Source organism: Rhopalosiphum maidis, chromosome 2 (assembly GCF_003676215.2).
Source record: "Rhopalosiphum maidis isolate BTI-1 chromosome 2, ASM367621v3, whole genome shotgun sequence".
Lineage (NCBI taxonomy): Eukaryota > Metazoa > Arthropoda > Insecta > Hemiptera > Aphididae > Rhopalosiphum > Rhopalosiphum maidis.
This window is the reverse complement of record NC_040878.1, coordinates 84,218,291-84,341,933: the sequence shown is the minus strand read 5'-3', so window position 1 is coordinate 84,341,933 and position 123,643 is coordinate 84,218,291. Positions and strand designations below refer to the sequence as shown.

General features: G+C 28.3%; 4 protein-coding genes across 11 annotated transcripts; all 4 read left to right on the top strand.

Moving 5' to 3' along the window:
• The first annotated feature begins 6,069 nt into the window (after positions 1 to 6,069).
• Positions 6,070 to 64,284, top strand: LOC113554254. 4 transcript variants are annotated; one of them, XR_003405248.1, is made up of 17 exons: positions 6,070 to 6,375; positions 27,078 to 27,139; positions 42,942 to 42,993; positions 54,618 to 54,995; positions 57,642 to 57,890; positions 58,272 to 58,493; positions 60,191 to 60,519; positions 60,590 to 60,755; positions 61,098 to 61,349; positions 61,415 to 61,603; positions 61,672 to 62,000; positions 62,064 to 62,278; positions 62,343 to 62,559; positions 62,629 to 62,913; positions 63,632 to 63,707; positions 63,778 to 63,880; positions 63,953 to 63,991. XR_003405248.1 is itself a non-coding variant. In XM_026958008.1 (16 exons), exons 4-16 carry the CDS (start codon positions 54,735 to 54,737, stop codon positions 64,103 to 64,105), a joined length of 2,970 nt encoding a protein of 989 aa, XP_026813809.1. In that variant the 5' UTR covers positions 6,070 to 6,375; positions 27,078 to 27,139; positions 42,942 to 42,993; positions 54,618 to 54,734; the 3' UTR covers positions 64,106 to 64,284. The 4 variants fall into 4 exon arrangements, 3 of the variants coding, with proteins under 3 accessions (XP_026813809.1, XP_026813810.1, XP_026813811.1); XM_026958008.1 differs by lacking the exon at positions 63,632 to 63,707 and having other exon boundaries at positions 63,953 to 64,284; XM_026958009.1 differs by lacking the exons at positions 27,078 to 27,139; positions 63,632 to 63,707 and having other exon boundaries at positions 63,953 to 64,284.
• Positions 64,285 to 73,177: 8,893 nt separating this feature from the next.
• On the top strand, positions 73,178 to 96,367 carry LOC113551412 (G1/S-specific cyclin-E). 3 transcript variants are annotated; one of them, XM_026953647.1, is made up of 10 exons: positions 73,178 to 73,391; positions 92,657 to 92,739; positions 93,220 to 93,551; positions 93,617 to 93,814; positions 93,885 to 94,098; positions 94,186 to 94,297; positions 94,378 to 94,508; positions 94,582 to 94,837; positions 94,929 to 95,092; positions 95,322 to 96,367. In XM_026953647.1, the coding sequence occupies exons 2-10, from the start codon at positions 92,686 to 92,688 to the stop codon at positions 95,466 to 95,468; spliced, it is 1,608 nt and encodes a 535-aa protein (XP_026809448.1). In that variant the 5' UTR covers positions 73,178 to 73,391; positions 92,657 to 92,685; the 3' UTR covers positions 95,469 to 96,367. The 3 variants fall into 3 exon arrangements, with proteins under 3 accessions (XP_026809448.1, XP_026809446.1, XP_026809447.1); XM_026953645.1 differs by lacking the exon at positions 73,178 to 73,391 and adding an exon at positions 90,880 to 91,198 and having other exon boundaries at positions 95,322 to 95,468; XM_026953646.1 differs by lacking the exon at positions 73,178 to 73,391 and adding an exon at positions 91,684 to 92,060 and having other exon boundaries at positions 95,322 to 95,468.
• Positions 96,368 to 101,083: 4,716 nt separating this feature from the next.
• LOC113554019 (DNA-directed RNA polymerase II subunit RPB11) lies at positions 101,084 to 102,623 on the top strand. The gene is made up of 4 exons (XM_026957661.1): positions 101,084 to 101,306; positions 101,407 to 101,496; positions 101,579 to 101,753; positions 102,338 to 102,623. The coding sequence occupies exons 1-4, from the start codon at positions 101,254 to 101,256 to the stop codon at positions 102,371 to 102,373; spliced, it is 354 nt and encodes a 117-aa protein (XP_026813462.1). The 5' UTR covers positions 101,084 to 101,253; the 3' UTR covers positions 102,374 to 102,623.
• A 2,748-nt stretch (positions 102,624 to 105,371) lies between these two features.
• Positions 105,372 to 123,081, top strand: LOC113551189 (putative uncharacterized protein DDB_G0282133). Of its 3 annotated transcripts, none has more exons than XR_003405112.1 (3): positions 105,372 to 105,966; positions 113,368 to 122,773; positions 122,860 to 123,081. XR_003405112.1 is itself a non-coding variant. In XM_026953280.1 (2 exons), exon 2 carries the CDS (start codon positions 113,392 to 113,394, stop codon positions 122,692 to 122,694), a length of 9,303 nt encoding a protein of 3,100 aa, XP_026809081.1. In that variant the 5' UTR covers positions 105,372 to 105,966; positions 113,365 to 113,391; the 3' UTR covers positions 122,695 to 122,853. The 3 variants fall into 3 exon arrangements, 1 of the variants encoding a protein (XP_026809081.1); XR_003405111.1 differs by having other exon boundaries at positions 113,365 to 122,773; XM_026953280.1 differs by lacking the exon at positions 122,860 to 123,081 and having other exon boundaries at positions 113,365 to 122,853.
• Positions 123,082 to 123,643: the final 562 nt, after the last annotated feature.

Below are 123,643 nucleotides of genomic sequence, written 5' to 3'. Positions count from 1 at the left end.
TTTGAAATGCTGTGACTAAGGAGAGATAATTAACGTTGTGTCGTGTGTTTGTATTGTACTAGGTCAGTATTAGCACTATTAGCAAATTTGTGGTAGCATCAGTGGCCTGATCAGGTGATGTTATGTTATTGTTCCTACTGTTTAATGGTGTATTTACGGGAGGAGATATAACCCTGCAGAAGAAAAAAAAGTTTTTAAATACCTGAAGAAATTATTGATATACTGGCAAAAAAAAACCGTTTACCTTTTTTACTATGAAGTAATAAAAAACTCTTAATTTGCATACATAATAATCATGAAATAATATAATTTTTATTTCATAACTCATATGTTGTATTTTTTATAATATTGTAATTATAAGCTTACTCATTTTTTAAATCTCCCCCCCAAAAAAAATAGAAATTTCAAAATACGCTACTGCTACTGCATTTTGGTCTTTGAACTTATGTCCTATTCGGTTTACTACACCTATCATAGTATCGTGTAGCTGTAGCTTTAAATAACATCACAACACGATGAATTGTTTTTTCATACTTTCAATTGTGTCATTTTTTTTTGCAAGTACTACACAAATTCCAAATGATATAAATTATTTAAGTATATCTGATGAAGAAGACTTATGAGTAATAATATAAAAGCTGAGAACATAATACAACCACATTTTTTGTTGGGATTATATTAAAAGTTCAAAGAAAACTGTAATGCAATATATACCCGGTAGAAGTAATGTAATGGCCGCAGCAAAAATACATACTCATGAGTCATGACAATTAAGGAGTTGATGAAACATTCAAAAAAGTCAATGGTGTCTCTGGTGCTGTTGTCGGATAAACGACAGAAATCTATAGAACTGGGTGACTCCTTCTATCATGCTACTTATGTAAAAAAATAAATTCTGTTATTACATATTCTTATTTGTTTCTTAAGGACAAGATTGTTTATACTTTTAAAGTTTTAAATAAATAAAAATTAATGACGTATACATCGACATTTGAGTTTTCACTGAAATATAAATATATCCGAGTATTAAGTATATAGGTAGTATATTTACTTATTTTACGATGCCAAAAATATAAACAAATTATTGAAGTAAAACAAATGATTATTCGTTTATTTACTTAGCATAATATAAGAAATTTAGTTTTGAAATCTGTATGTCCATAGTTAAAAATCATCAAATATTTGAATGTTTGTCTTTTATTTATTTTATTTGTGTAACATAATATTATATTTTAGGCATTGAAAACCTTAAAGAAGCTATACATTTATAATTACCTACCTAAAATCTATGCAAATTATTTCTATAGTAATTTTCACGATGAACTAGTCGTTATTATCATTATTATAACCAAACAAAAAATTTAATTTGAACAAATGTTGAACATTTGACACTCGCGGTAGTATTTATTAATTAGAATTAAACTTTTGAGTTTTGCACTAAATCATTTGTTTTATTTTTTGTTTTTAATAATTACCACTGCAGTACCCTTAGTGTCTACTCGATGACGAGTTACACTCAACTTCTATTTTACAGTTCATTGGTTAGCTATACTTTCCTCTTTTTTTTTTTAATTTTTTAGTAAATAACATATGAATAAACAAATAACCTATTATTATTCAATGAATATACATAATGTTTATATCTATTTTATGTAGTCATGTAAAAGTTTACCTACTTTATATTTTTTACTATAATATTTATTAAAATCGTTATTCCACTGTTTGAAGTACACGTATGTATAAATAAAATATGTAAATGTAATACGTAAAAATATGCTATAACATAATAATTTCGGGGTGTAAATATTCCATAAATATACTAATTATATTATAATATTGTTGTTAATAGGTAAATATCTATACCTCACTACTTGCGGTAAATATAATTAGGTGTCAAATATTCTACAGTTTCTTACCAAACAGTAAATACTAAATATCGATGACTCTTAACTACATTTTATAATTTGATTAGTTACTGCTACTTTTTTATTTTTAGTATTTCTTATTTTTCACTATCAAGATTAAGTTACCGAGTTTTCTTAGTTATCATAATTTTCTAACCATCACCATTTGCTGTGCAATGACACGGATGGTCCATTACATTATTTTGTAATTTATTAATCTATCTTTTCCCGCTTTATTACAGTAAATTTTTATCATATTTAACGAATCATAATGTATATTATTTAAAAGTTAACGTAATACTTGTAATTTGTACATTCTAAATTTATTTTTAGAATTGTTAGATTTCATAAAAATGTAAGTGATAACTATGTAAATTGTCGTTTATATCAATATCACCATTAAAATAACGACATAATTATTATATATACACTTATGTGTAAGCTGTCTCAATCTCAAAATATATAAAAAAAAAAAAATGGAAAAATAGGTAGCCTTTCTGATATACAGTAGATATGAGCTGAATGTAGTTTGTATGATTAGGTTACTCAAACAGTTGATGTGTTAAATTTGAGTTCATGATAAAATATTGCAAACGAAAAATGATTCTTAGTGAAGATGGTCTGTTAGTCTATATTATGCTAAGTCTATTATATAGTATTACATAATTTATTTATATTCCTGTTAAAAGTAATTCATTTTATTATTTGTTATACAGTAGGTTAAAATAATTTATGGTAAACTGCATTAGAAAATATAGTTGTACTTATATATATTTAGATTTTTTGGTTATAGTATAAACACTATATAAACTATATACTTAAGAGGGACCTAGCATTAAATAGCTATATTATCTTTTGTCAAAATTGTATTAACGTGAATAGTGAATAGAAAAAAAAATTGAAAAATAGAAAATGTCAAATGTTTATACATGTCTCAAACGGAGTCAAAATATTTAGAAAATGTTATAAACAATTATAAACAATTGGTGAAAATGTCAAGTCTTTAAGTGGTTATTCGTTTTTGAGTTACACCACTTACACCAATAATAAAAAAATACAAAATCCTTTTACGTCATTTCCATTTTTTTTAATTAAAAAAATTACGGTAGGCAAATGAGGGATGTATTAAAACATGTCATATTAGGAAAAATAAACAAGAAAAATCCGTTTATTGGTAAAATATAAGAACCAGTTGGAAAAATACTGTAGAAAATGATATGAGATTGATAAATGCAAATGCTAAACTAGAATTGACTTTGGATAAATAAAACTGAGAGTACTATTAGTGGTAGCGCAGATCCTCGATGAACCGTCAAGCTCTTAATGATGATTAATAAATGTACTGGACAGTTTTTAGCTTAGATTAGCCAAAAAGTTGAAAATTGAGGCATTTTGATTGTCCCAAAAGCTGATTATAAACAGAAAAAATAAACATCATTTTTTTAACATTCAAAGTCTTGTCTAAAATACTTAAATATATCTAAAACAATTTAAATGTAGTTCAAGTATTCAGTAAATAACTATTAGAGTAAATTTACCAACAATATTATGAAATTGAAAGGTATTATCTGTGTTTGAAATGTTTAAATGTTGTTTTTTTGTTATTTAAATTGTTTAATCAGCTATGATGTTATGAATACTTTAGAATAATTTTACTACTTTCTATACTCATACAAATTGAAATATTGTAAAAAACCAATATACATAACAGATGATGCTCTAACTCTATGGTTTAATAATGTATAATTTCAATATCAATAAGTACAATACTACAATATACATTATACGTATAATTTATATTTTTATAATAAGAAAATACTACTTGTATTAATTGGTTTATAATAATTGTACATTAATTTTAGAGCATACAAAATTAGTATATACTAATATATTATATATATATATTTAAGATTAGATCAAAGAAATTATAAAAGGATTTCAATACATAAGTGAAATCTATTTCTTCTATATTATAAGTTAATAAAAACATGTTTTTTATTCAATTAGAACTATTCTAAGAAATATATAAACTACTATTATTTTCAATTAAACGCGTTTTGTTCGAAGTGAAATTATATAAATATAGTAAATAATTTGACCTATAACTTTAAAAATACAAATTTTTACTGAAAACTTTGCCTATCAATAAGAATTAAACATAAGGGTTTATCCTATACCTAATGGCTATACATTAAACAATTATAGTATTATAAATTATAATATCAATAATAATATTATAATTTATAATATTATTATCGATATTGTGATGAAATTCGTTAGAATCATAAACAACTGCAAACTATTTTGTAGATAGAAATTCATAACAGTTTTTTTTTTATATGTCTAAGTTTTGAAAATCCAATACAAAATTCATAATAAGCAGTTAAACTGAAACCCTAAAAGAAAATAAATGTAAAAAGAAAAACATAAATTTGGACAAAATTAATTATTTAAATATAAATAAGGATATTATAAAATTATGTTCTAATTTAAAAACACTAAATAAAAATAATTGTTTAAACATACGTTTTATGATAATCGGCCTTTTAGTATGGAATACTTTACATGTTGATATTGTACATAGGGGTCGCCAACAAGTCGATCGTCATAAAAATTAATTTTACCATTATTAATTTGTAATAATATTATGACCACGAAATAGCAAAAGTCATAACGTATGATCCCTGGGCCCAAAACTTGGGATACATATTTGTTATTCAGGGGACTCATTTTGATTTTGAGGGGACACAAAGTGTGTCAGGGGACACGGTATTTTAGACCCTGGCCCGCGTGGCTGTGTAGTTAGTGAATTACAGAGCCGTGCTGTTAAAATTTGGTGCCCAGGGCAAAAGGGCAAAATTAAAAATATTCGCCCCCTATTTTATTTATCATTATGCATTTCAATTTTTTTGGCGCCCCCTTTAAATCATGGGCCCGGGGCGCATGCCCCCTAGACCCCCCCACGGCACGGCTCTGCTGAGTTATTATGATAACACTAATTACTATATCGTCTGGCGTCCTTATCATATAAATTATAATATAATAGGTTCTTATAATATTAATTTGTCTGTTCAATAAATACATTTTTAGGCAGCGATCATTGTAAGTTTATGGGATCAGAATCGAATCAATTGATAGTAAAACCATATTATAATGATGATATTTTAGTTTTTTTTTTTGTTTAGTTATAGGAGTTTATAGCTGAATAATTTACGTATATTATTTTTTTTATATAAGCATACTATTTAGCTTTGCTACCAATAGTAGGTATGGAAGTCAACAAGTTAAAGACTAAAATCAAAACAATTTAGTAATCACAAATGGAAGATTATAGTTACAGTAAGGTACGAAAGACGAAAGATTTAATATAGAAAAAAAAAGAATTGATGATGTAATACGTATGTTATCGTCAGTAGGTCAGTTTCATGTGCAATCTATTCTCCAACGGCGACGTCGTCGATCATATGAATGAACGAGTCAAAGTTTACCTATAACCGGACAACCGGTCCCCACGGAATCGTAATATTCGTAGATATAAACGAAATATTTTATAATTATAAAACCTATAATATTAGGACAGGTAACCAATATTAATGTTGTAATAGTTGTTGTCGATTTGTTTTATATTTATGTTGACATATATTATTTTTTGATTTTATGCACAAAACACATTATCAATTATCATAACTATTCGCTATCAATTATTATTGTCTAAAAATAGTATAATTTAAAATGTGCAATGTGTTTACTCGGAGCATATTCTTCATCAGTCATCGTAACCGTTGTGAGATAATTTTCGCGCCAATCCATGTTTGAAAACATAAAAAATCTTTGTAAGCGACTATATTTTATCGGAGTATTTCGGGTATTTTATTTTCTTACTGTAATATTTTAATATATAACAACAATAACAATATACTTATAAACTACACACGAAAACCGTCTTAATAATAAATAATAATATAATTTAATGCGCAAATTGAACACACGACGAGACGACTACGATTACGCTACGGAACGGCTTTCGGGTGGGGATGGCTGAGAGGAGGAGCAATCGCGTCCGCGTATACGGGCCGCTTGGTCGGTGAGGTGGTGGCGAGGGGGCAAGGAAGGTTTTTACGGTTATGAGAAGACACCTGTTCGCTCGGATTCCTACTCGCTCAGGTTCAGTCTCCGACGAAGACCTCGTGGCACGCATATTATATCGTCGTCAGTCATTTCGCGGCACCGGTTAGCGGTACTACGGTCGTGTTCGTGTGTGTACGCGCGTTGTTGTGTTTACTACTGGTAACCCGCGTCTTGGCGGTGATCCGAGTACGCGAATCGTTGTGATTTTTCTCCATTTTGGGCCTACGGCTTACGGTCTTGTTATCACCGACTCCGTCGGACGATATCGCGACGATTCTGCTGTGTACCTGTTCTCCGCACAGCGTCCATCGAGAACCGTCCACTGGCTGAATAGCCGCTAAACGTAAGTAAATATTATTATTTATCAATAACATGAATAATAATACCGTTGAATTTCGATAACTCCGCGAGTTCGATAGGCCAAACAAAATTTGAGGTATAAAAAACCAATATTTAAGCATAACAATGGCGTTTAGATGATGATTTTTTTTTCGTGAGGTATTCGAGGATTTCGATGTATTACCTATCAAGGTTTGAGTGGTTACCGAGAATTGGCTCTAAAATTATTGACTACGTGCAGACGCGTCACCCCTGCAGGCCGCAGTTGTCTTACGATCTCCAGGGAGAACTCCCGGTTATTTGTATTTAATGTTGTACTATTACGCCGCAAACATTCCCGAAAACAACTCTGTCGACCGGCGACGACGCCATCGCGATCAAATATTTTTCCCGCGCCTCACCTACCACCTACATGTAGACTGTTGAGTGTATTATGACGGTTATTGCAAGTTTATATTATGGTTTATTATGTTTTATAAACATTAAACACAACCAAATACCTACGTCGTTTTGGTATGTCATCCGCGTTTAACTGATATTAACGTTATAAATATCGAAATATTTATATTCCAAGTAATATTTAGGTTGGCCGGTAAATTGGAAAACCGCGCATGTGTACAATTATATCCATACGGCAAAAATATGTGATGACATTTATCATTTCAAGTAATATTATAAATTATTATGTCCAATTGCTTTCGTTCAAAACTATAAATATGGATTTATGATTTATCAGTAAACCCTACCCATTTCAGTATTAATTATCGAATAGGTATATTTTGTCGACAAACGTACGTTGTAATAAATAGGTAGTAGGTAGGTATTGACGTATTGTATTAGCATTCCTATAATCCTATATTTATTTATATAATTATTAGAGATACGCTTGATGTGTACACGTTGGGAGCAGTTTATATACATTTGTATATCATTATCGTCAATGTTTACTGTTTAGTTTTTACGTTTTGTCGATTAAACAAATGATTGAATAAAGGAAATAGATATGCATAACGTTGGGCCTAGGTAGGTGTATCCAATCCATTTAAAAATATTTTTTATACAGCTTAACAAAAAAACGTATTTGATTGATTTGATCATATCTGAATGTAAACATACGATGCAACGAGTCAGTTAAATAAACAAATCTTATTTTTTTATTGTATAATTATATGTAATTAGTAATCATTTTTATTCGATATTTTTTGTTATAATTACGTAGCAGTTCTCAGAAACCATTTTTTGTTTTCATTCAATAAACCGAAAATAACTATTATTTGTAGTACTTTGTTTTTGAATGTTGGTTGCATTTTATTTCAAAGTTTACTTAATATATAGTTTTATTATCTTTTAAAACTGTCTAAAATTGTCTCTTAAACCATTAATTACAAATAATACGTTAATACTAAAAGGTTTCAAATAATTTATAATCAATGCAATAACTGATAATAATGCTTATAATATAATATTTATTATCTAATTATCTATTAAATGTATTATTTAAACACAATAATTATAAATATTATAATACATAAATCAAGATTTGATAATATTGTAGTAAATGTTAAAAATGTGAACGTTTTAGTTTTCTATCTATCAGTTTTCCAATGCCTATATCTGTTTATTTAATACACGCACGCTGCACGCATGGTTGATATATTTATTTTTAAAACAAACATCATAAATTAACACAAACCAAATTCATTGAATACAATAATGCACATAGTACTACATATTTAAAGCAAAAATGAATTAAAAAAAGACAATGGAAAAATCGTCCGCAGAAAGTGAAATCTTGATCACTCTACTGAGTAATGAGTATTAATGACCTATCCATACATAGTTATTATTGTTGTAAATTTATGCTAACATATAAAATAATTTTAATCCTTTAAATCCTTTACATAATTTATATTTTATATTATATTTTGGGGTTCAATATCTATATTTTATTCTTTAAATAGTGTACCTATTTAATTCAATAATACCTATTTTTAACGTTTTTAAATCGAATGAAAATGAATAAAGACTTCTTATGTTTACTATAACGAATAAACTATATCCACAACTCACAAGGCCACAGATGATAACTACGATGCATTTTATCTATTTTTTTAATGTTTAGATGACATCCTATTATTATTTATTGTTTAAATAACACATTTGACATAGGAAAATATTCTTCAGTGTAGCTTATTCTATGTCCTGCGACTCATACTAGTAAGATTGTAAATTATAATGTACCTATCATACTAACGATTAAAGGCTTATTTTATGCTACAAATGTCTGGAAATGCATTGTTATTTCTTGTATTTTTGAATTACTATGATTATTATTTGACAAACATATAATTTTAAAATCAAAAATATGAAAATAAATTAATATTTTACTCCCATATTTTCGTTATGAAAAAAATATATGTATAATACGTAAGTACATCTTGAACGCGTGACTTGACTCGCCCATAGGACATGTTAGCAGCATCGCCGTGCTCTTCGAACCACCCATCATACTCTCCATTAAATCATAAGTGCGCTGTCGGTAATTTTATTTCGAAAAATGAGAAAATGTTGTTTTTGAAAAGAGTTTGTGTGACCGCCCGCGAATGCGTTACAATAATCGAAATGGATTTGAAATCAAATTGTACGGATTCTAATGCCATATTAAGATAATTAAATACTTAAGATAATTTTTTTGCCATTAATAAAACTGAAAAGTCTTAATTTATACAATTATTACCATAGCTAATTATATCGAAAACATTAACGGTGAAAATAAAAACATTCCAAATACAATTTGATGCATATAGTTAAATATTAGGTGTGTGTACTCACGGGTGGGTCACTTTTTGGTGGTTTTCAGCTGCTGTCTACTATTTGTTTTTTGTTTTTTTTTTAACGTTAGATTATTTTTTAACACATGAAACCAAAGATGTATTGTTAAAACTATTGAACGCATGAATGAAGCTGATTGAAAACGACCCACATATACAGGTCCCATGTATTGTTTGCAGTAGTTAGCCCATCATATATAATAATATATATTTTATTCCATTCACATTAAGCGCCTCGGGAAAACGGAATAATAGTAATACAACGGAGTCATTATTCCATAACGCGAGCCAATTCAACATTTCCTATTTTGGTCTATACCGAATTTGGACATTTCTTATTTATTTTCCATTGGGACTAAACACCTATACCTATTGGCTATATTATGTTATTTTTAATATTGTCATGTTTGAATAAAAAATTTAAAAAAATCTTTAAAACAACTAAAATAGTAAATACTAAATGATTCTGGGAAATAACGTTTTGTGATCCGTTCTGTTAACTTTAATTGTAATTTGTTTTTGTTCATGAGTAAAAATTAAAATGTGGGTCTATATGAATAAACTAAACAATAAAAATGGTTTACTTCGATCAATTATAAATCGTGATTTTTTTCCGATAGGTACTCCGGGATTTTCTTTTACAATATAATGAAAACGCTCGTAACTTCAGTACACAATAAATTAGTGTATTTTACATTTTTTTTTTTTTTATTGATCGAAAAGAAAGAATACACAATAAATTATTTTTAAAGATAAAATTTTCGATTATCTATCTCCTTTAAGCAGAGCTTGTGTTGTAGATAGAGAGTTATTGAACTATATAACATGATAAATAATAAAAAGAAAGAAATTAAATTAAATTTTAAATTTTAAAGATTCAATGTAAGGTTCTAAATACATATAACAGTAAATAAACAGATATTAATGCAATATTTTTATGAGATTGTACATGATAACAAGAAGAAAATTATAAAAATACATCATATTCAAACATATTATACGAATAAAATAAAGCATAGATTAAAATATAAAAATAATTAGATTTAAGGTAAATTGCGCAATAACCATTCATCCATTATTATTTTTTTTTTTTTTTTGGTTTTATAGCATAGTAATTTCTGTTTTATATCATAATTCAATGAATTGAATGTACTAGGCCCAAGATAGTTTATGAATTTTTGACCACACGTTGTTTTTGCATACTTTACTACTTATTTTAAATAAAAAATAACATTATTGTATACAGCCTGATTCGTAAGATTCGTATATCCATTTTTTTTTCAATAATATAGTTATTCAAAATTTGATTTTTGGAAATTTTAAGTATATTTAAATATCATATTTTAACGTTCTTTAGATTTTGTTATGTGGAAGAAATATGAAAATAATAGTTATTTGAAAAATTTAGTAATTGTTATTAACCTATCAATATTTATGATTTGTAACAATGATCCATGTATCATGAAGATTGAATCAAATAATTTAATTTATAATTTTGTACAACCATTTTTAAGGACTAATATTCTTAGTAAAAATATGTAATTGTGAAACTATACTCGTTGAAATGTTGAATTAAGATCTACATAACATATTTTAAAATAATTTTCACTAAATAGCTTACAGTTAAAGGAGGGGGGCTTTCATTTAAATAACAGACACTCTTTAAGTAGTAAAAGAGTCTCAAGAATTTAAATACATATATATTATACGTGATATTTATTAATTTATAGAAGATTTCATTAATAAGTAAAAACTACCATTACTAAATTTTCTTTGATTTTTATAAAACATGTTTTCAAAGATTAAAAATAACTGAATAATTCAAATTAACGATTTTAATAAGGTTTTTATTTAAATTTAATAATGCCATAATATACATATATTATTAAAATTTGTAATCTATACACGAACATATTTACCTATAGTATAATTTATAAATATGTATTGTCGTTATTTGATATTTACAAGAAATGAAAGTACAATATACTTTACCGATTATTAAATTAAATCCCCGGATTCAAATTGAATTGACATATCAAATAGAAAATTGTCCACGGCAAACAGAACTTATTGAATACATTAAGATGAAATAGATCAACAATTGTGTATAATAGCTATTAGCTAATGACCACTATCGTTAAAGCATTTGATGAAATACAATTATAAAAAAAAAAAACAAGTACATATACATGATATTATAAATTGATGACATATCTAATCGTAATTGCCTGACATTACAGTCTTATAAAACTTTTAAACTTGACAGGGAGAATAAGTTAATAACCCATCCATAAACCATTTAAATTATATGATAAATACAATGTGCACATCATATTATACCTACTATTTTTGCTCTTTAATATAATTTATTCGAAGTTGATTAATGTTAATTATTTTGATACCTGTTCACCTTGGACTATTATTTCTGTCTTATGACAACTAGTTCTAAGCATCACGATTTTTTACGTTTGATTTATTTTTTAATATCTCAAGTTCATTTTTCGTTACTATGGTTGTGTTATATAAATAATGTTGGACTCTTTAATATAATTTCAGGTTTCAATAAACATTCAATGAATTAACGAAATTGTACCCATAGTATAATAATTATTTATCATATGTATATTATACATAGTAACATATACTCATATACATCTTAAACATGTTATTATAAATTGACATACCATTATATTATGCAGGTTGGTGGTTACTTTGAACTTTGACGAGAGACGACAGCAGCTCTTTATATAGCTCTGTTGGCGTGTCTCAGGTGTGATGCGGAGGTTTAAGAAATATGTTATAGCTTAAATAGGTACGGATTAACTACAAGTTGGCCTTAGAAAGTAATTATTATACTGAATAGTAATAGTAAAATAAAATATTTGTATTCCGTAAAAAATCAAACCAGTACCGTATAGAGCGATAAATGATAATTTTAAAAGAATTTAGGACAATACTAATAGTAAATTATTACTTGTTATAAAATTTTTCGACTATTATTAGTAATAGTGAATTATGAATAAGAAAACAAAACAATTCCTATAAAATATCCAATAATTTAAAAAAAAACATTGGTAGATTAGGTTAGTTACATATTTTATATTATGGTAATAAGGTGTATATTTAAATGGTTTTAATATATTTTATGAAAACCGGATTTTAACGAAATGTTAATTGCAATCAATTACAATAATGCATATACTCGTTTGCCATTAAAAATGAAGATATATTTTAACTAATTATCTATGTGTATGATTTAATTTATTCAGCCATTCAGGATATGGTTTGCATTTTAACAAAACGCTCATTTTGCATCTAATGGCTAATGATATACCGTTTAAGCACGTCATTTTAAAGTTAATGCGATTTATTACTTACTGAATAACAATTATTGAAACACAAAGTGCTCTGAGCGATGTTCTATAGGTAAAACAGTACGTTTATAAAAACTAACATAATATTTAAGAAGCCATCGTCGTGAACTCGTGAGTGGTATATATACGACGTACACAATTGTATTTACAATCAATAACAGTTTAATTAGCTTTTGGATTGTTGTGCGCGTTTATATTATCCGTTTTATTTTATTCTTAAATAAGATATTTCGACTATAACAATGTATAATTAAGAGATATTTACTAAACATTCGCCACTATTGCGGACACTCAGAAGTCAGAGTATCGCAAAAGAAAAAACCCTTTGATATAGCACAATTTCAAGAACTTTATCTCTAATATATCGATCTCCCGGGAGTTGGGACCACAAACATTCTTGGTTAGAGTATGGATTTGAGCCCATAACGGAAAGATATAAACAAATATCCCACATTGCTTGGACCAATATTGGAATGGAATCGAATTAAAAGGATGTCGCGTTCACAAAAGAGCCCTTTTGGCTGATATCCACGAGGTGTGTAATACGTGTGAGCTTTCCGTTCACTAGGTATATTATATTATATAAGTTATTTTAATTTATAACCATATTATTATTATTATTATTATAAATCACAACAACGACGGTGTGACCTTCGGATAAAAAACAATTAAAAATCGCCTGACATCTAACGTGGTGGAGTCCGTCGTTGGTATAATTACAAATTGTTGTGTTCGGAACGACTTGGGTGTACTTGTCTACTACTTCGTAAAATACGAGGCGTATATGTCTCTATGTAATATTTATTATCTATCGCGAGGTCTACTATCTCTATGCCCGTATCTGCGTCTCGGATCTTCGCCACCACCGCCGCTGCCGCCGCCGTTGACCCCTCGTTTTATTCGATTTACTTCTGCCCATAGGGGAAAAGTCATCAATCAACACGATTGCCGGACGGGCGGATGTGTTGTGGGGGCTGACGCACATCAATCATCAGAAATAAAAACGAAAAAGTCCGCCATCGGAGCGCGTTTTCGTTGTTACACGGGCACGTCTTCTTACCCCGGAGCCCAGCCCAGACAACACCCGAGGTACACGTACGAGGTGTACCTACATACCGCGATTGGCGTTCAAGGTCACGTCGACTATGACGACGGGTGCAGCAGCGGCGTAGTTATTTTTTTTTTAGTGTTTCTTCTCCTGACCCGCCCGCTATATATAATATAATAATAACATTTATATATAAACGAACCTTACGAACCGATGCCATTTGCTCCTTGGCCATAAAATGATAATGCGTATACCTACCTATATATATATATATAGGTATATGTACTCTGTCGGACTGCCGGGCCGGCAGAAACGCTTCACATATAATATTAAATTTTATCGCGCCTCCGGCATCGGATCCCACGGGTCCGACGGCGGTAGAGACTGTTATTATTATTATTATTATTATTTATCATTAGGGCTAGGATTTATGTGTTGGAATGTTTTTTTTTGCACCGTCCTCTAGAAATTTGATTAGTAATGTTCACAAATCGCCACATATCGATACAAATAATTTATTTTTTATTTCGTACGTTTTTAGTATAATGTATTTTTAACAACAAAGATAGAGAAATGTACGTTTAACGATATTTTTAAATTAAATTGGTGAACAAGGCTAGATATACTACAATCCTAATTTTAATTTTAAAAGTTCAGTGATTTTGTTGTAAAAATACCATCATTTCAGGGGTGGCTTTATGGAAGGGGTAAATGTGGCGATTTTTATTTTAAAGTATGAAATTATTCTTTTGGCATTTAACAATGACTCAACTGCTTCGTATGAGATGGTATTATTGGTATTGCGATGTGTGTGACTAAAAACAAGAAGGTAGCTGCAGAATGTTATTAGTTTATTACCCCGATTTATTTAATTATCATCATTATGTCTTTCTGTTGATTGCGATTTCATCGGATATCGCTCTCAAATCCTGTTGTAGACGTGATCGCTTCGCCATTTCATAATAACAACATTATACCCAACTAACATAGATTTTTTTATAACGCAAGAGTAGCTAGTTGCCAACATGTATATATTATGTATGTAATATCATTGTATTAAGTATTTAGATGTACCCGTGCTACAGGTATTTCTCTACGGACAGGAAAAAATACCCGTCGGCACGAATTGTCCAAAATAAGAAATATCTCTGACAATAACTCGCGCTTGTACATACATGAAACAAATTAATATATATTGTATCATATTATTTGGAACGGGTTCTCGTATTTCTTTTTACTTCATAATATAAAACCATCACAGTACCTACTAATGCACCACGCTATATAATACCTATATATTTATTATAAATATTATGCGTGTGTATAATGTGTACGTACTACGTACACAGAAACGCGTGCGTTCTATTAGTACGGTTTGATCGACTGTATAATAAACATTTTTAATACACACGCATAAGTATATAATAATATATAATATATATATATATATTGTCGCAATACTGTAGCGTATTGGTCTGGTCAGATTACAGCGTCTATTGCACATTTGCACAGCATATATTATATAGTTTACCATGAGAACGGTTTCGTTGTTTTGTAACATATTATATATAATATATATATATTATGTGTTTAAGTATTGTATTATAATAGTAATAATAACGTCGCAAACGAAAGCATAATTATTACATTGTGAGTATCTCTTAACGGTTGGCCGTGTGCACCGTGTATACCTATGCCTAAAGTGTTGCAGTGGTCTTATTACACATTCAAACGATAACATCGACAGTAAAATTCGCTGCAGTATTATAATAATTTCAGTATACTTGCATGTGTTCGATTAAACATTGAGGTGTATTAAATAACTCTAAAAGATCTCGAGTCGAACGACGATAAGGATAATAATATATTATTAAGTACGTACAACGTCATCCACTGCAATACTATTATATAAAAACTGCAATATTTGAAATGGCAAGTACAATATATAGTTCAATAATGTATATAAATCTATGTAGTAGTACGTGGAATAATAATGTGTTTACCGGTATATTATATACATCGTTCGTACATTTTTTAACTATTTTTTTATTTTCAATATTTTTATACCTCCGTCCAATAATTTAATATGTTAAGACTCTCTAGGCACGTTTACCCGGCTGCGAGGCAGTATAGATATATTATGTGTATGGAATGGATTATAGGTATCTATACTAATAAAACTGAATATTTTATCGGTCATTAAAGTGCGAGATTTCCTCTGCACTGTTTTGAATGTATCTACAGGTAACGTCACCTAACTATTTATTATATAACGATGATATAATGTCGTAAAACTACGTATATTTAAAAATAGTGTTATTTTTTTTACATTTCCAGAATTCGAATGATACAGACGTGCGTGAATGTATAATACTGGCGTAGAAAAATGTAAGTCTTGTTGTGTTTGACTTCAACAAAACGGGAAGGTTAAATTAGTCCGTCCGTGCACACCTGAGCGTGTAATCGTGAGTAAAGGTATATGAGAAATATAGACGATTCCGTCATATTTCACGGATATCTTACACGAAAAGCCTTGGAATTTACATTTACTGCAATATAGCATATTATAATATTTGCGTGCATTATAATTTATAATGTCCTCTATGATAATTCATTTATTATTGTTTCGAACAATATTTTAACAATAACTCACAATAATACTTGCGTATCTAGTAGAACTCATGAACTCATTTACGCGTTTTAGTTTTTATGTTCATAAACATTTTTTCTCATAACAAATATAATATTTATATTGTACAATAAACGCACGGTATTAAGAAATTACGTAAATACTATAAATATACATATTATATTATTATGTATAGAAACTATACGTGGTGTCGTGGTGACCCCATAAGTACCCATACTTATTTTTATAGGACAAACCTAATAGATATATCCATGAACTAAGATATTATCTTAATTTACTGTATCCACACTTGTTTTTTTAATCCTAAACGATTACAATTTACAGTGATTAGTAGGTACACGTTATACGTTTTAAAGTCTAAACATACATACTTATACTATAATAGTTGTAAATATTTTATTGGATTTTCTAAAGATAATTACAAAATATACCTATACAAACCAATTTATTTTATCGTAGATCTAAATGTGCTGTACTTAAAATGTTGATATTATTCTGTATTCAGCGTTGACACATACATTATAAATAATAATAATAATAATAATGATATAATATGTATATGGGCGTAATCAAGAGGAGGGTCAAGGGCCGTTGCCGCTCCCGTAAGTATATAGGTGGTATAGATTTCGTTTTACTCTAAACAGTCTAAACATTATATTATGGGTAATAACATGATACAAACTTAATATATTTTCACTTTATAATTCTATAAAAATTTAAAGATTGCTATTTACTGCAGTGTTTACATATTATAAATAAATATATAATTATTATTGGTAAATTAGTTGAGGGATAGAAGGGTGTCATATCATCATTATCATCACTCATCTCTATGTTTTTGGACGTAATTATTGATAAAAACATTTATTATGTTTTGTTCCATCATAAATGTACTCCAAGTTTCCACCGCTGTGACGCTGTATAAATATATTTCACTTCATTTAGTGTATTCATCATATGCATATATCGGTGTCTGTTAAACATAGAATTTTGCTCTCAATTACAGTTTAATTTTTTGGTCTGTTTAATATTGTACTATATTAAATAAAATGCATATTATATAAAAAAATATTAAAAATTTAAAAATATTTTTTAATAAGAAAATATATATATAAATGTAAATTATCATTTTTTTTTTTAAATAATCGTATAAGTGGATAGTATTTTTTTTTTTTGTTAATGAATTAACTTATAAAAAGAATCCATCCAGCGGTGACAAATTTTTGCTTGACATAAAATGAATCATTTTATAGGTAATACAATCTCCACGTTGTACAAGGAGTGCATTAAAATAAATGGGATATTACGAGAACACGTAAATTATTATTTTCAAGTTGAATAAAATAAATTTATTGTTCTATTTGAATGTGCCAACGATACCTGTATTAGTTGTATAATATTATATTGTAATAAAAATACGTATACGGATAAAAATTATAACACAAAAAAGGATTATTGTGATGAGACAAAACACAGCAGTGGTAGTACAGGTAGTGCGTGTCGTAATCAGAGCGACGACATTACGTGACCTGGTGAAAGCATGATTTACATCAACTTGAAATTAATTATTACTATAAAATGTATTCTTCTTTTTTAATTGTTACGTAAAATTATTTAATAATCATTATATTAATAAGACGAACTTTGAAGAATACATAATTTAAGCACTGAATACAAATAAATGTATATATATATTACACATAATATAGAACTCTTAAAATTTATGCACTTTATATAAATGAGTGGACCTATGTGAACTAACTTGAGAAATAATTGCTTAAAATGAATTCACCTGAGGGCTTTCACTGGAAATGGGTTCATTTTTTTTTGTTAATCCTATTTCCGGTGTAAAAGAGTTGTAACGGTTACATTTTTTTTACACTACTGCAGTATTATGTATACGTGGGATTTTTGGTTTGTTCGCGTCGAGAGTCATAGTATAATGTGAAAAATCGCGAGGAACAAAATGGGAAAAAACTAGATGTCTTGTTGTATGTATATATATAAGAATCCAAAAAATTATCTGAACAACGATTCTATGAATGTAAAATTAATAGACTATAATAGAAAACATTGAAATTTCTATTATAATTCTTGAATATAATGTATAGCCTGTATCAAAATTATAAAATTGTGTACAGCGTACAGGTACTTATTTGAAACTTAATAATTTATCACTTTATAGTTTATTGGATTAACATTCGACGCTCATGCAGTTAAACATCATTTATGAATGTTTAACCTTAATCACTGTAATTTATTTATTATAACCCATAACAATAAGACGTTTTAGTCGATTTATTTTATTTTTAAATTTTTTCAATTTACCTTAGTAATGGCTGGTTTTATTTATTTTTTATTTTTAACCAATTACTATAATTTGGGTAATGTAATAATATTTCAATAATCTACCGCAAAACGCAATAATTTGATGTATCTATAAACAAGAATCGTGAACTATTTGTTTTTTGGGTCAAAATCCGTAGAAGAATGTCGATCGGAGGAAACTATATCAATCCCCTCTTTTCCAAGAACAGATGATGAGACTGCATGGAGTGATCTTTTGTGTGGTATATACTTATTTTTTAGATGTTTACTATGTTTCTCGAACACGGCCGTGACCGATTGGAATTCTTCTGCTGATAACAGCGTAATACCACATAAATGTTCACAAACTATTACATCAACACCAATGTATAAATACCTACATCTTTGAACTGTATAGTAGACATGGTTTAAAAATGTTTAATGTCGTTTAGAAAATTAAATAATATTTCTAAATAAAAATAAAATTGATTTTGGGAAGTGGTTTTGTGAGTCCATGTGCAATATATTTGTATGATACATACTTTATCAACTTGGCAAGTAACTTTAACGGTTAAATGTACAATCTATGTATTGAATATAATGTTTTTGATAGGAACAATTTGAATCTTTATATATTATTATAGTTATATTTGAGAGTCATTAATCATTATATATTTTATATATTTATTTGAATTTTGAACAACAGTTTCGTTAAATCTATTATAAGGTTAATAAAATATTAAAAATATATTATACTCTATAAAAAAAAATTTAATGTAAGTGCATGCGTAATGTGCAAGTTTATAGTTGAGAAAAAAAATTAAATTGTTGTGACTTTTTAGATATAAATTAAAATGTAATTTGTTGTACAGCTATATTAAAAACCATTTGAACCGATAATCTAATGTCATTGAAGATATAAAAAAAAAATTACCCCCGCTTTCGTGTATATTAATAGCATAATATTTTTTTTTTATGATACGTCGTTCTAGTGACATTTAAAAGAATTTGTAACGAGTTTCTGAAGTGTCGTAAAAACGTTTTCAGTCGAGACGATCAGGTTCGTTTTCGTATGACTGAACTGTCTGGTGTAAATTAAGATAAATATATATATATATATAAAACCTTGAGCAACGTTTTGATTTATCGCGCACAAAAACCGCGGGCAATATCTTTTACACGGCAGAACTTAACGGTTCTTGCGGCCTCTTGTTGTTTGTGTTGTTTAATTGGATTATCACTTTCATATCGCATTGCCACCGCATTAACGGCAATAATTTTGTGTCTATACGTTTTCGGAATGAGTAGCAACCTCCTCCTCACACGCACTTTCATCTAATGTGATAAATACACGCATATATTTGTTTATATTTCAAGGTGGCTGTAGTTACGATATATGTTATTATGTATACGCGTTGTTAAACTGCCCAATGTTTCTAAAACGATAAAAACCACAATGCCGAGCTTGTTTTAAAACACCACGCGTCATGTCGGCGTATATATTATACATTATCAGCATACTAATGTAGCACATTTAATAAGTATATTTCCTTTTTATGTAAGTGTAAAGAAAAAAAAAAACAGCGGACGTCGGTCGCGGCACATTTCACGTCCGAATTTCCAATCGCAATCATCGTCGAGATATAAAACGTGAAAGTCACTCGAAAATTCAAAAAATGTGATACGTACAATTACATATATATTATATTATACAGGTATTATAAAAAAAAAAAAAAATAAGAAAAAAAAATTAAATATTGAAATGCGCGAGCAGCTCGACGGAGACGTTTACCCGCGTATACTATAATTATAATAGGTGTGTATGATATTATATAGGTACCTGCTGTCAAGATGATCAATTTTATGAGAATCGACAGTAATACACATTCGAACGCTGCCCAATATTATATAGGCGTGTCCAGATTATTATATACTTTTTTGCGAATCACGCACAGTGAATACGGTCTGTATTATAGAGGTACCGAAATGAAGGCGGCTATTGTATAAAGGCCGCCCGCACCCCAGAAAATACCCCGTGCGTTGGATTTGCATTCTTCTATACGAATGGTAATAAAAAGGTCTGAATAAGACTCTCTTCAAGCTGCGCAGGTGATTGAAAACAGGCTATTGAAGAATCAGTTCGGATTAACTATACTGCTATAGTATAATAATTTTCAGACCAAGTGTTATATTAATGTACTTTTTAGCTGTGATTGATTTTTATCAATCAGTAATGTGGCGAGTAGAAAGGGAGAGGATGAATTAACAACCAACAAATAATGTTTTATACTCGAATACAATAAATGAATAATCAATATCTAAACGGCTGCCTCCTAAGTCGTTTCTTGCTTTCACGGAGTTAAAATTTTAAACATATATATTACATTTGAACTAGATGAAATTACACAGGTACCTATTGCGTTTTTAAATACTAAAATCTTATATACGAGTATATCCTAAGTATCAGAGTATAATTTGCAAGTAGGTATACGCAGGTACGCATCATCATAATGTAAATTATTATTTTCGAGACTTAAAACATAATATGTCTTAATTAGAAAACTAAGAAACCAGTATATTTATAAACGTGCATATTATTATGTATTGCGCATGGTGTCATTTCCTTACGATTAATGTTTGCTCCCCTACACCATATTATCAAGTCTAAAATCTGCGTTAATTTTCATGATGCGAGTATTTTGATGGTCTGCAAAACGCGTGTTCCTACTGTACCTATATAATATTATGGACGGCACGCCCATGCGACAAACTGGTTAGTCCAGTAACCTATAATCTCTTCGCCGAGTATTTTCGCACAAGTACTAAGTGTAGGTATTTACGTATTTGTATTAGTGTAATATCGATGTAAGTGTGTACGATTATAATGTATAGTCTACGTCGGTGACTGTGCTTGTTATTAAAGTGGCGATCAGTATAATCCTCCGTTTTCGAAACGCTCAAAAACAGCCGAACGAAAACGGTTACAGGCCAAACGCGTAATAACGCATAATATGATAATACCACGCCATTATTAGTGCAATAACAATGTATAATATGAATAACGATAATAATACACCGCAACGGACGTAACGGGTTTCGCGTCCTTCCGATCGGCGCAAATCGGAAACGACGATCGTCGGCATCGACCGGCGAGTAAAACGTATATTATATTACAAGACGTGTGTACTGCGTATGTAATAAATAATAATATATATATATATATGTATTTAGGTACAATATAATATAATAGACTTCTATATAAATCTGCACACATCTCGACCGCGCGATGTATCACGTGGTGCGCCGGAGCTCTGGGTAATTCGTGACCTATATTATACAGGTACGCCTGTAAATATATATAGATACCTATACATTATAAATTATAATAATAACGATGATACGAATATTACTTTGTAAGTACTTATAAACCTTCAGCGTGGATTGTATAAATTACAATATTTTATACTATAGTCGCTCGCAAAAACAACACGATAATACGACTTACCACCACAATCATATATAGGTACCGTTTTAAATTCATGTGCGTTACGGATTTTTAAAGCCACACAAATATAATATAACATACTATGCGTGTGCGAATCGTTTCGGCGAAATACATCCAATGGGTCAATAGAAGACGTATGTGCGTTATGTGTTGGTAAATTATGTACGTAACCGATTGAATATGATTTTATCAAAACGATTTTAAACTTTTCGTCGGGAGCGATTTCGTTCGATTTAATAACGTATACATTGGCACCTGCAAAGGCTAGGCCGGCTAGGGGATATTTTTTTTCTTGTAATTGTAGTTTATACGCATGTATATCACTTCTTGACGTTCTCCTTCAGGGTCGTGTTCTTCTACTATATAGTTATAACTTATAACTTATCAACTATTACAATATATTAGGAGAGCAAACACCTCCTTTCCCAATAATTCTGTCTATTTGCTCAGCTGTGCACTAGATAAAATGTTCGAAAATCGCGAGTACGTATTACGTTTAGGTACTCCGCGTGTGTGTATGCATAACCGTCGTGAATATATTATTTTATAGGTATTTCTCGAGCCTCGACACTAATCAGTGAAAAACAATATTTCCACCGACAGGGAGGTCTCAATGGAAGTCGATGAATGTCATCACATTACATGTAAGCACGGATATTGTCGTTTTCCATTGTGGTTAATTACCAAGGTCGATTTTTTTAAACATCTTATAAATCGATTCAGTCAACAATGTTGGCCGTTTCATAAGATTAATGCGATAATGATATTTATGCCAATAATTAAGACAAGGTCGCGATACGGCGACTGTATGATATACATTGTAAGAAAATAAAACATCGAACGAAACGATTTACTAAGATAATATAATAATATTCAGACCGAGTAAAATCAACAACTTTGAAGATTGTGTATTGTATATACATGGGTATTGATATCGGAAAACGCAATAGTGTAACTCATATATCATATCATATTTGTATATTACAAGTTCAATAGTTCTAGCGCCCTCGAAGGAGTAACGTTGAAAATTCGTCTGCGACAATGTAGTAGATGATCACTTGAACCGCACGAGATAATAATATAAATTATAAATTTATGAAGATACAAGTATTGTTCGTTTAGCGATCGCAGATACCATTGGAGGGGGTTTAAAGGGGGTACTGCGGGTAGAGAGAAATTATAACGTTTTTGCGCGTAAATTGATTTTCTCCGTGCTCCGCGGTACAATACAATACGAGTTCACATCGTTATCTTTTTCGTCCGATAACGCATTATTATTATTGTTGTTTACGTGAATATAATATATATTGTTATTATAATGTTTCATATATTGTACTTACGCAGTTACGCGTGTGTCTGCAACCGTTCATTAAATTGTTTAGAAAACGCATTTCCTTCGAGAAATCATAGTGCGGCTACATATTATAGATATTATTATGGTTTCGATAAAACGCTGAAAATCGTATTTCTATGCTCGTTCGAAATCGTCAAATTCATATAATATTATATAGATATAGGATAAAGCCTACATTTATATCGTACAGAATAACATAATACAGTCATTCGATCGCCTTTTTATTATTATGATATCGTTTATCGGTTTATTATTGTATACACATATTACAATAATATGTACATCCCACGGCTCGTGCGGTGTCATATTATTATCATTATCGCTACATCCGATCGTAAACGTCTGCGTACGACTTAATTTATTAAAACACACGATAATAGTTACGAGTAGGTAAGACGATTTAATGGGTACTTATTGCTGTATGGATTATTACTTCAAAATATGTCGTATTTACAGACGACACATATATGGACACCGGCGTGGGGTAAAAAAGAAATCATTTTCTAACCTTGAAACTAATATGTATGTATATAAAATATATTGTAGTCATGTTTAATGATTTCATTATATAGATAGCATTTTATACTTATCAATTATCATTGTGATTAATTTTCTACGCGTGGTATTCTTTTCTTTCATTTTTTCTTAAAAATTTTACTGCAGGTTGCAGTTTGTCATTTATATCAACTTAAGTATACCTTATATTATCTACTTTCCAATTGTAATTTCATTATTACTTTGAACGAATTATATATTTTTTTTTTAAACGGAATACATAGGAAATATTATCGGATTTGTGCATCTGTTATTGTTATATTAACTACTATAGCTATTTCAACTTTTAAGTTCAATATAACTTCATTTATTTATCATAACGTTTTATTGTTTCAAACTTTTAATTTAATTGCCGTTTGAATAAAAAAGTGCAATAAACTGACGGCAAGTGCGATATTATTGTGACATTAAATTTACCTATGACCATAGTGATATCATCATAATTTTGCTTTTCGGGTGATTTTGGAGGATAATCGAACGCCGGCAGTACCCAGCTTTCTCGATGTTTTCGTTCTAAACAAGGGCATTCGAAATCTACGTCGAGTTCATTACCGGTCGAAGACACGAAACAATCGGTAGGTCCTGGCACAGAACTTTCACTGTTTCAGACAGAATATATGTTTGCAACTATACAAACATGTATACCATATCAGAATATTTTGATATTTACACAGTGGAGGAATTTATTGATTTTAAAATTTATTGGAAACTGTTTTTTTATAAATAGAGAGACTAAAGAGAGATGAAGCGCGATAGTAATATAATATAGCGACAAACTCGAGGTGTTCTAGAAGTGCATATTTGATTAAACATGCAAAATACCTTTTATTTAGGTGTTTTTTTAAATTATTAGTTACATTATGAACATATAGAATTACTAATTACATTATATTAAAAACCGTCACAAAAATGTAAGCACAAAATGTATTTACATTGTACACTAATTGATAATATACATGATAGAAAAATCATATGAATTGATTACCCTTAACACATATATCTATTTAAGTAGTAAAATAAAAAATAAAAATTGAGCACAGTATTATACAAAAATATTTCAATTTTAACGTCCTAGCTGACAAAACTGAATACGCACCGATGATTTTACGTATTCGTTGATATAGTTCGACGAAAAATAATTTATTAATATGCATATTAATCTTATCTATTTTAAATAATAAACGCAATTTTAGTGACAAACAATATTAAATATTACAGATGTAATAATTATTACAATTAATACTAAAGATACTAATTCTTATTCCAAGTATAATACATTGATCAATAATATCAAATGATAAATTAATTCATTTAAAAACCAGATTATTAAATTACATGCTATATTTTTTATTTTCGTTTTCTTTTTATTATCTTTTATAATCTAAATAAGTATATTTGCCTTCAATCTTGTTATGTTAAAAATTATTTAAAATTTAAAATTTCAGTTTTTCTTTATAAGACCTGTTAGTAAAGTGTTACATAAAAAAAAAAAATCAATTAGTATTTAGTATAGAGACTTATACTAGTTTACACTATACGAATACGTCAAATCGAATTATTTTCATCAATTTATTTCTTTTAGTACCACTACTGTATGATTTTGAACTTCTCGGACAACTAGGTACCGTTAATCGATCTTCGCATATAATAAAAAAATTACGATAACCGGCTCATTTAGATAATATCATAATATTTCTTGCTCGGTATACATAATATTATTCATACAGCGATGCATATTATATATGCGCGATAATACCGTAATAATAATGGTACGATGACCGGATGAATGCGAAAGTGGTTCGGCGACCCACACGATCTGGTTCGCCCTGAGGGTTGTATTAGAGGTACGCACATGCAGTTACAACAAGAAGAATTCGTGAGAAAGTGAAAACACCGCCACCGATACACATTTAAATACCTGCAGCGTGTGATTAATTAACGAAAATCGAAAATTTAATATTTACAGTATAGTATGACGTTCATGTACGTGCCGCCAAAGCCGTTTAATTTGCTAATATTATGCTGATAAATAAGAATAATATTATATTATTACATAATCATATTTCCGTACGAGTGTTACACTTGTACATTATTTTAAAACACATTAATTATTTTAAAGCACATTATTATGATATGTTTTCAAAATGTATGGAAAGAAAATTCTATAAAACAAACGGATATAAAAGTGGTCTATGTATAGACAGTCGTTATTGTGATATGTTAAATCATAAATTACTACCTAATTGATATAAACGAGAAAATAATAATTTGTTGTCAACCTTTCATCAACCGTTTAAAAATGTATACATGTTTGGTAATATTGAACGGGATTCGTCCTAATTCATAAACGAATACTTAGTTAACGTTTGTCGTGATAATTATGTTCCTTATTCGTCTCTATGAGATAATACACATTATTTAATTCGTATAATCTTAAACCGTTTCATTTTCAAATTGTTAGATTGCTGTATGTAACTTTCGAAAATTAACTAAAATCGGTAACACGTAATGGTAAGTTATTTTTTGAGTAATGACCATGTGAGCGAACTCATTATAACGTGCTTTCAAAACCTTTTAACCAAAATACATTACATATATATATATATAGTGTATAATATTAAATAGATTTATATGTATATATATATGTTATATACATGCATTATATTGATCGAATCATCATGTAAATTTACATCAATAAGAATGTGCATTATCATGGTACGTTGTGCATTAAACTCGTTTCATTATTCTATTTTAAAATATCATCGGTAAAATGTAAATATATTATAGGTAGGCAATAGTTATAGGTGGTACGACCCATAATATATAATAATACGAACCTATACCTATAATAGTATGTTACACGCTTTTATGCCGATTGCTACAGCATCTGATGGGCCATTAAAATATACGTTTGTTCATGCTTGAAATTGAACAAAGAGAAAATGTCCTGCTAGAAAACATGACTCGTTTATAGGAGCCGCACCTTTGTCGCGGCGGACTTCTATTGACTTTTTAAAATGCGAAGAGGCGCAGCGCGTATATGTTTACGTATAGTAACATAGTCCTTTCGCTGTGTTTGCAGGTACAGGACCAGTCCTCGAATCAACGGGAGAGCAATAATACCATGCGTGCAGATAACAGATAGTAAGAATGCAATGTGCCTATCTCTAATACAGTGATCGTGTTTAAATATTAATATCTAATAAGGCTATGGAACTATATGCAGGCGAAAAAACTACACTCATTATATGGGAATTGGAAATACATTTTTTTTTTTAACTTGTTTAGTGATGTTTGTTCCGTCATTTTTTTCATCTGAAAAAATGATTTTCTATTTCAAACAGCAATAAAGCCTACTTTTATGATTAAATATTGGTATGTTCAAAGACGATTAGAAATCTGTATCTATAATTTCAATCAGTCCAAAATACACATTAAGTACGTTGTAGTTTTACAAATTAGTCATAGCCGGAAACTGATTTTACATACGCGAAATCGTTGACTTACTTGCCTCATTTTTATAATTCAAAATAAAAAATGTCGATTGTCGACTTGTCGATTATTGTTCCCATTCGAATTTAGTTTTGACGTCAATAGTCTTTAAGAATAAGAATAAGTATTCCATAAAAAATCATATTTTTATCTCCAGCAAAGTATAAAGAAAATTTTCGGTTCACGTCAAATGTATAATTCACTATCGGTTAATCAAATAATCATTTGTACGAACATACAATATTAATTCCTAACCAACCTTTGTAAATTCGTCATTTTATAACGATTATTTTTAAGTGCTGTTGATTATCGATGAAGCCATGCGGAAGTTGGTTTAACGAGATTTATGAGTAAGCCTCATATTATATAACTCAAGGATATATTTTATTCGCATCATGGACGTTATTGTTGACGCCGTTTATAAAATGATTAACAAACTAAAGTATGTCTAATTGATTTCAAAATTAACAGTTAAAAATACATCATGCCTTGTAATGTTTGGACGTGCGGTTCTGCAACAGATAATATAGTATCATATGTATTAAGTAATGTTTACATTGCGGTTTACAATAAATAATAAATACAGTATACACCCGTGTGATTCGCCCAATAAATTAGTTGTTACTTATAACTTGAGTATTATTTTATTACTTTTAACACTAGTCTCTAACGTCATATAGTTTGTCTTTATATCGTTTTCAACAATTCCAGGAATAAATTACAAAAAAAGTTAAAAACACAGCCTGTTATCACAGCCTTATACTATATTATTTTTATTTTTACGGTAGTTATAAGTTGGTGTAAGGCTGAAATAGTTTTTCTCGACAACATAAAAATATACTTAACGTTTAGACAAACTATGTACAACACCACATCGTATTTACACATATTTTGGAATTTGTGAGAAATAAAACAATTGTTACTTTTAATCAGATGAGGAATTTATAGGAATAGTTAGTGCTTTGCCGTTGTCGGGGACATGAAGGGACGTATATCAAAATTGCGCCTCGCAATTTACCACATATAAATGGACACCTGCTCTTAACTCTTCATACTGTATTTGTATATATTATAAAGGTTTATCGAAATGTATGTGTCAGTATACAGAGTGATTGAATTATTCACCAAGAATTTCTCATTTTTCCTTTAATAATAAATTTATTTAAATTTTGATTTTTGAAACTTTTAAATATAATTAAAAACTATATTTCTAAATAATTAGATTTTTACAGCATTTAAGGTTTTTGTTTAAACGAAAATCAACATTTTTCCTCATATATTAATACTAAATCTAACATTACATATTACATTTTATATTTTTGTAACTTTTAATGACTATTATTCTTAGTAAGTCTCTATATATTATAATAATCCAGAAACTATTCAGTATCATTTTGATTCAGATACTACAGCATTTTCAAATAATCCATCTGCTAAATACCTTATTGCAAAAGAAGTTCGCTCATTTGAAAAAAAAATAATTTTGTATCGTCACGAGACACTATTAAAATGATATATCTGAATAATTGAAATATAATCTAAGTATATTTGAAAATTCTAAAAATTTGAATTTAATAAATTAATTATATTAATGCAAAAATTAGAGTGAGCATGCACGATGAACCATCCTATATGAATACTTAAGTACTCAAATCAGTTTACACATATCTATAATATTAGAATATTTTTAATAATGGCCGTTGAAAGATACTATGGTAGCATTAAAATAATTGCCGTGTGTTTTTTTGCCTGTACTAGTACTATGTATACATTTTTTGAAAACCGTTGAACGTATATGTTGTAACATTTTTACCACCTTGATATAATTATTTTACTACGTTACAATTAATATTACAATATATATATTCGATAGTTATAGAATTTAATGGATCTAAAATCAAGACTATTTATTTTCACATCGTACAATAAAAGAAAAACGGGGAAAAAAATGAGTGACAACTCTTATGGCCACGTACAGGTAGTAGGTCATGGTTTTCACGTGCACAGACATTATAATTTTACTCAAAAAAAAAAAAGAAATGAAAACCGCGATTCGGTACAAATGTGTGTGAACCTATATTAGCTGTATATTGTGATTTGTGGTTATCAAAAAAATGTGCTTTCTATCGGGATTTTGTTCGCATATGCTTAGATTAATGGGCACTTACGTGTGCACCGCGCAACGTTTATAATAAAATAAGAAAAAAAAAAACCTAATGATAATAATAGTATAAGTACTACACGCTCATCGAGCTCGTAAACGGCGCATATGCGATGGCGTCCATCTATTGTATACTTGCGTGGAGTTTTCGAGATCGACCACAACGGTGGCGAATATGCGACTATATAATATTATAAAACTGTCTCGCCGCGGTCACTGTCACACGCGATCGGCCGTGCAGAGCTATAATGCTATACATATACGTTATATCGCTATATTAAAATATTATGTATGGAAGAGATACCTTTACACGTTATGCTTATATTTTGCGCGCGTAATTAGGTCGGAGAATCGAAACCGACGTCGGTCGGTCGTGTGTATAACGTACACTCCGTCGTGTGTTCAACGTTATAAATTATTATCATTGTTATTGTCGTCGTCGTGGTTGTTGTTGTTTGTTATTATTATTAACATTATTATGCTATCTGCACGCCCATCACAGTTTATAGTAACGTTACCCCCTCTCCCTGACACGCGTTGGAATGTGTCGTCTATTCAATTTTGAAGTGTATATACCTACCTACCTATAGTGTATATATATAGTACACCGATGGATGACTGACCTGATATATTATAATCTGTCGCGAAAATATGATGGACGATTTCTTCTGCAAGAACTTAAAAACAATTGATTTCGTTTCAAAACGAGATAATAAATTATGAGGGCGTATGGAAAAATATTTTAATGTTATATATATATATATATGTATGATTCGTAGCCTATATTATAGTAAATTCGTTTGAGGTCAAAAAAACAAAAGTTTTAGAAACCACTAAGATTAAAATGTGCCAACTACATTTTTGGAGACGTTAATATATTATTTTAATCGCGCGACTATAGTTCTACGATATACGAATTCCGTTTCCTTGATTTACGTGGGTATTATATGACTATATTATAATAATAATATGTAAATATTTGTGTGTTCCAAAATTTACTGATCGGAAGGTTAACAATAAAATGATTATATTAAATTCTTTAAAATAATAAAAATGTCAATAGGAATTCAAATGTACCTATATCATACGCCTAAACTATAAACTGCAAACGGCATATTTGTTGTACAGTAACACCCGGCTACCGTAAAATAATATGATATATTAATTACAAGTTGTAACATTGGGAAACTATACTCTTGAAATTTGATAATTTTGTTTTATTTATTATTCCGAGCAAACGAAACAATTGTCTTCTCGTATTTTATTGACATAAGTTTTTTTTCGCAATTTACGGAGAGTTGAACGTCCGCTGCAGCGATGTCGCGTATATACAGTTACCACGGCATCATCACGCGTATTATCTTGATCGTCTTAAGTGTGCTTAACAGTAAACAATGTTAATCATTTAAACTCTATATTTATATTATATTATACCTACATAAGACATAACATATTAAGCTAATTTACATAAATTATTAAACATATAAAAAACAAATATTACTATAGGGATCTCGAAGAAAATTAACAAAACTACACAATATCAATTTGTGTGCGACTATCAAAGTCTCCACTAACTCAAAATTCAATATTACCCAGAAAACGATATTATTTTCAATAAATAGTCTACTAACCAGCAGTGGTCGATTCAAGGTGTCCATCTCACTTGACTGTTACAAACCTCCAAAAAAAAAAAAAAAAAGGCTAAAATGCTAACTTGTACAGTGTTATAGCTAAAAGTAATGATTATTTTAAACGAATATAACTTGCATGCAATTCAAATAGTTTCTTTTAAATTACGTAAGTAATACGATATATTTGTACACTACGCGTATATTTTTGTATATCATTGTTTCTGTGAATTTTCGATGAGTAACGTCATGCGTTCTTCTTCCGAGCTCATCAGCGTTTTAATGAACGTTCTCCAACAAGAATATTAACTGTTTTTCATTATTATTAATTGTAAACATTTACTTTCACTCTCATCGTCTATAACAACAATGAATGTATTATAATAGTTCGGAAGTGTTTAAATATCCGCTCGTTCCAATGAGCCGGTCTAGCGCGCGTCTTCAAAACAAAACAAACGAAAAAAATTGAACTTCACATGATAAATATAATATATATTTTCAGCTGATTGAGGATAAGATTTTGATATTTATAGTTTCCGGTTTTCATTATTTTAGTGTTGCAGTTTAGATACCTTTACATCACTTTATAATAATGCTATAGATACCGGAATAACATCATGTTTGTGTATTATTAGTAATAATGTCATTATGTTATAATTTTAAGAAGGAATTGTTGGTCATTATTAGAAAAACAGTTTAAAAGAAAAACAAAATATCGCATTATAATAGAGATTGAATTTTTTTTTCTAGACAATGTATTCAGCGTAACTAATCATTATATTATAATTATTATGTGTATACCAACAGATAGTATATAATAATATTCATCGGCCGAAATTCGGATTTTTACTCGAATACCTTGTTTTTTGTCGACATCCTGCTGATGGGCATAGAACATACCTAACATAAAAAAAAAATTGAAACCGTTATGTTTAACTATCATCATATTTGCTATCGTGTGTGTGTGTGTGCATGGGGTGGACTTTGGAACGATAAAAAAAAATTTCAAAGATACCGAAGACGGACGTCGCCGTTGCCTACAGTTGGACATGGCGTTATCGGCAGTGACACCTGCTCGCGCACGCGATAAGGTTCACCGGCGACGACGGACAACTCGAGCGGAATGATTCGGTATGCTCCCCCTCCCCTTTCTCACCAGAACGATTTTCCAGAGACCAGGGGCGTCGGTGCGGTACCCGACTGTTAATTTTCAACTCTTCCGCAAACTAAACTGCGTCACACATTTCATCGTCAAGTTCACGGCTATATAATGTTTACACGTATATATAGTAAATTATATTTCCACAATACATTACGAACACCGCTATAGCTTATGCATCTATGTAGTATGACTAATTCATTAGTTAATTCATGAATTGAAAACGCTTTCGACAATTTGTAATTTGATTTTATAAAATATAAATTAGGGAAATAGAATTATTGTACGTGCGCGCGAATGCGAGAGAGGTCGAAAAAATTAGGCATCTACGAGCTACGACAACGACAATATATTATTATATTACATAAATTCACTTTGTATTTTTTATAGTTTTCATATCATGGTTATACATAATTATTAATCACAAGATGATCTTAACTTAAATCGTTATCAATTTCAATATTCAGTAAGTTATTTTTAAATTCGACAATTGTTTTTGATTTTGTTTACATTTTATAAATTATTTTCATTTAAAAAAGTTGAAACTTCTTTAATTCTCAAATTGTTATTGATATTTTTATAAACTTAGCAGCTGGCACGGTACTGAAACCTTACATGAAGTACATGTGTGATGATAAGAACATGATATCCACAGCGTGGTAGATAGAAGAAATACGTCTTGTGTAATGGGTTATTATTATTCATATTATTATCGTATGATGTAGATGTTTGCAGTATGAAATTTCACGCTACAGACCGCACCGGTAATGGTTAGATGTATTTTAAATTTTAATTATATAGAACCTTTTAATTAAACGTTACGGATTTTCGTTTTCAATGAAACATAATACTATCATTTGGCAAAGAGAAATCTTACATAATATAAAATTTAAATTTATACCTAATCTATACTTTTGATAGTCGATTTCGTTTCACCAACCTAATAATAACAATAATCATAATACTAATAATTAATAACAATCTAAATTGCACTAATACCTACGATTTCAAAATAATAGATCTCTCTTAGAATATAATTTCAATTTTCTAGATTTCGTTTCAAGACACCGCTGTAATACGATCTACTGGGTATACGAACTACAAAGTGGTGTAATCACATGAGATATACTTACACGAATGTAATACATAATAGTTATATATATATAGTGTATATGCACCCATTATAGTTTTTCATTTATTCCTTTCACTTTTTATTATGGCCGATTCTAACTTGTAAGCATATAAGCTTACTATATGTACCTCCGTTTGTTTAAGTTTGTGTAGTAATAAAATATGTTATGTTTGTCCACTAATATCGTCTTTAATATAAGAATTTATAGTATACACATGAATTACAAATGCAATAAATGTGTCATAAATTAATAGTATATAAAAATAAGAACGCGTATGCTTAACAAAAGTAAGCACTATGAGAAACATTTTGTGTTCGCTAAAAATTATTTAATGAAACCATCATTATTTTTGATTACATTACCTGATATATAGACGTACCGTTAAATGTAATTTCTAACCTTTTGAGAGTTCCTAATGCTGTTTAATCGTAAAATGTAATAACATGGTTTCTCTAGTTCAAACTAAAGTATCTAGTATGATATAAATATGAAATAATTGTAAATAATTAACTAACTACCATATTAACTAATACCATATAGGAAATTGAAAAGTTTTACAATGAAATGAAGTTGTTATATTTAATAGTACAAAATATTTTGAAATAGTTTTTATTTTATTACTGTTTTTATAATCAGTAACGATTTTAACCAATTAAGTTGGCTTATCCGAAACCACGCATGTGTATGGCGCACGTATTATAGATTCCCACCTGTTTGTATACACGATTTTCGTTTTTTATTCGTATAATGAATTAATATTACATTGATGAATAAATTTAAATAATAAATTCGCATACTCAACACAATGGTATTCGACGACGATTTCAAAAATCATTCATCCTTGCTGAGGCATCACTGTAGTCAAACGCCCACGACACTACAAAAGGTTGTCGTTGTTTTTAATTCACATCGAATATGCAAAAACAAATTCAAACGTGCTCTAAAGATTATTTTTTCGCCTTATACAAAAGAAGGAAATTATGTTTGCTCATAATGTTCGTGACCTGAATGACTACGTGCTCCGCGAGATTAGTCAACCACGATTTATATTCCATCAATCGAAATCGTCGTATATCATAATATATATTATAGGTATACACATCTTATTATATATGCCGTCTGAATATATTTTTAAAAAACATTCATGTATCAATTTTAAAAATGCAGTGTACAACTGGTTTTTTGGCGTCAAAATCGAACAAAAGCTTGGCATACCGTAAGAATCACATGAATGTAAATGAACAATATTGCAGGTCAAAGATATTTCGGATTTTTTTTCATATTGTAAATAAAATACAATATAATACTAGAATATTATATATATAAATATAACAAGTGTTCAATAAATTTGTAATCTCATAATATTACTGTGAGCATATTTTAATAGCTACATGCTACATGGATCAATAACAGATAACACTGCTATACATTTTTATAATGCAAAATATTTAATGACCTCATTAATTATATATCATTTTATTTTTTATCAATTCCTATTAGTCCGTTTTCAGACTTATTGAATAATATATTTGTATATAATTTACCTGTGGCCAAATGAGTAATTATGATATTAAATTAATTTAACGGGTTTATAATATATTGTATGATACAATATACACGTGTGTGCACATTATTTGTGTTGAGTACGTTTAATTGATAGCATAATAATGTACCAAACTAGACAGAATTTTTGCGCGTGCCTTAGTCCTATCAACAATTATAGCCGTTGAAAGTCACTTTATGAGGTCAGAGAATTTATTTTTATTTTTTATTTCTATTGCACTATTTGCACTTTTTATTCGAACATCTATTGAATGGGAATAATGTGATGACAGAGTAGGTTAATGAAATATTGAATACTACTAATGATAGGACCCAGGGCACTGCAGCACGCATAGTGTAACTGTGCAAATATTATCGCCGTGTGTGTTTCCGTTTGTTATCGTTGTCGTTAATAAAAAAAAAAAAAATGGCACTTCTATAGGAATTACCGTGAAAATTACCGTCAGTCACTACAATTTACAATCGTTTTTTGAATACTAAATATTTATAACACAATATATGCATATATATGATTATGACCTACGCAGCGTTTCAAATCGCGTTTGTGTGATTACTAATTAGTCATAACAATATGTGTAAGTGAAAAAATATCATTCTTGCCTCCGTATAGGCGTGTACAATTAGGAAACGACTGTCGAAAATCAAGTGCAAACTGCGCGTAAAAAGACACTTTTAGTGGTTTTGCAATATTTGTATACAATAATTCAATGTAGCTATTATTTTATAATGCGTTTTATACTTATGACAAAAATCGACGATAGGTAGTGCAAAGTATTATGCAACGAATGGCAGCGTTGTTTTTAATAATAACAACACAATAGTTCTGTTGGAAGAATTAAATTGTCTTATTTTTTTTATTTCGTTCTTTTAATTAACATAATATATATTAAAACACGGAGATGATATTTACTTCGCAGTGTTTTCGATTAGGTAATACGTCGAATGCATGAAAAAAATCACTTTTGTTTAAAAATGTTTTTACTATCCACCGAAAATAATTTGCCGTATTGCGTCCGCTTAAGGAATATTATTAAAATTGTTACAAATAAGTCGTGCGTACTCGCAGTATTTACGTTTTACGATAATATTTTAATATATTTACTGTTTAGTTTATAAACATCATTAGCATATTATTATACAGCTCTCGCGTCCTACGTTTGAGTCGTGGAGGGGGGCTGGAAAATAAATAAAACAAATACGAACACTACAGGGTGATAACGAGGCGGCGGGGTAAATCACTGTAGAACGAGCGGTGCTGCTGCAGCGTCGTCGTCGAGAATCGCAACCCGTTTGCCTTGGAAGCATTCCGGCTCATTTCGCGGGTCGTAATATTATGCGTCTTTGCGTGCGGACACAATGATATGTTTTCCATACCCACACCCGCGATACCTGTGTTATGCGAGCACATATGTGTGTATAGGATGTCTCAGTAGTGTGATTTGGTTAACAATTTTTCTTTCTTATAACGGACATTCAATCCGCTCTTCTGATGTCCTCAGCGGTCTCATTCCTCTGATACGAAAATGTGTATACAAGGGCTGATACGATTTTTGTTTTAAATATTTTCAACAGAATATTGACAAAATGTCAAACCTTACCTAGTAATATTGTTATAACAATTACGGTTCGCGATGATAACTATCATAGTCTTATCATCATGCTAAAATTTGATTTGGTCGATTTTGATAATCGATTTTTAATGATTATTTACTAATATTTTTCTTAAATAAATACAACGTTAGGACCCCAATGATAAAACACCCCAATTACGCAACTGGGCTGCCTTGTCGAAATCGATAACTGCAGTTTACCAGTTTATACACTTTATATACACTTTGGTCATCATTAAATTGTACTGGGAAGCCACAGTTTTATTATAATTTATATAATCCACAGTACTACAGCTCTTGATTCACTTCAACGGACTCAGCGAATTGATGGTGTTATATAGGTATTAAATAGTATGAGACGTATATCTTATTAAATATTTCAAAAGTACGATTATTACTCGTATGACCAATATAAGTATTCAAAATTCAAATATAAATATTGTGATTATTACATTTTAGCTGGGCGGAGGTTAGATGGCGGAATGTTTACCACCTATGTGCTATATATAATATAATGCGAACAAACATAATATATTATATTATGAAAGAAAAAACACGGAAAAACACCCTGTATATTATTAGCATTTATTGTATAGGTGGAGGTAGAGTTGCTGCAGCTGCGAACCCATTTATTGTTGTTGTCGTTGTTGCCACTGGAGTGTTCCGTTCAAGGTCACATGCCAGCCAGGTATCCTATAGCCGACGACGACGACGACGACAAACCTCGCAAGAGGGCTTATGGAAGCGAGCAGCGAGGGACAAAAGCGCCTGTTGTTAGGAACGCCTCTCGACGAGTTTATATTATATTTGTTATAATAGAATTTAATCTCATCCGTCGTTAGATGTGTTGTTATTGTGTATTTCTGCGTGTGTATATTGTGTTTGCGTGCGAGTGCATTTGGGTCATCGTCGAGCCGACCGCTTTTTACATCTCGTATATATTATATTGTATAGCACGTCATCGTGAACCCTGATGGCACATGATATATAATAATATCCACTGTAATATGTTATTAGTTTTGGTTTTTTTTTTTGGTAGTCTAATCAGTCTATGTTATATTGCTACACCCGAAGAAGACCGTTTTGTAATGTGTACGTATTGTTAAATCTCGGATTTACGAATTGTGTGCAATGTGTAACGAAGCTTCGTACATCTCAATCACCACGGCATTTCAACATTTATTTTGACTTCATTTTTTTGTGCGGGAATAATGCATTTATATAGATACAGTTGTTGTTATACGACGTGTTTTCAGCTGAATTCTAAATCTAGCTAAGCTACAAAAATATAAATTGTACGTGTCTTACAATATGATTCAATATTTAACGTCGAGTTAATATTATGCATGGTTTTTGAATAATATAATAATAATACAATTATGCTAACAACTTTATCCCAATACGTTGTTATTTATACATGTTACATTCCAACATATTAACTGTACCTACCTATATATTTATTGTGAAAGTTTAAAAAAAATATAGTATATCATGAATTCATGACAATATATGAATGAAAATTTATTTAATGTGAGAAATGTAATATAATATATCGTGATTTTTGTACCTCGCTGTGACATTATCTTAAGCCATTTTAAACGCGGTTGTCACGTTGAAGTGAATCAATTTAATAACCATTTTTCCATTTTTTTTTTTTTTTATTATTATTAATTTATTTCACATGCCATTGTAAATTATAATTTTTTTTAAAAACGTAATAACCAATGCAATCATATGTCTTTGTCACGCTCTAGTTAGATCGGAAATCTAAAGAAGCCTTTGCCGCCAATTTCTAGATCGTATATTTACGACGCGTGTACATGTATAGATTATATAGATACGCATTCATACTACGGATATCTATATAGGACCCCGGGTCGAATGATTAATCGTCTCGAGATCGCATAATGACCCACACACACACACACATACGGCTATTGATGTATTACGAGGCAAACGCCATCGTAGCGAACCTCGTTCTGCAAGATTTTATACGCAGTTGCAAAACTAACCAGGATACCGTGGGAACCATTTGTTTTACATCGTACGTTGATATATATATATAAGTGAAAAATAACACAACTTACGGTTCATGTAACTTATACACTAGCGCCTTAACATTCTCAAATTTCTTATGAAAATAGATAATCCATTTTAAACTTTCGTTTTTTAATCAAACTTTCCACCATAACGGATTCATTCAATCCACGCAATTTGCATAACCATCAGTGGCGTCATTATAATACACGATACAACTACTATTGTGTACTTATAATTTATATTTATTTTAGTTCAAAATAATAATTATGTGATAATATTGAATTACACACTATATTGCTATATTCTGCGGTATACTATATCGCGTTTAAAAGAGGCGTTTCAGCGCATAGCTGCAGCTATTTTATGTTTTGGTTAATTGATTATAACCGAACAGAAAATATTTTCGAAACTATTTTTTTTCCATCACCTAAATAACATGTTAAAAAATTACAAGTTAAATTAAAAATAAATAAGAGTTTCAAACATCGCATATGAATATTAAAAGCATTATATTTAGGCAATGTTTTGATAAAGCGAGTATAATAAGCTTATATCTATATATGTGCCTAAAATTACATATATTTCTCACGTGAGATGACAATAATTATTATTATTGACCGCCAATGTTTATTTTCTAATTTCAAACCAGTCTTTCAAGTGTAAACACCGTTGTAGATTTGAGACTAGTTATCGTTTTCGGTTGGCCTATTAAAGTTGTAGTTGCTGCCTAATCGTGTTAAAGATTTCGTTTTGTCATTTTTATTTTTTTTCACAAATAATATGATATCCTCAAACAATTGAAATGTATTTCATCGTATTTACGCGTCGTCGTCGTTGTTGGCAGTTTATAGCATAACTCATAACAATTAAAATTTCTCAACGTTCATTCCCGGTTGGGTCGTGGACTCGTGGCACACGATACCATCGTGGTCCAGGAAAACAATAGACCGACCTAGTATTATTTCGGTATTGAAATATTACATGGCGTATTGTTTCGGGTGTTGTGAAATTGACGCCGTTGTTTAATTGACCGCCGTGAACTGTACGCGAACAATGGGGGGCCCCTCGGCTTATATATTATACAGGTACGATCATCGCGCGTGTTGTTTTATGTAAAATTCTATAAATCGTAAATACTCGGAGATCGTAGTTTTGCATATTTATGAAAACCATGTTGTACACAACACATTATAGTAGTAATATAATAGAGGTGTATTAAATATTCGTACGTATGCAGTGTACAGTGGTACCTATATAAACACACGCGTTTTTGGTACACACATCATTATGCTGTACGACCTTCCAAGGTCAGACGTTGATGAGAATTTAGTTTTCGCTCACAGCGTAAATATAAAATATTCGTAAAGCTAAACGTATTATCTATTGACATTATTTTCGTATGCATTTTTTTATGTAGTCATTTCTATGTTTGCAACTACGTTTCTATGATTGCACGTGACGCATTAAAATTTTTCAATATAAAAAACTAGAAACTAAATTTAAATATATACGGTCGAAGAAAGCGTCTTTTAAGCATAAAGAAAAAGTCTGATTGTATTTTGTCATTTATAATAGTTATAACAATTGTTTGTATCGGCATAAGTTTAAGGTTATAAATTACAATTTATATAATATACAAAATTGAAGTGTAAATGTCAAATGAAAAGATATTAAAATATGACTTTTAAGTGCATAAATATTGTTATTTTAGATTTCGTATTTGTAAGGTAATGGCTAATGTGAAGTTGTGAAGTTAACTAAGGTTTGAAAAACTAATTTACTTTCTCCAACCAAAATTAATAATTACTATTTATTCTATAAAGTATAGGTATATATAAAGTGTATTGTCAACACACATAATCAATAAAATAGAATAGAATTATTGTTTCCTGATAAATAAAAAAAATGGAGTAATTGAAATTATTGTACAATAAAAATGTGTATAACGGTGTTAAATTAATATTATTAATTTAAACTATTATTGTTTCAATGCATTTTCTCTGAAGGCACTTTTATTGTGACATAAAAAAAATACAATCAACTTATCAAATTAAAAAGAATGGTAGATAAATGTGAATATAATATAATATTTGTATTTTTTTCTAACTTCTTTTCCCTAGTAAAAAAATACAATACATTTGCGAATTATATCATTCGCTTTATACTTAAGTTTTTTTGACAGATGTCAAGTATCACATTTTACACGGAACCAAATAGTTTTATTTTAAAAACTACTCGTTGTTTACCCATCAAAAATCATCTCCCAACTGATTTTAAACCGCATCAATACGTAAGAAATATATATTACACTACTGCTACTGCAGTCATTTGGGTTTAAATTGCTTCGTCTCCGAACCATTGACCTTGTTAATTTACTCTTCCGGTGCATAAAGACAGCAATGGAAAAACGATAATCATTACAAAAAGTTTTTTTTCCTGTCGACTGGAGAAGAACTGTGTTGTCCGACGATCCGTATCGGCCTACGGGCTACTAGCGATGAGAAAAAAAATGCTTACAACGATATACTTACTGTTGGTTTTTTATCGGTCAACAACGATGTTGTATAACAACTTCAGCGAATTGTTTATACAATAAATGTTCGATAAATCATGAGAATCGTATACTAAATTGGTACAGTATTGAAAAAAAGAAGAAAATTAACCCAAAGGACGTATACAATGAGAAAATCGACGAGAAACCGTTGCTGATTATTCATAAACTAGACCATAATATCAAACGGTTCGCGTGTTCTTCGATGTTTGCAATTCGACGATTTTTCGTTTGTGAAATGATTAGGTGGTATATCTATATAACTAAATCTACCGCTATAAAGTACTATTACTGTACTTATATACTCGTGGTTACTAGTTAGTACTCGTATATATCGAATTTGTTGTATATAATTTTATTTGAGATACATACTGAGAAATATTGAGTGAAAGTGAATGGTTTATAATAAAAAAAAAAATGGTCGAACTACATTTGGCAATGATTTTAATTCTGTTGAACGTGCATATGATGCATATTATATATACATAGTTGAAACGTCACTGGAAAGATTCACTTTTTCTTATTGTCAATATTACTTCATATTATCCATCAAGTACACGCAGAGTCAAGTATTACATCTATATGTTGTATTTACCTATATACATATAAGTGCATTAACGGTTTGGATTGCATTTGTACCGTGTGTGGTTTTAGATGTATGATAATAACGATGATTGAAATCCGCGTGAGAAATAAGCAATTCCATGAAATTTGTAAGAGTGCAGTGTTTGTAAGAGAAAGAATGAGAGAGAGGTATCAGCAATCCTATAGATGCAAGACGAGAGAAAAACGAAATTCTTCTATTTGAAAATTGATTTTAATCGTATAATAGAAATCGAAAATTAATTTACTCTTTTGTAATGAGCATTGATGTCTCGTCAAATGAATTAATAAAAATACTCATTTAGATAATAATTTAATTGTGAATGCTGATTGCTGATCAGTGATTACTGATTATAATAACCGGCTGTTAAATAGGTACATTATATTGGTTTATATTCAATGTGGCAAACGATAAAACAAAAGGTTTGAAAGTATTGAATGACAAAAGATAATAATTTTTTTTCCTCTTTCTGTGCAGAGTATAATGATTTTCGCAGATAAATTGTGGTGTCTTTATATATTTATTATGAGTTATAACGTAGTTATCTTGAATATTGAAATAATATCATTTATTTTGTTTATCAAAACATAAAAATAAATATAACATATAATGTATAGTTTAATAAACCTGTACCTGTAGCGTTGTGTTGTATTTATACATTACTCGTGGATATTTATAATGAAAACATTTTCCGCAAAAGTTTAAATGTAGGCTAACCAACTCAAGCGGGGTCGTTTACCTTCAGCAGGATTTTTTCTACCTATATATACTGTGTCATCCGTATTTAAGATTAGCTCGTGTCACTCGATAAGGAATCGAGAGAAAGTGGATAAAAATGTTTAATTTAACAGAAACTCATTGTTTTTACTTCTGTAATCACTTAATCGTTTTTTATTCGAAATGTATTATTTCCATTCACACATATATCTGTAATGTATTTATAACATATATTTATTATTTATGTTGCATTACTTAACTAATCAATATGTATTTTTATTTTTACAGAACAATTCCAAAGATACAAATTTAATAAAATACAAACTCATCATCATATAGGGTAAGTAACTAAATAAGGATAAAAACCATATAGACATCGTTGTATTGTATGATAGGTACACGTTCATTGATGTTTTATTGACCAAACGGTATATTGACCGTTTGATGTTATTGATATTTGTATTGTATATTATTTTATACCTGAATAAAGTATGAGTAGTGTATGTAAAATGTTCAAAAATTTTTCCTATTCACTAATTCATTTATTTCAATACATATTTACTCCTCACAGTCTCCATACTTTGCAAAAAAATAATATATACAATTTATAAAATATATCTATATATATATGCAGAAATTCGACATATGATATGACGTATAGATCATAAAGTAGGTACATAATATATTTTAGAATAATAAAATGTAATCAATAAAATATAAAATTAAATAACAAAAAAATTAATTATGCTAGGTCATATAGTTAGCGCGAACAACTTGGTAATTAATGTTTTAATAAATATTTTTTTTAATACAAACTGCCACTTTTTATATTTTTAACCCCCCGCGGGCTTTCACGAAAACTGATTTATGCTGGTTGATAAAAAAAAAATAATATAAATGATCGATAACAAAACAAAAAAGTGTCTTGTTTTTAATGATCGTGATAATATGATATTCTATTGGCCAATTCCAATGAAGTAATAGTTATAAAATTAAACGTTTTCCACCACCAAAATATTACGACAGTATGCACATAGGAGTAAACTTATTATTAAAATATAATTATATATATGTACATTATAAATGGTGTATCGTAAAGGTATGATAATTTTATACTTAAATTCAGATCATTGTGGTACACTCTGTATATATATATATATATATATATATATATATATATATATATATATATATATATATTTCAATATTTTATATTACATTATACTATTATAGTATTAAACTACTATTGTAACTGAAGTCATATAGGTGACTTAATGTCGAAATAATTGTTTAGATTAAAAAAAATGTTATTAGTAATTCTAACTAAATAATACTTTTATAAAAATTAAAATGTATTGTGAATATCTTGAACTATTTCATGAAAAATTACGTATTTTAATTTAGTTTTATAAAATCATTTATTTTTTTTCAATAAAAAAGTAAAATAAAATTATAATTAATATTTTTGAGATTACATTTATGTATTTTATCGAAATATTCGATATCGTGTTTTCGACAAATAAGCATTTTCATAAAAAAATTAGTATTATCTATATAGTTTTCATTCATATAGTTTTAGTGATAAATTATGTTTTTTTTTTGTGAAATTTAGATTTAATATGAAGAGTTTTTAAACGAACGTTCACATCAAATGAGTAAAATATTTTTAAACGTTCATAATCTTCATGGTATATTTTAGTTACATTGCTACAATATATTTCTAGGGTAAATAAATAAATAATAATTTAATTTCATATTGAATTTATACTAAATTATCATAACTTTTTAAGATTTATGAAAAAAATCCATAAAACCATTGTTGATAAAACTATTGCAGAGCGAGGTTTGTGGTAATGTTCTATTGGTCGGCCTTAGGATACTTGAACCCCAGGCTCATGAAAACACAATATAGCACGTTATAATGTTAATTGTAATAACATTAGGTCACGATTTTCTCTATAATTTTTTATAAATTGTTTTTGGTTTTTGCAATTTAAGATCTACCGATTATGACCTGGCGGCAATACTTGTTGATGGTAAAAGGTGAAAATCAAACGTTTGAAAAAAAACTGCGTTCGTCGTCCTTGACAGCTTCTATTTATCAATACCTACATGCTAATTATAAATTACCATTAAAAAATTACTACTCCCACACTAAATACCATAATATAAACATAACATGTATTCTTGTAAATTTTATTATATACATTATATTATAAGCGCATTACATATATCTATCATATATTTTTTACATTACGTAAAAACTACTATTAATAATTATGAAATTAATTTAATAAATTTGAAAACTCTTTAGAGATTTCACATATAATTGTTATTGTTCATACCTATTACAAAAATATTACGTATTTTAATGTAACAACGGGCAATTTTTGTTATTTTAATAGGTTTTTCTGTGTGTGAGAATCAAATTAAAATAAATCCATTTTTTCATAAAAATTATAATACAATTTAAACTAGATAGCTTTCTAAGTTGTTAAAAACAAAATAAACAATGCATATTTACAGCATTTTAAATTAAGTATAAATTAACGTAAAATAATAACCATTAATTATTATAAAAGTTTTTAAAATTAAAAAAAATTAGAAGAAAAAGTAATAACACTTGATATTTAAATAATTTATTATAATTTATTAAGTATTTAATAGTATTTCAAGTATTGTGTAAAAATGTCCATATCATAATTATTTTATTTTAAAATAGTCTATTTAAAAATAATTTATAATAATCTGACGATCTATTATGAATATATCTATCCATAATTATATAAGATATAATTAAGTAAAAAATAAAACAAAATGGCTAAGCTCCTCTTCACTCCCCCGCAGCAATCACCTGCATAACATAAATTCATAATATCTGTTTACACCTAGGGTTAGTCTAGGCTATAATTACATTAATAAATTTTTGTTCCGCAATCTGCTACGGCATTGATTTTTTTAATATTATTGTCTTTTTAATGATATAAGCTGCGCGACTTCGATATGAAACCCTAACCTTTTTCACGACATGATATAAAAAATAACATTTACTGCATTTTTTTTTTTGTTTCGTTACCTATTATTTCATATTTTTCCCCACAATAATAAGAAACGTGATTGTTTCAAGAATGTAGTGTACCTATACACATAATATTAGAAACTGGCGGGCATATTAGGTTTCCGTGTCTATCAAAACAATATTACCGCTGGTTATCACGATTCTCATTGCTGAACGATATAATAACTAATACATAATATATTTTCACGACAATGTTTTAAATTATATATGCACCACAGTGTTCTACAACCGTTATAATGTGTCTAAACGTAGTAGTATATACGGCTGCAGACTGCAATATATGCGTAAACAACCGAATGCTTGCCGATGTATACGGGTGTCAATACTTGGTGTAATAATATGTATTATGTATATTGTACTCGTATAATATTATATTGATCATATTATCATCGTATAAAAACTTTTTTTCACGCACGTGAGTTTAAAATATTCCTCGGAGTGGGAATTTCTTTCGGTAATACTGCACTGTATTATATACGCGATACGACCAGCAGCTGCGGATTCTAAATAATATAGTAGGTACCATAATATTGAAATAGATTTGTCGTGGTATACTAATATGTGAGCTGAAAGATTTGGCGAATTAAATGGCAAACGAAATGACCAACAAAATTTTCGTGTACCTACGCTATAATATTTTAGCATGAATGCGTTTAATAAATGGCATATAGTCACCAGGTTTCTAAAATTTACATCAAAGACCTTCGATATAAAAAGTAGGTAAATGTTAAGTATAACACACGCCTCATCATCTCTCTCACAAAAAAAAAATTGTCAAATCGTCATCATTCCAATCATACTTATCATCATGCATTAACATGTGGGTGTAAATGGAATACATGGCCACAATGGGGATATATTTTACTTACTTCTATGATTGATTATTATTATTTATTCACACACATAACATTTTGAATAATACGCAGATAAAATTATAAATCCGTTTGGTTTTGGTATACCAGAGAAGCAGTTATGCCAATATTACATTTATTTTAACTATATGCATTTTTTTTATTATACGTAATTTCTTGTATATTATTTTATACATACCGTTATTTATATAATTATTATAATACTTTACAATATTTTATTACTTTTACAATATTATCAAGTCGTGGTGTAAACCTGCATGTATAACCGTACTGCAAATTCTAATCGGAATTCGGGCAGACGTTTGTCATCGTCTAGCGATGTAACGAAAGTTTGAAACGACGCCCCTGCAGCAGTCTCATGGCACGCGGAGAAAGGGGTTGACAACGATACATCGTAATAACACAATATAATACCCAATAATATTTTACAACATGATGGGTTTTCACTTTTGCCGACAAGTTACGTGTGTTATGCACACCACATAGGGCCGGATTATATTATTTATAATATATCGGAATACGATATAATATAATAGATCCCGAGGCGTATATATGGGTTTCTATTGCGGCGCGAAGTACCTATATATGCCCGAGGCTATCTCGATTTCCATTCGACATGAGGCTTTCGTCGGAAATGATATGCGTACAGCTCGGGGCCGATCGTCAGGCACATTACATATATTGCATATTATTATTATCGTGTGTGTGTGCACATGAGAGCTCGGCGCGTTTAATGTAGTAATAGTGCGTAGGACCCCAGGCCGGAGTGGACCGTCGGTGAAATTACCGTTAAATTACGCGATCGGTGCCCGCAGCAGCGACACCCCTTTCACTCTCTTCCTGTTTACGAACGACGTATCGAAATATTTTTCATTTCGTATATACATAGTTTTTCGTTTTTTTTTCCATCACCTGAAATGCCCATGACTGGTTCGCTGACGAATCGCGCACGGGCCATCAACCTTCACATTTCACCTGAACGTCGATCAAATTAGTGTACAACTTATGATTATCCGCAACGATTGTCATTTATATTATTAATTATTACGTATTACTTTCTCTCGCTCCCATCTTCCGCAGCACCACGGATAAGACGATAACGTGCAGCGTGTTATGTCGACGGCGGCGGATAATCGCGGAACGACGGTGACGCATCACATAGCGCACTCGATTAGGTTATAATACTAAACATTACAAATTAATTTTCCATAATAAAATATATAATACTTGGCACATTAGAGTTAATTTTAATTTGTATTTTTTATATATTTTGTAAAGAAACACTTTAAAATAAAAAATTGTTTATCGCTCGTAGCGATCCTGTTTTTGGTATTTTATAACCGTAGACTACCAGTAGAGTAAACGACTTATCAGTGGTAACTGTATAGTATATAGTCGTTATACTATATAGTTTATACAAATCGCGGCTTTTTATCGTTTGAAAATTTGTTTTATTTCGATTTGTATACCTATTATAAATTATAATACATATAGTTGGTCTTCCTTCCCATAGTCGACAATATATAACTTACTATGAATGTCGGCGAACGATATTCCAACTTTTTATTATACGAGATTTGTTTAAATTCACATAGTTAAAATTAAAACATTATATTATACACGATTACAAAAAATATTAAATGTTAGCTTTACTACTATATTTACTTACTAGGTAAAATAATATATATTTGAATGACTAGTAGTGCTAGTACAATATATAAAATTGCTGTAAAAAAATAACCAGTTTACTGTGCTCATCCATAAATCAGTGTAAGTACGTAGAAATGTTGGTCACATGAGTCACATGACTAAACTGCTGCCAATAGTATACATTGCAGTTGAACTGCAAAAATATGCCACGGTGAAATTATTGTCAGCAATTTTTATAAAAGAAATTACCCATTACAAAATGAATAAATGTTTGAAAAAAATCTAACTATCAAACAAACATTATATTATAGTGTCTATACTAAAATTGACAAATCTTTTATGAATTATTCAAGCTAGTATAATAAAACTGTCAACTATTACTTATAACGATAAATAGATATATTATTATGTGTCTTAAAGTATGCTCTATATAGCAATTCCAGCTACTTATCGCATAATTTTCCTCGTTAATCTTTATTAATCTATATAGTTTTAACTTTAAATATGTACCTCTACTTAATTGTAGGTATATAAAATAAATTTTCTCATGAAAAATAATCTATGTCGATAGAAAATAATAATTAAAATTAAATCAATAATTTATGTTTTTAAAATAAATATAAAGCTATGAATATGTTATGATATGAACAATGTCAATCAATTAAGAAAAATTTCATTTTTGTATAAACGCAATGGCACAATATAAACCCTTTTATAAAAATTATTTTATCAAGTTTTACTCAACTAGGTAATAAGTATATTGTATTGATCTGAATGTTGAGTACCTATATTATATTTTAATTTAATGTAATTTTTAATTAATTAAAAAATATTAATAGTATACCGGGATACTGAGATATCGCGTATTTATGATTGAACAATATTTTTTAAACAATACGTAATACTATTATGTCAGTGTACACTTATTGTTGTGTATATACATTTTCTCAAAACCAACCTCCTCGTTAATGACGATGTTACACATAAACCACATTCTGTGCATTTGTCGTGAAAAATTCTGTTCGAAACTGTTTTATCGCATTGATACGGGTTAGATAAGGAAATTGTCCGTGATACCGGTCAGATTGCAGTATTACACAAAATATATGAGGGCAGAGCCGGCTGTAGTAATAAGTAACGTAACTTATAATATCTATGACAATTATTTAACATCTCGACTTGTCTGATAAAACGTTTTGAGTTACTATTATTTACCTCAGTTAAGGCAGTGCTTCTACCACAGTTATTATTGTATGACAGTATACAGTTTCTTTACAACCCATTTTTTTTTATTACACAAACCAAGTAGTGAAAATTTATACAGAATGCGCGCCCTCGTACTTAACGAAATAAATATTAGCATATTAGGACAAATTTACATTGCTTATAAGCGTACGTCATATACCACCGCGAAAATAATTTAAGAAAGTGTACGTGTATTAGTCATTCGATGTTTTATTGAATGAGCACAAAACACATGTTTCGTCCCGGTCGGTCGTCACATAAAACATGGTGTTTAAGTGTTCCCTTAGTGTGCCTATAGGTACATAGTACCTATAATATATACTTTATAATTATTGCTTACTTATAATATAAAGTGACTACCTATATAATACTATAACTACAGCGTTCATAATAATAGTTTGATATCATTATTAACGTAATATGGCTAACCGGTAACCACGGTTCATAAATATTTTTTTTATAAAAGCTGCATAAAAGACGGAATACCTACTATAATTGTTATTATTTCGCGGCAGTACGTTTAGGTCGTCGTTTCTTCGTCCGTGCGATGAGCGCTGAATTTTCCGACGAATTTGCGTGGAGGTTAAGACACACGCACCGCTATCTTCAGCATCTTGTGGTTGTATTTTTCGTGGTTCCGGAAAAACGCGCACGAACAGTGTTTCCGACAAGAACAGTTTTAAGTAGCTATATTATAAAGGTAGCAGCAGGAGAATATAATTTGCATAGAGCGGAAGCTGACTGTATAATTGCTAATCGTGTACCTTCTGTTCACAAAAATAAATATTTACAGAGTGATTTGCCTAACATGCTTACCTACATTTTATGCTTTAACTACCCCATGCATTTATTGAGATTTTGATTTTTAGAATTTTTAAGTATTCTTAAAGAGGCTATATTTTTGAATACTTATATTATCTTAGTAAATACAATAAATTCTAATTCCTTAATAACGGCCGAAGATGTTAGCAAACGATATAAATGATCAGTGTACTTACCACATTTGGGCTAGGCAAGTTTAAAATCTCACTGGATCTCGAGCGACAAATGACAATTACATATGTAGTGAAGTTCTTTTTATAATGCAGACAACTTGTAAACTCAATTTATAGGTGACCATTATTCTATAATATACTTGTAAACAGTATATTTGCAACAAACCACGCATAACTGCTTATTTTCATCTAATATTGTCAAATATATTTATCAGTCTTAACCGTCGAGTTAAATTTTCTGTGTCATTTCAATAATATAGGTATAGATATAATACGTAATAATGTAATCGGTATAATTATTGGCGTACCATGTATTTCGTCAAGTGTGGTCAAATTTGCAACAAAAGTCGTTGTGAAAATAATCATCATAACAACAGTCTTACGGGGAGGGTGTGTGGAACGTCGTTTAAAAGACTACACAGGCACAGGAAGAACGAGTGAAATTTTTTCGTGTGTGGGCTTGCGGACAAGTCGCGGTGGAAAAGAGAAAGAATTGAAAAAAAAATTGAAATACCCGCCAAAGACAATTTTATTATTTATTATAATATAATATTATGTGTTTCGAATACTTGTCGTTATTTATTGCGATCGCGCGGTGAGCCGAGACGCGACGGCGGCTAACGCTGGCGAGTCGAGCGATTGCAACGGCGGCGACGTTCATTTCCGCCGCCGCTAGCGTGTATGGCGGGGAACGCAGCTCGATGGTGCAATAGCGCGCGTCTCTCACACTCCATCGCTATCGCTCTCACTCACTCTCTCTTTGTCTCGCTCTCTCTCTCTCTCTTAGTCGATCACTCTCTTGGTCTCTCACTTATTCTCAGTCGTACAATAACGGTCTCTCGCCGGAACCGACCCGGTAACGGAACACACACGCAACACGCGTCTCGACGTGTGTTGTACAGTACTCGCGGCGTTCCTTCCGAAACAAACAACGACTGCGCCGCGCTATCGGCGGTCATCACGTGTCTCGTTTCCGCCGCGGTCGTGTTGTTCCTTATTCGCGAGCGCGTGTGCGATATCATCCAGTATATCGCGCAAAGTTCGTGTGCGGCTGGGCGCGTGTTTGTCTGGAAATCGAGATTTTCTTTTTCCGCTCCCTAGGATTTTTTCTGCGAAAACCGTCCCGAACGCCGGTCGTGTGATATACTCGAAGAGTGTTCCGTGAACGTGTTTCGTCGGTCAGTCTTGAAAGCGTTTTTTTACGACGGCGGCAAGAGAACCATTATTGATTAATCCTTTTAAGATGATGGATTTCAGGAGAATACATCGGAAAATGTCGAGGTATTTTGTATTATTTGTTTTTTGACAATTAATTTACGGTATATTACGTCCGTGTACATAACAGAGCACCGAGTCCATTAAATCGATTCGAAAACTATGCCAATATAATATAGTATATACTATTAATAGTATTTATGATCAATGATTTTTCGAGTGTACTAGTTATAAACATTGAATGTTCTTCAAATCATTAGGGTGGGAACTCTTTTTCTATTTATATTTATGAAAAACCTATTGATTTTTACCGTGATTTTCTTTAACAGCTAAAAATACAAATTTACCAAATATCAGAAAAATTGAATCATAATATTATTGAAATGATAAATAAAATTAATTATTACGTATTACTTTTTGATATCGTTTTGAGACCCAATTGATAATATTAGATACTTTTGTCCAAAATACAGGCAATAATATTGAGGTTTGATCCAATCGTATACCTGAAAAACAGAAAATTACTTAATATTATAATGTTATAGGCAAAGTTTATAACTGTTCGTCATTTAAAATACGTGATGTGCATTAGAATTAGGCATAAGCTATCTACTCGTATTGTACTTTCAAACATTGAAGTAAAATCAGAAATTATTTTTCATTTATGATACACATAGCAACAATATACAACATAGGTTCAATTGCGTGTAGATAAAATTTACGTACAAAAATAGTGTTTAAGCAATAGTATAAACTAAAATGTATAAATAGTTTAATTTAATTTTAATTAATTAGTAATTAGTTTAATAAAATGTACTTTATGTTTTGAATTAAAAGATTCCTTCAAATCGGACGGATTCATTACCATACATAGGTGATATATTGTTACAAAATATACAGTATTCCATTCATAAAATGTTTATACGAATATCTAAAATTCTAAATCATCAATACTATATTATAGAAACTTACTTTTATAAACCATATTATTAACGGTATGTATTATATATTAATTAATAATTATAATAGTCCATGTAGTGAAATCGATACTAATATGTACATAATAATATAATATAAAGATGAATATAATAATTATTATGTTATTAGTGTTATAGAAACACAATTGGCGAGATATCTTTAACACGTTCCTTACTGATCAAATTTTATATAACACGGTTATTATTCTACATTTAAAATAATTCCTTGTACTTATTTTATAATAAATATTATATAGACTTATACAAGGCTATTAAATATTGATCTTCTTTCAAACGTTATGTAAACAATGTCTTAATCAGACACACTCCACAATAAATTATGAGGACTATATTTCTATATATTCGATATAATCTACATTATTTGATATCGATCCAATATATATTTTGATTGCGATAAATACAATTATATCGTAGTTACCGTCTGGCTTAAAATACACTATTCATTATCGTACGATAGTAATATAATTTACTAGTTAAATTATACACAACGTAACAACAATTATAATGTTATTATACACGTGTCATAAGTATTACCTGAACTCGACGAATGCGATTTTATTTCCCATTTCCTAATTAAGTATGTTTAATGATATTTGTTTTTAATTTTTATTTACTCGAAGCAAATTTTAATTTCACCGATTATATGATAATAACTATTATTGATCAATTATAATTATCATGAATAGCGTTCAACTGTAAATTTGAAATTATAAATTCGTAAAGTTAGAGGTCGCCTGAAGAATAAGTACAGCGGAAACGGGAACCACATTACCTGTACATAAAAACTATTTTTATCACCAAAGTTTCACTAAATTCAACACGTATGAAATTATTTTTTTAATGAAATTTAAGCATAAATTATTATACTTCGACCATTAAAACATGACTATAATAATAATAAAAATAATAAAACAGATAAACGCAAAGATTGCATATTTTAAATGTTGAAGCCAATATGGAAAATGTAATTAAGGAATAGCTTTTATTATATTAAATTGAGAGCATTAAGATTTAAAAAATGCAGACCGAGAGAAGAAAAAGATGTTTTAAACTTATTCTAATGATGGAGACTGCTCTCTTAAAGTCAAGAAGACTTAAGAAAACAATGGCGTCATTTGTGGAATGCAAGGGTGTACAAATGCATCCCACGAACAAAATTATTGTTATTTGTTTTATACTATAATTTCTATAAAATGATCTACATTTACACAAAAAGTGTGTTGAAAAAAATGCATGGAATAACTCTACCATGCGAATGACTGGTATATTACTTTCGATTTTCAATATTGGTTTTGCATCCCATGAAAAAATATGAAATTACGCCCCTGCTTCTTAATATTATTAATTTATGAAGTCTAATGATGCGGTCTCGCCACTCTTTAGTAGGGGATAGTAGTAGAGTACAGTTTAAGAACTGTGATTGAGCTCCAGATAGAATATATGATTAAATAAAGGACTATGGTTAGTAGTATTAGTACCTACGTTGTAAATTTTACAATAAATGCATGGTTGATATTTTTAATAACTGAAACTACGAAAAAGGGGGATGCGATAAAAATCATTTTTAAAAACAAGGATTCTGGCAGATTTTTCCATTCGAATTCTTACATACATATTATATACAAATATACAATGGTAATAATAGGATAATAAGTGAATAAGCATCATATTACTATATTAGTATTGATTTTTTAAAAAAACCATCTCAAACGCATGTATTGAATGTATTTATATACATTTTAAACTTACCCTCATCACCAAAAAATCTGAAGAACAAAAATACCTATACAAAATACACAATAATGATTATGTTGATTTAAATACTCAATAATAGGTACCTTTATATGAATCAACTACACTGCATACCGTCGACTATTACTTTATTTTATTTCGTCGTTTGTTTCCCATAGATGAAGACCCAATCGTCGGTGTAATTCGCTGCGCACAAAGAGCGTGGCTAATACGCGTCGTCGTGCTCTGTTCCATCACAATACTGCCGCACAGTCCGACAGCCACGCGCTGCAGCGATGGGCAACTCGAACAGTCACGGTAGCAGCACGTCGTACGCGACCGGCGGCGACGCGCGTTCGATACCACCACACTCGTGGGCCTACTCGTTCCCGCGATCGCAGTATTTCAGGCCACCGACCTCCGGGCCTAAAGTTCTGCCGGCGCACGTGCCCGGCCAACAACGAGCACGGCTCAGGCCCACCGAAAATGGGTCCATGCTGCATACGGCCGGTACCATAAACGGTAAACGGCCATACGAATATCTGCACCGAGACGACGTGAGTATAATGTTTCTATGTACGCTATTATCTTTTTTTCCATATAAAGTACTCATTGTGTTTATTATCTAAAACGTATCATGTTTAGCCATATATAATATGCAGTGAAAAATTGAAAATATGGGAAACTAAATTTAATAACTTAATTAGATATTCTATGCAAAATAAATTATTTTTTGATGAAATTACTTAACAATATATATTAACAATAAATGTCACTCCTATTAAAAACAATTGATTATATTAAAATTTATATTAATGTATCAACCGAAAAACGATTGATTTTTAAACAATTTTCAACCACTAACCTAAGTTCTACGCAATAATGATGAAATATTATTTTACACCTTTATTAGGTCTTAAAAATAGTAGGTATATAACAGGGGTGGCAAACCTATGGCACGCATGTTGATTACATTTCAATGGCACGAGAAAAAATTTAAATTATTAAAAATTATGCTATTTATAAAGTTTTGATTTTAACTGTTATCAGAAATTTAAAGAAACAAATTATATACATTTTAAAAATTATAATTTTAATTATATATTTTAGCTCCTACTTAATGAAATAATACATAATAAATCTGTAAATTTATTTTTATCCTTAGAAAATATAATTTCCTTTGGGCACGTGATAAAATGTCCAAAACCTTGACTGGGAAAATTTGGCACTTGACCCCAAAAAGGTTTGCCACTCTTGCTATACAATTTAATTTCGCTTAAGACGACGCCATACTCGCATGTTTGATCTCTGTCTAACTAACGTACATCATAACAAATTTACGTTCAATAAACACATTTTATGATATTATCTTTAATATTAGAGTAAATTTTATAATAAGTAAATTTACTCTACACTCTACTATGTTTTTCTGAACACAAATTTGTTATGGTGTACATTAGTAATACAGAGACAACATATGCGGGTATGACGTTCTCTTAAATATCAAATTTTGTCGAAATATCCATAAATATAGTTATGTACAAGTATAACTAACATTAAATATGCAGAAATATACAAAAAAAATATTGTAATGGACTAGAACTGTTACAATTTTCAAATTACTGACAAAAATTTACGCTCAAAACTAATGATCATCCCATGTAGTATAATAATATCACACTGTGTGTTAACATATCTACTTTGAAATTTTTTTATTTAAATTATTATTGTCGGTTCGTGGTTACACTAGTAAATACATAAATATTTACAATTCATTACATTGATCGTTATACTTGCTTACGTTTTATTTTAGAATAATTACCGATTTAGAACCGTGTTCAGCTTAAAAGCTTAAAATATATAAGGTGGTTATGGAAACGCCTAAATTAGTAGTACTTTACTTAACCATTGAAACAAATTACTTAATGGTATTTATTTTTTTGAATTAATAAATGCATTGCAATTAATATGAGTATTTTATTTAGTATCAATGACCTATGTTATTACTTTTAAGTATGGTACAATATTTTCCCCATAGTTATTACGGGATTAAAAAATATTATAATGCCTATACAGTTTACCCTCTTTTTTTATGAAAAGTATTTAATACCAATACAAAAATAATTTTATTTAATTGTATACTTTATTATTTATTTTTACCAAACAGTAAAATAAAATAAAATTTATGTCAATGCTGAAGAAAAAATAATATCGATCAATCTTTCACTTATGATAATTCCATAAATAATTCTGACCACGAACCCGTTATTTAAAAATAAAACCCCAAAAATAATATAAATCCTTGAAATACACTAGGGAATATATACATACAATGTTATAATAAAATATAAAATATGGTATATTTAAATTATGATAACTGAAAAATAGTTTTGATACTTTCACACTGTATCTAAACATACGTGTACCACGTTTGCCTATCTAAAACTCCCTTTTATAAATAATTGATGCAAAACACTATAATTGATTATATATTGTATTATAATATAGTATATATTAAATTGTTTTTCAAACCATTCATTGAAATACAAAATAACTTATTAAAAGTTATGTAAAACAAAATTTTTCATGTTTGTTAAACATTATAACTATTTATAACCATTTAATTAAATTGTTATAGCCGATATCTGCTACAGTGATAATTTACAATGTACTTCACAATTCGACTATAATTTGAGGTATTCCTCAATTTATTTTTAAATTAAAATCTTAATTGTAAAAATTGTTAACAAAAATGAATTATAATAAAATTTTACTGAAATTTAAGAAATTAATAATATTTTTTTTTTAACAAAATTCTATATTTAGCCATCTGTTACAATATAGAACAATAAGCTTAAGTGATAACATAACAAATAAAAAAAAATAAAACAGGTAGAAGAGACAGAGGGAAGAGGCCTCTCATTGAAGGTACTTCGACTTGATATTAACTTAAGGTTTTATCCTAGACATAATGATAGTAGTACAGTATATACATACAATTTAATAATATGAAATGAAATATTTCATACTGAAAAAACAAATATACTTAATATTTAATTATTTTAAACTTAAAAATGTTTACACAAAAATATTTATATAGATACTCAGCTCACATTATTATAGTATTATAGGTATATTAATAAGAAAATTTTACATTTTTTTTTTAAAATTTTATTTAAATATTTAAATAAAATTTACTTTAGATCCAACATGGATATGGATATGAGATTCAGAGACACGTTCCTAGAGATGGAAGACGAGATCGTATGGGGTACAATATGTATACCAGCGAACCAGACTTACGATTTTCAGACTCCCGTCAACTGCCACCAATAAGTTACCAACATCATCACAATCACGGAGACAATGGTGCTGTCAAAGGCAGAATGTCCAGATCTAAAAAAAAATACAGAGCTCCTCAAGTGCCACCATCTTCGTCGCATCATAACGGAGTGAGTACATATATTATGTTTTGATTTTAGAAAATATTATACATATTTTAAGACGTATATATAATGAAACCAGTTATTTTGATTATAATGTAATTACGTTAAATATAATGTATTTGTATTTTTTTTTTAATTTTACGACAACTAAAATATTACTTAAAATATATATAAATGAATTGTATATTATTATATATTATAGATATAAGTGAGTAGAGGATTTAAATATTTAGCATACTGCCTATATTAAAATACGTTATACGCATCACCTAAATGAGATTTCCTCCGTGTCATTAAATCACTATATATTTTAGTTTACCTATTTATATTATATTAGACAAAAAATTGGTGTCTTTACATAAATTATATGTATTTTACATTTCATAGATGGACAGCTCTTCGCCGGACTCGTATCAACATTGGGAAAATCATAGGGATAATAGTAGATCTAGTCAAAATAATGGTATGCCAAGATTGAGGTTATTTAAGACTAGAGCCGAAACAAAACGTAAGATCAGCAGAGACGAATTAAAAAATGCAGAGTTTCAGCCTGAAGTTAAACCACAAGCTAGCAATCTACATCGAAGCATGTCTTCCCCACAATTTCAAGTGAGTTTGATTTATATAGTATTTTAACGAATAGTGTAGATTTTAAAAGATTCAATTTAATTACTAATTCATATCGTATTTAATTTAAAGTATATAAAAAATTTGCTATAATTATATAGTATAAATTATGGTACTAGTATATAGGTACTGAAATTAAAATAATATAAAATATGTAAAATATTTACAACGTAAATTCGTTAGGGTAGGTATTATAAAAATAATTCAATACGATTGCGATATTAAATCGGTATTTTATAGCGTAATATTTAGCTTTCTGGTATAATGATAAACAAAAAGATTAAATTATATTTCTTTGTACACTTTCTAGAATTAAGAAAAAAAGTATTCTTCATTAAAAAATACATATATTGTAATTTTTAATTTATAATAAACATATAGTAATATTTTTTATTATGAATTTATGAAATATTATCCATAAATATGTACTTATAGGTATATAAAATATAAATATATATAGTTCTCAAGTGGTTATTACTGCTGCGGTTGTAATTTAATAAATAAATAAAAGGTGTGTAAGAAGTACCCACTTTGCTCCACGCCACGAGATGGTCACTATTATGGGTGTATTAAATTTGAATTCAATGTACTAAAAACGACTGAGTAAAGACGGTCTGTCAACTTATATCACCAATTGTATTTCATGATATGTTATTTAATATAATAGCTATTATTTTTCTTTTAATATGACAAGTAATTTATAATTTTTTTTAAATTTTTTTTTCGAAAATATTGCATTAGGGTTCCACGAATAATGTTTTTAAATTATAACAAAATAATTAATATCGTTATTTATTGTTTAAATTAGTAATTTCATTCGCATTTTACTTAAAATGTCTATAAAAAATAATTGCTTTTATACATTTATTAGATTTTATGGTTTCAATATAAAGAATCTTTTGTTAAAATGTTAAGACTTGCATATAAAAAGAAAATTTTTTTATTAATTTCTAACTGCGAAATAGTTAATTAAAAGTTCACTCCATTATATAATATTACAATTTAAACTTAAAAATATAGTATGTAAATATTAAATCAATCTATCTGGCACGTACTATAATAATAAGGTTTTTCGCTTTAACAATAAAAACAATCCTCACGGCTCAGTGGCTCACATATTATTTAACACCATTAAACCTTCTCTGATCCTAAACAAAATGTTAGCGTCCAGCATATTAATTTGACCCCTTCGCATAAATTATACATTATTCCTATAACAACGAACCTCTGTTCCATATGTATAACAATGTCGCAGCTGCTGATTTTCGACGGGGGCATCCTTTGTTGTGTGGACTAGTTAATATTTAGTATTTACGCAATAGAGAAGCTAGCTTGGATGTAAGTATAATAGGAAATCTTCTGGCACGCGTCAAGTTGACCATACCGGTTAGATACCTAGGCAAGCATTATTAATAGTCTTTGGAATTATCACCCTATTGGATTTTTACGCAGTAAAAAAAATCGCAATGGTTTATGAAATAAAAAAAATTAAATAGGTAACCACTATTCATTAGTATATAATACGTTGCTCTACCATTTAAATAAATTGCAATTAATTTTTTTTTTAATTTTTTTCTCCGAAAATTGGTCAAAAATTAAGTTTTTACTCTACTAAATCCAAAAAGGTTTTTAATAGGTAATAACTTTAAATACTAACTTTATTAATTTTAATTTTTCAGGCTGAATTGAAACGTGTGACTGAAAGGCTGAGAGAAAAGGAATTCCGTCATCCGCCCGTAGGTCGTGCTTCGGAGAGCTCGTCCAATCCTGCTTCCGAAGAACGTACGGTTGTGGTCACTGACAGTAACAAACATCGCGAGAGCCCAGTGAACTCAAACAGACAACGGTTAATGGCCGATCGAGCTAAACGTATGTCCAGGTCGATACCGAATCTTGCTACAAAATTACCAGAAGACGACGACGTCCGATGCACAGGTGAGGGTTCGTCAGCCACAGGTTCCAACGATGAGAGCAAGAGCCACGACAAGAAAGACAAGCCTAAAACGAGGTATGCTCTATAAAAGATACAATCGATTATTACAATAATACAAGCATTTAATGAATTTTTCGTTGTTTAGTGTGCCAGATATTAAACCGAAAACTTTCTATTTCGGTATGAACGAATTCAACGATACAACAAAGATTAGTAGAACTTCAGAAGACGTTGATCGATTCGCTGAGAGCTTTAATAAAACGAACGCTTCCCCTTCTGATAGTATTACTAGCAGTGACCCCACAGATGAGGTATAAATCAAAAACGATCTGTTTTGAATAATCATTATTGAAACGTGAAATATACTTTTAATTTTCGCAAAATTCAATTTTATACATTATATGAGCTCAATATTTAATTAACTAATTTTTTTATTAAACCGGGTTTATTTATTTTAATTAAATTTGATTAGTATAGTATAATATTCTTATTAATATGTGTATCTGTTTATTTTTATGTAATAAAAACAATTAAATGTTTCCCTTGCATATTTAAATTTTGGGTATAGGTTATAAGAATAATATTTTATATTTATTTCACTATGACTAAAACTTAAAAGTATATTATTTATTTATTTTAAATATATATTTTAGAACGGTGGTGACATATCTCTTCAACTAAGACCTACATTACCTAGAAAACAGTTTGACATCCCTAGATTTAGTCCAACAGCTGCTTGGCGCTTGCTCACTGCTTTAGAAAGTCCTTCACCAGTTAGTCCCAACTGTAGTGGCGGAGAGGAAGACTTAATACCAATTATAGATCAACCTCATAATTCTGGTGATAAATCCGGAGATAGTGGTATTTCTGGAGATGCTAGTCCTAATTCAGCCCATAATTCACAGGTAATACATAAATAACATGTTAAAAAATATTAACTTATCATAAACTATAATATTATAACTTTTAGGTTGCTTGGACTCCACAGCAAGACTTGGAAGAAACAAGTTCAGATGGAGGATTGGATTCAGCACCAGTTTCACCTCAAAGTTTGGATACCACACAATTTTCAAGAACTCGTACAATTGCTAAACCAAGTTTCTGTCTATCCCTACCTAGAGATGAAAGTGCAGGAGTTGATAAAAGATATGGACAATTAGTGAGTTGTATTATTAATAGTAATATTTTATATTTATTAAAACAATAAAATGTTTTTTTTCTGTAAAGAATGAAGATTTTTCACCGATGAATCCACCCAAATCTCATGGTTACTTCAAATCTAAGTTAAATAGAGGAAAAGCATCCACAGATAAAAACAAATCACAATTGGATGAAAACTGGGTGTTAAGTAGAAGCGTGCCAGATTCATTGCATCAATCAGGTTTAGTTGGCAATTTTCCATCGCAAAATTGGAATCAACTAGAATGTCAAAATGGAGAAGAACCTTCTGATGAAGAATTAGCTATGTCATCTTTACCAAAATTTTCATATTTAGCTGCAGGCAGACGAGCTATGTATTTACCAGAATATAAATCATTAAATTATTTATATCAAAAGTAAATTTAAATATCTAAATAACTGTTGATAAAACTCTTTTTAAATAATTATCTAATTCATAGGGATATAACAAATGTACCTCAAAATAAAGCCATTGTATCAAAGTCATGTGAGGACCTCACAAGAGACGACCTGGAGGATGAAGAGTTACCAGTCATGAATGAAAGAACAAAGCAACAAAAATCGTCAAGTAAAAAGTTTGCATTTCAAAGTACAATACGACAAATTGAACGAAAGAAAATTGCTGAAAAATTGTCAAAAGAAGCAGAGTACAAAGGTAGTAAAAGATGCACTTTCATATATTTAAAAAAATGATTCTTATTTTATATGATTGATTACAGAACGTCAGAGACTTAGTGAAATGGAGGCAATGCGTCGAGTAGAAGAAGAATTCCAGCGAAAACGAGAAAGAGAAAAGGCAGATATTCGACAACAGTTGAGACTGTATACATTAACACAAGGTGATAGAGAACCAGCACAACCTCTTCCATCTGGTACTCAAGTACTCTCTGAATTCAGAGAGTCTAGACGTGACTATAAAGATTTTAACTCTTCCAGGTAAAAATTATTTTATACTAAAAATATTTATTAACAAATAATTATATTTATCTAATCCTTTCATTTTAGAGTTGAACACGAACCTATTAATCATTCAGAAACTCCAGTGAAAAAATCTACAACTGTGCATCCAAAAGTTGTATACCAAATGCCCAAAAGTACTCCAGTATATGTGACACCAAATACTGTTCGTAAACAATGTAATGGAACTGAAAAGGGGTCATCAACACCAACATCCGGAAATTACAGAAGAGACTTTGCTCAAGGAGCCCTTCCACATTCTGTGGCAAGTTCGGATTCAGAAGTATCTGTGTCGATTACTCGACCAACTTCACGTTCAAAGCACAGAAGCAGGTAGATAAATCATTAACTTATACCAGTTATACCATTACCATAAACCATAGTTAATAAATGACTAAAGTTAACAATTGTATTACGTATATTTTACCTAATAAAAAACCATATTACTACTTAGTGAATTTTAAACGCATGACTATTTAATTCAAATACCTATATTTAATACTTAACTAAAACACAATAATAATACAAAATATTAACCAAACTAATAGGTATTGACTTATAAATGTTGAACATTTTAATTTTTATGACAACATTAAGTTTTGAACATGTTTTAACAAATTAGTTTACTTTAACCAACACATATTAGATAACTTGTATAACTTATAATTTAAAATTGTTTAATTTATGACCATTAGGATAAGTGTTAGTAATATTGGATTTTGGGGTAAAGATTAGAAATAATAGATTTTTTTAAATAAAGAATATTAGCTACTTCATACAAACAAAACAATCATATAATAATAATCTGTTATAGATTTTTAAACAAATTATTATAAACACTACTTATCAAATTAAAAACAAATTTCAGTAATTATTTTTTATTCTTTAAAACGTTTAGTATTTACTTACTTTAATAAATACCTACTTCTGACAAACAAAAAACCTAACAAATTCAACAACTTCTCACAGAGCTTCAATAAATTTAACAATGAATATATTGTAAATGAAAATACTAACTACTATCATGCTTTGGTTAACAATTCTAACACAGGTTTTAGCAAGTATGGAGCTCGGGATTAAGTGTATTCTAGTCAACAAATATTCAAGTCACCATTTCACCAATATAGGTTGGTAGTAAATGTTGCTTGGTTCATCCTAAATTGTAGGATAATTGTGTTTTTATTTTGTACCATTTAGATCAGCCAGTCCAATATCTGATCGAGAAAACAATGACATTGGAATAAATCTTGATTATATACATATTATAAAAAGTTTAAAGCAAAAACAAAATAACGAAACAGTAAATATCTTTAGAAAAAAACCTTTTTATGCATAGGTATTAAATATAATTAGTGAATTTTATTTTTATCAGGAATTAAATGAAGTTACCAATGAAAAGATTCCGGCTAGTTCTATAGTTGGTGTAAATTCTCTACAACCATTTATGAAAAATAAAAATTCAATGTACAAACCTATTGTTTTCAATCCGATAAACAAGAACAAATTTGCTCAACCATTGATGTAGATTTTTATAGTATTATTATTTACTTAATTTGTAATGTATTGTTATTTTATTTAAAATAAGTAATTTACTTGACTAATTTCACTAGAAGTAATTAGCTAATTTTTATATAAACATATACTTAGTTTTGAATTTATGATTAACCTAGTTAATCATGTAAATAATAATATTTAGTAGTTATATTTTGTATGTCAAATAAATTATATAGTTTAGTTAATCCAAATATTTTGTTTTTCACTTTAAGTGTTATTTATATTATTTCAAGTTAACATATGTATTTCAATAATTGTTATCTTATTTTATTAAGTTAAAAATGAAAATGTACAACATATATAAATGATTCACACGTGTTATTATTGTTGAAATTATCACTTTTTATTCAATTTAGATGTTATAAAATTAAAATACCTACTCCATGTTGATTGCCATAATAAAATTGTTTAAATACTTTACCTAAAATTGTATTTTATATTTATAATTAATTATTATTGAATAATGTATTTAGACTATAATTACCTACTTATATTATACTTGGTCCTTGCTTACATGAGACAATTCATAGAGTTTAAAGTATGTAAGTAAACAATACCTGAGTTATTACTTATATGTGGTCTATAGAACAGAATCATTTAGAAATTAAGGAATTATTTACATTTAAAATATTATATTATATGCTGTGAATATGTTGAGAGAAAAGAAAGTCTTGTTTCTAAGCCCAAAAATAATGCAAGCTGAATACTTTGAAAACAATGGATTTTTGGAAGACTATGCACATACTCAAAATATAGAAAGGCTCTGGGGATCAACAAATTGACAGAACAAAAAACATTGTGTTATCATTTAAAATCATATTTAGCTGAATTCGTGTGACAACAGAAAATAAAAGAATGTAAATTTAAAATCTGATTTCTAAATACATAAATACAAGTAATTACTAATGAATCATTTATTACTGTAATAAAACTTTTTCTTACATATTAAATAAATTCACAAAGAATTAAATATGATTGGTTAATATGAATAAAAATAAGGTAGTCTGTAAAATAGAAAAAGTAGACAAATATTGGTAGTCTTAGATAATGATTATGGTATTTAAGAAAAACAAGTTAATCTCATTTAACAGAGAAGTACCATTTTTTTAAATTTATAAAATAGGTTAGGTCTTTCATTCTAATCATTAATTTGATATTTATAGTTTAAATATTAATTAGTTTTATCTAAGCATTTAAAAATAATATATTAAAAAATAATAAATAATTAGCTTTTTGAAAAATTTTATTTAGGAATTTTTAAATTAATGACAATTTGATTAGTAAGTATAAGAGAATTCAAAACTGTTTTTAAAATTAGTCTTAAAACTTTAAAGTTGTAAAATTATTTTCAACCTTTTGGCCCTTTTGGTAAAAAATTCGTAATTTTTTTTTTTCACATTAGGTTGTAGTGCAAAATTTTAATCAATATTAAACATAAGTATTCAGTGTGCAACATTTTTAATTGGAATTAATTTTATTCACTGGCACTAGTAATCTAAAAATAATTTGTCTTATTTAATATAAATTAAATATGTATTTGAGTCAACACTTGACAGCCAGCAGTCGCAAATAATAAAATTAATTTATATTTGTACAATATACGTATGTGCCTATTTATCACTTTATCAGTAATCATAACTGATAAATTGTCTAAAAATAATCTAAATTATTACTTATTAAAATAGAAAAAATATATATGTTAAGCACAAGTAGAAAAACTAATATTCGGAAATAATTTAAGTATAATAAGTGTTATACTTAATCGTAATATTAAACAAATATTGACTTAACTTAATTATTTCTACAAAGTCTTATTATACAAACGCATATTTGCTAGAGTCCTGGTTATGAGTAGCTATTATCATAATACTATTATTACTATTTTGTAATAATAATTAATATTATGGTACCTATTAGCATTAAAAATACTTCGTTTTTCATTATTGCTGAGCTCTTGAGTTTTGGGGACAGTCCTATTAATAATTAATTATAATTTAAAATTTCGGTGTTTCGTTAAAAATGAGTACATTATTAACTATAGCAAGTTTCGTACATACGTTATTACGTTACCAATCATTACCATGTTATTTAATTAATATTAATTTATAGGTATAAACTAAATAAATGGTACAAATAAGAACATATTATGTAATACTCATAGGTTAGGTACCTATATTATATGCTACAAAAGCAATACAAATTTTAAAAGTAGGTACCTATATTATATTGTTGATGTGTTTGTTTATCGACACGTTTAGGTATTGCAATTTGCAGTTGTGTTAAATCTTGTCAAACCGAATTATCGACATTTATTGTTACATAGGTATAATATGATACCATGAATAGTAGGTAGACTAGGTAGTATAATAATTGATGAATATTAGTGATATTACTAATATTAGGTCAAACACGTATGTATGTATTTGTTATTTTTAACTATTACAGACATTACAGTATTACCTACATAATTGACAGGCTTCGACCTTCAACTTAGTGAAAACTCAAACATGTATATAGGAATATAAAAAATTTAAATAAAGTAAGAAAATATGTTTATTTTTTTTATTGATTCTAAATACTAAATTCCAGCTTTGACAACTAGATTATTAGCATTATATATGGGTATAAATACATTTTATTAAATTATTACATTATTAACATTCTAGCCTTACTTATATTTGATAATATGTATATTTTAAAACTGTTGAAGCAGACAATTTGTAATAATGGCAATTTATTATGTATGGAATATTTATGGACATTAATTAACTTAGGTACTAGTAGAAACTATTAAAAAAGAATAATTTTCTGATACTACCAGTGGTCCTAATTAAATTTTGTCAAAAGATTTGTCTTCATTAACCTTTACAACTTAATATATAAATATAGAATAGAAAATAATAATTTCGTATTTTAAATTATTTAAAATACAAACAAATTGACTTAAAAACTTAAATTAAATTAGTAAAATATATTTTTCATACATAACTTAAAACAAAAAGAAGCTAGTAAATCCAAACATTCACCCAAAACAGTAATCGGACATCAATAAGTTCATAAACTAACCTTCTAATAATTCATCTGAAACCATAACAAGTGTAGAGTACCTAGGATTTACATCTTAATAGTAAGTATATGTAAATTGTAAATTGCTTACGACTACACTACAGCCTTGTAATCTTCAGGTAGGTACCTATATGATGGTGTATACCTACTCCACTTAATCATATACATATTATGTATTATTCGATCATATATCCGTAAATTTAATAAGTCTACGTATAGGTATTATACATAGGTATTTACTTAACTTTCAAAGAAATTATATTGATCAAAACAATCCCGCGGTTTTAATTTTTTTCATGGAATATATTGTATTATATTTATATAGGCGTAATTCATAACCTTAGTGTATACTGCATACACCTTCGTTTCGCGCTTCTTCTCGTAGTCTAACCTTAAATATTATTAGAACTATCAAAATGCGGATGTCAAATAGGTATATTAGATAATATTATAATACATGTAGTAGGTACATATTGTATAAGCTGATGCGTAGATAGAAAAAAAAATAGTACCTACCCAACAACTATTTTATGCACATAATTGTATGCATGAAGGCCAAAAATGAAATTACACAAACGCGCAATCTAAAGGCGACATATACGTCTATTACTGCAGTAAATAGTAATACTATGTAGATTGTTGTATAATATGTATATTGCCATATTGGTACAAGTGTGTATACTAAACTAGGTGCCTACTTACTGACACGTACAAAACTATGACTATAAACCATATTAAACAGTATACCTACCTTTAGGTATCGGGATATCGTATTATTTTCCTTAATTTGTATTTAATATTATAAAATATTGTACTTGTGTACAAGTTATCCTAGACTTTTTCTAAAATGCTATTCTATATTTTTCTGTCCGTAAAATCGTATTATAAATTAAAGATTTTGATAAATTTTATAGATGGGCGTTTATATGAAAAAATGTCAATGGTTTTAAACGGAGACTATATTATTTCAAACCATATGTCCATCAAAATATTATTATTATAAATTATAATGTTATTCGCATTTTGATGTTGTGGATTTGGTATACGAAATATTATAGTTCTTTTTCTTTGAAATATCATTCGCTGCACTAATGATCACTGATAACATTATACCTATATAATATTATATTCTATAATCTAAATTGAATACTAAAATTAATGCAAAAACATTCTAAATAACTGCAATAGCTATAGGTTATTCACCTATAGTTATTGCAGTTGTTTTGTTAAAAATATGGACCATATTACCACAACATTCGTGTATAATATATTTTAACATCTTCCATCTTAATTTAAGCCAATAAGCTGTATTAACACAGTATTATAGATACATACACATGAGTAATTCCCAAACTATTTGTTTTCCGCGATTATTCCCAACACATGTATTATGTATACCACGTATTGTTGCATCGAAGTAGGTATATTGCCTATATTCGCTTATCGGGTATTGATAAATTATTGCCACGTTCTTAGTCTCACGAGTTTTACAGTAGACGGTACTAATATTATATTATGGTATTATAGTATTATACTATCATTTTTTACATTTCAATTTTGTATTATCATTATTAAATCCATTAGTCATTATACATGTATACAATGATATATTATTATATTTATATATGTAATACATTACTAGCTAAATATTGGTAAATAGTAAATCTACAATCAGTAGATACTCAATATAATCTTCAATTTCAATATCTTTTCTGGTAAGTAAGTAAATCTAGATAGCACTCTTGGGAGGTCAAAATTTAAAAAAAGCAAAAATATAACAGAATTTATGATGATAGATTTAAAAAATAGATGGCTTTGAATTAATTTTGTTTCTATTGTACCAACAATAGTTTTATAGTTCAATTGATAAAATAATCTGCGACACTTATCTGTATTACAATAATAGCTCTATCATTTCAATATCACAAAACAAAAATTTTGACAGGTACTTTTTATAGGTAATCTGTAATCAATTTGTAATAATTTACATAAAATTCGGAATTATTAATCCAAAATTTCACCCTTTAGTTAATGTTGTAGTGGGACTAACATCATTATAAAAGCCCAGTACCTACATCAAAATTAAAATTTTTAGTACCTATAGTAGGTGTCGAGTGTACCACATTAAAGATTAGGTCACTCATGCAGTCACTGGAATTTATGAGTTAAATTTTAATTTAATAATAAATAATTGCTTAAAAAAAACGATTTTGAGCGGAGACTGTCAATCAGCCTATATTACCTCATATTATATTGTTAATTGTTATTAACGAATAATTGTAAAATTATTATTATGTTATTATATTGAGTTGTCTGTTGTTTATATCTGATAATTTCTAATATTAAATATATCTAGATATAAATACTTACAATATACATAGGTTTATAGCCTATACTATAGGAACACCCGAACACCGAACAGAAAGCTAAATTTGTTATAAGAGTCGTAATATTGCATAAGAAAATATATTTGTTTTAATCACCTGAAAAATTACTTTAAACATACAAATAAATGTATTAATTCAATGACTAGTGAAAGAAATTTTTAAATTACATAGGTAATTCAAGTTTTATTCTGATTTCTGGATGATTGATAATCGCGATTAAAGCATACCTAAGTAGCTAAGTGGTGTTTCATTATGCTATGTATATTCATTTTATAACTTTATTCAACAAAGATATATGTCAAATTACTTCTGTAAATTGCAGCACTTGTGGCCAACTAACCCAAGTATTCTTTGTTTACTATAAACATACACAATAACATTTTCAAAATATTTTAATTTTTAACCTACCTACCTATTTATAAATTTATGGCTATACCTCAATACTACATTACCGCAAATCACAATCTATTCTTACCAACACACAGTTATACGGATATACGGTATACGTATGATGTGGTTTATATTGATTAATATAAGTAATACAAGCAACAAGCTAATATTAATACTAATAATTACATAGTTATACTATAGTAATATATGATTTATATGCAATTTTGTTATTGGCAAAACATATTTCAACCTACTACAGTGGCGGTCAAATAATTTTGTCACGGAGGGGGGAAGTACCGTAAAAAAAAACAAAATTCAATTGTTATAAATATTAAAGAAGAAAAATCATGGGGAGGATCTATTCCCCTCCACCGTTTGACCGCCACTGAACTACTACATTACTATTACTATAAATTAATAATAAAAATATAAATAAATAATAAAATACCCATCTCAGCTCAGAATCATTGCAATTCTTGTACAAAGATGATATAAAATTCAAATTAAAGTTTTAACACACCTATTACAGATTACAGTAACCTTCTTAATGATGAAGTATACATGAAGTACACTTGAAAATACACCAACTATATAGCAGAGTGACTTTCCTATTTAAATATATTTTCTTATTATATTTTTCTTTTAATCTATTTGACTATTTCCTATATTATTTTTTATAAAGTACTTATAATACATATGATAAGTATTTGAAATTAAAAACGTCTCTCTGATATTTATGTATTTTTAGCACCTCTACGGCCCCACATTTCGTCTGCAGCAGTTACACAAATGTCAAAAAAATAAATACTGAAAAATTACAATACTCATCTAAAATACTAAACAATCTGTTATTGACATCACTTTATTTATCACTCGTAAAATATGATATTCCTCGATCAGCATTCTGCAATGCTTATACAATTTCATTACCATTTACTTATATGTGTGTTAGATAAGTATATGTATATATTTTCATCGGCGAATTGTTATAAATTATAATACATCTATCATCGTATTCTTCAGTAAATCGGCCATTAGAACAGTATAAATGCATTATACATTAGTATAATACATATTACTTATTATACATCATTATTTATGTCTATCAATATACCTATGCATATCAGACTACAGGTTATTCGTATTGGAAATTTACATTTAAAGACGCTTATCGTATTTGTAGCCTTGGAACGGGAAGACATAACTAGAATATTTCGAGAAAAAAATTGATCTACACCCGATAAAATATATTGCGCAGGTACAAAAGGATAATGTACTTATTTTAACTTTTCTATGTTGAAGCGTAAGTACACGGTACACGTTGTAGTGCAGTAGAAACTAAAAATTAAAATTTGTGAGCAATAACAAATTTGTTATTCTGTATTTTAATATTAATATATACCTATAAAGAGGCGTGTAGTTTGATAGTATTATAACGACTACGACAATACATATTATATTTTGGGTGTTTTAAGAAAAAATGTTATCAACATTTGTGGGACAAAATATATTATTCGAATTAATAATTAATATTAATCTCATAGATGTTCATAAAATCTATTACAGCTTATACACTGGATTTACAACTTAATTTATTATTCAATATAGAAAATAAGACTTCTGAAGTCTATTGATTATATAAATTTCTTAAATGATGCTACACCAGGGCCGTCCCGAACAAAATAATAAAGGGGGGTGAGATGCATTAATGTGCCAACTCTAAAAAAATTTAGAAATATAGATTTGCTGTTGTGTTGTACAAATGTACAACAATAATCTTCGTCATCAATAAAAATACCGTAAATATCTTTTCTGAAGCCCAGATATACTATAATATTTTGCATAATGTTGATTTAGGTAATTGTTATTAATAATCGGAATAATACGTATTTAGTAATTCACCCCTTATTTTTCATAAAAATTCGTACTACACATTTTGTAATATATAATATGATAAAGAGCTGTGAAAGGCAAACGTCCTCCTTATCTACACCACTAATATAATTATAGTTTTTAGTACCATGTCAACTTTTTTTTTTAGTACCCAATAATTATTTTTTATTAATCAAATTGCACATTATTATTAGGTAACTATACCGATCTGTTATTATTTTATAAACTGAAAATATTATACTTATGTCTGGTTAAAATGTGAATAGTGTGTATTGTGTAGGTACTACCTACTATTTAGCCAGTGCCTAGTAGTCTTATTTATAAGTGTTTAGTAGGTACACTAACAATTTCGGACTACACACTATGTTCACTAAAAAATAGGAGCTGATTTAGAGTAATCTGGCCAGGAGTAATATTTTGGAAAGTAAAAAATGTATTGAAATGTATATGAAATCGATAAACCTATCTACTGCATAAATAAGAAATTCTAAAAATCAGTTTGTTAAACGTTCAGGGTTGGCCTTTGCTATGAAAGTGGCGTAAATACGCCTGCGTAACTATGACTACTGTAGTCTGTAATTACCTTTACGGAACGCCTGCAATTTAATGTGCCAGTTTGCGCGGGACAGGATATTCTTTTGAATTTTAACAACGCGGAGGGATCGTGTTCGCATCACAGAAACACTATATATTATTATAATACACTATTATGACGATTGATGGCGCATGTATACATGTAGGTTGTAAGTAATTATGTGCCAACTATATATATATATATATATATAATGTATTATATTATACATGTATTGTACAGTATATCGAATATGGGGGTGCATTGCCATCTGCAGATCGAGGAGACCGGCGACAGTCCCCGTTCCCTGACGAGGGTGCATACGGCTCGGTCCGGATACCGCGGTTTTTGGAGGGTACAGTCTATGGGTTTTCCCGCGCTCAACGACAACGCCGACCAAACAACAGTGTTCTCCCGTGCGATAATATTCTCCTCTCCATGCGCGTCCAACGCAAACGCGGTACATTACGCGGTTCTGTGGCACAAATGGATAATAATAATAACAAGCAACGTTATCATCGCTGAACGTCGGCGCCTCTCTAGCCGCGCACAACTAGTGTCTGGTTCCCGCGTTTTCGGCTGGCGCGTATCACGTAATATCGTGATATTAATATATTATTGTATATATATATTTTGGACGGCGGCACACAGACACAGCTGATTTGCCGCGCAGACGAGTGCGACAACCGTTTTGGTATAGAAAGGAAAAGGGAGAGAGAGCGAGAGAGAGAAAAAAAGAAAAAGACCACCGAAACGACAACAAGCACGATTCGTTCTGCGAGCTGGAGGTCGGCAACGACGGCGGTATTTTCCGATTGTGACGCAGGCACGACTAACAGGTCATATATCTTCATTGGCGCGTGCTAAAATAAAAGACCTTTGACAACGGCCACGTCTCGATCAACGCCATTATTTTAGCACGAGTCCCTGTGCCGTCTGTCACGTCTGCTGTGAGTATATACACAATATTTTAATATTATTTTGTGTAGTGAAAAAGCATTAATTGTAAACGTGGTTGTTGGTTACATATTTGATTTTAGATGATTATAATTATATGTTATTATTACTTATTAGCAATAGTCGCGTAATCGTCACCAAGTTAGGGGAAGGTTTGTTTTAGGGTTGATTTCGCACGTGGAGTAGCGTGATTCCTACCTATTGTAATAATCGTCGAACATTTTACAAGTTTAATATGTTCTTAACTCCTGTAACTGAAAGTTATCGACCTATGTCGTTGATCAGTGCTTTTTGGGGATGTTTTGCTTACAGCTGTTAAAAACCATATTTTTATTTTTTACTAGTATAATATGCTGTAAATACCAAATCAACCTTAGCTATGGGATCAGAGATATACATTTTAAGTAGGTAAAGATGGATTGTTAAGAATTACCATACCTAATGACTAAAATATATATATTATATATTATATTCTTAATGGTTTTTCATTTCATTTCTCATTTGTATTGTTTGATAAAAATTATTCTGTCTTTTTGGTAAGACTTGTGTTACTGTATGTAATTCAAGTATATATGGATAATGTTGTATATATATTTTTTATTAGATTTTTAGTGGTTATATAATTAAAAATGTTTGACACGATAATGAAGTAACAATAGTATTATTCACTACCTATATATTATATAGGTACAATAGGTATATGTATCATTATTATTTATGTATTTAGTAATCTCAATTTATTATATCTCCAATTAATTTAACATCTCATTTAATATATTCTTTTTATAAAATATAGATATAGTCCCTGTATTTATAATATAATAAAATATATTATACAAAATAAATATCTTACATTTATTGTATTTAAATATTCTTTTAGATAGATGATATTTAGGTTAATTGTTAAATTTATTTAAAAAATATATTTGCATAAACGAATTTTTAATTAAAAATGCTAATATAGCGGGAAGTTCTTTTCACTATTTGACTTCTTTTTAACTTAATATACATTATATCAATTAGGAGAGTCTAATGGTTAATATTACTAAACTCTAAATTAGTACCCCCTGAGAATTAATTAAATTTATAAACTTCTAATTTTAGTAACGTTTTTTTTTATTTTGCCTCAAACTCCCAAGCAGTATAAACTGTTTAAGAAGTCATTGGGGACAAATTGATGTTCAAAGTCTAGGATTCTATGCTATTAGTTTTTTCTTGAATTGTATAAGTTTATTCATAGGGTGGTATATTTTAATATTTAAGCTTTAATATCAATTTATGGTTCTTTATGCCTCATCCAAGTCTTGTTTAATGCTTTTTACTTTACAATACTTACTAGGTGATATTAGAATGTTAAAAGTAAAGAACGATAAGTGCTTAAGGTTTAGCGATTATGTATTAAGTAATTTACTTTGAAGCTATTTATTTCATTTGAGTTATCTTTATGTTTGAATTATTATTTTTTTAAATGTTAAATTAAATTTAAAATTGTTATGTGTATGATTGAATAATGAATGTATTAGTAACTCTATGTACCTAGTATTTTTAAATAATTAAATATAAATAACATTTATTTGCTTTTAACTACAAATACAATTTCACTAGTGTAACTCCTACAGCACATAGCACAATGTAGTTAGTGGTGTGGCAAGCATATTTAAACTCTAAGCAAAGTATTCAAACAATGATTTATCCACTACCCCCTCCTACTATCTTATAATATATAAATTTAAAACTATGTGTTGGTTTAGAATTTTTGTAATAGGATACAGGTCATCAATAATTTAGTATACATAAAAAAATATTATGATAATTAATTATCTATTCATCCACACAAATTTTATTTTTAAATTCAAAATAAATTTCTAGGGCTAAGCAATTGTATTAGTACACAACTGAATAATAATAATTATTATTGTTAAATATCTTTTATATATTCATTTATACAACATTTAGGTACATTACTATAATATATTATTGACAAAATAAATATAATAAATCAAATTATGCATTAATTAATTCATAATATTTATCCATAAAATGTGTAAAGTCTATCAGATAAATAATATCATTAAATGGACTTAAATTATAATAAACTAAAAAAATTAATTATTTTTGTGAATTTATAATATAATTATAACAATTTGTTATTAGGTATTTATTATATAATAGCTTAAATTTTGATTACTTAATTAAATAGAAAATAAACTATTAAGTATCAAGTTTTAACAAAGTAATGAAAAAACTTAAAGGTAGGAATTAAAAATAAAACAAAATTTAAAAATTATTATAAAAACATGTTTGAATAGTATATTTTTTAATAAAAATAAAAAGCAATTACTATTTAAATTGTTTAATACCTATTTGTAGTTTATAAAAACTAAATGGACATAATTTTAAACATGGTGGTAATGCGCTTACCATTATGGTCGCATTGACTACAGTGTTTGTAACAGAGGCTCTGTTATGAAGGTGGTGCCATGCGAATAAATAATTAAAATCTAAGTAGTAATGTATAGATTCTTCCTATCAAAAAATGAAACAAATAAAAAATATTTTTTACTTTTATTTATTTAAAAAAAAATTTAGTTTGTTTTCTTACATACATATTTTTCCTAGTCTAACCTAATAGTCATAATAATTAATTAACACATACTTGATTAGCATTAAAAATATATTATGATGATTATATGACTTATTACTCATTTTTTACTTTAAATTTGGTGGTGATAAATGTAATAATTATAATAATTTTAGCTTAATAATCCGTAATATTTTATAATAACTTAATTTTAGATTAATTTTTAATATTTTTTTTTAAGACATCTGTATAATTTACAATACTTTCTTAATGTTAAATTCAAATTAATTAAATAATTATTTGGTACTTTTATTGTATTTAATTATACATAAAATATGTTATTTATAAAATTATTTTATGTATACATGGCTTAGGTCCTAGAATACTAATATTATAACTATAGTTAAATAAATAAATCACCCTCAATATTATGATAGAAACTATTAAATGATTTAAAAATGTTCCATAATTAGTATATAGTTTGTTAAACAAAGTAAATTATGATAATAGTATAGTTGTGTATTATTTATGTAGATTGTCTCTCATTTAAATATATGTAACATTTATAGAAAGCTACATAGCAACTAACATTTGATAGTTAAATATTCCCAAAATTAAAATTATTCCAAAATACAATTAAAAAAGAATGTATATGAAACACAAAAAAATTAATTATAATTTTATAATATGATTGGGCAATAAAAAAATATAACATCTGAAAAGTAAAAATTATTTTATTTGTACTATATCCAACATTTAAACAACTTATTTGGTGAAAACTTAAAAATAAATCTATATTCACATTTGGGAAAAAATTAGGATATTAAAAATTACACATTCCTTGCTTATTTTTCGGTATATTCTTTTACTATTTTTTTTTTCACTGATACCTACAAAGTGTATAAAAATTGTAATTTGTGAAAATCAACTAATCATTAATCTACTTGTATACATAAATTTCTTGATGAAATTGTATTATTAATAAGGGTTAAAAGCTATTACCCTAGTACCCTACATGATAGGTAAGATGTTATAGTGACTAGGTGTTATAGTAACGCAATATTTTTTAAAGAAATATTAAATATTTAAATATATGTTTTTAACTATGGTTTATACATACATTTTAAATTTATAACTAATGTAAGAATATGCTAACTATAATACTGCACACTAAACATATAATAGTGTACAAATGTATTGTCAATTTTATGTCCTAGTATAAACCACTAAAAAGTGTCACGAGACATGTAATTTTTAGTATTCAATTATCACTTGTTTATCTTATTGATTTATTTATAATTTAAATATCTAAAAATTAATTATATTGTTTATAAATAATTATAATGGAACTATAGAAATAATTCATAGAGTATTCATTCATTACTCTATGAAATAATTGCATAAAAAAGTTGATAAGTGATAACATCAGTATCAAATAGCCAATATAGGTTAATTTACCATGTGTTTTTATTATTTATTGTTAGATTGTAATATATGATTACAAGTTATGAAAAATGCTTAAATGCCACATTAATAACAATTTATTACTTAACCTCGAAAATCTAATTCATGACTTCAAATTATAAAGGGTTAACTTATTAACTTAAAATATTTTTTTTTAACAATTCTGACAAATTTTTTTTTTAAATTTAATTTATATCACATCGAGATGATCGAAACGGAACGAGTATTTACCGCTTTCTTGCTCTGTATTTTAAATTTTGATTTATATTTCTAAAATTATTTAATCTATTATTTTAATTGTTAATTAATATTGTATTATTGTGTATTTATGCCATCTCCATGCCTAATAATGAGTATCACAGCTATTATTACATTTTTAGTTAAATAACTACGATCTACAAGTATAATATTAAATAAACACTAAACATTGACATTTGGAATTATAATATGCACCCTTATGTTTATTTCGTCTAAGCCATATAGAATAATAGAGAACAGTGCATTTTACTACCCTTTTAGAATGCAGGTATAATTATTATTATCGTGGGTATTGTATAATTTTTATCAAAATGCTTCGAGCACAGAAATAATCCAAGGTCTCCTGATTATATACAGCATCCGTGTTCACACGCCTTCGAAATTTGGTATGTCACCGATACTGTAAAAAGTTTCCGGTTTATTTTGTTCTCATGGAAATTACATTTCTATAGTTATTAATTGAATATTTTAATTTTCCTAGATTATTTCACCTGGTTTCTATACAATATAAAGGAGGCGGTAACATTTGTGCCCAGCATTTTACATGTTTTTTGGTAAACGCCTTAGTTTATACTGCCTGTGTTAATTTTTTATCCAGTGACAGTGAAAATTCATTATTTCTTGAACTGAGAAGTGTTTTTAAAGTTTTTACACAACTTCTTACTGTTTAAAGTATTTTTTATTACTTATTACCTTATATATTATTGTTTAATTATGTATAACGTACATATATTTTTTTCATTTGTACATAGTACATTAGTATATTTTTTTTAAATAATCAATTTTTTTTTTTTGTCATTATTGGGAAACTATCCATTTCATTTTGGTCAATTTCACTTAATTTTCGATTATATAGTGTATACTGTCACAGCTGTAGTGACGTCAGACACATAGGACATCAGCTGACAATGGTGATAAACTGTGTCTAGTGGTCTGGTTTGGTTTTCTCTCCTTTTTTTTCTTTGTTCTCTATTAGACCCCTCTTGGCTATTTATATTTATTAATTTTTTTTCATTGTGTATACGTCTCTTCGCCTCTCTCGTTGTCAACCTTCAATATAGGAATGAAAAGATCCGTAAAGCGACATTCTTAAGTTACCATTTTTTTATCTGTATTAATCAAGAGGTAGTCCCGGTTCCAGCAATGATGGTTGATGTTTGTGGTGGAGGCGGGAGAATAGAACCACAAAATCAAGTATAATAAACGATAACTCTTCGTTTAGGGTGAATGGCATTTTCTTTCGGTAGTTTGGGTCTTCCAAAATGGCAAAACTTATTATGATTTAAAATTTTAATTAAAAAACCTATATAGTATTTTACATACCTATTTCTATTTTTTCTAAAAATTATATTTAAAAATGTACATTTCCAAAAGGTCGATTCATTTCTTAGTAATTTTATTCTTGAAAATATTATAAGAACCCGATTAATTTAATTCAAGTTTGCCTAAAGATGTACAACTTTTCAATAATTAGTTCGAATTAAATTTACTTTACTAAGTATGATGTATCAATATCATTAATATTTGTGAGCGTTAAATTAATATAGGTACAATAAAATACATTAGTGAGTTGTATATAGTATAATGTATGAGTAACTATATTCTTCAATATAATATTTATAATCTTTAACTTAAATGTTTTCATCTTATGAATCATATTATATTTTCTTAGGATACATACAAGTATAAACATATTATTTTCATTCATTGTTCATTATTAAAATGAATCCAATACATATTAAAAAAAAAAAATAGAGAGATATCATCGATTTGACGGTGATTATTAAAATTTCAGGTCCCGCTTGGTTTTATTTAAATATATTATAAAAGAATAATCATCACTTTTGCATTCACGCGGTTTGTATATACTAGGTATATAATAGTATAATACTACTGTATGTACCTCTCGGCCTTGGTAAAGATCATATACTAGGCAGATCCCCGTCCGGTAGATTCGCGCGTGTTTTAAGCGTCACAAAAAAAATATATAATATATATAACCTTGTGCACAGCTGTTATGTTCTTCGTGTGAGACCTACGTGGTCCAGCTTCCTGTCCCTCTCAATACTCATATATATATATATATATATATATATATATATATATATATATATATATATATATACTCACATGTGTTAGTGTGTGTATTCATTTATGTGTGTGTTATTCACCTCTACCAAGAAAACGAAGGTATAGCCGGTTCGATGGACAAATCAGGTATTACAACACTCGTGGGATTCAGCCTTAGAGAAAACGAGAGAGAGAAAGAAAACAACAAAATCTACACTCGTACAGGTTACATATTATACCTTGAATTTTACAGTTTCGTTCATGCGGTGACCCAACGATTTTATTAGGGCCACAATTGGTGTGGTGGTTTTTTTTTTTGGACGTGATGCTCAGCGGACATTCCGCCACACTTGTAGAATGAAAAATCGATCGATCCGCTACATTGTTGTTACTTAAGCGCCCTGTATATATATATTATATTATATCAACTCTTTATGTAGGCTCTTTCTATACCTGTCTGTTTCCTTGTATTCGTTTCAATTATTTGCCATACTATGTATAAAACGCCCCCGCTGCACCATTTACAATAAATATTGCACTCTCAAATATAATATTGACGGTCATTGGTTAGTGATTTTATTGTAAAGTAAAAAGCACTGAACTCGATGGTAAAACAGGTCTTATATATCGTTAAAAGTCTTTAAAATTATGAACAAATTGATAAATTAATAATATAATACTATAAGGTATGCAATAGTATAAACAATTATAAGTAATTATTTTTTATTTACTTATTTGTATTATTATTGTAGGCGAATATAGTAATACAATTTTACGTAGGTTATTATATTAAGTTTGGTATTTTATAAAACATTACAAATTTGAAGTTATTTATTGACAGCTAATCCAGTATTTCGCAGTGACAATTAATAACATTGCTATTTATATCATATAAAAATCGGTTATAAATCGTTTGCGTTGTAAAATGAAGTTATCATATATATAATATATATATATATATAACATACGTATGTAAAAATGTTTTGAATTCACCATTGCATTGAACAGAAAAATGGGGAAAATATTGGCGGTACGTAGGGTCTTATTCGTGTCTACGAGGGTCTCTTAAACCGACGGGAAGGAAACGTTCGTCTTCCCCCTTTTGTTCCGGTAAAGCCAGTCGGTATCGGTTTTAGTCTCCCCCAGAATACAAAAAGAAACTCATTTGAAAAATAACGGTCACGACGGGTGTAAATCTTTGGTCGTACCTTTCTGACCCATGAAAGGTAGAAACATTTACCTCAGGATATCTTTTGAAATACTAATCATCTATATAATCACCTAGTATTGAAAAAACGAATTTGTTTTCAACTTTCGATCTAATTTTAAGTATTTTACTTATTTTTAATACGATGAAATATTCATGAATTTGTCTTGCCTAACCTAACCTAGGAACGCAATAACGTATTTCTTATATGTTATATTACATATTGAAAAATAGTTTTATTTTAATTGTAAGTTAATTAACAAATGATTAAACTTTAAGATATAAGTACTATATTATGTTCTTTTGTTGGATTCATTTATATATTAATACATATCCAATAATTGAAATATTTTTATTAGTTATAAGTAGATATTCATAACACATTCTTAAATTAAAATACCGAAAAATTAACGAGAAACCACAATATTTTCAATTTTCTTTAGAGGATGTTCTGCATACAAATGTAGCCTCCGTATACTAATGCATGGGTCACCAAATGGCAGACAAAGAATTAATAACTCATATTACGACAACATTATTTATGTGTTATTGTTGTAAATTATTATTTTTGTTAAATATTATTGGTTTTTAAATAATGTAAAAATGTACTTAGAATTTTGATGACCCACAAAAAATTTTCAGATTTCTTATGTGGCCCTTCAAAAATATTAATTGGTGATCCCTGTACTAATGTATAAATGTGGCAAGAAGTTTTATACTCAAAAGAATCCATTTTACTTCGTAATTTTTAATATTAGAGTAAATTCGTCGTATTAAATTTAAAGAAATTTTATTTAGAGCCCTGTTAGTTTTTATAATTTTAGTTTTGAAGCATATTTTGAATATTTTAAAACTGTAAATTTTAACTTAATTAACCTTTTATCAAACTTTCATGTAAGAACAGTATTTATATTTGTAGTTTGTACGTTGGCTTTTTACAATACTTCTATTTTTAAACGTGTTTCGGGTGTATAATAAAAACTTAGGTCTTAAACAGATAATGTTCTAAACTTTAAGTTTAATAATAGGTTTAATCATTTTTATATTAAAGATAACAACACAAAATGAATTTTTCTAATTGTAAATTTATCATGTTTTCCGTTTTTAAGATAGAAGCAACACATGGAGTGTAGATGGCCTTTTAACACATTCGTAATAGTAATATTATGTGTTTGAAATCACAAAATAATAATTAGTTTATTATTAAATTTGTTCAACCAATTTGATAGTAAAGCGTTTTGAAAATACATTCTAAAATAATAAGCATATATATATCAGTAGCATATACTTGTAATAGGTATATCATAATTCTTTTCTATGATAAATCCAACATATTTTATCATTTTTCTTTTTTGCATTGAAATTAATTTATGTGTATAGAAAATATGATTCTGTATAAAATAATGATTGCTTACATATTTGTTGGAAAGTACTGACTACATATAAAAGGTTATTTAAGAAATATAAATACATGATTTTAATAAAATTGTTTATTATAAACAATTTTAAAATGAAAAGCGCGCCAAATTATCCCCTTCACGTTTAAACCCAGGGTATATAAACCAGGTGTAAAGACCTATATCTCTCTTTGGCTGACCAAAACCCTCGATCGATAACCCTCTAAAATGCACGTGTACGTACATTTTTTATAATCTCTTTATGCATAATCTGCCATAACATAGTAAACCTTGTTAGTGTGTTAAACCGGTTGTGTTAGTTTCATCTTTTACTAATTCATTTACGTTAAAAATACATAAAAAGGTTGATGTTTGGTTACCTAAAATTACAAATACAATGATTTTTATTTTATATGTTGTTTAAGTACTTGTTTAAAGAATTTTTGATTCTTAAAATCGTACATATCAACGGAACCGATTTTACTAGTTCCAACACATGTGATTTCCATTGAAACAGTTCTTGATTACCGAAGGGACTGTATCCAATTTACAACAAATAACTAAACCAGTTTGTATTCATAAATAAGGATCTCATTAACATTTTCGTTATTCATTTGTTTTCTTAAAATTTAATATTTTAATTAACTGCTTTAGAGTTTAGACTGACTATAAATTAGTAATATATATAATTATTATACTATATTATGCTAATCAATATAAATTATATTATATAGAAATATGTGATAGGATATATTATTTGAATCTTAATTGTTATTAACAATGTATTATATAAATTGACATGTCTGCTGCTTATTATTACTAAGTTAAAAATATTAGGTACACTAAATTATTTTTGATTATATATCCTACAATCTTGTATTCTCAAATGTGACGTGGTTATTCATATGAACTTTTTTATAAATTTGATAAAATTTATACAAATATACAAAATATAATAAAACCATTTAATATTCTTGTTTTTCACATTTTCATTTTTTATACGAATACTTTCAAACAAGTAAACAACAGTTATACACGTGTAGTATTGAATAATGAATAAATAGTTAGTAGTACAAAGTATTCTTATAGCGAAAAACTGCTAAGCATTTTAAATTTGACACGTGCCAGTACCTAACTTCTATTTAATTTATGCAAATACAAACGGTGAACCATGAAAGGCGGTGTACAAACTAAACAATAAAAAGAGCTAGTGGCTATTTAGCACTGTGTATAGTTAGACACATCCACATGTGGCTAGTGTCGTAGACCGTCTTTTGTCGTGGTCCCGATAAAAGTCGAACCGGAATTGAAAGCATCCATCTGTCGGCTCTGCCACAATATGTACAACCCCTTTTTTATTATTATCCTACGTTACACCTGGAAGATTTTGATCAAGCATTATATATACATATAGTTATGTACCTACGGCGTATAAATTAAATGACCCCTGAATATATTTTTTTAAAGGCATGACTAGTTTTATTCAGTATATTTTGATATTTATGTCATGTACCCATTTCTACTCGAAACATTATTTAATTAGAAGTTTTAAAGTATGATTTTATATTATGAAAGTTGGTAAGTTAAATTAAACAATATTTTCAATGATTCAGTGACAATATTATTAAATAATTGAATGAAATCGATTTAGTAAACGGTTATTCATTATTAACTCAATGATTGTACTAAAGGTTATTTTTTATGATGTGTGTATATATATTATATATCTATAATACTGTATAGATATATTTGCCTATTAACATTAAATAAAATCATTTTGATCTAATTATGTAAGTGATTATTTATAGTTAATTTTCAAATAAATAAATTATAGACGGGTGGTATTAATTTGTTATTATGTTTACAAACACTTTTGTTTACTTCTATGTTATCTATGTATTTTTAAAGATAACACCTGAACATTTATTCGACATAATATTATTTTCATCTCTTTTTACGAGTTGTATTTAAACCGGTCTATAGTTTTCAAACCAAGTTGAATGTCCTCCTCCGTGCGCCTTTTTGAATTCTATTTATAATGTATATATATAACAACATTTAATATTTTATCCACTTACCCCTTTCATTTCAAAAAAAAAAACGTCATGTATAGTTATTATAAATACTATTGAGTTACTCTGCAGTACAATGTGCATGCCACGGCGAGTAGTTCGCCTAGTGCTCGTTTTGGTTGAGGTATTTTTTTTTATTATTATTACTATTATAATATATTATTCATTATTATTCGCTATTGGTATATATATCTATATACTACTGCGTACGTACACCGGTTTGTGTATGTATAATATGTACTCATGGACAGCTGCATGCGCCCGAAAGCGTGAATTTGCGCGGGGAAACACTTCACGTTGAGCGCGTATAATGACGATTGGGGCACGCGACCCCTGACAATTAAGCTGCCCACCAAAGACACATCGCGTTGACTCCCGCAGGTGGTAAATTGCAATATAGTATTTTTGGACGCGAACGAAAAATCCTACTCTGAGTCTATACTTGGTGTTTAGGGAGGGTCAAAAGCGTCATTTTATGTTATTTTTGGGAGCTGAGAGTATTCTATATATATATATATGAATACAAATACATGTTATGTGCAGTATGCGCGCAATCTTCGGGTTATTATGTTGTTCGATTTCTTATGCAGGATACGTATCAAAAACACATTGTTTAGTGTCACGGACATCTGGTCTATGTGATGTATATTATGCTCCAATGACGAGTGTAAGGTACACGGATCGATCGAGGATCCGATCATTGGCCAATTCTTTAAAACGTATACTATAGGACCATGAACGTTCTCTATAACTTAAAACGTTCTTGACTTCTATCTAGTTGGCTGTTGGGTGTATTATTTAATGTATATAAACATATAGGTATATAGAAAGTATCTATTTAAATTTAATTAACAGTATAGTGTTCAAAGCAAATTCTGCTATAGCTTATATATTCTTATAGTGTATATTACATGTGCGTTATATGTAATGTGCATATATATTTATTATTATAATATGTTTTATAGAGAGCATGCAAAATATTCGTCATTCGTGCGCAATTCTAAGTAATAATAACACAAACAATTTTATTTGTCCTGCATATTATTCTTAAAGTATTAAAAGTAAACGTGTTAAATGTATTGATAAAACGAAATATAAATTTACTCTATGAACTGTTATATACTGTTGTGATATAAAAATATGAAATATTTAATGTAATACGTATGTGGTACTGATAAATGATAATATCATTGCAACCTTGTATAATTTATGATCATCAGTACATTTTTAGTCTGAATTTTTCTTTGAATACAATCAATTATATTATATATCGAAAATTAATTTTTAAAATTGTATTATTAACTTAACGTAAAGCGTAAAGTGTATTTTACTTTGATGTAAAATATTGTAGAAACTATGTACTTTATTAATGTGTTTAGTCCTCAGTTAGACTAAAAGAAATGACTAATAAATATTTCTTTTTTACTTTGTTTAAAGTTAGATAATGTGTAGGTTTTCAATAGTAGTCTATAATTATTAAAGTAATAGGTATTATTCGTTTTATTTTCATTAGTGTTTCACAATTAAATTATATTTTGACTCACTTAATTGCTTTTGTAAATTATGTATTATCTACATTAATTTAATTTTAAATGTAAACTCAAAATATATATAATAAGCTAGTTAAATAGTGTCTAGTACTTTGACAAAAACGATTAATCTTAATAATCCATATAAGTTTTCTTTGAGTATATTTTATCGGAATTTCACGTAAACCAACGCTTTATCTGTGTGACACACATAGTTAACACGTTTAATGTCTTGCCTGTGTCATTTGCTTAACAAAAAAAAAAAAAAAAATTATAATACTATAAAAATCTTGCGGGGCCCCATTTTATAAGTTTGACCTTAATATTTCCTGACCTTCCATTTGTAATTTATATAGATGACGTGACAGCAAAAAAAACTTATCTGCCATCGCCACCGTGTTCGTTTGATGAGTTTTTAGCAAACATTATACTTTGATGTATCGATGTATGAATAAATATTTAGCACTCATCGATTATTACTTGTACTATCAACGCAGTTATCATATATCATACATATTTTCCTTTTAATTGTTGGTTCTTTTATATCCCCGACAAGGGACGTGTAATATCATATTATACCGAAAATGTGTAATACGAGACTGTTATGCTGGTGGTAATACTTGGATAATGCGTAGGTGATTTAGCAGATTTGCATTCTGACATGAGGTCGTTTTCCCTCCATAATACTGTTCGCGTCTTACTAAAAAATGAATTATTTAAATTTATTACGTATATGAACGGGAAATTAATATTCCTATATCACTTAATTATTCGATTTTTAGATTTAAGTAAATCGAATTAATAATTAATCTAATGCTATTATCCTGTAAATTAGTGTAAAACGTAGCTAAATAAATTTAATACATAAAAATAAATGTATTCTGCATTTTGGATTCTATAAATTTGGGTGTACAACATTGTTGTTATTATTAAGATCTTTTCATGTATTAAGAAATTAAAATTCTCAATTTTATTCGTTTATTATTTACTGTTTGTTTCGTTAATTACACAGCGTAAATGTTGTTTGACTGCTTAATATTTTACTAAAATACAAGTTTGCTTTATTCCTAATTTATTTAAATTTATCAAAATGTATAATACTATTGATTAATTTAAGCTATATCAATTACTAATATATATTTTCCTAAGCAGGGGCCTACCCTCTCTAAGCTTACATCTCCCACGATGCTAAGTCACGCGAATCTTTACTCGTTTTTGGATGTAACATGTGTTCGTTTACAGTATTCTATATATTTACTTCTAAAGACCACGTGAGAGAACTAGAAATCAGTCAACAGTGACTATAGCTAGTCTACATCATATTGTATTTTATTTTTTATTTTTAATACACCTACAAACCGTGTCCAAATGAATAATAAATGTATGTAGTTTTTCATATTTTTATTGAAAAGATATTTTGTTTCCATTGTAAACAAATTCGTGTTGACGATGCATTAAAGTATTATTGTGGTATTATTATCCTTTTAAAAATCGTTCGAAAACAGCTCCAAAATATATTGATGCTTTAGTCATATGGCAAATAAATTTACATTGGAATTAAGCTAGTAATAATATTCATTGTGTATTGATCAATTCAATCAAAAATAAATTAAAATAATTATTTATTAATAAGAAAAAATTCCTTGGCTGTTTATTGCTAATTCTTTATTATTTTATCGATTTGAAAACCCAATATCTATTTAATCTTAGTAAACGATAATTGAACTAAATCATAACATGACTTATTATGATTATTATTTTGTCATAAACAATTTTCTAATTATTGTTATCATACAGATCGTATCAAATTCGTTAAGGTCTATATGCAGTATATAATGTGTTGTTCAGTAGGTACTTACAACAGTAATTATAGTGAATATAAAAATGAAATTGTAATATTGAAAATTCAGAAAAAAATTACCAAAAATATATAGCGGTTTAATAATATAATAGCCTTCTACGGGTCCACACTTCATCATGTTTTTAGAATCGCGATTTAGTTCCACGGTCAAGTTATTTCAACACCTGTCACTATGCAGGCCACTGTGGCATAATTATTTTTAATTCTACTGATTCTGAGACAACATTATATTACATTATAATATCCTAATATTATAATAGTAAACGTCATGGTACAGTAACTGTCGAACGGACGTCCTTTTGGTTTCTCGTGTATATTTGTATATATATGTAAAGTAATAATTAGTTACGATTACAGTATAATATTATATATATTTTTAGTCAGACAGTGATGATATTACACTACATTAAAACATGTATGATGTACAGTAATAATAATAATATAACAGTGAGTTTGCGTCAATATATCCCGCAGGACCGGACGGCATTATTGTAATAATACACTGAGTTTCTTGTGCTGCCATTAAGGACAAAAGGGGTACTCCGTTTAGCCGCCACTGTCCGAGGACGACCGACCTATACCTATGTTATACCTATATGGTTCCTGAACCGCGTCGGCCTTGTAATGATATATAATCCCTTTTGTACCCACAAAGACCAATTGGCGCCAACCAAAACAACGTAAATGGAATGCTGCTGGTGGCAGTGTTATATTATATATTGTATAAAATAATACTATACTTATATAGATTTCGAACACTACCCACAACTACGGACCATCGGGGTTTTGTACGTTTCGGTTGGTCCTCTTTTGCGCGGCAGAGGAAACAAAATAACATCGTCCTACAACTGCTGCTGCAGGTGAATCCAAATTTGATACTCATTGATCATCGCGGTGGGCATTATTATTATTATTATTATTACTTTTTTTATGGTGGACGTAGGGAAGTGTACATGTATAATACTCCGAAATTATTTATGATTGCACTCCGGGGGTTCTCATTCTGTCGTGATACGATGACATACATTGGGAAAATTTTTTTTACAAAACTCCAGAGTAAAGTGTCGATGTGTAACTCCTTTCAGAATACAATCGTGAATATTGTTGATAACAGGCCCGTTTCGAATCGAAGTTGCCAGATGATAATTTATATCGATAGTAGAATATTTAATGTATCGTGCATTATAGGTTGGGCAGCATATTATCATACAATAACGATATTTCATAGTATGAATGTAACAAACAACAATTGAATTAAAAATACATTGTGCCTATGCCTTATATGTTTTTAATGTATGTGATTGTATCTATCGAGTTGAAATTTGTCACATAAAAACATATTACATTTATAACGTATAAATGAATTATTATTTCTACCGCAATAACTAATTGTAGTACTTATTGGTCATTATAAATTCATAAAAACTAGCAAGTTTTATTTATTTATTAATAATATATTATTTAACGTAATAAATAATTGGTATTATTTAATTTTAAGCATTGTATGATAGTTTATGCTCATAAAATAAGTGAGGGTATTTATATAGTGCGTAGAAATAATGGTATTAATTTGGTAATGAAGTCTGTTACTTCTAATTGCATAAAACACATGTTACTATATTTAGATATTTAAATATCTCTAACCCGGAATGGAGTATCTTTCAGAAATAATAATGTTTTTTATGTATTCGACTTCACGATAACCTTTCATAAGAAATATCTGGGTTGCCACACTATTTGTTGGTAAATATTTTTCGTTTTGGTTTGAAAGGAATGTTTATGTAAACGTCATAATTAAGAATCCCTCCAAAAACTATTTTTTTTTTATAATAATAAGAAACCCAGAAGAACATTTCTTTCCGTGTTTCAGTAATTGTGTAGAACGTGGGTTCTTATTTATTTGATACACAAGTAGTTACGACTATAATTCATTGTTAACAGTAAACGACTTCTTATAATTTATAAACTAAGATAATACGAAAACATATTAGTGCTTAATGCTTATAAATTATGCCTAGTGTTTCTTTTTATCCGAGCATAACGATAAAAAAGCAGTTAGTTTTAAGGTAAAATTTGTTCGTTATACATTTATACTTGTACCATTAATCGTGTATTCTATTGAGTACTGTATCTACTTTAGTAAGAATTTTCGTGCCTACATATTATGTGGTACAGCCGTAGGTACTCTGGAGTGAAGAAAATTTTAATTTAAAAAATCAATTAATTATATTATACAATACAAGTTGACTATATTGTTAAAGATCGTTAAACATTTTTGTCAGATCACAGACTTTTCTACTAATGAAAAATATTATCTGTTACATCGGTTTATCGGTTGTACATACAATTTTTAATTTATTCTCATCGTTAAATATTATTTTGCGTCTCAACGTCCCATTAAGGGAAACTAATCGAACGACCGTACAATCACGTTATCGGCGTACCACAATCGATATTATTATAAAAGAAAAATATAAATTTGTTGGATAGAATGAAGCATACATCATAATAATAAATACTCGGTTTTAATTTATTTTCGTTGTCGTTCCAGTGATATAATATTATACATATTTGACGAAAACAATAATATCGCGGAACAATAATAATTATAAAAAAACAAATTGTTTTTTCCAAACGTCGGACGGTGTGAAAGGTAAATAAAAACAACAATAATAATTAATTATTATTATTATTATTATTGTTACAATAATATTATTACGTAATCGCATCGTGAACTGCAGGTAACGTACGACGTGCCACCGGCGTTATCGCCGCGGACAACTTTGTTTTGGCGGCAAACGTGCGGCCACGGCGGCGGACCGCTCGCGCGAGTTTGTGCTCTGTGTTGTTTTTAGGCGGGATCTACCGCGCAGCAGACGTCGGCGCCAGACGGTCAGCTGTTGCCGGCTCGATCAGCTGATCCGTATTGTCAACAAAGCGCCCGCGCGCGCGCAAAGAGGGCCTGCATTCCTGTGAGCTGCGCGCCCCTCCGCCCTTAAACCGGTTCCGTCTGCCGTAGGCGGCCACAGTCGGGATCATTGTCTCTTCGTTACCGTCGACCAGTCGCTCGTTAACCGTGAACCCTGAAGCGTGTTGTGTGCTCTGCCTGCCACCGTTGCCGCCGAAGTATTCGCTTCCTCTGTCGTCGGATAATTTTATTTTTTTACAAAACTGATTTTTCCCGCTCGTTGTTTCGATAAAATTTCGTGACAACGGTGTTGATTAAATATACGATCTACGTCTGTCTGTTAGTTCAACTACGCGGGGCCCGAGGTGCAACGTGCCGATTCGCGTAATATCCGCGTCCCTCCCCCGTGCGGTCTATCCGACCGGAAGGGACGATTCGACGACCAATACACTCGTAAGTTTACTTTGCATATTTTTTATCGTCGCGAAGCCTTATGTTGAACGTTTTAATAATTGGTGTTTCCTCGCATCCGCTACATATACTGTAAATTGAAAATTTTTCCGTCGATGGTATACACGACATAAAAATATCTGCACGCCCGTTTTTTGTTGGCAAATTCGATTCCACTTTTTTTTGGTCACGCACGAAAATTAGCGATCTCACCACTGCAGAGATTGGCATCGGTTTTTGCGCGCGCGGAAAACGATCGCGATTCCGGTGACCTCTGCCGGTCGGCGGCGGCGGACCCCCTGGTAGAGGAGCGTGGAACTCGCGCGCAATAGGCGGACAATAGGGAAAACGCTTTTGGCGCCCGTTTCTTCGCGTCATCCACGTACTCTTGCGGCGCGCGCGTTTCCCGCCACCACAGCGTCACCGCCCGAGGCCAAAAGCCCGCCCAATGTCGTTGTTCGGTCCACGCGTCACCTTTAGTTTTTTTTTGTCGTTTAGTTTTCGTTCTCGCCTTTTCCATTTGTTTTCCACGGATGAAACATTTCGATTTTTATTTTTACCCATCGTGTCTTGTCTATCGTACGTTATTAACGACTCATCGCCTGAAATAATTTTCAATCGTATTCTACTAAACAAATACTATGACGCACACGCCGACTACCAAGTGGTTTTCGATTTGTATACTCGCATAGTTCTGAAAAAATAATTTTAATCATCTTGGTGTATTATATTATTATTTTTCTTTAGAGTAGTCCAATGCGTAATAATACACGTGCAATTACCAGTTTTTATTTTTATTTTTTTTAATTTATTAAAATTACAAGTACTCATGAAGACTGCTGAATACGTATTTATTTTATATTAGGTACCTATACTTATTATACTAGTTCTTTAATTCATTAAAAATAATGTTATAATCTTCATTTATATGGTTACCATTAAAGCAAAAGAATTCGTTCAGTTAAAAATATTTAATTTTAGTTCAATTAGATAAATTGTATTTTAATTCAGACATCATACTCATCATATGATATTATTTTTTTTTATCTGATGTTCATTGACTGGTTTCTTACCCTAACTCTTACATGTATATATTAATATCTACTACCAATGGTGTAAAATTACTTTTAACTAAATTATTTATTACAAATGTCAAATATCAATTATACGCATACATTTGATTTTCAAGTATAATTTTATCATAATGGCTAGATAACTTCTTTGTATATCATAGTTATAAATATAATATAATTACCTGTTTATTTTTAAGAGCTTATAGAGTTTATAATACTAATTACATACTTGTATTTTCCATTTTATAAGTATATACAATTTTTACCTATTATATGTTATTTGTGTACTGTCATACAAATATTTTAAAGTTTTTATTTTTACATAATTATATGTTGTAAAAAAGGGCAAATCATAAATATAATTCTTGATTTTTATTTTTTGTTTCAGGCATTATACATTCCTCAAAGTCAACTACAATGAATGACGCCAGTTCATCTAACATTGATGGTGTTTTGAAAAGGAAAAGACATGTAAGGCTATTTTTATTGTTATGCTGTTTAAATGTTATTTTCTTTTTTTTTTCCAAATAATTTTAATTAGAAAAATAAAATATGTAATGATTGGGCAATAATCTTAGTTGTTACTATTTGGTACCTATAAAATTAAGATATTAATTTTTTTTTTTTTTATAGTCAGATAATTTTTGAAGGTACTACTAGTACTAAGGATACTAAGAGAAATATTTTTCATATTTATAGAAATTTATTAATTGCTTATTATATTTAAGTCACATGTTACTTAATATCTAGCATTTATTATGCATATTATTATTTGAATACAAATATAGTACTACATGTATTGCTCATAGTAATATAAATATTTTTAAAGGTATCAAAATTATAGTGATAAAAGTTACTTAATAATAGTCATATAATAAAAATATTATTTTTATATAATCCAGTTTTACAATTTGTTTTAATTGAATATGTAAATTATTTGTTATCTTTTAGAACTCTGAAGGCTATTTACATAATGGTACTGTGTCAGGCAAGCGGATGAAAATTGACCACAGTCCTATTGATCTCCCAAGTATTTTATCTAGATCTAAATTACATGGTTCATCACAGTCATCACTATCAGATGATAGTGAGCATCAATATTTTACAAATTTACAAAGAAACTCCAGAGTAAGAGCTGACTCTGATCCATTTCAAATTAATTCTGAGAACAATGATTCCTTCCAACAATTAACTGTTGGTAATAATGGAAGTGTAGAGCGGCGACCATTATCTGAGTTACAAGTTCTGTCGCCTGACTCTCATTCAATTTATTCAGATGATAGGTATGTGGTATATAAAAAAAAACCTATAACTGTGGAAATGTTACTTATTTATTTGCTATATTTAGGTCGGAATCAGAAGCTAGTAGTCCTGCTCTCAGTGAACCTGCCCCATTATTATCTGACAATGAACTAAGCCCAGATTGTATTGATAGTTCTGAACCAAAGAAAAATATTGAAAATGATCCACCTACATATGTGCCAACTCCACGTTATTCAAACATTCAAGATAATGTTGGAAGTACTGTAGTTACTACTTGGAGCAAGTAAGTTATAAATTATTTAAATAATAAAATAAACAACATAATTAAATTTGTTATTTTATTATTGTTTTAGATTTCGAGACATGGCCATTAACCATAAGCCAATTGCATTAAATGAAAGACCATGTCCATTACCTGAAATTCCTTGGGGTAAACGTGCAGCTTTTTGGCAGATGATATGTAATAGAGATTCTGCAACATTAACTTACAGGAATCCTGATTACCAAGATTGCCATGAACATATAACACCTCGAATGAGAGCTATTCTTTTAGATTGGCTAATTGAGGTATTATTTAATGATAAATTATTCATGTTATCATATTTAAAATTATTTATTTATATTAAGAATTATAATGTATATATTTGATTTTAGGTGTCATCTGTTTATAAGTTACATCGAGAAACTTATTATTTAGCCATGGATTATTTAGACAGATATTTATCAAACAGTGATTCTATTCCTAAACAAAAATTACAACTCATTGGTAATTAAACTTTTCCAGCCTTAATTCTTAAGCCATACAAAGACAAGTTAATTTAGGGTTAACTTATTTTTTGTACATAGGAATTACTTGTCTGTTTATGGCTGCCAAAATGGAAGAGATTTACCCTCCTAAATTAACTGAATTTGCTTATGTCACTGATGGTGCATGTACTGATGAAGATCTGTTAGATATGGAGAAAATATTATTGATGGTAATTAAACATAAATATAATAATAATTAAACTGACTACAAAGAATTAACTAATTTTTTTATGTGTTTTTTAGCATCTGCGTTTCCGTTTAACACCAGTTTCTATAAACTACTGGGTAGAACTGATGTTGCAATTCATTTGTGTGGATGATAGTACAGCTGAAGACAGTTTGATTACTCCACAATTTCCTCAAAATTTATTCAATCAGGTGGCTCATCTTTTAGATCTAGCCAGCCTAGATTCAACTAGTTTACGTTACTCATATAGTGAATTAGCAGCATCCGCTCTGACTATAGTGCTAAATAAAAAAATTGCTTTAACAATTTCCGGTAAGTAATAAATAATAAAAAAAAAAAAAAACTAAGTTTATTTTTGAGTTGCAATTAAACAATATTTTAAATTATTATTATTATTATTTAGGATTATCAGAAGGAAATGTATGTAATTGTGTTGAATGGATGTCTGTATATTGGAGTGTAATTCTTGAAGAATACCAGTATGAAGAAATTGATTTTGAAAATGATTCAGAACAAGTAGATGGCACCCATGTTAAACAACAACACTTAGTCAGTATGGATATGTATGTAAGTATCATTTATATATTTTTATTATGGTATCATCAACTCATTTTAAATATTTTCTCATTCCCATTTATCTGTTAATTTTGCACTCAGATGTAAAAAAGGTACACGTCTTTTTTAATATATTTTTATGTGTAGTAGATTTATATTTTATCAAAATTTATAGATTATCAATATTAATATCCTTTATAGTAAAATCAATTGCCTTTACTAAATTTATTTGTATTTTTAGGATTTAGCACAGAGTAGATTTGAACTAATTCAATTATCCCGAGTCAAAGGCCCAGTAACTCCTTCAAACTTATTAACACCGCCATGGAGTGGTAAAAAATATCCTGTAACAGCTGAAGAGTGCAAACCCTCATGTAGCTATAAATAATAAATTAAATACTGACAACACCAACAGTAAGATTTTTTTATTAAAACATGTACATTTTACCTTGCAATAGGTCATTGTATTCTAGTTTTCTTTGTGTTAAATAATATTTTATTTTAATTGATAGATTCTGTCTTGACGACCTAGATTATTTAAATGTGCAATAATAATCTATTTTTTTAAATTAGTACTGTTGGTAGTTAATTATAATTATAAATACAATTTGGAAATCAGTAATCATACTGAAAATTTTTTTCTTTCAAGTTAATAGCTGATTTCTCTCCTGAAAAGTGTAAAATTAAGGTCAACATTGTTGATTGAACTGGTGTTCCTCATTTAAAGTTATGTCAAATTGCTAAACAATGAAAAAAAAATATATTTGACCCTCATATTGATTTTAATTTTATGTAACAATCACTTTGTATATTATATATGATTAACTAAATACTTAATAGACTCATGAGTAATTATATTAGGGTTATTATTACAAATTTTTTTACAAGCCATTCCTTCATATTACACAATCTTATAATTTTGACTTTTTATATCAAATTACATTATCCTTTTGTATTCTAGTCTTATTTAGCTGATAATGATAAAATTATTTTGTGTAGTCTCATAGCATGTTTTATTATGTACAATTTTTTTTTTTTTTGAAACTTTAAATTATTATTTCCTTATGTTAAGATGCGCATATTCATGGTTTTGTACTAACTCCATGCGCTAGTTATATATTTGTATATGTGTAATTTTGAAATCAACGATTTTCTAATGTGCCAGTTTCTTTTTATGTAATGCAATGACCAGAATTTTTGAAAAATTTGTATAAAGTGATCTCCATTCAACATTGAATTTGTATTAAAATATATTATAGAACATAGAAATATATATAAAAAATGTTTCCAATTTTTTTACAATAATTATGTGAATTTCATTATCTAACTCTAACATAATTTTATTCTCGTTATAGTAATCATTACTTACATAAAAAAAAAATTATAACTAGGCCATTAATAAATTAGAAATAATCAGGTTGGGGAGAAGAATTTGTATATTTCTTTAGTTGGTATGCATTTAAATTTAATTCTTATCAATGGGAATATATATTTTATTGGGATAATAAAAATTCTTTGTTATATTATTAGCAGTTAAACATTTTTGTTTTATAGTTAAAATTATTTTATTCACAGTTATAAATCTCTATAAACATAATATATAAATATATATATATTTTTTATGTACATGTGTATAATGTAACTTAAACTGGCTTATAATAAATTATGATTATAATTATTATTAAAATCTTTTGTTGTTTTATTGTATAATTGTAAGTGTTCTGTTTCCTTGTTATAGTTTTTGAATCATAAACTATAGTTGTTGATTATTGTTTATGACTAGTAATGTTTCTTTTGAAAAATATTGAACCACATCCACACATACATATTTTGTTATTTGTTTGTTATATTGAATTAATATTTTTTTTTTATGGATTAGAACTATAGTCTTATAACTGATGTTATAATGAGATTGTGAGTAAAAATATAAAAGATATTGAGTTCATAAATTCAAATTTTAAATTGCAAATTTTCATACTTGATAATTTGCTACTGTAAAAATTATTTTTTCCATTTTATTAGTTTTAGATTCAGAATGGAGTAGAACAGAGCGTAGTATTATTGTTTTATCATAATTTGTGTTTTTTTTTAAAAAAGTGTTTAGTATAGTCACTATTATTTATAATAGAAATAAAGCTTATATTAGTATTTTTTTTAAACTGAAGAAATAACTTTTTAATTAAAAATGGTAAAATATTTTCAATTTTAGTATATATATATAAGAGGCTAGACAATTTAATACAAGTTTCCTCATAAGCTGTTTTTATAAAAATATAAAAATTTCAAGAATATAATATATTATAAGCATTTTTTATTTAATAGATATCTTAAATTCAAAATTTGATAATTAAATATTTCGATAGATACATAAAAATCGAAATACGAACTAGTATAGTTATGAGTTATATTAGTTATAATTATAAGCATTCAAAGTTTAAGTAAGCAGAGTAATATACAAACATTTTGCGAGTACTAGTTGGTATCTATATTCTCCAAAACTAATAATAAACTATTCGTTCAAATTTTGTTTTTTATATACTTAGAAAAATATTCTGTTTTAGAATAATTTAATTTAACATGTATGTTACCTTTTTAAAAAAAAAAAAAAAATTATCACGATAAAAAATATAATTTTAAAAATCATTTGTTTTATTTCTACTTGAAATGATGAAAAAAAAGTGTTAATATATTTTGAAAAAGTGTTCCATATAAGGATCGTCTTTTATAACATCCATTCATCATCCATGGGCGAAACTACAGCTTGGGCCAATTGGGCCATGGCCCATGGCCCAGGCTAATTGACTTCGTTTAATGTATACATTTGCTAAGAACATAGTATTTTAAATGTACTAAAATAAATTAGGTATAAATGCGAAAAAAAATTGAGAAATTAATTGTACGTAATAAATAGAATAGTTTAAATGTTTAAAATGATATTAAGTATCTGTATTTCACATGTAAAATTTATGTTTAAATAAAAAGTGATACAGTTTTAGATTTATAACATTAATAATTACTTATGTTATACATTTGTATTGTAATAAAAAACATAAGTATTCCCTATCGCCCTCCATCCTTTTCTATGACCCTATGATAGGTGCAGAATCAAATGAGTGGTCCAGTCTAATAAAAATGTCTAGTGCCGCTTATGCATAATGCATCCATCACAGAGACTGACTACTCAATGAAAAGGAGTTGAGGTCGTTGAGGAGCACTATAATTTTATTATATTACAGCTGTTAGACTGTCCACTTATTTTATATATGTATTCACTATTCTGATTATCCCTAGAAGAGTATCAACAAGAATACAAATTAATAATTATACATTACACAACAGCAAATACACGCCACTGCAGTGTTTAATTTTTTACCTGTTGACTGTTATCCACTTCTACCGGCTCTACTCCGTTGCAAGACTAGCGTTATCATAACGATAAAAATAACTTATCGCGGCGTGTATTTCACGTTGTGTTCAAGGCCATTAACAATTTGCAATCAATATACTTATTACTTAGGTTAGTTAGGTTTTAGATACTTTGCTACTTTGGTACAACTTACGCGTGTTACAATTTACAAACATTCGAATGTCTTACCTCTGGCGTCAATTCAAATATACCTATACAGAAAATGCACGCGAGTGGCTGAGTCCTAACTTAACTATAGTCAAATAGTCAATATTTTATAAAATTACTATGAGACTATTGAAACTCAATTAAATTCTAGTCGATTGTGCCCAAATATTGAAATATATATAAATATTGAAACTAAATATATATTGATATATTATATATTTTTTTATAGCTGTATGCCTGTAAAATAGGTATTTTAGGTTTAGGTCAGGACAAAAATTGGTAGCCACGTAAAAACCTTGTACGTAGATAGTATTAGAGCTAGCTCTGATTATAATTGATTTCATAATTTTATTATTAATACTGGAGAATGTAGATCATGGGCCATATTTCAAAACAGTTTATTAACAATAGTTAATGCAAAATTTCTAAATGATAAAAATGTATATCATATATTACGGGTTGTAAAGCATGTTCTTGTTAGTGACCTGCCCAAGTGCAGTGGCACCGAATGAAATTGAAACTCGCAGTTCAAATAATTAGATTGATTCACCCATCCCTACTAATACCCAGCAATTTTTCAAGCATAATTTCTATAGATGAATATATCATTTGAAGTATAAAAGTTTACCAAGTAATATAGAAAATAATAAATTTAGTTTTTTTAATGATCATTTTTTATTTATTAATTTTTAATATTCATTGATTACTGTTCAAATATATTTTTTAAAACTTTAGAAACTGTTTTGTGCAGCTTTGCACATTGATCAAAATTGACGGAGTACGTATTCGGCGTCACTGTCCAAGTGAAATCTTAAGTTTGGGTATACATGTTTTTTTAAATATATTATACTATAAAAAAAAATGTGTGCAAGTGATGAGTACCTGTTGTTCAAAAAGTATTGTATGGGTCACTGTAATGGATATATTAAATTTTAGTTAGTATGTAAGTATATTTTATGATAATTATGTTTTTTTGGTGTAACTATTAGTCATTTTTACTTGCACAGTTGCACCCCCTCCGAGATCAGACACACATACAACACAGAAAACTTATTCAGTGGGTTGAATTATAATGGTAATGGTTAATATTTCACCCCTGCAAAAAAGTTCTGGACACGCTTATGCATATTAGCATACCATATTAACTATTGAATTAATTATATAAGTTATTACTGTTGTAAGACAATGTGTTCATAAACATAAATATAGATAATATTTAAAATTAATCTACATATTTAGAAAATATTGCAAATAATATTATAATAGCTTTTGAATTATAATAAATTTATTAACGCATTATTCACGTCATTCGTCTTTATAAAATATGAAATTTTGTCAAAATTTAAATCTAAAATATTTATAAAAAATAATTATGATTTTATAAGTATATTTTTTTTAGATTTTTAGTTTCAGTAAGTACCTGTGAATTATTCAATAAAGAAATACACATTGTAATAGGTTATCAAACCTTAACTAAAAAATTAATCGATATTATACAGATATTACTTGTGATTTGTAATTTTCAAGATTATAACAAATTTTGTAAAAAGTTGAACCTTAAATGCATATGAATTAAAAATGTACATAGTTCGTAGGTATATATTTTTAACGATTTTGTATAGATATAAGAACACATTAGGTGGGATTTTTTATTAAATTTTCAAAAATTTTCACCGGACGAATATTTTTTTTTTGATATTTGTAGGAAAAAGTCTAAAACTTATCTTGTCCACAAAAATTATTAAAATATTTTTAAAATTATACCATTCATAGAAAATGATAGTATAAAGTATAAACATTTGGTGACAATGTCAATTAGAGTTATTTGTATTTGAGTGACCACATAAAATAAAAATCGTTATTAGATATATGCGCGGGTGAATATTTTAATGTTGTTTGAATTTGAACTATCAGTTATAAAAATCTAATACTACTTTTCAGTAAATTATTTATTTTTATATTACAAGTAAAAACTAATGAGGAATTTCGTATTATAATTTAAAATCTTAGATATAAAAAGAAAAAAAATGTAAGAGAGCGGAAATGATTGTATAACAACGGACCAGGAACTAGGTTAACTTCATAGAATACAGAGTACATTGTAAGACATTGTTTTAATAGACGAGTATATTTTGGGCGCCAAAATATCAAGTACAATTAGTGGATATATTAATAGATTAATTTTATTACTATACTAATTTTATACTTTGCTTTGGGTAAAAATACGCTAGATCGGGTCCTAATTAGATCATATGATCTAAGGGGCCCTGTATCTGTGGATACTTCAGCCATTTCATTCATTCTGTAGTAATATTACCAGACAAAAGTTTATTTTAGTAGATTCCAAAGAGTAATATAAAGACCTTATACATAAGTGATAAAATGTTTGATAAGGCTTATTTGCTTATTTTTTGGCTTATCAATTATCGAACTTCGCCGCGGCATCAGTCTAATAGTCTAGACTCTAGAGACTTCATTGATTTGTTAAAATTTACGAGTGTTAAACTTTGTGTTCTCTATAATTTGTGTCACATTACTTACATTTATCTACTGTTTCTAAATTTTTACTAACTGTTGGGTGTTTTAACGACACTTCAAAATGAACGCTCCGCCAACATTCGAATCGTTTTTACTGTACGACGGAGAAAAAAAGTGAGTTGTATTATTTATTATTGTCTTAATTATGTACCTATTTATGTCGTATTTGTATTGGTGATTTCCAATCAACTAAAATTACTTTTTTTAATTTTAGAATAGTCAAAGAAGTAGATACTAAAGTGACAAATGCAGCAATTTTTACAGTCAATAAAGAAGATCATACTTTGGGAAACATGATCAGGAAGTGAATACTTAATAATTATCATAGTTACTGATTAATGATTATTATCGTTTTGGTTATAATATTTATTGTTTTATTAATTTAGCCAATTACTTAAAGATCCCAATGTACTTTTTGCTGGTTATAAACAACCTCATCCATTGGAACATAAATTTGAACTTCGCATACAAACAACATCTGATTATACACCTCAAGATGCACTAACTAATTCTATAACTGATCTTTTGGCTGAACTTTCTTTGTTTGAAGAACGTTTCAAGGTACTATATTAACATAATTTTCTCATTAATCATATATTTTTAATTGTTAAGCTGTATGAATAATTTTGGTTATTGAACTATCTATGGACAAAAATTCCTCGTAAAAGAAGTCCTGTAGACTGGGATGTGCTTTGTATTTTATTATTATTATTATTATTTAATAAAACTGATTAGTGTACAATGAAAAATGCCATTATTTTTATTTTCTTTCTGTGGCTTATCATATTTAACATTATCTATCATAATCCACATCTCTTTTAACTCTATATTTAGTATATTATAATTTTCCTATAAAATTGGCTTTAGAAAAACTTGTATCATAAAACATTTTTATACAACTTAAGTTTAAAAATCCAAGTGAACGAAATCGATATGTATTTAAAAATATTTAAATGTTGGATTTTTCAACATCCGTTAGTCATAACTCATAATGTAAGGAAAAGGTAAAATAAATTGTTATCATTTTAATTTTATAAGCTGTTGACTAATTTTTATATGAGTAGTGACTCTTTAAAATATACATAAAACAAAAGAATGTTTCTAATTTTATTACAACTAACATAAATTGTATTTTTATTTTTTAGGAAGCTCTAAGGGAGAAAAAAGAAGGACTTGATTAATATGATTGTATGATTTAATGAAGTAATATTTTTATGTGTTTTTAAGGTAATATTATATGTTTTATATTGTAATTCATGAATATTAAATAATTTAAACTAATAAGTGAATCATAAATTGCTTTGTAAAATTAAATATATCATTTTTGGTTTTATATTGATTTTATCTTACTCAGTAATATGGAATATTTGTTTTTCAATTTTATTTCAACAGTATTTGGTAAATATGCCTAGAAGAGAACTATATAAAAAAAGGTATTATTAAATAATTATTATTGTAAAATTAAACAATATAAAATTAAAAGTTTTGATTGATTTATAAATTATTGTTTTATTTTGACAGATTTAATTTTTTTAATTTTTAATAATTTTTTAGACAATATATAACTTAGAATTTAAGAATAAATTTATCATACTTTGTTTATCTAAGACTTTTCTAATAGCATAGATATTTTATTCAGATATTTGTTTTCAATAATAATTCATTAATCAATTGACAATTACAGTAAAATGTTTGGTTAGTGTATGATGAATATTATAATTTATAATATAGATATTTAGGTTATTAACTTATAACTGTACAAATATTAAACACAAACTTTAGGTATAGGTGCAAATGTTTTAAATATTTATTAAATTCAATACTAAGGTATATAAAATTAATTTGTAAAACACGAGGAACGTTGGTTGTGTAATAATATTAATATGCTTTTGTTGATATATTTTTGAAGGTATTTATTTAAGCCAGTAAATATAACTTATATATAGACTAAAAAGTATAATATACTAATGCTACAGTAGAAAATTAATTTTTACTAATTTACAAATTATTATGAAGTTTTATAAAGTAAATAATAAATACTACTAAAACATTTTATAAAATTTAGAAATTTAGAATCATTTATTTTTATTCTCATTAATATATAAATAGCGAGTATAATAAGAGTTTATAGCTATTGAAAAATTATTATAAAATTGAACTAACCTTCAACATGTGTGGTAACTAATTTCCCTACTCATTTTAAAATTTTTTTATGTTATTTTGAATAATTAAAGAGTATTGTAATTTTATTTAACTATTATTTTTGTCACTAAACCATATGGAAAAAAAACTCTATTAAGAGTTAAGTGTATGTATCTATCTTGTCATCGAGTAGACCATTGTCAGTGGTGGCTATCGTGTAGTAGAGGTGTAGCTACACCTTTAATTAGAGGTGGATGGGGTGGGTTATCTTTATAATTTTTCGTTAGTGAATAATACAATAATACTTTGGAATATTTTTATAGTTTAATAGTAAATATTTTTTTCAACATGTTGAATAAACTATTTAGTAGATGGGATGTTATATGGATGAATATTATTGAGGGTGGGTGGTTACTCCTTATGTTTCATTACACCTATATTTTTAAGGATAGCCGCCAATGACCATTGTAATGGATGTGTTAAATTAGAATTCCATGATTAGTTATTGCACACGAAAAACAAATTTTGATCGGAGACAGTCAGTCAGCCTATTTAATATTACTATTTACTAAGTATATTATCATATATCATATACTTATACTGTTATTATATCAATTTATTTTACTATTATTAATCTGTATATATAAAAGCTCCTGACAACTCATTATCAACATAAAATAAAAATGATGGTACCTAGTTATATATATTTGAAATTTTCATGGTACCTTCATACCACCATATAAAGGAACACCAAAAGAGAATATTGTGAAATTTTTATTATGAAAAGGTACCCATACACATATTTGTTGGTTTTATAAAAATAAATATTTTTTTATATTTAGGGTTAATAATAGTAATAATATTTATAAAAAATACTATACTATATAATTAAATATACAAGGTGATTCTTTTACTATTGTACACTTATTTCAAGAAGCATTCATGTTTTTGAAAACATTTTTTTAACATAGTTTCAAGTTAAAAAAACGTTTTTATTAAAATATTATATTTTTAAATATTTTTTATCCCTATTTTTTTAAAAGTTTTTACTTTTTTGAATGACAACATAGTTTTAATTTCATATTCCAAAGCAGAATAATTTTCTGAGTATTTTCATACACAAAAATCGAATTAACAAAAACAGGGTCAACAGCATAAACTATACTTTAAAATTAATCTAAATATTTTGAAAATATTGTTGAATATGGTAAAATTGCTAATTACAGCTCTTCCAATTTAATCTCATCAAAATTTTGAATTCAATTTAATTTTTAGATTTTTTTGGTTTCAGTAAAAATTATTTTAGAGAAACCTAGGTATTCAATTTTCAACCCTTAATTTAATTAGTTTTAAAAATTGAACATTGTTATCTACAAAATAATTTGCAAATTTTCGAAATGAATCAGCCCCCCAGAATTTTTGGGTAAATATACCTATATGCTTATAAACATATCAGTATTTACTTTATTTTTGCCTACAATATAAACAAATATAATGTTCCATATAAACGAATAATCATTTAAATCAGTTGTAAACACAAATGTCCATTAGAAACAATAAAATATAATAATCAAATTAAAAAAAAATTGCTATAAAACATATTTAGGAATTTAGCCCCTCTTAACTTAAAGGACTAGTTACACTTATAATTACGACCAAACACTTATTAGTTATTACCGACCCTTTGAGATTTTCTCAAATGCTTGATTGGCTTATCGAACGCTGAGTTTTAGAGATTTGGTAGTAAGTTTTAGGTTTTTGCAAATATTTTTTATAGATTTTTATGCATGAATTGATCGCCCATAGGCTATAACTATGGTATACTACATAGTGCATATAGTTTAATAGTTTTCTACTCTACTCACAACTCAAGGTAAATGGTAAAAATATATATCATTTTATTTTTATTACAATCAAATTAAAATTTAATTTAATATTATCTTTAACTTAAATCGTATTACAATATTGCAAAAATAATAAAATATATTTATTATTTAAATTTTAAATATGCACAACGCAAACGGTTCATCGCCCTTATCGTCCGCGAGATGGTGCTGCTGTGGTAATAGTTTATCGGTGGGGGAATTCTTCCGTACGTGTTGTTATTGTTTGTTGTTATTTTTTTATATTTTTTTCGGTACTATCGGTCTGTCTCTCTCGTCAATGAACCGTCATGGCCTCAACCGTTTCTTATCATTGGCGGCCCCGCAGTGTAGTGTGTGTGCACGCCCGTGTGTGTGTGTGCGTGTGCGTGTGACAAAATATTTCGTGCGAGCGGAGAGAAAAATAAAAACGACGATAATAATAATATTATAATAACGAAAATAATACGACCGCCGCCGAATTTACAGAGACACGTCGCACACCGCCACCGCAGTGATCGTCCATCGTTTTACATAGACCGTACTAGGTACCTATTGGTGTTTGTTACGCAAATCTTTTTTTCCACTCTTCTTGTCTTTCGAGAAATTAGCGCTGCACGAAATATGGTATCGTTGTCGTCGTTTGCCCGCCGGTTCACCAGCCCTCCTCGTCGACAATAAATTTGTCGTCGCTGTCCGCTTGGTGTTTTTTTTCCATGCCATCAGGACTCGCCACCGCCAATCTCGGAATGACCACATAGAAGCTGAAGGTAAGTCATTTCAATGTTTCTTACCCAATAGGCCCAAATACTCGATATTCTTTCAGTCAATTCTGTACTTGATACTTAGCTCCTCCAAGTCCACCTCAGTAACCGTTTATGATCACTGCCATATGTTTGTTTTGATGACAAGGTCTTTCACTCAGGTCCATTGCAATGCCTACTTTTGTTAGTTTTGTAGTGTTGAGTTCTGCTTGGATAATATGATCTAGGTATTACCATACTGTTATGTGATTACTTTTAAATAATTAATATAGGCACTCATCTCATTTAGTATAAAATTGAAGTCTGTACAGATAATATGTTTTATATAATTTTTATTTTGTACCTATTCCTTAATCTGTATTATAATATTTATCGATTCTAACAATATTATGCTATAACTACCTACTATACAAGTGCACAACGTTAGTTTCAGTTGTATACATTTGCACTTCAATGCCAAGTCATAATTACTGTCAACAACTGTTATTATTTTATCATTGCATAAACAACATAATGTAGCTTACATTTTCTTTAAACTGTTACGTACATAGAGATTAAAAAAAACTGGTAAAAATCAGTTGGTAGTTCTAAAATTATATTATTATGTAAAAAGTTGTGTAAAAACTTAAAGTCAATTGTTGTACTTACCAGATTATATTAATTTTCTTTATTGTTTTACAATGCAGTGAGTTATGCACAATTTATTATGTTGCAAGTCAATAATATTATTCGTTTTTGAACGATAGGACACATTATTAAATTATATATATATATATATATTGTGATATCGGTACTTTGTTAAAATATTTTTCTAACATTGACCTTTTAATGACAATTTTTAAAACATATTGTTTGATGTACTTCTGAATTAAAATCATACCTTATATTTTAATGGAGGATTCATAAAGTTAATCTACATATTTAGTAACCCAATTATTTATGTACATAAAAATCAAAAAATTCTGAATCTCCATATAGGTATCTATTGTGTTTGCTTAATTCTACCATCCCATTCATCACAACATATTTAGTGATGATTTAACTATGTTTATTTTTGTATAATTTAATTTATCATACAATTTTATGAACAACTTTAATTTTTGGCTAAATAGAATCTGACTCTTGAGATGAATTTTAACTACCATTTTGAGTAGATAATTATATAAGATAAATACCCTGATAAATAAAAATGTATAATATGCTGAATTAGTATTAGCTATTAGGTAAATAATTTATTGCATAGAACCTGTATATAATATGTACTTATCTAAGAAATCTTCAAATTATTTTTGATTATGTTTAACGTCATAGTTTACCTATTTATCAAAAATTAATTTTGTCAATAGTTCTGTATGTAGTTAACTAAAAAATAATTTTTATCTAAAAACATAAAAACAACTTGATAATTTATTAATTTAATGTAATACTTAGATGATAAGATGCAATAATATTTATAACAATGTCAACATTAAAATATATTTTCAATATCCATTGTGTATAGTGTGGGTAGAACGTAGTCACTAACTATCAGTAAACTACAGCAACTGTTAAAATGATATAGGTATTAGTTAAAGTATTTGTTTAAATAGTAACATAACTATTAATAGTCTTTTAATATATGTCAATAAAACAAAAATTAATTTAATAAAAAAAAACTTTTAATTGTTTTTTATTTTTACTAGGGATTATACTATTATTAAACTGTTGGAACATTTCTAATATAGAAACTTATGGAATTAAACAAATAAAAACAACTCATTTTTGTAAATAAATAATTTTTTGTTTTCAGAATAAAATTTTATACTTGAATATGTTAGTTCACATAATTTTTTTGTGTAATATTTTTTATAACTGGTAACTTGTAAGTATAAATGATAAATTAAATGACTACTTTGATTGATCTATTAAGTAGATAACACAAATTGCATATATTTTGTTGATAAGTTAATTTGAGAATAATTAATTTGATACACTAATAAAGGTTTTAACAAAATACAAATTTTAATGTTGATACTTCAATAGGTACCTTAATATAATCCTATAAAATATTTAAAGTTAAATATTTGTTCGAGTTATGATTAATTAGCTTTTACATGTACATCTTTAGCTGATAGCCTTGCGCCTTATGCATAAAAATATAATAAAATATTAGTAATATAACGATGGTTGGCCAATAAATTGAGAAGTATACATATACGATATAACTATTTTAACTACATTATACGTTGCATTTAAATTAAACGATTGCTCGTTAAACATTTTATAGTTTACCCCGTGGAACTGCGGAAGAACAAAATGATCAACTGTCGTTTAAAACAGCTGATGCATATTGCATTGTCGTGTGCCAACGATTTTACAAAATAAATTTTATAGTAACGTGTTAAGAAATAATATTATCGACTCATGTCTTCGAGTTGAACGCGCTTGCTTTTAATTGATATGAAAAAAAAAAGTTTAGTCAACAGTTCAAAACTCTTACTCTGGGAGCCATATGTTAATCAAGCGCTACTGAATTCGAGAAATATGCAGCTTCCTGTGAAATCGCGCAATGTTCGTGGCAGATAGACAAAAACTTTTTGTTTTTATATTATAACTAGATAGTGAATTAAATGTGTACATAATGTCGACCATTTATCGGGTTTATTGGGCTTGGAAAATGATTGATTCATTGTTTACAATATTAATTAGTAAGTACCTAACTATAAACTGACAAATACGAGGGCAAAGTATTAAGGCAATTTATTGTGTTTGTGAAGTTTGATTTATCTATAAATCGCTAAGGTGCTTGTTTACATTTTTCTTCATCGTGGTATTTTCATTAAAAAACAAATTATTTGATGAATGACACCACTAAGTTACAATAATTGCGTTCAAATTTCAGTATAGAAAATTAAAGCATTCTTGAAGGTTTTTACTTCCCAAAAGTTAGTGTTCTCTAAAATATATTTCATATGTTTATCTTATTATTGATATAAAAAACAAATAATCAAAATTAATAATTTTCTTCAAAAATGAAACTTAAAAGTTTCAAAACATAATTTTGTTGATTTTTTTTTTGTAATTAGTAAGTACGATTTTTACATTGAATATAATTTTAACAATTGAAAAATTAATCGACCTCCTTTTAGATGATCAATATTTTATTATTTCACCATAATGAAAATGTTCACTATTCAGTTTTTTAAAAATGTATTGTGACTAACACGGTTTTTGAAAACATTTTATTTGAGTTTAAATAATAATATTTAATAACATTTTTTAAAATATAGTACACACTTATGAAGTAAAATAATTGAATAATGATTATGGGTACCAAACTGAATTTGTTTCTTGTAAGTGCAACTTTCATTGAATTTATTTTCTGCAGCCACTTTTCTATATAAATTATTAATTATAGCTTTTCGATTTCTACTACCCAAAATATGTGCTCATAATATGCTCTTCTGTTTGAGAAAAATCATAAAAACATCATAAACTTATTATACAATCATTGCAATCTAATATATTTTCGCTTGTCAAACTGAATCTAATATCAATAACGCTGCGATTTATTTTGCCGTTCACTTATGATATTGTCTGTTAGTTTATCGTATAATACCTAAAATATTAAAAATGTTATTAATTCATTAAATTATTATACACTACTATTTTCGCTACTAAATTTCTGTTTTGAGCACTTTTACACTTTTTTAAAGAGTTTTAAAACTAAAAATATTGTTTACTTCACTATTTATTAACCAGAAATGTAGAAAAAACATGTCATCTTACTGTTCAATTAATATATTATTATAAAGTTTCTTCGATTGTTTTAAAAATATGTTATCAGGTCATGTTTTCTTTATCTACTACTGTTAATTTGTAATACTTTAAATTTGCTTTGGAATATCTATATTGAAAAAAATACATGCACATGTTATATAATAGGTACACGACGAGTAGGGAAAAAAAAGGTTATGCAATATTAAACACGTAATAAATAATATTTTATACTATAATAAATATATAGCAGGTAAAATGTAGTTCTAGTGTATCTAGTTTATATATTTTACTAGTAGAGATTGAAAAAATAAAATGAATAAAAGGGTCACCCATCTTTTTTTTTTTTGTTTAATCGTGATTTGAATAGTTTTTACTAAACATTTTTACTTGTGGTAACGCAATACAGCACAAGTAACTTAAACTAAACGTGTTTATATTTTATTTATGAATTGAATAATGTAAAATTGAAATACTTATTTCGTTTTCGTTTACAAATTATTGATATGTATTTATTGTTAGCTCCTTTAAATTAATTTGTTTATTTTAAAAGTGAAAAATGTTTGAAATCACTAATTAATATCATTATTATTTTATATTTTTTTTTTTGATTTAAGAGCATATTTTTTAATAACAAATATAAATTACTTAATAATTGATACCTAGCTAATAAACAAAACAAAAGTTTACGTAAGATTTGATTAGTATTACTAGAATATTAAATCAAATTAACAAATCGTTAATATATGCTATGAAACCGTAAATTAAAAATTGAAAATTGTGTTTTTTGCCATTTGATGATTTCCAGAAAAACAAAAACAACATAAAAATAATTTCAATTGATACTTACCAAAATATAGCAGGAAATAACTCATTAAATAATGATGGAATAGTCATTTGTAAACTATACAGAACCATGTTTAAAAACATTTTCCAAATTAATCAACTTTATAGTTAGGTATTTTTCTAGTTATAATAGGTTTGTAAAATGTGTAATTCAACTTAAATAGACTTTTCAAAAAATCAATAATTTTTTCTTTTCGTAAAGGCTCTGTTATTTTTCTTTGCTCTAATATAGTTATAACTTATTAGTAGGTATGTTATAATATGTGTATAGTGGGTATAATATACTATACTAATGAAGCCAACTAACATTCACAAAACACGTATCGTATAATGACGGTATTATTATGTTTAGACGTTATAGAAAATGAGCTTTATCTCGGTTTCTAAACCTAGTGGTATTTGTATATATATTTGGCAGTTGTTTCAACAAAAAAATGATGATCATGTTCGGATAATATACTAATAGGTGGGTGTATAATATTATATAATAATAATATTATAGCTTATATCTATAACTGGACGTTAGAGATAATGCAGCTATCTAAATCAATACGTATCAATACGCGACCGCAATCGTATTACGTAACACCTATTTATATAAAAATGGTACAATAATCATTACATTATTGTTTTTTAATTTAATAATATTAATAAGAATAATAATAAAAATATATTAATAATTCATTTTGAGGATGGCTGATGACTTTATCAAATAATTGCATGCACCTACATAATTACACAATAATCATAAATTTATTAATAGGTTTATTATTGGTATTCTATAACTAACATTATTAGTTGTACGTAAGTTAACTTATATTGTGTACAAAATATAAAATATGTATGTGTAATTAATATATATTAGGCATCTATATTTTTTCGTTTGTTTTTATAATGATTGAATGAAATACAATTTTAATGTATATAATTCCTTACATAATTGCAATGCATTGATTAATTACTTACATTTTTTAGGTATAATTCTGATCGAAATTGGAATGAAAACAAGTATTAACGAACATTCTGAAAGAGCTATAAAGGAAATATTTTTAACCAATTCTTTTAACTATATTACATATATATAACAAAAGATAAAAACATATTTAGTTCTTTGTAATTTTTCTAGGTCTTGTAAATATTCCATTTATATTTTATATGGTCTTCAGATAACTTGAATATTATAATATTTGTTCAAGAAATGATATTGCGAGTGACTGATTTTTCATATTTACATAAAAATAAATAATTTTTGAAATATTTATAAAACGCGTTAAATTAAAATGTATCATCATTAATACATATATACTAAATAGTTTAAAATATAATTTGTTGATGCTATGTTATATTATATATTAATATATATAGTATCCTATATTATTAATATACTTTACCATTACGAATATACACGTTTAAAAAAAAAAACTAAACAACGGCGGTTATTGAAAAATTGTTGGAAATTTAAAATAATTTACACCATACAGAACTATAATACGTTATAATATGCAGTTATTATATTCTACGCAAAACATATTTTATACACATCTGAATTTTAAAATTTTATTCACGCTAGCAATTATATAGCCACAGTTGGCAGTAAACATTTACATTTATACTGTTTGCTTAACTGTGAATATAGGCGTATTGATCTGGTTTATTTAACAGATGAAAACACATAGGTAGTGTATTAAATTCCATATATGTACATAATATACTAAACTTTTGCTAAATATTTATTACAATGTTGATGCAGGTAGGTAAATGACGAGTAGGTATGCTAATTTATAAATAATTATGTATTGAATATTAGACTTGTATAAAGTTTGGGGTAATATAGTTTGTTGTTTTTCGAACTATGCAAATGGTTACAACACACTTTAGTATGTAATAAAATAATATATTTTTAATTTATATTCGATATCCGTAATTATTTTACATACATTCAATCATACGCATATATTGGTTTTGAATATTAGTTCGTTATTTTCATTAATCTCGAGTCATTTATATTCATTAAATAACAATACTAATTATGCGTTGGTAAAATAATATTATATTTTCTTATTTAATTAATAACAATAATAATTTGGATTTGTCATTAAATTCGTATTCTGAAGAGTTCGAGGGGTTATGTTATTATGTTTATCGATTATTCCATAGAAACGGAAACGTAGATAATTTATTGAAAATATTTTCGTCGTAATAACCAATGTGCCTATTGCAAAAAATGTACAACATAAAAATATTCTATTTACATGTTTATATATATTTTTCATGTTAATATCCAAAAACTATACATAAAAAAGAGAATTGTGTAATTTTGTAATACATTTTATGTACAAATGTTTAAACTTAAGAATGTTTTAAAAAAAATTAACAATTATAATTGAACATAGGTTTACGAGTATATAATTAATTAGTAATGCATAGTTAATTTAAAAAAAACAATAAATTATTTTAACTTGATTTTGTATAGAAAACAATTAAATTTTAAACTGAAGAAAACATTTATTGTTTCATATAATTACAACAAATTTATTGTAGACTATTTGTTATATTTAAAATATACACTTACAGGCTTACAGCTTGTAGTTATAGTAAGGTATTATAATTATTTATAATCAATGGTTTTAGGATATCAATGATCATATTTTTCCAAGCAGACCTTTCATGGCTATAATCATTTTAAGAATACCAAGAGTACAATAAGGGTTTATTTACCGAATATTTTAAGCATAATTATGTACAAATTAATCTACCCGAGTATATATTAATATTATGTTTCATTTTACTTATTTTTTTTAGCAGCTTATGTAGATTTTTTGAGGAGTTATGTTAAACAGCCTGAGAGATGGTCAAATAAATTATGGAACTACAAATTGCCAATCTGCACATGTTCCACCTCATAATGTCGTCGCCCCAATACATCAAAATTCTCTTATATCGACCGAACCCACTACACCTGTCTATCAGTGGAATGCAAACCATCGGCTTGAACATTTATATGGCTTTCATTCCAGATATTATAATCTCGACTTTCCTACTCCATACCCGCCAGCTACTAATCAATATGTACCTTCAAATGTGTACGGACAGAATTTGCCGCAATGCTGTCAACCGTGTTGTCGGCTCAGGTCTCAAAACATACCAAAAGCATCTCCATCACAAATGTTATATAACCCAAGACCAGTGCAACAATTGAATCGATCTTATAAATCAAAAAAGACTTTGAAAACTCCGTGCTCCGAACAGTTCCTACCATACATTCCAAATGATTTACCAGTTAAATACGATACCCAAAATTGTTATCAACAAAAATATAATAGTTCATATTTAAACAACACAAATTATTGCCCTCCAGCTAATAACTTGTGGATTCCACCCGCGGCCAATCCTAACTGGTCTACCGATAGGTTACGTCCAATTGGTCGTCATACCGGTGTGGTGTCGCATGATTTTAGTAGGGAAAAAAATTATCAAAGATTACCAAACTATCAAAGTAACCCTTATTTAAAACCTACAAGTGCTACACATCATATACCTTATAATTACATTCCATCAATGCCTGATGTACACGACTATCGACCTTCAATCTATCATAATTCATTAAAAAACAATACGACTGAGTATGTATCACATGATCACAGTTCTAGATTGCCTATTTCATCTCAAAATATTCAAAATCCGCCTTCATTACAACAGTACTATAACACTCAACCAGTGCCTTATTCAGATGTACAAATACCAAATAGTGAATCATTTAAATCACCTCAAATCGAGCCAAAAAATAACTCAAAGAGTAATTTAAACGTACGTGAGTTTTTAGCTAATTGGGACGAAGGAGAAGAAGAAATCGGTGAAAAATCTTCTGAAACAACAGAGCCCATAGTGGTACTCGATTGCATGACACTTGATGGAGATGCATTGACTAAAATTCAAGAAAAACTAAATGTAGTTTCCTATGAAAATTTGGAAAAAGTACTTAAAGAAAATCAAAACCCATTAGTTTTAACTGCAGAACCAAATGAAATCAATTCTTTTAACAATAAACCCAAATTACATTCAAAATCTAATTTTGAACCCCTAGATTACACTAAACGGGAAACTGGTATTATTAAACCGTTTATCACTGAAAAAAAAATATCATCCGAATTAACTAACCAGCCTGAAAAAAGTTATAGCGTTAATTTTGATGGAATGGTTGCTTGGTACGGTAAAAAAAATACAGATATTTCATCCACAGATCTCATTGAAAGATTAGCTGACAGGATTTTTAACCTAAGTAAATCACAAGAAAATGAAGGCGTATCATTTGGAACAGCAGCCTATACAGGACAAATAACTCAAACTAATCGATCCATTGAAAGTACCGATAAAAATACTACAAAATATATTCAAAATCCACAAATGTTTGATTTACAACATCATGTAGATAAATGTATTGAACCTCCTTTGATGAATAAAATCAGTTGTAACAAGGATTCAATTCCTAGAGTTAATTCTTTTGTTTTAAATGAAAGTAACAAATCATCAACTATAAAATCAAATAACGCGAATTCATCGTGTATCGTGGAAAATATAACAAAAAGATGTTTAAATGTTACTAATGAAGATACTACACCATGGCATTTAGACCAAAGTGTCCAAGAACAACATTTAAATACGTCTTTGTATGACCACAGTGTTATAATGAAACCTCTTGACTTTTCTTCGCTTACCGATGAAACTAAAGGTAATCCTTTTGTGTTCGAAAAAATTACGTCAAATGATATCAAACTAAATGACAGCATCAATAATCAATGCAATAAAGTATTTAATGAAAATAATAGTTATAACTCTACAGTTTCCAATAACGAACATTCAATACAACAAATAGATACAAGTAATAGACATTTTCCAGTTATAGTCTCGCCACATAGACAAGAATATAACGGATTTCATGAAAGTGTCATACAGAGGACTGGTTGCGATAAAAATAAACACGATAAAGTATCAACACAAACTGATTTTGAAAGCATGAATTGGAACTTATCAAATGATCTTGATAAGATTATGAAAAACACGAATATAGTTATGGAACCATCTTGTTTATATGACAGAAATAATTACAATATTTTAGACAGTATGAACTCAGATAAAAATGTTTCTACTCGGTGGAAGGATAATGTACCGTGTGTAGACTTGACAGTTAACTGTAAAACTAATCTTCATCACGATTCATTTTTTGACAGCTGGAGCTTTATTGAAAGCTATGAAAATCATTCTAATAAAAAAATTATGAATATGTCTTCTAATGATAATTCCCACCACTCGTTGTTTCCGAACCAAATAACTTCTTTAGAAGAATCAACAAAAAATAATAATAATTCTAGTGAAAATACTGATGATACATTGGTTGCAGTAAAAGATATGCCACCATTTTCAAAATCGAATGATTTATCACCTACTAATCGACAATCGCGAGACGTTTTTAATTTAAATAATAGAATACCTGACTTCAGTGATGGGTTTGAATTACCAGTTATAAATGAATCACACGATTATTTGCAATTTAAAAAGGATGATAATGAACATCGGGCGGATGGTTCGATTTTTGAACATCTAAATGAACCTAAGTGCATTACAACTGTAAATGAAACATTAAATTATAAGAATGATCAAAATAAACTCGATTTTATTGGTCTCCCGAGTTTTAAAGAAAAAGAGCCATTAGCACCTGTATCTGCACCTTCAAAACTTAATGTTGTTAAACCTACTTTACGAGACCCTAGTCAAATGTATACAGTCATAAAACAGAAGTTAAAATATGATAATCCATGTGTTGACAATGATAGTGTAGTAACTAATAAAATTGAAAACAATTCAAAAGAACATCTTACGAATTCGTTTAACGTAACGGACTTAAAATCTAAATATAATTGTGTGCAATTAAATCAATTTGATGTTTGGTCTGAAAAGTTTGTATTAAAAGGAAATTCAAATACTTCGTCTAGTGCAGTTGTTCAATGTGATGTAGAAATTACACAATTTAAGAGTAATCCCGAAAATCGCAATTTATTATCGAAATCAAATATGAGTGAAAATTATCAGGACAAAACTATGATATTGCCAGAAAATACAAATTGCAATTTAACTGCTGATAAAATTAATTCGAATGATTTTCTTAACTGTTTGGAGAGCACAAAAACAGATGACCAGAAATATCGAGATACTTTTGATGAATTTGAAACGTCATTTGGATTTGATATACATTGTAATGCCGAATCTAACAAATCTTTCCACGAAGATATTGTCGACAAATGTTTCGAAGAAAGGATTAAAGATCAAATTAGAGATCGGAACATAAATACAGTTGAATCAACTAATACTTCAAACAGTAATACAACATCATCAAACAATACTCAGTTGCCTTTCCAGTGTGATTTTCAATCAAGTTATTTAATTAAAAATTATTTTGACGAAAACAAAAATAAAACAGTTGTGTTAGATCAACAAACCAGTTACCATGATAAATCAGACACAACAGTCTTTAAATATCATGGACAAAATGTACAAGAATTCGAATTGCAAAGTAATGAAAATATTCATACAGTTATAAATTCTGAAAAAAATTCTAAGTTTAACATGAATAGCGATGTTGGAAAAATTCAAAATGTTAATGAAAACAATAATTCAAATTTTATAAATGAAGTCGAATCCTGTGAAGATAAACACGAAAACACAAATAATATTAGTAAAATATCAAGTTTAAAAAAAAATAGTTTCGATTATTTAAACGTAGAAGATCGCAATTTAAAGTTTGATAATAAAAAAAGTATTCTTGAATCCATAATTTCTAAGGGAAAATGTGAAATTAATAGTTCTATTGAAGCTAACATTATTAGCAAAGTAAAACAGAATGATTTGAATACTAACAAATTATTTCATGTTCGAAAAAATTCAAATGTTGATTTTGAGCTGAATAATATCGAATCAAATATTTTTGGATCAAATCCAAAATCTAAAAGTATTGTAAGTCCAATTGAAGCTAATAAAAACAATAAAATAGGTAACCACACGAATAGTTTTGAATCAAAGTATAATTCTGATAATATAGAACAAATTGAACACAATATTAATAAAAAAAATATTTTTGAATTGGATAATAATAATATTGATATACATAATTTAGAAAAAATGGATGAATTTGATTTTAATACAAGAATTATTCAAAATTTAGAAATTGAATGTTCTTCTGTTAATATTGAAAAATCAACAAGTTCAAACGAAATATTTACAAATAAAAGTCAAATAAAAACTGATTGTGGATTTGAAATAAACGATGATGAAAACAAAGTAAAATTAGAAACAAATTACAAAAACACTCTAGGTATTCAAGAAAAGCTACAAGTTGAAGAAACGTCTAACTTAAATCGTAATAATGATACTCAATGTCATAATGTATTTGAAACTGAAAATATTAATTGTGAAAATAAAGTGGACCGTATTTTTGAAATTGGCTGTATTGTTAACAATATTCAAGAAAAACTAAACCTCGAAAACCCTGAAATACAAACTGATTTTGATATTGAAAATCAAAATACAGAAAAATGTAATTTAAATAACTGTAATACTAGTAGGAATTCTAAAAGAGGTAATAACTTGGAAGTTGAGAATATTTTTGAAAATATATATGATAATTTATCGACTTTGAACTCTGTCAAAAATGATACTAACATTTTAGAAAATTTCTGTCAAGAAGATACAAAATGTGATGCTTCTAAATGTCTAGAAATTACTAAAAATTTAAATTTAAAAAATAAAAACTCAGAGGATGTTGATGAAATTTGTGACGAACCAAATATGGATGTGTTCCATAATGTATCTGAAGAAACTAATAATGTTTTACTACAAGAACTTGTAAATAATTCTGCTGGTCGTCTGATGACTGTTTCAGTGCCACACAATGAATCGATAAACGATGTTGAAAGCAAACCAACGATTCTAGAATATAGTACAAATGAAAATCAAGCTATGTCTGTAGAAGAATTTACCGAAAGCATTAAAGAAGGTGAAACCGAGTCAAATATTGAAAAAAATAGGCAACCTATAAAAAACTTGACGGTCAATATAGTTAAAGGAGGTGCTACATTAGCAATATTTGAAAACTTAAAATCTAATTTATTAAATGCTGAAGAAAAATATCATGCTTTTGAATTAAAATCACAACAGAATCCCAATAAAATGTACGAAGTTGAAGATTCTACTAACTCTGGACCTTGTTTATTGAGTCATATTGAAATGACTAATTCTAATCAAATAATTGAGAATAAAGATGTAATGAATTATGAACCGAGTATATTAAATCACGATGAATTAATAGCCCAACAACGTTCAGTGGAAACTATTGAAGCCGTTGATCTGACTAGTTCTAGACCTAGTTCATTAAATCACAAGAAACTAATGATGCAAAAACCGATAAAGATGTTTATTGCTGAAAATTCAACAAGTCCTAAACTTTCATTAAACAATGATGAATCTACATCCCAACAGTATCCAGATGAAATTGGTGAAATCAAAGATTCCATTAGTACTGGACTTAGTTCATTAAGTAATACTGAATTAATAAACAAACAAAATACAAATACAATTGATGGAGTTGAAGATTCAGTTAATTGCGAATGTAACTTATTAAACCATAAGGAATTAAAATGCCAACAATATTGCAATAAAATGGTCGAGGTTGAAAACTCAAAGAATTCATTAAAAAACAATATATTGCAATACCACCAACATATAAATCAAATTAATAAGAATAAAGATTCAACTAATTCAGAGCCTTGTTCAATAAATCAAGATGAATTAGAATTACAAAAGGATTCAAACGTCATTTACGAGCTCGAAGATTCGATTAATTCTGGATCTTATTCAATAAATCAAGATAAATTTGAATTTCAACAAAATGCAAATGTTATATATAAGGCTGAAGATTTGACTAGAAATAAACCGAGTTCAATAAAACAGAATGAATTAAAATACCATCATAATTTAAATGAAATTAGTAAGAATGAAGAATTAACTAGTTCTGGACCTAGTTCAATAAATCAAAGTCAATTAGACTCTCAACAAAATGCAAATAAAATGTACAATGCTGAAGATTTGACTAGAAATAGACCTAGTTCAATAATACAGAATGAATTAAAATACCATCATAATTTAAACGAAATTAGTGAGAATGAAAATTCGACTAGTTCTGGACCTAGTTCAATAAATCAAGATGAATTAAAATTACTAAAGAATTCAAATGTAATTGACGAGTCCGAAGATTTGAAAAGTTCTAAATCTAGTTCAATAAATCAAGATCAATTAGAATTACAACATAATTCAAACGAGAGTAACGATTCTGAAGATTCAACTAGTTCTAGGCTTAGTTCAATAAGTCAAGATGAATTAGAATTACTAAAGAATTCAAATGTAATTGACGAGTCCGAAGATTTGAAAAGTTCTGAATCTTGTTCAATAAATCAAGATCAATTAGACTTTCAACAAAATGCAAATAAAATGTACAATGTTGATGATTGTACTAGATCTAGATGTAGTTCAATAAAACAAAATGAATTAAAATACCGCCAAAATTTAAATGAAATTAGTGAGTATGAAGATTCAGCTAGTTCTGGACCAAATTCAATAAATCAAGATGATCTAGAATTACAATATAATTTAAATGCAATAAACGATTCTGAAGATTCAGTAGGTTCTAGTTCTAGTTCAATAAATCAAGATGAACTAAAATTACAACATAATTCAAATGAAATTAATGGTTCTGAAGATTCAACTAGTTCTATGCCTAGTTCAATAAATCAAGATGAACTAAAATATCATCATAATTTAAACGAAATTAGTGAGAATGGAGATTCAACTAGTTCTGAATCTTATTCAATAAATCAAGAAAAATTAGGCCTTGAACAAAATTTGAATGAAATATATAAGGCTGAAGATTTGACTAGATGTATACGTACTTCAATAAAACAAAATGAATTAAAATACCATCAACATTTAAATGAAATTAATGGAAATGGAGAATCAACTAGTGTTAGGCCTAGTTTAAAAAATCAAGATGAATTAGAATTAACTAAGAATTCAAATGCAATTGACGAGTCCGAAGATTTGATAAGTTCTGAATCTTGTTTAATAAATCAAGATAAATTATATTTTCATCAAAATGTAAATGAAATATACGATTCTGAAGATTCAACTAGTTTTAGGCCTAGTTCAATAAATCAATATGAATTAGAATTTCAACAGAATTTAAATGAAACCGACAAGGCTGAAGATTTGAGTACATCTGCCCATAGTTCAATAAATCAGGTCGAATTAGAATTTCAACAAAATTCATATGCAATTTATGATTCCGAAAATTTGATTAGATCTGAACGTAGATCATTAAATCAAGATGAATTAGAATTTCAATATAATTCAAATGAAACTAATGAGGCTGTAGATTTGACCATAACAAGACCTAGTTCAATAAACCACGAAGAATATAGAAATGAACACAATTTGAATGCAATCGTTGAAGATAAAAATTTAATTGGTTCTGTTAGAAGTTTATTGAAACACAGTGAATTGATAAGCCAAGATATATTTGAAGAGCCACCCAGTTTAAAAAAGTCTGTGATATTTGAACAGAATATTCATAAAACGAATTGTGATGCGTGTACAGATTCGAAAAGCGTTGTTGATGACATAAAATTACCAAAAGTTAAATTTATATTGAAACGTCATAGTAGAAATATGATAAAAACAAATATATTTGATGAAGAACCGGATGTGCCTTACAAAAAATTGAAAGTAGTGAAAGATGAAAACCTTATGACTCGTCATATTTTCAAAAAACGAAATAAGTCCTATACAAAGTGTACATCGTGGCAAAATATGTATAAAAAGGAATTGAACTTTGAACCGAATGATAATAATCTAAAAGAGTCAATCGAAAAGACGGATATCCCACCAATTATTCGTCCGGATAATATTGCACAAGTCGTTCAAACCCCGGATGAAAGAGAAAAATATGACAATAAGTTACTAGATCGGATGTACGATCATGATGACGAACGAAATGATGAAGTTTTAAATGTCTCTGTTGGGGTCAAAAATGATGTGATTGATGATGATGAATATAACGGGCCTTTCAACACCCCAATCCCATCGCCATTTGACGACTTTCAATCGGAAAACCCAACGCCAGAACACTGCAGTGGCGAAGTATTTTGGGACAAGTCACTGGAAGATGAGTACAAAAGCGTTCTGCATAAGACGATATCAAAATTTGCGAAAGTCCGGGTTAACATCAGAGATAAGTTTAACAGTCGACTACTTGCTCATCGGGTGAACAAAACGAAACGGAAAAAACGGGAGTGGCGACAGCGACAGCTATTATTGGCCGATAAGGCGGCGGTAGTAATCGTTGGACGCGTCGAAGACGCTGTCAAGCCTGTTGTCGTGGCCTCCAAAGTATCGACAAATCCGATGTACAAGATCAAAGTTCAGTTGCCCTGGGGTCGGATATTTAATATGAAAGGAAACCGGAATAAGACCAAGGATAATACCAAAATCGAGCTGGGCCCTGCTAAAGTAGAAGTGAGATTAAGCCGAACGCCGGGTGAATGGCAGGTGGCAGCTTGTCAGCCGATGACTTCTCCCAAATCGGTGGTGATTGTCAGACGGTTAGTACTGCAGAGGGCAACTAGTCCTGTCACAAACAATAGCGACGTTGATGACCACTTCCACAACCACCGCCACGAGGATGACGGCCATGATACAAACGATAATCGTTCGCACGAACTCTCCAGGAAATTGCCAAAAATTGTTATCCGAAGAAACGGTCAAGACAATAACTATACCAGTTACGTGAGCAGTAGTGGGTTCGAGAGTGGCGGAGGCGACGAAGACGATGGCAGCGGCGACAAAAACGACAGCGGTGGCGGCGTTCCTCAGTTGATGGTTCGGTTGGTCAGAGACCGAAAGCTGGATGCAATGGCCGTCGAAGGAGTCACTACTCTACACCTTAAACATCTTGTTCCTATATCCGAATCTGAAATGGAAGCATCAGTGGAGGTGGACATGCACTGTGCCAAAAGGGTTCGATACTCGTAGATTGCAGTTAATACCACCATAACTATTACCACTATCATCAGTCAACACCACCTTACACGTTACCACCACCAACTAATAGGTGAGTTTTAAGTTTTTAATATAGGCATAATCATTTTCCTGTAATATTCGCTACATGGTTATATTTATCATAACTTTTTATTTCAGGAAGATTAAATAAAAAAACATGCATTTTTTATGTAAACTGGAAAAGTTGAATATTATGTTACCAATAATAATTATTACAACCTTCAAAACTTTATCACGATTTTTCTCTTCAGTTGTTGTTTTTAATTTAAATTTTATATTTTTACGATTTTGGTTTTTGATAAAATGATGTTATTGTTTTATCAATAATCTACATTGTGTACTATACTAGAAATTATGGATGATCCTATTGTAGTTATTATATTATATTTTTATTTATTTTTTTTTTTTTGTTGATTTTTAATATTTTATTTGAAATAGGTATAATTTTATTTTTTTGTTGGTGATCATAAGTTATATTGTTATTTGAGTGAGGTTGTACTTTCGTTGTTTTATTTTAATTTAAATTATTGATTTTTATTATTTTTGACTGTCGGAAAAAAAGAATTGTAAAGAACCAAAGATTAAAACATTGTTAGATTAATTCGTATTTTAATAGAAACAATTGACTGTAAATTATAACCCTTTTATTTTAAACTAGAATCATTTTATAATTTGTCTTGTTAAAAATTTATATTTTATCACTGTGATAGGAATAAGTTAACTTTCCTTACACTCAAGATCATTATATCTTGTTTCTTGATGTCTTTTTGGAACAATACATACCTAATATTGGTCCAACAGTAATCAAAATTACTATTTAGCGTACTATATTTTATAATTAACATGTTTATCTATTCATTTTGCTTTTGCTTTAATAAATCACATGAGCTTATATTCAAATTTTAATTACCTCTCAATTTGT

Bases quoted from the DNA above. Each gene is read 5' to 3' on its own strand.
- LOC113554254 (XM_026958009.1), top strand. From the start codon at position 54,735: ATGGGCAACTCGAACAGTCACGGTAGCAGCACGTCGTACGCGACCGGC. The intron at 57,891-58,271 runs GTGAGTACATAT...TACATTTCATAG, and splicing joins CTTCGTCGCATCATAACGGA to ATGGACAGCTCTTCGCCGGA. The intron at 60,756-61,097 runs GTATAAATCAAA...TATATATTTTAG, and splicing joins GCAGTGACCCCACAGATGAG to AACGGTGGTGACATATCTCT.
- LOC113551412 (XM_026953647.1), top strand. From the start codon at position 92,686: ATGAATGACGCCAGTTCATCTAACATTGATGGTGTTTTGAAAAGGAAA. The intron at 94,298-94,377 runs GTAATTAAACTT...TTTTGTACATAG, and splicing joins ACAAAAATTACAACTCATTG to GAATTACTTGTCTGTTTATG. The intron at 95,093-95,321 runs GTAAGTATCATT...TTGTATTTTTAG, and splicing joins TAGTCAGTATGGATATGTAT to GATTTAGCACAGAGTAGATT.
- LOC113554019 (XM_026957661.1), top strand. From the start codon at position 101,254: ATGAACGCTCCGCCAACATTCGAATCGTTTTTACTGTACGACGGAGAA. The intron at 101,307-101,406 runs GTGAGTTGTATT...TTTTAATTTTAG, and splicing joins CTGTACGACGGAGAAAAAAA to AATAGTCAAAGAAGTAGATA. The intron at 101,497-101,578 runs GTGAATACTTAA...TTATTAATTTAG, and splicing joins TTGGGAAACATGATCAGGAA to CCAATTACTTAAAGATCCCA.
- LOC113551189 (XM_026953280.1), top strand. From the start codon at position 113,392: ATGTTAAACAGCCTGAGAGATGGTCAAATAAATTATGGAACTACAAAT.